This window comes from Rhamphochromis longiceps, linkage group LG19, assembly GCF_057381845.1.
Source record: "Rhamphochromis longiceps isolate RC_006_pf linkage group LG19, R_longiceps_female_GT1.1, whole genome shotgun sequence".
Classification (NCBI taxonomy): Eukaryota; Metazoa; Chordata; class Actinopteri; order Cichliformes; family Cichlidae; genus Rhamphochromis; species Rhamphochromis longiceps.
Genome location: NC_140575.1, coordinates 23,449,617 through 23,593,304, shown reverse-complemented (window position 1 = coordinate 23,593,304; position 143,688 = coordinate 23,449,617). Strand labels below are relative to the sequence as shown.

The window sequence follows — 143,688 nt, the reverse complement described above, 5'->3', positions numbered from 1 at the left end:
TTTTTGCTTCTTTCAATATTCTCTTGTTAAGATATTAAAAGCAGTGATAGTGACGTTTTACTTCACTTTGATTTGAAATGTATTTTTACCACTGAATTTTAAAATAAAAACAAATATTGAATTATGTTTTGTGGAGTTCTGTTAGAATCAAAAATAATTTTCTCAGTATATTTAGATCAAGTTTGTGTTCATGGTTGATCAATTTCAAATGAAGTTTAAAGGAAGTGAAAGAAACAGATGTGAAGTTTTAACTGTATTCTCATGAGTGCTTTAGCTTTGTCAGTTTCAAATAAGAAAATGATCACAAGTCAAGTTATTAACTGTAACACACTATGAAATAATAAAGGTTTGATCAATAATCACTAAATATATATTTATTCAGATGTTTGTACATTTGTATCTCTTTTTTTTGGTTCTCTTCAACTTTTTCTCCTCCAGTGGGTGTGGTGAGGCCCACCCTCACAGTCCTTCCTCCATCTAAAGACGAAGACAAACAGAGTAGTGCCACTGTGGTGTGTTTGGCCACCGGGGGCTTCCCCTCAAACTGGAATTTGGGCTGGAAGGTGGGGAGCACCAGCACATCCTCAGGGGTGTCAACCAGCCTGGAAGTCTTGGGGACAGACGGCCGCTACAGCTGGAGCAGCACCCTGAGCCTCTCCGCAGACCAGTGGAAGAAAGCGGGCTCAGTGAGCTGTGAGGCCAGTCTGAGTGGACAGAGCCCCGTCACTCAAACCCTGGACCCTGACCACTGCTCAGAGTAGAGCTTCAGCAACACTTCCTGTCTGCATATGATGTGTTTTATAGTTTGATGAAGCTACATGTTTCTGCTGTGGCAATATTTCTGCAAACATTTGACTTTCTATTGATGTGCATGCTAAGTATGTCCATGTTGTTTTTTAAAACCATTGTGTAAAGAAAAGTAAAAATCACAAAATAAAATCACAGCATAAGAAAAACCACTTTTGTTTTGCTCTTGGGGAGAAGCTTTTAAAAGCTTATTTGTGTGCAAAGTCAGCGATCGTCATTGACCTTTGAAACAAAAAATAAAGATACCAACCAAAATCCAGCTTTATACGGTGAAGAGTTGGAAAATAGCCATCATGGTGAATGGAACTTTGTCTTATTGCAAAATGTAGCTGAGTCTCTGCTGCCCCACTACAGCTGAACTTCCCACCTCCCAAATAAAACTTTAACACCTAATTCCAACCCTGTGGTAGGAAACTGATAAAACATTTTCATGCATGAAGCACAATCATTGTTTAGTTCAAATCAAAGTAGATTAATTTTATTTAAGTTAAAAACTGTGTACAGGGTCTGGGTTCAGTATTGGGTTCTGATTACTAGACATATTTTCTGTGCAAGTTTTTTGACTAAGACTTGAATTTTGAGCCTCTAAGCCCATCCAGTCTGTTTTTTTCAAGGAATTAATACTGCAAAAATCTGACTCAAAGTATCATCAAAGAACAACACATGTTCTCTTGCCTCCCTGTGTGGCCTTCTGGCAAACTGTAGAATCAATATTAAAATTTTATTAATCAAATTTAAAGCCCTTCATGGCCAGGCTGATGTTTGTGCAGCACCACTGCTAACAGCATGTTATTGCAGTCAGTCGTTTGAGGCTGTAGCAACTACATTTCTCTGCATTTTCTGCTCGTTTTAGTTATCCTGATCATTTGGTTATTTCATTTTGACCTTTGTTGTCATCAGTTACTTTTAAATATGTATTTATGTGTGCTGTGATATAAAAGCTTATTTCTTATAAGTTGATTTTATTTAAAATGTGAAACACCTTATAACTTTGTGATTTAAAATGTAATGTATGAACAAAATTATTTTCATATTACCTTATTATCCACAGCAAATTAGAAGTAATACAAAATGTGGTGAGATAAGCATAATATATTGCAGATTCTAAACAGTGTTACTTAATTTAAAATCTTCTTAATAATGTGATCAGGAATATTTTAGTTTCCACCTCTGAAAGTGAACTCAGTGAACCAGTGATGCATGTCAGAGTCTGTATCAGAAGCTCACAGCTGCAACACTGCAAATAGTAACTGAGGGAGGCTTTTGTAAGACTTTGTATCACTGTGTGAACTCTGGGCCTCTATATGCTCCCATACAGTAGTAATCTCCTGCATCTGCAGCCTGAACTCCATTGATTGTCAAAGTGAACTCAGGCTCAGATCCACTGCTGCTGAAATGACTCGGAGTATCAGACTGGCCTCTGCTGATTTTGAGAAACAGCCGTTTGGGAGGCTGTCCAGGTTTCTGAAGGTAGTAACTAAGTCCAGCAACTCCTTGTGGCACTAATGGTCACAGTGCCTGACAGACTTGGCTTAACAGAGTCAGAAAACTATTGGCAAAAAACTTTGAAATGAGGACTAAAATGATTTGAATCTTGAGGAAAAAACAACAGAAAATGTATCAGGTTAAATCAGAGAAACATGAGCAGCACAAACCGAATTAAAAACAAACAAGTAAAAAGTCTCTCACCCTGACTCAGAAAGTCAAACATTACAATCAGAGTTACTGGAAACATCACTGGACCCTGACCACTGCTTAGAGTAGAGCTTCACCAACACTTCCTGTTGGCATCTGATGTGTTTTATAGTTTGATGAAGTTACATGTTTCATTTGTTGCAATAATCCTGTAAATGTTTGACTCATTATTGATGCGCAATTTTATCAGCGAATATTATCCATGTTGTGCTTTAAAACAATGCTGTAAAAAAAGTTGAAATCACAAAGTAAAATCACAGCTTAAGAAAAACAACTTTGTGGAAATTTCACAAAACTTTATTAAATACAAATGCTCCATCAAACCTCATATTTCTATCACAACAATACATTTTTAAAATACAGAAAATGATATATTCCACGTTATAGTTTCTATCAGCATTGTATAGTTCATAGAGTATTTTTTCATTAGTAAATCATTAGAATGCATTATAGTTTATTAGTTTATGTACGTAAATAAAAAAGTGCAACTGTTTCAATCAGTAAACTTGTTTTAATAACAGACATGCTGAGGGAGTTTTGATTGATTGATTGATTGATTATTAATAATTAATTTGTCCCTAGGGAAATTGTTTTCAACATAAATTCACATGACTTGCAAAGGAGTGGGGGGCTGGGCAAGAGTTAACCCATGTGGACGGCAGTCTGGTCTTGCTGCCAGTGTTCTGGCGCTGGACATATTAGCCTGCCTACTTTGGTTTGGAGTAAGCACTGGGAGTCGTTGGGAGGCTTTGGGAGGGGGGTGAGTGCATCTCTGTGTCAGTGTATTTGTTTAATTTGAGCAGACAAAATTCATTGCTACACGCAAGAAATGTATTTCAGTTTTGCTATTATCCATACACACACAATAACAGCCCCTCTCGCTCAGAAGGGCTGTTATTATGTGTGAGAGCAGGTCTGCAGATGTCTGTGAGCACACAGAGCAGAGATCTGAGCAAGAGCAAAAGCCAACAACTGAGCAACAATGAATCTTGTTTGCTGAAATTAAACTTTTTTCACTCAAAATAATTTTCTCCTCAAAATGCAACATTTGATCTTGCAAATTTTCTTTAGGTTCGCACAGAATAGAGGCACAAAAATAACACCAAAGCCATCTGCCGCAACCGGTTGGCGTGAGGGACACCCATTTAAATGGTAACTGTAACAAAATACATTTACTCATATTTTGTATTAAATACGTGACGCTGGTACATGTATTCCGTTACTCCCCAACACTGGAGGCTATAAGCAGATTCTGTTTCTGTGCTGTGATGAGCTCTGAAACATGACTGAAACTCTTCAAATAAGCCATTCCTCTGCAGATGATCTGTTAGCTGTTTGACAACTACTCTTTCAAGAATGTTTGACATGAAAGAAAGCTAAGACTAATTAGCTAAGACTGCTGGGTCAAGAGAAGGCTTTTTAAGTAAGTGTTTAACTACTGCCAGCTTGAAGGCCTGTGGTACATAGCCGATTACTAGAGACAGGTTGATCATGTTTAAGATTGAAGCATTAATTAATGGCAGGACTTCTTTGCGCAGTCTTGTAGGAATGGGGTCTAAAAGACACGTTGATGGTTTGAGGAAGCAGTTACTGAAGTTAACTCAGAAAGACCAACTGGAGAAAAAAACTCTATATGAATATTAATGGCACTGAAAGTTGCTGTAGATAATGTTACATCTGTGAGACGATTATGAGTATTTTTTCTCTAATAGTTCAAATTTTATTTGTGAAGAAGTTCATGAAGTCATTACTAGTTAACATTAAAGGAACGGTTGAGTCAAAAGAGCTCTGATTTTTTGTCAGCATGGCTACAGTGCTGAAGAGAAACCTTGGGTTGTTCTTATTTTCTTTAATCAGTGATGAATAGAAAGATGTTCTAGCTTTACAGAGGGCTTTCTTATAATGCAGCAAACTAAAGCAAAAAGATGATCTTCTAACTTTGTTTTACGCCATTTCGTCTCCAGCTTATAAGTTATCTGCTTTAAGGTGCGTGTTTGAGAGTTATACCACAGAGTCAAGTACTTTTGATTTGAGGATCTCTTTTTCTCATGAGCTACAGTAACCAGAGTCATTCTTAGTGAGGAGGCAAAATTATTAACAAGATGATCGTGGAAGATCGTGAAGGACCTCAGCCATCCCAACAACAGACTGTTCTCTCTGTTGAGGTCAGGAAAGCGATTCCGCTCCCTGAAGACCAACACAGAGAGACTGAGGAGGAGCTTCTTCCCGCAGGCGATACGGTCTCTCAATCACACCACCACACAGTACTGACCCACACATACAGTTCTTACACACACACTGGACTTTCTGGACTTTGGTTTTGCACAACACTGGTCACTATATTCTTCATTTCCGGTTAATACTTGTACAGCTGCTGTTATTGTGTATATATTTATTTATATTTAGATTTCTTCATACATTCTTATATAGTTCTATATTGTGTATTTTGTTGTACAGTTATTTTATTTTCAACTTTAATTTATATATTTATCTTTATCTTATTCTTCCCAGTTAAATTTACCCTTCATTCTAATTTGTGTTGTACAGTTATTTCATTTTTAACCTTAATTTATATTCTATTCCTTCCTAGTTAAATTTACCCTTTTTAATTTTTCATATTTATTTCCTATCTTATTCATAGCCTTTTCCTTTTTTTGTTTTCTTTAGGTCACGAGCAGTTGTCCAAGCATTTCACTACATATCGTACTGTGTATGACTGTGTACGTGACAAATAAAATTTGAATTTTTGAATTTGATTTGAATTTGAATTTGATCGACCTCTGTTGGAGCAGTGTTCAGATAGCTGCTCTGCTCTATGTTGGTAAAGGGCATTGAAAATGATAAAAGGGAGTGAATATTTCAGAATTCCCCAAAAGAAGTGTAGATGAGTATTTAGTGCTTGGTGAGGTTACTGTCAGCTCTGTGTTCACTGGTCTGTGTCAGAGTTTCTTCCTCTTCAGCAGCTGCAGTCATTTTCTGCTGTAACAGCTCAGTTTCTCTGCAGTCTGACTGAGGGAGGTTTTTGTACGACTACAAATCACTGTGTGAACACATTAGCACTGTTTATGTAGTGGTAACTCTGACAGTAGTAAACTGCTGCATCTTCAGCCTGAACTCCACTGATGGTCATAGAGAAGTCAGAGCTGCTTCCACTGCCACTAAATCGAGATGGTGTTCCTGACTCAAGTGTTTTTGCCCATTTTATTAAGAGCTTTGGAGTCTGTCCAGACTTCTGCTGATACCAGAATACATAATCATCATCAGCAAAATCTCTGTAAACATCTTGGCTGGTCCTACAGGTCAGAGTGACAGTGGATCCAGGAGTAGATGTCACTACTGGAGGTTGAGTCACAGTCACCTGACCGCTGCATCCTGCAGACAAAAACAAATCATTCATTTATCAGCAGAAATCAATGAGAGAAAAAGCAGCACATCATGTTGGAAATGTTGCTGAGTGAATGAACCTGTAAAACAGCAGCAGGTCAGCGTCCAGATGAGGATGGTGATGAGAGTCATGGTGGTTGTGCTTTCTGCTGTGTTGACTGACAGATGTGAGTCCTGCAGTGTTGAAGTCACAGGACTATAAACCTTCTCAGTTCTCTGGAGGATCAGCTGATGATGCAAAGCCTCCTCTCTATGGAAATGATTTCTCTGCTCTCAACACACTGAGGGCAACGTAGGCACAAAGTCAGAAGAATAATTGATTGAATTAATACCATTAATAATTTTATGCCATAGAGAAAAACATATTTGGAAACATATTTACGTATTTTTAACACCTGGATTAAAATGGCACTCTGGTCTGTATGCTCATTTTTGATTTTGATATCATAAATACAATATACCTGTATAATGTTCTTAAGTATATTGTCATAGTTTCACAATTCATGCTTTTTTGAGGCATTTCTCGTTGCTGTTTTAAACAGTGTTTTGTGTGTTTTAAAAAATTTATATGTGTAATGTGAAAATTCCGTTTTGTCGTTCAGTTCTTAATACTCAAAATACAGTAATGACAATTATGATTTAAATTCATTAAATAATTTTAAGTCACTTTAGTCAAATCATCTTCTGCATTTAATCAGGTGTACTGTGATGTTTTACTTGAAAAAAAGGTTCATTTTCAGTGGTTAGAGGTTTGTTCAGAGTGCAGGAGGTTTTTGTACGGCCACTTAATGAGTTTGTATCACCGTGGTACACTTTTGGTGGAGGAACCAAACTCATCGTTGGCTGTAAGTACCAGAAATTTGTCATTTTTGATAAACATAGTATTTATTAAGCATTTAAATCAATCTATTAAACAGAACTTTAATTAAATTCAGTGATTATTATTAATGTCATGGCAACATTTTGGAAGAAACTTTTCTTAAATCAATATTCATTCGGTCTTTTAAGGAACTGAACTTACAGAAAACAAATTTTGATGGTTTTTTGGGTTCATTTCACTTTAAATATTATCCGGTTACAATAATAAAATCTGTGATAGTGACGTTTTAGCTGACTTTGATTTAAAATGTATTTTTACTCAGGAATTATAAAATAAAAACAAATATTGAATTATGTTTTGTCGACTTATATTAGAAAAAGGAAATTAACTCAGTATATTTAGATCAATTTTGTGTTCATGGTTGATCAATTTTAAATGAAGTTTAAAGGAAGTGAAAGAAACAGATGTGAAGTTTTAACTGTATTCTCATGAGTGCTTTAGCTTTGTCAGTTTCAAATAAGAAAATTATCACAGGGTCAAGTTATTAACTGTAAAACATCATGAAATAATAAAGGTTTGATCAATAATCACTAAATATATATTTATTCCTATGTTTGTACATTTGTATCTCTTTTTTCGGTTATCTTCAACCTTTTCTCCTCCAGCGGGTGTGGTGAGGCCCACCCTTACTGTCCTCCCTCCATCCAAAGAGGAAGACAAACAGAGTAGTGCCACTGTGGTGTGTTTGGCCACCGGGGGCTTCCCCTCAAACTGGAATTTGGGCTGGAAGGTGGGGAGCACCAGCACATCCTCAGGGGTTTCAACCAGCCTGGAGGTCTTGGGGACAGATGGCCGCTACAGCTGGAGCAGCACCCTGAGTCTCTCTGCAGACCAGTGGAAGAAGGCGGGCTCAGTGAGCTGTGAGGCCAGCCTGAGTGGACAGAGCCCCGTCATTCAAAGCCTGGACCCTGACCACTGCTCAGAGTAGAGCTTCAGCAACACTTCCTGTCTGCATATGATGTGTTTTATATTTTGATGAAGCTACATGTTTCTGCTGTTGCGATATTTCTGCAAACATTTGACTTTCTAATGATGTGCATGCTAAGTTTATCAGCTAATATTATCCATGTTGACTTTAAAAAAGGGTGTAATAAAAGTAAAAATCACAAAATAAAATCACAGCTTAAGAAAAATCACTTTTGTTTTGTTCTTGGGGAGAAGCTTTTAAAGGCTTATTTGTGTGCAAAGTCAGCGATTGCTGTTGACCTTTGAAACAAAAGATAAAGATACAAAGATACCAACTAAAATCCAGCTTTATACTGGTGAAGAGTTGGAATATTTTCCATCACGAATGTAATATGGTCTTATATGTTGCAAAATGTAAAGTCGCTGCTGCCCTGCTACAGCTGAACTTTCAACCTCCCAAATCCAACTTTAACACCTGATTCCAACCCTGTGGTAGGAAACTGAAAAAACAAATACAAACAACATGTTCATGTATGGAATGCAATCATTGTTAAGTTCAAATCAAAGTAGCTGATTAAGTTAAAAACTGTGTACAGGGTCTGGGTTCAATATTTGGTTTTGATGACTAGATGAATTTTCTGTGCAAGTTTTTTGACTAAGACTTGGATTTTGAGCCTCTAAGCCCATCCAGTCTGGTTTTCTCAAGGAATTAATACTGCAAAAGTCTGACTCAAAGTATCATCAAAGAACAACACATGTTCTCTTGCTTCCCTACGTGGCCTTCTGGCAAACTGTAGAATTAATATTAAAATTTTACTAATCAAATTAATAAAATTAACCAAATACATTTTTCTGCAATTTTTGCTAGTTTTCGTTATCCCGATCATGTGGCGGTTTAATTTTGACCTTTGTTGTCACCAATTAGTTTTAAATATGTATTTATGTATGCTGTGATATAAAAAAGTATTTCTTATAATTTGATTTTATTTAAAATGTGAAGCACCCTATAACTTTGTGATTTAAAATGTACTGCATAAACAAAATTATTTTCATATTACCTTATTATCCACAGCAAATTAGAAGTAATACAAAATGTAGTGAGATAAGCATAATATGTTGCAGATTCTAAACAGTGTTACTTAATTTAAAATCTTCTTAATGATGTGATCAGGAATGAATACATATTTTAGTTTCCACCTCTGAAAGTGGACTCAGTGAACCAGTGATGCATGTCAGAGTCTGTATCAGAAGCTCACAGCTGCAACACTGCAAATAGTAACTGAGGGAGGTTTTTGTACGACTCTGAATCACTGTGTGAATGCTGGGTCAGAATACACTCCCATACAGTAGTAATCTCCTGCATCTGCAGCCTGAACTCCATTGATTGTCAAAGTGAACTCAGGCTCAGATCCACTGCTGCTGAAATGACTCGGAGTATCAGATTCACGGCTGCTGATTTGGTAAAACAGCAGTTTGGGAGGCTGTCCAGGTTTCTGTAGATACCAGCTGAGATCATCATCAACTCCTTTACTGGCTGTACAGCTCAGAGAGACCGTCTCCCCCAAAGCAGCAGCTTTAAACACAGGAGACTGAGTCACAGATGAACTGGCATCTGATCCTGGAAATTAAAATATGTTACTTTGTTAAAATGACAGTGTGATGTAAAGTACAAATTAACAGAGAATATAACAGAACCACATCACTCATCACCTTGAAGTCTGAGCATGATTGTGATGAGCAGTGAAGTCAGTAACATCATCATCATTATGAAAAATCTCACTGTCAGAGACTCTGCACAGATGTTTCCCGCTGGTTCTTCTTAAACTGGTTTAGGATCAGTGAAGCGCAGCAAGCATTCAAAACAGAACCTACAAACAAATACCTGTTTGTGTGTGTGTGTTTGTGTGTGTGTGTGCATGTGTGTGTGTGCGTGTGCGTGTGCGTGTGTGCATGTGTGCGTGTGCATGTGTGTGTGTGAGAGAGAGAGAGAGAGAGACTAGTTATTCTCATTGCAGTTAAAAAACTCTACACCCGCAGCCTTCAGCCAAAGTGAAGAAATTTTTTATGCAGCCATGAATCATTGTGTAAACACTTCACTACCATGGTAACCCACAGTAATAATCTGCAGCATCTACTGCCTGAAGATCACTGGTGGATAAAGTGTACTGAGAACCAGATCTACTGCCTTGGAGTCAAGATGGAGTTCCTGAGTTTGGGAGGCTGTCCAGGTTTCTAAAGGTACCAAGTCCGGCAGCAACTCCCTGTGGTGCTGACGGTCACAGTCCCTTACAGGCTTGGCTTAACAGAGTTAGAAAACTTTTGGCAAATGACTTTGAAATGAGGACTAAAATGATGTGAATCTTGAGGAAAAAACAACAGAAAATGTATCAGGTTAAATCAGAGAAACATGAGCAGCACAAACAGAATTAAAAACAAACAAATAAAAAAACTCTCACCTTGACTCAGAAAGCCAAACATTATAACCTGAGTTACTGGAAACATCACTTGACCCTGACCACTGCTCAGAGTAGAGCTTCAGCAGTTACACTGCAACCCAGTGTTTTCTGTTTTTGTTTTAAGTTTTATTCTGGGAATTGTGGCTTTCTGTCTTGTATTTCCTCTTTTACCTCTTTTAAAACACCCACGTCCAGTGTTCAGTGTTTTGGGTTTTGCATCACTGTTGTCTTGTCTAATTAGGTTCAGCTGTGTCTCCCTCCTGTCTGCCATTTTCTTGTTACTTTTGTGTGTATACAAACCGTAGCTTGCCTCCACCAGTGTGTGAATGCGAGAGTGAATGAATAGTGGCATTGTAAAGCGCTTTGGGTGCCTTGAAAAGCGCTATATAAATCCAATCCATTATCATTATTATTATTATATTTAGTGCGTGGTTACCTCTGTTCTTCGTTGCCGTTACATGTATTCCGTTACTCCCCAACACTGGAGGCTATAAGCAGATTCTGTTTCTGTGCTGTGATGAGCTCTGAAACATGACTGAAACTCTTCAAATAAACCATTCCTCTGCAGATGATCTGTTAGCTGTTTGACAACTACTCTTTCAAGAATGTTTGACATGAAAGAAAGCTAAGACTAACTGGCAAAGATTGCTGGGTCAAGAGAAGGCTTTTTAAGTAACTGTTTAACTACTGCCAGCTTGAAGGCCTGTGGTACATAGCCGATTACTAGAGACAGGTTGATCATGTTTAAGATTGAAGCATTAATTAATGGCAGGACTTCTTTGCGCAGTCTTGTAGGAATGGGGTCTAAAAGACACGTTGATGATTTGAGGAAGCAGTTACTGAAGTTAACTCAGAAAGACCAACTGGAGAAAAAGACTCTATATGAATATTAATGGCACTGAAAGTTGCTGTAGATAATATTACATCTGTGAGACGATTATGAGTATTTTCTCTCTCTAATGGTTCAAATTTTATTTGTGAAGAAGTTCATGAAGTCATTACTAGTTAACATTAAAGGAACGGTTGAGTCAAAAGAGCTCTGATTTTTTGTCAGCCTGGCTACAGTGCTGAAGAGAAACCTTGGGTTGTTCTTATTTTCTTTAATCAGTGATGAATAGAAAGATGTTCTAGCTTTACAGAGGGCTTTCTTATAATGCAGCAAACTAAAGCAAAAAGATGATCTTCTAACTTTGTTTTACGCCATTTTGTTTCCAGCTTATAAGTTATCTGCTTTAAGGTGCGTGTTTGAGAGTTATACCACAGAGTCAAGTACTTTTGATTTGAGGATCTCTTTTTCTCATGAGCTACAGTAACCAGAGTCATACTTAGTGAGGAGGCAAAATTATTAACAAGATGATCGACCTCTGTTGGAGCAGTGTTCAGATAGCTGCCCTGCTCTATGTTGGTACAGGGCATTGAAGATGATAAAAGGGAGTGGATATTTCAGAATTCCCCAAAAGAAGTGTAGATGAGTATTTAGTGCTTGGTGAGGTTACTGTCAGCTCTGTGTTCACTGGTCTGTGTCAGAGTTTCTTCCTCTTCAGCAGCTGCAGTCAGTTCCTGCTGTAACAGCTCAGTTTCTCTGCAGTCTGACTGAGGGAGGTTTTTGTACAACTACAAAACACTGTGTGAACACATAAGCACTGTTTATTTCATGGAAACTCTGACAGTAGTAAACTGCTGCATCTTCAGCCTGAACTCCACTGATGGTCATAGAGAAGTCAGAGCTGCTTCCACTGCCACTAAATCGAGTTGGTGTTCCTGACTGAAGCTTTTTCGCATATCTTATCAGGAGCTTTGGAGTCTGTCCAGACTTCTGTTGATACCAGTACATACCCTCATCACCATCAGACCATCTGTAAACAGCTCGGTTGGTCCTACAGGTCAGAGTGACAGTGTTTCCAGGAGTAAATGTCACTACTGGAGGTTGAGTCACAGTCACCTGACCGCTGCTTCCTGCAGACAAAAACAAATCATTCATTTATCAGCAGAAATCAATGAGAGAAAAAGCAGCACATCATGTTGGAAATGTTGCTGAGTGAATGAACCTGTAAAACAGCAGCAGGTCAGCGTCCAGATGAGGATGGTGATGAGAGTCATGGTGGTTGTGCTTTCTGCTGTGTTGACTGACAGATGTGAGTCCTGCAGTGTTGAAGTCACAGGACTATAAACCTTCTCAGTTCTCTGGAGGATCAGCTGATGATGCAAAGCCTCCTCTCTATGGAAATGATTTCTCTGCTCTCAACACACTGAGGGCAACGTAGGCACAAAGTCAGAAGAATAATTGATTGAATTAATACCATTAATAATTTTATGCCATAGAGAAAAACATATTTGGAAACATATTTACGTATTTTTAACACCTGGATTAAAATGGCACTCTGGTCTGTATGCTCATTTTTGATTTTGATATCATAAATACAATATACCTGTATAACGTTCTTAAGTATATTGTCATAGTTTCACAATTCATGCTTTTTTGAGGCATTTCTCGTTGCTGTTTTAAACAGTGTTTTGTGTGTTTTAAAAAAATTATATGTGTAATGTGAAAATTCCGTTTTGTCGTTCAGTTCTTAATACTCAAAATACAGTAATGACAATTATGATTTAAATTCATTAAATAATTTTAAGTCACTTTAGTCAAATCATCTTCTGCATTTAATCAGTTGTACTGTGATGTTTTACTTGAAAAAAAGGTTCATTTTCAGTGGTTAGAGGTTTGTTCAGAGTGCAGGAGGTTTTTGTACGGCCACTTAATGAGTTTGTATCACTGTGGAACACTTTTGGTGGAGGAACCAAACTCATCGTTGGCTGTAAGTACCAGAAATTCGTAATTTTTGATAAACATAGTATTTATTAAGCATTTAAATCAATCTATTAAACAGAACTTTGATTAAATTCAATGATTATTATTAATGTCATGGCAACATTTTGAAAGAAACTTTTCTTAAATCAATATTCATTCGGTCTTTTAAGGAACTGAACTTACAGAAAACAAATTTTGATGGTTTTTTGGGTTCATTTCACTTTAAATATTATCCAGTTACAATAATAAAATCTGTGATAGTGACTTTTTAGCTGACTTTGATTTAAAATGTATTTTTACTCAAGAATTATAAAATAAAAACAAATATTGAATTATGTTTTGTCGACTTATATTAGAAAAAGGAAATTAACTCAGTATATTTAGATCAATTTTGTGTTCATGGTTGATCAATTTTAAATGAAGTTTAAAGGAAGTGAAAGAAACAGATGTGAAGTTTTAACTGTATTCTCATGAGTGCTTTAGCTTTGTCAGTTTCAAATAAGAAAATTATCACAGGGTCAAGTTATTAACTGTAAAACATCATGAAATAATAAAGGTTTGATCAATAATCACTAAATATATATTTATTCCTATGTTTGTACATTTGTATCTCTTTTTTCGGTTATCTTCAACCTTTTCTCCTCCAGCGGGTGTGGTGAGGCCCACCCTTACTGTCCTCCCTCCATCCAAAGAGGAAGACAAACAGAGTAGTGCCACTGTGGTGTGTTTGGCCACCGGGGGCTTCCCCTCAAACTGGAATTTGGGCTGGAAGGTGGGGAGCACCAGCACATCCTCAGGGGTTTCAACCAGCCTGGAGGTCTTGGGGACAGATGGCCGCTACAGCTGGAGCAGCACCCTGAGTCTCTCTGCAGACCAGTGGAAGAAGGCGGGCTCAGTGAGCTGTGAGGCCAGCCTGAGTGGACAGAGCCCCGTCATTCAAAGCCTGGACCCTGACCACTGCTCAGAGTAGAGCTTCAGCAACACTTCCTGTCTGCATATGATGTGTTTTATATTTTGATGAAGCTACATGTTTCTGCTGTTGCGATATTTCTGCAAACATTTGACTTTCTAATGATGTGCATGCTAAGTTTATCAGCTAATATTATCCATGTCGACTTTAAAAAAGGGTGTAATAAAAGTAAAAATCACAAAATAAAATCACAGCTTAAGAAAAATCACTTTTGTTTTGTTCTTGGGGAGAAGCTTTTAAAGGCTTATTTGTGTGCAAAGTCAGCGATTGCTGTTGACCTTTGAAACAAAAGATAAAGATACCAACTAAAATCCAGCTTTATACTGGTGAAGAGTTGGAAAATTTTCCATCACGAATGTAATATGGTCTTATATGTTGCAAAATGTAAAGTCGCTGCTGCCCTGCTACAGCTGAACTTTCCACCTCCCAAATCCAACTTTAACACCTGATTCCAACCCTGTGGTAGGAAACTGAAAAAACAAATACAAACAACATTTTCATGTATGGAATGCAATCATTGTTTAGTTCAAATCAAAGTAGCTGATTAAGTTAAAAACTGTGTACAGGGTCTGGGTTCAATATTTGGTTTTGATGACTAGATGAATTTTCTGTGCAAGTTTTTTGACTAAGACTTGGATTTTGAGCCTCTAAGCCAATCCAGTCTGGTTTTCTCAAGGAATTAATACTGCAAAAATCTGACTCAAAGTATCATCAAAGAACAACACATGTTCTCTTGCTTCCCTTCGTGGCCTTCTGGCAAACTGTAGAATTAATATTAAAATTTTACTAATCAAATTAATAAAATTAACCAAATACATTTTTCTATTGTACTGCTGTCCCTTGTTTCCCTGTGTAGTGGTGTGTGTGTGTGTGTGTGTGTGTGTGTGTGTGTGTGTGTGTGTGTGTGTGTGTGTGTGTGTGAGAGAGAGAGAGAGAGAGAGAGAGAGAGACTAGTTATTCTCATTGCAGTTGAAAACTCTACACCCGCAGCCTTCAGCCAAAGTGAAGAAATTTTTTATGCAGCCATGAATCATTGTGTAAACACTTCACTACCATGGTAACCCACAGTAATAATCTGCAGCATCTACTGCCTGAAGATCACTGGTGGATAAAGTGTACTGAGAACCAGATCTACTGCCTTGGAGTCAAGATGGAGTTCCTGAGTTTGGGAGGCTGTCCAGGTTTCTAAAGGTACTAAGTCCAGCAACTCCCTGTGGTGCTGATGGTCACAGTCCCTTACAGGCTTGGCTTAACAGAGTTAGAAAACTTTTGGCAAATGACTTTGAAATGAGGACTAAAATGATGTGAATCTTGAGGAAAAAACAACAGAAAATGTATCAGGTTAAATCAGAGAAAGATGAGCAGCACAAACAGAATTAAAAACAAACAAATAAAAAAACTCTCACCTTGACTCAGAAAGCCAAACATTATAACCTGAGTTACTGGAAACATCACTTGACCCTGACCACTGCTCAGAGTAGCGCTTCAGCAGTTACACTGCGACCCAGTGTTTTCTGTTTTTGTTTTAAGTTTTATTCTGGGAATTGTGGCTTTCTGTCTTGTATTTCCTCTTTTACCTCTTTTAAAACACCCACGTCCAGTGTTCAGTGTTTTGGGTTTTGCATCACTGTTGTCTTGTCTAATTAGGGTCAGCTGTGTCTCCCTCCTGTCTGCCATTTTCTTGTTACTTTTGTGTGTATACAAACCGTAGCTTGCCTCCACCAGTGTGTGAATGCGAGAGTGAATGAATAGTGGCATTGTAAAGCGCTTTGGGTGCCTTGAAAAGCGCTATATAAATCCAATCCATTATCATTATTATTATTATATTTAGTGCGTGGTTACCTCTGTTCTTCGTTGCCGTTACATGTATTCCGTTACTCCCCAACACTGGAGGCTATAAGCAGATTCTGTTTCTGTGCTGTGATGAGCTCTGAAACATGACTGAAACTCTTCAAATAAGCCATTCCTCTGCAGATGATCTGTTAGCTGTTTGACAACTACTCTTTCAAGAATGTTTGACATGAAAGAAAGCTAAGACTAACTGGCAAAGATTGCTGGGTCAAGAGAAGGCTTTTTAAGTAACTGTTTAACTACTGCCAGCTTGAAGGCCTGTGGTACATAGCCGATTACTAGAGACAGGTTGATCATGTTTAAGATTGAAGCATTAATTAATGGCAGGACTTCTTTGCGCAGTCTTGTAGGAATGGGGTCTAAAAGACACGTTGATGATTTGAGGAAGCAGTTACTGAAGTTAACTCAGAAAGACCAACTGGAGAAAAAGACTCTATATGAATATTAATGGCACTGAAAGTTGCTGTAGATAATATTACATCTGTGAGACGATTATGAGTATTTTCTCTCTCTAATGGTTCAAATTTTATTTGTGAAGAAGTTCATGAAGTCATTACTAGTTAACATTAAAGGAACAGTTGAGTCAAAAGAGCTCTGATTTTTTGTCAGCCTGGCTACAGTGCTGAAGAGAAACCTTGGGTTGTTCTTATTTTCTTTAATCAGTGATGAATAGAAAGATGTTCTAGCTTTACAGAGGGCTTTCTTATAATGCAGCAAACTAAAGCAAAAAGATGATCTTCTAACTTTGTTTTACGCCATTTTGTTTCCAGCTTATAAGTTATCTGCTTTAAGGTGCGTGTTTGAGAGTTATACCACAGAGTCAAGTACTTTTGATTTGAGGATCTCTTTTTCTCATGAGCTACAGTAACCAGAGTCATACTTAGTGAGGAGGCAAAATTATTAACAAGATGATCGACCTCTGTTGGAGCAGTGTTCAGATAGCTGCCCTGCTCTATGTTGGTACAGGGCATTGAAGATGATAAAAGGGAGTGGATATTTCAGAATTCCCCAAAAGAAGTGTAGATGAGTATTTAGTGCTTGGTGAGGTTACTGTCAGCTCTGTGTTCACTGGTCTGTGTCAGAGTTTCTTCCTCTTCAGCAGCTGCAGTCAGTTCCTGCTGTAACAGCTCAGTTTCTCTGCAGTCTGACTGAGGGAGGTTTTTGTACAACTACAAAACACTGTGTGAACACATAAGCACTGTTTATTTCATGGAAACTCTGACAGTAGTAAACTGCTGCATCTTCAGCCTGAACTCCACTGATGGTCATAGAGAAGTCAGAGCTGCTTCCACTGCCACTAAATCGAGTTGGTGTTCCTGACTGAAGCTTTTTCGCATATCTTATCAGGAGCTTTGGAGTCTGTCCAGACTTCTGTTGATACCAGTACATACCCTCATCACCATCAGACCATCTGTAAACAGCTCGGTTGGTCCTACAGGTCAGAGTGACAGTGTTTCCAGGAGTAAATGTCACTACTGGAGGTTGAGTCACAGTCACCTGACCGCTGCTTCCTGCAGACAAAAACAAATCATTCATTTATCAGCAGAAATCAATGAGAGAAAAAGCAGCACATCATGTTGGAAATGTTGCTGAGTGAATGAACCTGTAAAACAGCAGCAGGTCAGCGTCCAGATGAGGATGGTGATGAGAGTCATGGTGGTTGTGCTTTCTGCTGTGTTGACTGACAGATGTGAGTCCTGCAGTGTTGAAGTCACAGGACTATAAACCTTCTCAGTTCTCTGGAGGATCAGCTGATGATGCAAAGCCTCCTCTCTATGGAAATGATTTCTCTGCTCTCAACACACTGAGGGCAACGTAGGCACAAAGTCAGAAGAATAATTGATTGAATTAATACCATTAATAATTTTATGCCATAGAGAAAAACATATTTGGAAACATATTTACGTATTTTTAACACCTGGATTAAAATGGCACTCTGGTCTGTATGCTCATTTTTGATTTTGATATCATAAATACAATATACCTGTATAACGTTCTTAAGTATATTGTCATAGTTTCACAATTCATGCTTTTTTGAGGCATTTCTCGTTGCTGTTTTAAACAGTGTTTTGTGTGTTTTAAAAAAATTATATGTGTAATGTGAAAATTCCGTTTTGTCGTTCAGTTCTTAATACTCAAAATACAGTAATGACAATTATGATTTAAATTCATTAAATAATTTTAAGTCACTTTAGTCAAATCATCTTCTGCATTTAATCAGTTGTACTGTGATGTTTTACTTGAAAAAAAGGTTCATTTTCAGTGGTTAGAGGTTTGTTCAGAGTGCAGGAGGTTTTTGTACGGCCACTTAATGAGTTTGTATCACTGTGGAACACTTTTGGTGGAGGAACCAAACTCATCGTTGGCTGTAAGTACCAGAAATTCGTAATTTTTGATAAACATAGTATTTATTAAGCATTTAAATCAATCTATTAAACAGAACTTTGATTAAATTCAATGATTATTATTAATGTCATGGCAACATTTTGAAAGAAACTTTTCTTAAATCAATATTCATTCGGTCTTTTAAGGAACTGAACTTACAGAAAACAAATTTTGATGGTTTTTTGGGTTCATTTCACTTTAAATATTATCCAGTTACAATAATAAAATCTGTGATAGTGACTTTTTAGCTGACTTTGATTTAAAATGTATTTTTACTCAAGAATTATAAAATAAAAACAAATATTGAATTATGTTTTGTCGACTTATATTAGAAAAAGGAAATTAACTCAGTATATTTAGATCAATTTTGTGTTCATGGTTGATCAATTTTAAATGAAGTTTAAAGGAAGTGAAAGAAACAGATGTGAAGTTTTAACTGTATTCTCATGAGTGCTTTAGCTTTGTCAGTTTCAAATAAGAAAATTATCACAGGGTCAAGTTATTAACTGTAAAACATCATGAAATAATAAAGGTTTGATCAATAATCACTAAATATATATTTATTCCTATGTTTGTACATTTGTATCTCTTTTTTCGGTTATCTTCAACCTTTTCTCCTCCAGCGGGTGTGGTGAGGCCCACCCTTACTGTCCTCCCTCCATCCAAAGAGGAAGACAAACAGAGTAGTGCCACTGTGGTGTGTTTGGCCACCGGGGGCTTCCCCTCAAACTGGAATTTGGGCTGGAAGGTGGGGAGCACCAGCACATCCTCAGGGGTTTCAACCAGCCTGGAGGTCTTGGGGACAGATGGCCGCTACAGCTGGAGCAGCACCCTGAGTCTCTCTGCAGACCAGTGGAAGAAGGCGGGCTCAGTGAGCTGTGAGGCCAGCCTGAGTGGACAGAGCCCCGTCATTCAAACCCTGGACCCTGACCACTGCTCAGAGTAGAGCTTCAGCAACACTTCCTGTCTGCATATGATGTGTTTTATATTTTGATGAAGCTACATGTTTCTGCTGTTGCGATATTTCTGCAAACATTTGACTTTCTAATGATGTGCATGCTAAGTTTATCAGCTAATATTATCCATGTCGACTTTAAAAAAGGGTGTAATAAAAGTAAAAATCACAAAATAAAATCACAGCTTAAGAAAAATCACTTTTGTTTTGTTCTTGGGGAGAAGCTTTTAAAGGCTTATTTGTGTGCAAAGTCAGCGATTGCTGTTGACCTTTGAAACAAAAGATAAAGATACCAACTAAAATCCAGCTTTATACTGGTGAAGAGTTGGAAAATTTTCCATCACGAATGTAATATGGTCTTATATGTTGCAAAATGTAAAGTCGCTGCTGCCCTGCTACAGCTGAACTTTCCACCTCCCAAATCCAACTTTAACACCTGATTCCAACCCTGTGGTAGGAAACTGAAAAAACAAATACAAACAACATTTTCATGTATGGAATGCAATCATTGTTAAGTTCAAATCAAAGTAGCTGATTAAGTTAAAAACTGTGTACAGGGTCTGGGTTCAATATTTGGTTTTGATGACTAGATGAATTTTCTGTGCAAGTTTTTTGACTAAGACTTGGATTTTGAGCCTCTAAGCCCATCCAGTCTGGTTTTCTCAAGGAATTAATACTGCAAAAATCTGACTCAAAGTATCATCAAAGAACAACACATGTTCTCTTGCTTCCCTTCGTGGCCTTCTGGCAAACTGTAGAATTAATATTAAAATTTTACTAATCAAATTAATAAAATTAACCAAATACATTTTTCTATTGTACTGCTGTCCCTTGTTTCCCTGTGTAGTGGTGTGTGTGTGTGTGTGTGTGTGTGTGTGTGTGTGTGTGTGTGTGTGTGTGTGTGTGTGCGTGCGTGCGTGCGTGTGTGTGTGTGAGAGAGAGAGAGAGAGAGAGAGAGAGACTAGTTATTCTCATTGCAGTTGAAAACTCTACACCCGCAGCCTTCAGCCAAAGTGAAGAAATTTTTTATGCAGCCATGAATCATTGTGTAAACACTTCACTACCATGGTAACCCACAGTAATAATCTGCAGCATCTACTGCCTGAAGATCACTGGTGGATAAAGTGTACTGAGAACCAGATCTACTGCCTTGGAGTCAAGATGGAGTTCCTGAGTTTGGGAGGCTGTCCAGGTTTCTAAAGGTACTAAGTCCAGCAACTCCCTGTGGTGCTGACGGTCACAGTCCCTTACAGGCTTGGCTTAACAGAGTCAGAAAACTTTTGGCAAATGACTTTGAAATGAGGACTAAAATGATGTGAATCTTGAGGAAAAAACAACAGAAAATGTATCAGGTTAAATCAGAGAAACATGAGCAGCACAAACAGAATTAAAAACAAACAAATAAAAAAACTCTCACCTTGACTCAGAAAGCCAAACATTATAACCTGAGTTACTGGAAACATCACTTGACCCTGACCACTGCTCAGAGTAGAGCTTCAGCAGTTACACTGCGACCCAGTGTTTTCTGTTTTTGTTTTAAGTTTTATTCTGGGAATTGTGGCTTTCTGTCTTGTATTTCCTCTTTTACCTCTTTTAAAACACGCACGTCCAGTGTTCAGTGTTTTGGGTTTTGCATCACTGTTGTCTTGTCTAATTAGGTTCAGCTGTGTCTCCCTCCTGTCTGCCATTTTCTTGTTACTTTTGTGTGTATATTTAGTGCGTGGTTACCTCTGTTCTTCGTTGCCGTTACATGTATTCCGTTACTCCCCAACACTGGAGGCTATAAGAAGATTCTGTTTCTGTGCTGTGATGAGCTCTGAAACATGACTGAAACTCTTCAAATAAGCCATTCCTCTGCAGATGATCTGTTAGCTGTTTGACAACTACTCTTTCAAGAATGTTTGACATGAAAGAAAGCTAAGACTAATTAGCTAAGACTGCTGGGTCAAGAGAAGGCTTTTTAAGTAACTGTTTAACTACTGCCAGCTTGAAGGCCTGTGGTACATAGCCGATTACTAGAGACAGGTTGATCATGTTTAAGATTGAAGCATTAATTAATGGCAGGACTTCTTTGCGCAGTCTTGTAGGAATGGGGTCTAAAAGACACGTTGATGGTTTGAGGAAGCAGTTACTGAAGTTAACTCAGAAAGACCAACTGGAGAAAAAGACTCTATATGAATATTAATGGCACTGAAAGTTGCTGTTGATAATGTTACATCTGTGAGACGATTATGAGTATTTTCTCTCTCTAATGGTTCAAATTTTATTTGTGAAGAAGTTCATGAAGTCATTACTAGTTAACATTAAAGGAACGGTTGAGTCAAAAGAGCTCTGATTTTTTGTCAACCTGGCTACAGTGCTGAAGAGAAACCTTGGGTTGTTCTTATTTTCTTTAATCAGTGATGAATAGAAAGATGTTCTAGCTTTACAGAGGGCTTTCTTATAATGCAGCAAACTAAAGCAAAAAGATGATCTTCTAACTTTGTTTTACGCCATTTTGTCTCCAGCTTATAAGTTATCTGCTTTAAGGTGCGTGTTTGAGAGTTATACCACAGAGTCAAGTACTTTTGATTTGAGGATCTCTTCTCATGAGCTACAGTAACCAGAGTCATTCTTAGTGAGGAGGCAAAATTATTAACAAGATGATCGACCTCTGTTGGAGCAGTGTTCAGATAGCTGCTCTGCTCTATGTTGGTACAGGGCATTGAAGATGATAAAAGGGAGTGAATATTTCAGAATTCCCCAAAAGAAGTTTTGATGAGTTTTTAGTGCTTGGTGAGGTTACTGTCAGCTCTGTGTTCACTGGTCTGTGTCAGAGTTTCTTCCTCTTCAGCAGCTGCAGTCAGTTCCTGCTGTAACAGCTCAGTTTCTCTGCAGTCTGACTGAGGGAGGTTTTTGTACGACTACAAATCACTGTGTGAACACCCAAGCACTGTTTATTTCATGGAAACTCTGACAGTAGTAAACTGCTGCATCTTCAGTCTGAACTCCACTGATGGTCATAGAGAAGTCAGAGCTGCTTCCACTGCCACTAAATCGAGTTGGTGTTCCTGACTGAAGCGTTTTTGCATATTTTATTAGGAGCTTTGGAGTCTGTCCAGATTTCTGTTGATACCAGTACATAGCATCATCACCATCATCAAATCTGTAAACAGCTTGGCTGGTCCTACAGGTCAGAGTGACAGTGTTTCCAGGAGTAAATGTCACTACTGGAGGTTGAGTCACAGTCACCTGACCGCTGCTTCCTGCAGACAAAAACAAATCATTCATTTATCAGCAGAAATCAATGAGAGAAAAAGCAGCACATCATGTTTGAAATGTTGCTGAGTGAATGAACCTGTAAAACAGCAGCAGGTCAGCGTCCAGATGAGGATGGTGATGAGAGTCATGGTGGTTGTGCTTTCTGCTGTGTTGACTGACAGCTGTGAGTCCTGCAGTGTTGAAGTCACAGGACTATAAACCTTCTCAGTTCTCTGGAGGATCAGCTGATGATGCAAAGCCTCCTCTCTATGGAAATCATTTCTCTGCTCTCAACACACAACAAAACAATGTGAGAAGGAATTTTATTCTGGGTGTTTTACATGATGTATATATGATTGGGTTTAGTAGTAGCTGTTATTGAAAACTTGGTATTAGAAAGTGTGAATATATAATACAGTATCATGACTGAATGGTTATATAGTACTGAAAATTTAAATGATTTTTTGAGTTAATCCATTTTAATTAAGGGTTTTTTTAATTTATTTATCTGTGAACAACTGTTTTTTTTTTCAGAAATTCTAAGACTGAAAATATAGCACTGTCAGGGTCCTGGGTCTGAGCAACCCAGGATCCCTGAGCAGTTATGAATTATATTATTATTATTATTATATGTATTTTGGTGTTGCTGCTGCTCTTCTCCATGCTTGTAGATGTGAGTGTGTGTGTGTATGTCTGCGGGTATGCTTGGAGGATGGAGCTCAGCCACCTGCAGGCCTGAGGGGTGTGGCCCTGCGGAAGGACTGGCCACACCCGAAGCCACACACCTGCCGCTGATCAGGGCTCGTCGGGGGAGCTACTTAGGAGAGTCTTGGAGCTCCCACCGACGCGGGATCATTTCCTTGAGACTCCACGTTAGTCGTCCCGTTGAATTGAGTTAGTGTGTGTAAGTGTATGCCCGCGGTTATTTGTGTCCTGACGGCTGCGTCTATTGTTTCCCGCAGGAGGAGCGTGGAAGGCACGAAGAGCAGCGAGCACCGGGGGGTGCTGACACGGGAGCGGAGAGCACAGAGACACGAACTATTCACGCAGAGACACGACACGGGAGTCTGGGAGAACACGGGGATTTATTGTTGTTTTTTTCCACTCTGTAAATAAACACACTGTTTATACATAGAGCACCGCGCCTGGGTCCTCCTTCCCCACACATCTCCACGGTCTGCCAGCCAGACCGTGACAAGCACTAAGAAAGAAAGAAAAACATTCTTGCCTTTAAGATCTTTTATTTACTTGCAGATTAATGGTTTTATTGCTGAGTTTATAGTTTATTAGTCTGATCTATTAAAAGGGAAGTGAAAAAAACAGATGACAAAGTCCATCTCTGTTTGTTGTCCGGAAGGATTTTAATTAACTGTGAAAACACAATTTTATTAAAGCATTATGTTCTCCTATTTATTACCTCCTCTCCTCAGTCTGATCACAGTGTGATGCACACAGTTAATCCACAATGCTGTTAATCACTGTCATGTATCATAACTGTGTAATGAAAATATGATATGAGGAGTTTCACTGAAATGTTTGACACCATGTTGGATATAACATTTTATGCTGTTGACTAAATGAATTAGTTTTCATACAGATGCACTTTAACGGTTGAGTTTACAGTTCGTTAGTCTGATGTGATGAAAAGGAAGTGAAACAAACAGATGACAAACTTTAACATTTCCTGTACACATTTCAATTTTATCATCAAGAAAACAAATACAGCAGCACATTCACTAATTATTTATTCTTTGTTAAAGCCTAATATCCACCGATTTCTCAGTTTCTGTGCTCTGTTTTATCAAAATATCATCATACAGTTAATCCACAGGCCTGTTAATCTCTGTCATATATCATAAGTATGTCGTGTCAGCTATCTGTCCTAGAGTAGAAGTTAATCTACAGGGTGTGCCATTTATATGGATACACCGTAATAAAATGGGAATGGTTGGTGATATTAAAGTCCTGTTTGTGGCACATTAGTATATGTGAGGGGGCAAACTCCTCAAGATGGGTGGTGACCATGGTGGCCAATCAGAAGTCGGACATTTTGGATACAACTTTTGTTTTTTCAATAGGAAGAGGGCCATGTGACACATCAAACACATCAAACGTATTGCTAATGTCACAAGAAAAACAATGGTGTGCTTGGTTTCAACGTAACTTTATTCTTTCATTAGTTATTTACAAGTTTCTCTTTGTTCACAGCCATTGACATGTCGAAGAGGTTAACACGTGAGGAGCGGATCGAAATTGTGTTGATATCTGGTGAACGCAGTAACTGGGTCATTGCAGCAGATTTCAATGCAAGACACCCTATTAGACCACCCATCTCCCATGCTACAGTCAGCAAACTGCTTGCTAAGTTTTGTGAAAATGGTAAATGGCCTGCATTTGTATAGCGCTTTTCTAGTCCCTAAGGACCCCAAAGCGCTTCACACTACATTCAGTCATTCACCCATTCACACACACTGGCGATGGCAAGCTACATTGTAGCCACAGCTGCCCTGGGGTGCACTGACAGAGGCAAGGCTGCCGGACACTGGTGCCACCGGGCCCTCTGACCACCACCAGTAGGCAAACATGGGGTTAGTATCTTGCCCAAGGATATTTGGCATGCAGCCAGGAGGCAGCCTGGGATCGAACCACCGACCTTCTGATTAGTGGCTGACCTGCTCTGCCACCTGAGCTACAGCCACTGGTTCAGTGTTGGATTTGCCAAAATGTGGACGCAAGAAAATTGTCACTAATGAAGAAACAAGAGCCCAGAGCGTAGCACTCGCCGCATGTCACTGGAGAGTGGCATTAGTCGAACATCCCTTCGGCGGATATTAGCTACTCACAAATGGCACCCTTACAAACTCCAGCTACTGCAGCATCTCAACGAGGATGACCCAGATCGGCGCACAGAATTTGCAGAATGGGCAAAACAAAAATTGGAACAGGACCCTCAGTTCAGTTCACGCAGAAGATTTTGTTCAGTGATGAGGCAAACTTTTATGTGAATGGTGAAGTTAACAAACAATATCACCGCTATTGGTCTGACACTAACCCTCATTGGATGGATCCCTCCAAGACACAAAAGTGATGGTTTGGTGTGGTATATGGGGTACAACGATAGTGGGTCCATTCTTCATCAATGGAAACCTCAAGGCCACTGGATATTTGAAATTGCTATATGATGTTGCTACATGATGATGTGTTTCCCTCTTTATGCACTGAAGCTGGCACCTTCCCTGAGTTTTTCAGCAAGATGGTGCACCACCACATTATGGGTGCCAGGTCTGAGCATTCCTAGATGAACAGTTTCCTGGAAAGTGGATTGGTCGTCGTGGGCCAGTTGAATGGCCCCCAAGGTCTTCCGATCTGACCCCTTAGACTTTTGTCTTTCGGGTCATCTGAAGGCATTTCTCCTGCAGTGTTATCAGTGTGTGAAGTGTGGGAGAAGAGGGTTGCATTGACAATTCAACACAATGGGCAGCGCATTGAACACATGTTATAAGTGGTCAGAAACTTGTAAATAACTAATGAAAGAATAAAGTTACGTTGAAACCAAGCACACCATTGTTTTTCTTGTGACATTAGCAATAAGTTTGATGTGTCACATGGCCCTCTTCCTATTGAAAAAACAAAAGTTGTATCCAAGATGGCCGACTTCTAAATGGCCACCATGGTCACCACCCATCTTGAGGAGTTTGCCCCCTCACATATACTAATGTGCCACAAACAGGACTTTAATATCACCAACCATTCCCATTTTATTACGGTGTATCCATATAAATGGCCCACCCTGTACATCTTCTCCAAAGGTTGATTCTGTTCATCTGGACGTAACGTTTTCAGTAGGCCCCCTCTGGGGGCGAGGGTACCTGGACCCGGGGTATAGAGTATGTTTGGGGAGTGTGATTGTGTGTACATGTCCATTTATGTCAATCCTTACGTTGGGTGAGTGCTGAGTGTTTGTATATGTGTGCATGAGGGTGGGAATGCATGTTTGTGTCTGTGTGTGCCTGTTTGTCTGTGTCTATATGTCAGGTCGGGTCTTAGACTCCACCTCTCTGGGAACTCCCAGGCCCTCCAAGGCCTATCTCCCCTCACCACACTCCCTGCCGGTGACTGATGCCCTCAGGGGTCGGTGCGTTGGTGGTTCTTGGTGTCCGGGGCTGGGAGCTCAGGTATGTACCAGCTCACTCCCGGTGGCTACCTGGCGGGGCCTGGCGCCTGTTGCTCGGTCAGGCCTCCTCCGAGGTGCGGGGGGCCCTCGGGCCTCTGGCCTCTGGGCCTGCAGCTCGGTTCACTCTGGCACAGCTGGCTGCCGGCAGAGCCGGCGGGCACGCCGGTGCAGCCCCCTCTAGCTTCTGCTCGGTGGCTACTGGGTGACGCCTCGTCTGGGGATCCTCAGCCCTTCCCATGAGGGTGGCACGGATGCCCCTCCGGTGGTCCTCCTTGGGCTCTCGCACTCTGGGGCCTCTGGATGTCTGGGGCCTGGATCTCCTCCATGCCTGCTTCATGCCCTGGGGGACAGGGCTATGGCTCTCTACATCCTCTTGCAGACCATTACATGTGGAAACCATTTCAATACAAGTGCGCTGATCCACACAGGTGTGCACACGGGTGTTCACTGTTCGTAGACTTAAATTACACCTTTCTTGACTGCTACTTCAAAGCACATTGTGCGCTGTCTGTCCTGCGTGCTGCACAACAACATTGAATATTTAGTATTTACTGCTGTTTACACTTAGCTAGATTAATGCGATGGTGTTGTGTTTAGTATGTTGCTTTGTTTTTTTTGCTTGTTTTCTATTCTTTTTCTCTCAACAGGTGATCCAGGAGATTTTTCTCCCCCCCTTTCTCACTGTCCCTCTCCCCTTCTGTTTTTCTTTTCCTTCCTCTTTCTTTCTCCCTTTCCTATCCCTCACTCATGTCTGTCCCGTCTGTAACAACTGAAAATAAAATAAAATAAATAATAAAAACAAAGGTCGACCAAATGGACCAATACGGCAATGCCACAATGATCCATTTGGCAAAATAAATCCATTGGGTATCCTTGTTGGTCTTCAGACAACAATTCTGACGGCTTAAGAACCAAATGGGACAGGCAAAAAAATAAATAAATAAATAAAAAAAAAGGAGAAACGTTTCATCACTCATCCAAGTGACTTCTTCCATCTCAGCAGGTTTCCCCAATCTTATAAACAGTATATTTGCATAATGACTGAAACCATCTACATCTTTTGTGTCTGTGATCTTCCCTCCAGCTGGCCCCATGGTCAGACCCTCAGTCTTTCTGCTTCAACCCTCCTCTGAGAAGCTCTTTGGAGGCCCAGTCACACTGGCCTGCCTGCTGACCGGCTCAGAATAATCTTGATGTACATCACATTTCCACCGGATGCCTAGCTGCTTTCCTGCTGGGTGATTGTCATCAACTCATTTTTGCTCATCATTCCTCCAACCCCTCTTCACCAAAGATAAGAACAAACTGACCATTAGTTCAGAGTAGATTCGTTAGATAAGTGTAATTTAAGTTACTGTTTAATTGTTTAAGCGATTATTGTTTTGTGATCATTAATACATCCATCCATCCATCTTCATCCGCTTTATCCGAGGCCGGGTCGCGGGGGCAGCAGCCTAAGCAAAGAGGCCCAGACCTCCCTCTCCCCAGCCACCTCCTCCAGCTTGTCCGGGGGAACACCAAGGCGTTCCCAGGCCAGCCGAGAGATATAATCTCTCCAGCGTGTCCTGGGTCTGCCCCGGGGCCTCCTCCTGGTGGGACATGCCTGGAACACCTCACCCAGGAGGCGCCCAGGGGGCATCCTTGTCAGATGCCCGAACCACCTCAGCTGGCTCCTTTCGATGTGGAGCAGCAGCTGCTCTACTCTGAGCCCCTCCCGGATGGCCGAACTTCTCATCCTATCTCTAAGGGAGAGGCCAGCCACCCTTCGGAGGAAGCTCATTTCTGCCGCTTGTATCCGCGATCTCGTTCTTTCGGTCACTACCCACAGCTCGTGGCCATAGGTGAGGGTAGGGACGTAGATCGACCGGTAAATTGAGAGCTTCGCTTTTACACTCAGCTCCCTCTTCACCACGACGGACCGGTGCAGCGTCCGCATTACTGCAGCTGCAGCCCCAATCCGTCTATCGATCTCCGGCTCCCTTCTCCCATCACTCGCGAACAAGACCCCGAGATACTTGAACTCCTCCACTTGGGGCAGGAACTCATCCCCGACCCGGAGTGGGCACTCCACCCTTTTCCGGCTGAGAACCATGGCCTCAGATTTGGAGGTGCTGATCCTCATTCCCGCTGCTTCACACTCGGCTGCGAACCGTTCCAGTGCGAGCTGGAGGCCCTCACCCGATGAAGCCAACAGAACCACATCATCCGCAAAAATCAGAGATGAGATTCTGAGGCCACCAAAGTGAAAGCCCTCCGCCACTTGGCTGCGCCTAGAAATCCTGTCCATAAAAATTATGAACAGAACCGAATACATGATTTTGATTTTACTTTTCTCCTGCTAAATCGCCGTAATAAAATTTCCTGCACTTAAAGTCTAAGTTTATGACATTTGCTTTTTAACCTTTAATGAAACAGTAAGGATAAATGTCTGAGCTTTATTCTTTATTAGTGAAAATTGCTCTTGCTGGTTTCCCTAGCCTTATTAAAAAAATCCTTCCTTGGAGCCTGCTGTCCAGGCTCCCAGAAACAAGAAGTGCCACGATCTAGAGGGGAGCTGCCATAACAGGTGTGACGATGGTGTTAAGATTTGACCTTCAAAGATACTCAGGTTTCTTCATATCAGAGCAAACAGGAAAGACACTAGGGCGAATCCCCTCATCCATATCGGCTCCGGCTGACCTCTGCACTACCTACTGAGTAAGACTTATAGGATCAGAGGTTAGAACTTTTTTAACAGAGAGCAGAAGTTCAACTATTGTCTCATCAGTCAACAGAATATTTTCCCAACAGTTTTAAAAGGGTATCATAAAAGTGTTTTTTTGGTAAAGATGAGCTGTTGTGTTCTTTTTGGCGGCCTTTTGCCTAGGAACTCTCCCATGGATGCCAGTCTCCTTCTTATTGTTGAATCATGAACTCTGAGGCAAGCGAGGCATGCAGTTCTTTTTTCGCTTTCTTTTTAACCTTCTGACTGAATCATTAATGCACTATGGTAGTAATTTTGGTAGGCCATTCCTTAAAAATTGCTCACGCAATTTCACTCAAGCGTTTGTGCATAATTTCAATAGCCTGTGTCTGCAGAACTCAGCAGCCACATGTACAAAGAAGCCAATAAATTTACACATAGGGAATTCTTTTAACCTGTCCAGCAGAATTATGGTCTGAATGCTTTGTTGTGCTAATCATATTTGCTGCCCTAAGTGGGCCACCATAGACTCGCCATAGGCTCATCTTGTTAATGTTTTTGTTTTACTTATTTACTTTGTATTGTTTAATCATATCATTGTCTTGTGGATATTAGACCAGACACAGGGTAAAGCAAAAGATTGGCAAAAGATGAGAGAAGAAACTGGAGAAATAGCAAAAGGAAAGGGGGAGAGAAAAGATTCAAGAAGACTCAGTGAACCAGGCATCCATGTCACAGCTGCAGCACTGACAGTAACTAAGGGAGGTTTTTGTATGGCTCTCTATCAATATGCGCATGATAAAGGGTTGTCATACACTCCATACAGCAGTAATCTCCTGCATCATCAGCCTGAAGGCTCAGATCTAAACCAATCACATGACCACTTCAAGATGACAAAGCAACAAGGTACTATATACCAGTGCCCTGTAAAACCAGCGTCACGATAACAATATATTCGCGGTGTTTTTTCCTAAATACTTTCGTCACGTTTAATCTCCAAGGGCAGCGCTAGCAAGCACTCTCTGCTTATGACCAAAAAATTTAAAAAAAACAAAACAAAAAACACCACTTTCATGTTGGTGGAAAAATGTACAATGTCGAGCAATCAAAAAATGATATGGCAACATGACATTTGCTTGTTTAGGAAGAGGGGGAAATTTTAGGAGTGGTGGTGAGATAGAGAGAGAGAGAAAGAAAGAGAGCAGAAAAAAAGAGACAGAGTGAGCGAGTTTTGAGATGTGAGAGATTTGTGACATTTAGTGTGTTTGTGGTTGTTACAGTAAAAAATACAACTTTTCTACTCAGAGTTTATGTTTTTTGTCTGATTTTAGATTAGTTGTGCTAATACAGTACGTCAATGAAAACATAACTGTAAATTCAGACACGTGAGGTTGTGCTGAAAAGAATGATACTAAACAAGGCAAAGTAAATAGTTTTTAGAGGTGAAATGTGGAGGTAAAATTAAAAGTAGTCAAAAACGGCCAGTTATACCCTGGAACCCAGAGGGTTAAAAAAAATTTTTATAAGTAACACAATAGTTACTTTTCCTAGTAATTAATTACTTTTAGAATCTTGTAACTCAGTTACTAACTCAGTTACTTTTTTGAAGAAGTAATTAGTACCAAAATTAATAACTTTTTCAAAGTAACTTGCCCAACACTAGTCTTGTACATACAAATACTAATAACTGAAATGTTCCCTCAGATATATCAGTGGTCACTGAAATAGCAAAAACATTGAGTTATATTAGGTTTTGGCTGACTTCTAAATAATCCTGACTTCTGACACAGGCCAGCGTCCAGATGAGGATGGTGATGAGAGTCATGGTGGTTGTGCATGCTGTGTTGACTGACAGATGTGAGTCCTGCAGTGTTGAAGTCACAGAACTATAAACCTTCTCAGTTCTCTGGAGGATCAGCTGACGTTGCAAAGCCTCCTCTATATGGAAATGTTTTCTCTGCTCTCAACAAACAACAAAGCAATGTGAGAAGCAATACTTTTTGATATCTAAATGAATTATTATGAGATGATTTTGATCCTAACAAAATACTGGAAAATACATCAAAACTTTCAACATCTAGATTAAAATGGCAGATTGGTTGGTAAGTGTATATTTTACTTTTTAGATCAATAAAAATTATGAAAATGATCATAAATTATTTTTTTAAAAAGCAATTTGAACACAAACACTTTTATGCCAAATATTTTCTAAACTGTGAAGTTTACCGGGGAGAAAAAAGATCATTTTCAGTGGTTAGAGGCTTGATCAGAGTGTGGGAGGTTTTTGTACGGCCACTTAATGAGTTTGTATCACTGTGGTGGACTTTTGGTGGAGGAACCAAACTCATCATTCACTGTAAGTATCTAAATCTCCTCATTACTACAAAATATTATACTATTACTATTTGAAATATGTCCTGAGAATATAAACAAGATTTTATTCTGGGTGTTTTAAATAATGTGTGTATTTGATTGGGTTTGAAAACTTGGTATCGGTAGAGTTTAAATGTATAATACAGTATCATGACTGAATGTTTATATAGTACTGAAAATGTAGATAATGCTTTGATTTGATCAATTTTATTTAATGTTTTTGTATTTATCTAATTCAATTCAATTCAATTTTATTTATATAGCGCCAAATCACAACAAAAGTTGCCTCAAGGCGACAGATGTTATTATCTGTGAATAAATATTTTTTTCACAAAATCTGAGACTGAAAATATAGCACAAGGAATTTTAAATTAAATATATGCAATGTTTGGTTTTCTTCCTGAATACTATCGTTGTTTATATTTACTGCAGGAAGAAACGGTAAAAACGGCCTTTTATAAGGAAAGCCTCAAAAGTACTCTCTGCCTGTGAGCAAAAACAAGACCAAAAAAACCCCAGCCTTTCCTCTTGGTGGAAAAATGTACCATGTCGCCCAATCAAAAAATGATATGGCAAAATGGCATTTAGCTGTTTAGGAAGAGGGAAGTTTTAGGAGTGACGGCGGTGTTTTGAGATGTGAGAGATTTGCGACATTTAGCGCAAATCTTGTGTAGTTAGTGTGTAGTGCAGTCAATAGTTTTGTTGTGTGTTAGAACAATGAGGTGACTGCTGAATGTTACAGGTGTTACAGGAGGGATACACCTCCTGTTGTCAGGCCTGCAGGTATCAGGCTGTTGTTCTCCTTTATCTCATAGTGGACAGAAATAATTTTTTGGAGTGGCACAAACAATTTGTGTGGCATCAAATTTGATGCAGAACAGCTGATTGTTCTGTAAATAGTTTGAAATGTTTATTTAAAAAAACGTCTTGGCTGCATTTGTAGGTAAACAGCTGCAAAAATCTTGTTGTTTGCAAAACTCTGTTACTTTTTTGAAGTAGTAACTATATAATTAATTGCCCAGCATTGGTCATTATATACTGTATTTTGCAGACAGGGAGTTACAGGACTCTCTCCCAGACCACAGACTCATAATACAAGTCAGAGCTTTATGAAAAAAAAAAAGTTCTGTTTTCTGTTTGTTTTCTCATTCAGCTTTTTTTGGGGAAAAAAAAACAAAACAATTTTTTTTCCATGAAAGCAACTAGCTTTTTTTTTCTGTTTTCTCGTGGGAGGATCAGCTGATGATGCAAAACCTCCTCTCTGTGGAAATGATTTCTCTGCTCTCAACGTACAACAAAACAATGCGAGAAGGAATACGTTTGGTATCTAAATGAATTATTATGACATAATTATGATTCTAACAGAATACAGACAAATAGTTTAGGAAAGATGAGAGCAGTTTTTTTAACATCTGGTTTAAAATGCCACATTTGTTGGTAAGTATATATTTTACTTTCTTGGATCAACCAGCAGAGGAAAAATGATGAAAATGATCATAATTTTTTTTTAAATATATATATAGTTACATGTATTTGATGGCAAATGCTTTTGCCTTGTAAACTTTGAAGTTTACTGGGGGAAAAGAGCAGATTTTCAAGGGTTAGATGTTTGATCAGAGTGCAGGATGTTTTTGTACGGCCACTTAATGAGTTTGTATCACTGTGGTGGACTTTTGGTGGAGGAACCAAACTCATCATTCACTGTAAGTATCTAAATCTCCTCATTACTACAAAATATTATACTATTACATATTACTTATATTATAAGTGTAATATGTCATCAGAATGTTTTAAACAAAATTTTATTCTGGGTGTTTTACATGATGTGATTGGGTTTGGTCATAGTGGCTGATACTGAAAACTTGGTATCAGAAGAGTTTAAATATATAATACAGTATTATCATATCAGTATACAGTATATCATGTTTATATATCGTGTTTATATAGTACTGAAAATTGAAATGTATTGAGTTAATCTGCTTTAAGTAAAGGTTTTTTTGTATTTATCTGTGAATAAATATTTCTTTCACAAAATCTGAGACTGAAAATATAGCAAAAGGAATCTTTGATTTTATTTATTTATATAAACAGTTAGCAGCATAATATCGTTCATGTCTTAAAGATCATTTGATTATTTGCAGATTAATGATTTCATCGCTGAGTTTATAGTTTATTGGTCTGATGTAGTAAAAAGGAAGTGAAACAAACAGATGACAAAGACCAGCTCTGTTTGTTTTCCATCAAGAATATAACTGTAACAACAAGACATTTACTCTAAATTATTGTAACGTTTACAAAGATTTTAATTGAGTGTGAAAACACAATTTAATTAAAGTGTTAGGTTCTCCTATTTATTACCTCCTCTCCTCTGATCACAGTATCATGCGCACAGTTAATCCACAGTGCTGTTAATCTCTGTCATGTATCATAACTGTGTAAAGCTGTTAGTGAAAATATGATATGATGACTTCCACTGAAATGTTTGGCACCATGTTGGATATAACATTTTATGCTGTTGACTAAATGAATTAGTTTTCATACAGATGCACTTTAACGGTTGAGTTTACAGTTCGTTAGTCTGATGTGATGAAAAGGAAGTGAAACAAACAGATGACAAACTTTAACATTTCCTGTACACATTTCAATTTTATCATCATGACAACAAATACAGCGGTACATTCACTAATTATTTATACTTTTTAAAAACCTTTTATCCTCCAATTTCTAAGTTTCTCTCCTCTATTATATCACAATATCATCATACAGTTAATCCACAGGCCTGTTAATCTCTGTCATGGATCATAACTGTCTCGTGTCAGCTATCTGTCCTACAGTAGAGGTTAATCTATCGTTGTGTGTCTGTGATCTTTCCTCCAGCTGGCCCCATGGTCAGACCCTCAGTCTCTCTGCTTCAACCCTCCTCTGAGAAGCTCTCTGGAGGCCCAGTCACACTGGCCTGCCTGCTGACCGGCTACTCTCCAGAGGGAGCTGAAGTGAGATGGGAAGTAGATGGCACAGAGGTGACAGAGGGGGTCCTGAAGAGCTTAGAAGAAGAGAAGAGTAGTCACTACAGCAGCAGCAGCACCCTGATGCTGAGCCAAGAGAACTGGATGAACGCAGAGGTGTTCTCCTGCAGGGTGAACCATCATGACTACTGGCAGTCCAAGTCCTTCCGCAAGAACCGGTGTGAGGGCTAGAGTGGCTGCTGAAGTCCAAGACAGGAGCTTAGTGTGGGGGAGCAGGAGATACATCCCTGCTGCTCTGATCAATATGAGTTTGAAAGTTTGCAGATGAAATTATTTGATAACAGTAACTTACACAGTGACATGTGTAGCAGCTGGATGTGCTTGTGTCTAATAACTGCCATATTAATGATTCATACTTTTGCCAATAAAGCTTGCAGTGATCCATATTATTAAGCATTCTGTCTTATTTTTAAATATAATTGTTCTATAATTTCAGTGTTGTGTACTATAAATTAACCTGTTTGCCTAACACATGAAAAATCAAGTCTGGGAGGAGATGAAAATGGCAGGGCTGCATCTGGCCTGAACATCTGGGACAAATCAAATATGTGTTCATCTTTTGAAATTAATGGAAAAGCTGAAAGAAGCTTGTGGTCATGTATTTATATCTTTTAGCAGGATGACAATATCTCCAAATTTTACTCTTGCGGAAAAATAAATAACTTGAGTTTGATTCAGTAAATAAATGTTTTACTTGAAATTAAAACCATGAAGAGATCTAGAAAATAAAAGCTCAAAATGTGAGTGTAGAATGTATCTTAGTGTGCTCATAATCAAATATGTAAATCAGCAACTTCTATCCAATTATTCCAAATGTTTTATTTCTCATTATAACAATGTGATTAATTCAATATACTCTACAAAATAATTGTATTTTTATATTACCTCATTATGTACAGTGATGTTATGAGGTAAATATTGTTATGGAAATTTTAACAATAACCTGCAACACACCCAGTGAGCATTTTGAAATGGTTCAATAAACACATTGCAATGTGGAGAGAAGCATCGCAGCCAGAGCACTAGGATCATCTCTGAATTCTGGCCGTCGTCCTTGCACCTTTATACACAGAGACAGACAAAGACATTCCACAAACTCTTACATGTTAGCTCATCTCACAGGGGGGCTATACCATCAGCCCCATCCTTAAACCCCCTCCCTCACATGGAGAATTATGACCTTGTTTTCTACTTAGCCGTCACCTCCTTAAGACCAGGACGTCTGGAGATCTTCAAGTCTACGATGGACCCTCTGTGAAGGTGCAATAAAACCTGGGGCCCACATATGAAAACATTCCATATGCATGCATACTGGTGACAGGAGTGATCTTGCTATACTAAAGTGATATGATCTAAAATATTTTGATTAATACAGGAGAAAAGAAATCTGCCATCACAATATCAAATGATACAGACCCTAAATAGAACCACTTCATTTTAAGTATTCTTAATAACTGAAAAGAAGAAAAGATATGCTTTAGCTTCCATGACTTGATATCGGTGTGTGCATGCTGGGTCAGAATACACTCCCATACAGTAGTAATCTCCGCCATCTGGAGCCTGAACTCTGTTTATATTTTTTTTTCCACAGTGCTATGGTGTCCTCCTCCTCTGGGCAGAGTCATCTTCATTATACCCAGCTTTATACTGGTGAGGAGTTGGAAAACTGCCATTATGAATGTAACATGGTCTTATAAATTGCAAAATGTAGCTGAGTCTCTGCTGCCCCACTACAGCTGAACTTCCCACCTCCCAAATACAACTTTAACACCAGATTACAACCCTGTGGTAGGAAACTGATAAAACAACATTTTCATGCATGAAATGCAATCATTGTTTGATTCAAATCAAAGTATGTGATTTTTATTTAAGTTAAAAACTGTGTACAGGGTCTGGGTTCAATATTTGGTTTTGACTAAGACTTGAACTTTGAACCTCCAAGTCCATCCAGTCTTGTTTTCTCAAGTAATTAATACTGCAAAAATCTGACTCAAAGTATTATCAAAGAACACCACATGTTCTCTTGCCTCCCTTTGTGGCTTTTTGGCGAACTGTAGAATTAACATTAACATTTTATTAATCAAATTTAAAGCCTTTTCATGAAATGTTGTGAGACAAGCATTATATGTTACAGATTCTAAACAGTGTTACTTCATTTAAAATCTTCTCAATAATGTGATCAGGAATGCGTAAATATTTTAGTTTCCACCTCTGAAAGTGGACTCAGTGAACCAGTGATGCATGTCAGAGTCTGTATCAGAAGCTCACAGCTGCAACACTGCAAATAGTAACTGAGGGAGGTTTTTGTACGACTCCTTCACTGGCTGTACAGCTCAGAGAGACCGTCTCCCCCAAAGCAGCAGCTTTAAACACAGGAGACTGAGTCACAGATGAACTGGCATCTGATCCTGGAAATTAAAATATGTTACTTTGTTAAAATGACAGTGTGATGTAAAGTACAACATAACAGAGAATATAACAGAACCACATCACTCATCACCTTGAAGTCTGAGCACGATTGTGATGAGCAGTGAAGTCAGTAACATCATCATCATTATGATAAATCTCACTCTGCACAGACGTGCCTCACTGGTTCTTCTTAAACATTTTTAGGATCAGTGAAGCGCAGCAAGCATTCAAAACACAACCTGCAAACAAATACCTATATTCTCATGTCAGTTGAAAGCTCTGCACCTGCAGCCTTCAGCCAGACTGAACTGTAAATCACAGTGTGAACTCTCCACTATCAGACAGTAATAGTTTCCAGCATCGCTGATGGATAAAGTCTATTGAGAACCAGATCTACAGCCTCTAAACTGAAACAGAGTTCCTGAGTAGAAATGTATCGTCTAGTATATTAGAAGTTTGGGAGGCTGTCCAGGTTTCTGAAGGTATCAGCTTAGAATAGCACTAATATTTGAACTCCTTGTGCAGTGATGGTCACAGTCCCTCCAAGACTGACAGATTTAGTTTATCAGTTTGAGTAAGAACATTGCTGGCAAATGACTGGCAAATGAAAATTAAATTGATTTCAATCTTAAGAAAAAAACATCCCAAAATACGTCATTTTAAATCAGAAAAACTCTGACAGCATAACAGAATAAAAAAATGAGTCAGAAACCCAACATCACAATCAGAGTTATTGAAAACATCGACTTAATGCAGTTTTCAGTGTGAGTGAATGAACAGTTCAGAACAGTGACAGAAGAACTTAAACTCTGAGAAGCAGTGAGGCATAAAAATCATGCAAAACACATTTAGGCGGCAACCACACATCTGTTCTTGTAATTCAGAAAAGTAGATATTATTGATAATTACGTGATTGAGCTGATATATTCTTTTTGGAAAAGTGTTTTTTCTTCATGGCAGAATTTCACTTTCGTTTTCTTCCTAATGGCAAAACAAGCAGCAACATGGCAAAGCATACTGTCCAAAGCCTTGAGAAAAAAAATTCTCCTCTTTGTCACATATAGATTTAGATTGAATGCTGGAATAATGGGTTTCACAAAGGAATATAAATTCCCGAGTTAAACTTAGACTGTACTTAGTGGCATTTGACCCATTGCCTGAATTTTTTCTTCACATGCTAGGTTGACACTCATATTTATCAAAATATCATGGACTTATTTTAAAAAGGACTTCTCTTTTTATATCTTAATTTTTTTTCTTCCACTTCCACTTTACAGCAAAATAGCCAATATCTTAATACCACTGCACTTTAACTCTTTGTGTGGTTGGATTTTATTACTCTAGTGAAAGGTTGTGTGGGTGTGCCCAGTCTCTTCCAGGAGCTCAGCTGCTACCCATTTCTCCTGAGGAGCCTGTGCGCAACTGCATTCATTTAGCAATCAGCCACCAGAAGTATAAAGGCAGTGAAGTGCCACTGACTCAGTGAATGGGCTAGCCTTGGGTGATGAGTGTTAGTGGTGTAGTCTGCCTGTATTAATGGAGCGATGTGTTGAGCTCCCAGTGAGTATCTGGTATTTGCTGGCAGCTAATTGCAGGTTGTGGTTGTTTTTTGGTTTTCAGTTCAAACAGTGGTCTAGCCCTTTCTTTGAGTTAGTATCTTTTTAAAGAAAACTTTGATTTTCTCAGTTTACTCTGTTTCTCTGCTCTAAACACTAGCAGGGGTTGTGGGCCAGTTGATGTGATAGAGGGGTTCCTCTTGATCACTTAAGTCTTAAGAGAAGAAGACATACGGTACTACTAAAGCAGCAGCACCCGGAGGCTATGCTGGGAGAGTAGTTACAGGGTCATCTCTCATGACCTTAGGCAGTCCCAGTCTATCTACAAGAGCCAGTGTGCAGGGTACAACACTGCTGTAAACTTGGAGTCATAGATGTCTTCATGTATGCTCAATCATCCAGTTAAGGAAATCCCAAAAGTTCATTCTGTTCATCTGGGCGTAGCATTTACAGTGGGAGCAACGTTTCGTCACCCATACCAGTGACTACTTCTATGTAGGCTGACTGCAGGTTTCCCCAACCTTTATAAGGAGTATGTGCAGAGATATTTAAAGGGGCGGGTGCTTAAAGTTAAAAGGGACCAGGCTGAGAAAACACACATTTATCAAGCATCTAACATGGAATTGCATCATACTATATCACTGTCATCAGGTGGGGACAATGCAAAGCAAACATAGCCTATGTTTTACTTGATGGGGTACAATGTTGCTGTTGATGGGTTGCTGCTGCTCCTGCTGCTGATAGTGCTGGTGGGAAGGGCTGTGTTGATTTGAGACTGCAGACATAAAAAAGTCCATAGGAGAGATGGTAGCTGATAAAACAAGTGTTATGAGATGATAATAAAATGTAAAGATTGGTGACAGCGCTTGGAACCACAAGGCAACGGATTGAAAAAAGAGTGGGAAATAAACTAGGCTCTGCCTGTGAATCACTCTTTGCCTCTCTTCCTCCTTCCACCTCATCTTCATCTGATCTATCACTCTCCACTTGCTCTCCATCTGAAAACAAGGCACAATTTGCTGTTGCTTAATCTATTATTTAAGTATCTGCAATTAACAGCTTTTGCACCTAATCCATAATAATTTAATGATAGAAAAATGTAGAACCAAATCATTGCAATTGTGTTTATTATTGTGTTTATATTTGAATACCTCTGCAATGTAACAACTGGTACATGTGTTATTGTTGCCTGTACTCTTTTTCATCCAGCTGTTGCCTTTAGCAGCCTCACATGGCTCCTTTTGTTGCAGTTTTTGCCATATTTGAAATAAAAATCTAATCTAATTTGTTTCTTAATGTATTTTCTTTACAATACAGTGTGTTTTTTGTGAATATCATAATTATAATAATCCACAATTATGTGGATATGCATATTAGATAGATTTTAACAAAATAAAAGCCCTCCAGGAAGGTCAAAGTCCTGTAACTTACTTTAAAAAGAAATATTTAGTTCCCTAAAACAGTGGAAAGAGCTAAAGTCCCATGACAGCTTTACCCAAATAGCTAGCGGCTAATGACCACCACTTCTTGTGCAGTTAATAAAGGACAGGTAATGTTTTGTCGTGCTGTTGCACAGTGCAAACAAAGCATGCTCATTTGTTTCAAGTCATCGGTTGCCAGAAGACAACTTAACAACATGTACATAATAACCTAATACTCCTGTGTGCTATAGACTATTTTCAGATCCCTTCAGAGATATTCAATCAGGTTCAAGTCTGGGCTCTGGCTAATTTAACTGGTGGTGAAACCTTTAGTTCTCATCTAAAGCAATCTTTAGGTGACACCGTAAGAGGAGATAAGGTTGTAACCCCCCCCCCCCCCCCCCCCCCCCTCCCCTCCCCCTTTTGTAGAGTCAAAATGAAAAAGTGGTCACTGAGTTAATATTGTCAACTGAGACAAATTACATTTTCAAACACAATGTATAACAATGCTGTATTTTGTTCCAGAAAAAGGACAAAATACCAATGAGTCCCTGAAACGAGACCCAGGATGTGGTTACAGGAAGAGGGTGATAGATTGTCTGAAGCAGTTAGAACAAGGCAATGCTATTGACCGGACCTTATATCACAGGATGACACCTGGGTGAAAATCAAATCGCAGGACGCACCAGAATTCACGGATCACATTAACTCGTTGGACCAATACATCAAGTTTACAAGGGAGGATATGAAAAATGACAGGTTGGCCTTCTTAGACTGTAAGATTTCCATCAGTAATGGGAGACATTTAGAAGCTGATGTGTACTGTAAACCAACGCATACGGATCAGCATTTAAGGTCTGACTCTCATCATCCACTGGAGCACAAAATGGGTGTGATCGGGACACTACAACACATCAGAGAACATCATCCCCAAAGATACAGGGGCCAGGGAAGCAGAAGAACATCATATCAAGCAGATGGCACAACACAGAAGACCTAACTCTTCAGGCCAGTGGATGAAGATGTACACATCTTGAACAGGGATGAATGCTGGTTTGAGCGTGGAGTCACAGAATCCATTTACGTGAAAGGGAAAAGCCATCTCTGGATTGAGGAGGGAGCCTAAGGGTACATCTTTCATCATCTTACAGTGCTGTGATTGCAGCCATTCCCCAATTCTCTGTGTATGGTACTCATGGCCATAGAGCAGTGGTCATTGATCATGGATTTATGGTCTTTGATCACTGGCTGTTGATCAATGGTCATGACAATTTGCATATTAATGATCAATAAACAGACCTCACAGCACATTGTTCGCCAGTGGTGTTAGTTTCATTCATTATGCAAATGAATGAATAAAAAGCTGCAGTCAGCTGAGAGTGAAGAAGTCAGTTGTCCCACTGAAAGGCTACGTCCAGATGAACAGAATCGACTTTGGGAGTGTTGGTTAGGTTACTATCAGCTGCGTGTTCAGTGGTCTGTGTCAGCAGTCTCTCCTTTTTCAGCAGCTGCAGTCAGTCCCTGCTGCAACAGCTCAGTGTCTCTGCAGTCTGACTGAGGGAGGTTTTTGTACGACTACAAATCACTGTGTGAACACATTAGCACTGTTTATGTAGTGGTAACTCTGACAATAATAAACTGCTGCATCTTCAGCCTGAACTCCACTGATGGTCATAGAGAAGTCAGAACTGCTTCCACTGCCACTAAATCGAGTTGGTGTTCCTGAATGACTTATGCTCACTTGCTTTATTAGAAGTTTTGGTGTCTGTCCAGATTTCTGCTGATACCAGGCCATACACTGACGACTATCACCACAGTTGGAATATGTTGCTGGGTTGGTCCTACAGGTCAGAGTGACAGTGGATCCAGGAGTAAATGTCACTACTGGAGGTTGAGTCACAGTCACCTGACCGCTGCATCCTGCAGACAAAAACAAAGCATTCATTTATCAGCAGAAATCAATGAGAGAAAAAGCAGCACATCATGTTTGAAATGTTGCTGAGTGAATGAACCTGTAAAACAGCAGCAGGTCAGCGTCCAGATGAGGATGGTGATGAGAGTCATGGTGGTTGTGCTTTCTGCTGTGTTGACTGACAGATGTGAGTCCTGCAGTGTTGAACTCACAGGACTATAAACCTTCTCAGTTCTCTGGAGGATCAGCTGATGATGCAAAGCCTCCTCTCTATGGAAATCATTTCTCTGCTCTCAACACACTGAAGGCAATGTGGGCACAGAATCAGAAGAAAATTGATTGAATTAATACCATTAATGATTTTATGGAATAGAGAAAATATATTGGAAACATATTTACGCATTTTTAACACCTGGATTAAAATGGGAGTCTGGTTTGTATACTTACTTCTGATGTTGGTATTAACGAATACAATATAACTGTAAAACTGTCTTTATTATTTTGTCATAGTTTTGGAATTCATATTTCTTGAAGTGTTTCTCTTTGCTGTTTTAAACAGTTTTGTGCACATGTGTTTTATCTTTCAGTTCTTAATACTAAAAATACAATTATGATAATCATGACTTAAATTCATTAAATACTTTTAAGTCACTTTAGTCAAATCATCTTCTGCATTTAATCAGGTGTACTGTGATGTTTTACATGAAAAAAAGGTTCATTTTCAGTTGTTAGATGCTTGATCAGAGTGTGGGAGGTTTTTGTACGGCCACTTAATGAGTTTGTATCACTGTGGAGGACTTTTGGTGGAGGAACCAAACTCATCGTTGACTGTAAGTACCAGAAATATTTACTTTTCACAACTACTAGGATTTACAAAACATTTTATAAAATTTTTAAAAGATATTTGATCAAGTTTGGTAATTGTTGTTGATCATTTTCATCATTTGTGAAACAAAGTTGATCTCACAGTCTGCGAAATAACTTCCCAAAGATCAGAACTCATTCAGATTTACAAATATCAGAATTTATGTTAAAAAAACACAAAAAACAAAAAATATTTTGCTCCCTTTTCATTTTAGGGTTCTCTGAAAAGTTAATTAATATCTTTTTAGTATTTTCCAGTTAAAATATTTCAGGTTTGGTTATTTTCAAGGTGTAATTGTCAAATATGTTCATCTATTTCTTTATTGTTTCTATTTTGAAAATAACTTTTTTCAGACATTAATTTATGGATTTCCCCCAAAATAAAAAGTGTCAGTAAACACAGACCAGCTTTGACTTCATGGATGATTGATTGTACTTGTAGTTTAAAGGAAGTGAAAGAAGCAGATGACAAAGTTTAAACTGTACATGAGTGTTTCAACTCTGTGAGTGTAACATTAAAATTATCACATCGATGAGCTATTGACTGTAAAACATTACAGAAATAATAATATTGAGCAATCAACAATGATTAAAAACCATGTAGGTATTTCTTTCCTGCTTTCATTCTCATGTCTTTGGTTGCTCTTCTCCCCTCTCTCTCCTCCAGTGGGTGTGGTGAGGCCCACGCTCACTGTCCTCCCTCCCTCCAAAGAGGAAGACAAACAGAGTAGTGCCACTGTGGTGTGTTTGGCCACCGGGGGTTTCCCCTCAAACTGGAAGCTGGGCTGGAAGGTGGGGGGCACCAGCACATCTTCGGGGGTTTCAACCAGCCTGGAGGTCTTGGGGACAGACGGTCACTATAGCTGGAGCAGCACCCTGAGCCTCTCTGCAGACCAGTGGAGGAAGGCGGGCTCAGTGAGCTGTGAGGCCAGTCTGAGTGGACAGAGCCCTGTCACTCAAACCCTGGACCCTGACCACTGCTTAGAGTAGAACTTCAGCAACACTTCCTGTTTGCATATGATGTGTTTGAAGAAGCTACAGGTTTCGTTTGTTCTAATTTTCATGACTCTCTATTGTCTATTGTGCATGCAGATGTCATCTGTTTATTCATATTGTGTTTTCAAACCATGCTATAAAAAGCAAGTCTGCACCACAAAATAAAACCCCAGTTTGTGAAAAATCACTAATGTTTTATCCTTTTATTCTTTATCTATGAGAATTTACAACTTTATATTTTCCAACCATGCACAGAATGCTCTATGTGAGTTCCAGAGGGCAACACTATAACAGTGATTTACTGAGCAGCTGAGTTACAACTTGTCACTCACACACTGAGAAAGCATCCTTCAGCACTCACAAACTTTCAATTTCTGAACAATTTGGTCACTGTTTTTCTCACTCATGCCTGAAAAGAAATCAAAAAACCTACTCATTCTTGACTTCTCTGCTGTTCAAATGTCAACCTTTCTGACAGATGTGTTATATTTTGCTGCTTTGCACAGTCCACTGTTGCTTTAGACAGAGCAACTGTCAGCGCTTCACCACAGAGTCCACGATCCTGGACTTTCACAAAGCTGAAAGGAGTAAGACAGCAGGGTTATTTCAAGAGACATTCTTATTTCTCTTGTGTTCATTTTTAACCCATGATTATGCATTTTTATTGCGATTTAAAGCCATTTTTATAATTTAACCAATTAAGAAATATTACAGAAACAATCTCAAAAGAAATGAAAATGATTTGGTGGTGAACAGTTTTTTCAACACAGAGGTTTTAAAATGTTTGCTTTACTAGAAAAAAAAAAGTGGTTAGATGCTTGTTCAGAGGTGTTTGTGCCACTTAATGACTTTGGATCACTGTGCTGGACTTTTTGTGGAGGAACCAAACTCTTCAGTCATTATAAGTACCCAAATCTATCAAGAATATAACTGCATCAACAAGACATTTACTCTCAAGTATCAGAACTTTTTTTTTATTAATATGAAAATAATTTAAATAATTTAAATATATTTATATAAATAGATGATGTCTACTGAAACCTAACACCAAAATAAATAAACAGATCACTGCTTTCACTTCACCAATGTGTTACATTGATGTAATTTAAAAACTCTTTGCAGACAAACAAGGTTTTTATTCAGCTAACAAAAGAAAACTGATGAACATGAATAAGGCTCATACGTATACTTATGAGCCTTATTCATGTTCATCAGTGCATCAGTTTTCTGACCTCACAGTTGTCAAGTATACTTTTCAAGTATACTTGACAACTGTGAGGTCACTTTTCATTTCCCTTCCATTCTGTTGTATAAAGTGCAAGTTTTGCAACTTTAGAAAAACAATTGCATATTTGGAAAACATCTTTTAGCGGGTTTGTTAAATTTATTCATGAACAAAAACTTACATAAGTTACATAGTTATATTGTATGTGGTCTGTAGATTTTTATAGTTTATATATCAACACTGAAAAAATCTAAATAATAAAATACTCACATCATCACACTCTACATTAGACTGTTTTTGCTGGTAATCTTAAAAATATGTAAAGTAAAACATTTAATTAAATTCAATAATATGTAAATTATATCAACTGGGCTACATTAACCATAATCATATACTTAAACACAATAATAGATTATTTAAACTCAAGTTAATGCTGCATCTAAAATCCATTAATTTGATTTAATTTCTTTCATTCATTGTGTTTCTGCTTGATGACTCTGACTGTCTTTAGTGGACCAGTTATTCTCATTAGTCTAAATTACTGTGTGAACACTCCACCATCATGCCAACACAGAGAGTAATAATCTGCAGCATCTCAGAAAACCCAACATGACAGAGTTATTGGAAAAATCATTAAGTTTTCTGTGTAAATCCATTAAAAAGAAGAAAAGCTTATGTTTGAGGGATCAAGGTCCAGAGGGGCTTTTAATAAATTTAGGGGTCCTAGAGGAACCCTTCTGAGGCAGGAGGTGTTACGCCCCTCTGCAGCCCGTAATCTCCTTAGTGTGTTCAGTTGTTGCTAATTGGCCACACCTAGTCAGGTGTGAATAAGAGCATACTTGAGGCAGGCTTTCCAGAATGCTCACTGGTCTTTGCCTTGGTGTCACCAGCCATTTCAGCCAGCCTGCTATGCCATTTTAAGATAAAACCTCTTCTCACTCACACTCCGGTATTCATCTCCTTTTTCATGTTGCGGCTTTTGAGCCGGGTCATAACAATTGTCAGAGTGAACTCAGGCTCAGATCCACTGCTGCTGAAATGACTTGGAGTACCAGATTCGCATCTGCTGATTTTGTTAAAAAGCAGTTTGGGAGGCTGTCCAGGGTTCTGTAGATACCAGCTGAGATCATCATCAACTCAGAGAGACCGTCTGCCCCAAAGCAGCAGCCTTAAATACAGGAGACTGAGTCACAGATGGACTGGCATCTGATCCTGGAAATTAAAATATGCTTTATTAAAATGACAGTGTGATGTAAATTACAGTGTAACAGAGAAAATAATAGAACCACATCACTTCTCAATTATGCTGCCGTGCTTTATTAGGAGCTTAGTAGTCTGTCCAGATTTCTGTTGATACCAAAACATACAAGGTTTACTATTACAGGTTCCAACAGCACTGTTGGTCCTACAGGTCAGAGTGACAGTGGATCCAGGAGTAGATGTCACTACTGGAGGTTGAGTCACAGTCACCTGACCGCTGCATCCTGCAGACAAAAACAAAGCATTCATTTATCAGCAGAAATCAATGAGAGAAAAAGCAGCACATCATGTTTGAAATGTTGCTGAGTGAATGAACCTGTAAAACAGCAGCAGGTCAGCGTCCAGATGAGGATGGTGATGAGAGTCATGGTGGTTGTGCTTTCTGCTGTGTTGACTGACAGATGTGAGTCCTGCAGTGTTGAACTCACAGGACTATAAACCTTCTCAGTTCTCTGGAGGATCAGCTGATGATGCAAAGCCTCCTCTCTATGGAAATGATTTCTCTGCTCTCAACACACAACAAAGCAATGTGAAAAGCAACAATAAATTATTATGACATGATTATGATTCTAACAAAACACTGGAAAATACTTCAGAAAAGCGATTCTTTTTAACATCTGGATTAAAATGGCTGGTTGGTTGGAAAGCGTAGATTTTACTTTTTTAATCAAGAAAAATATTAAAACAATCCTTAATTATTTTTTTTTTAAAGAAAGTCAATTGAACACAAACACTTTTATGATAAATATTTTCTAAACTGTGAAGTTTACTGGGGAAAGTAGTTAATTTCCAGCGTTTAGAGGCTTGATCAGAGTGTGGGAGGTTTTTGTACGGCCGCTTAATGAGTTTGTATCATTGTGGTACACTTTTGGTGGAGGAACCAAACTCATCATTCACTGTAAGTATCTAAATCTTCTCATTAACACAAAATATTATACTATTACTATTTTGAATATGTCATCAGAATGTATTTAAACATTGTGTGTTAAATTATATTCTGGGTGTTTTACATGATGTGTACATGGTTGGGTTTAGTCATAGTAGCTGTTATTGAAAACTTGGTATCAGAAAGTGTGAATATATAATACAGTATCATAACTGAATGTTTATATAGTACTGAAAATTAAAATTATATTTTGAATAAATCTATTTTAATTAAGTTTTTTTTGTATTTATCTGTGAATAAATATTTTTTCACAAAATCTGAGGCTGAAAATAGCACGAGGAAGCTTTGATTTTATGTATTTGTACAAACAGTTAGCTGGATAAAAAGTTTTACATTCTTGGCTTAAAAAATAAAAGAGTTTTATTTAGATGCAATTTAACGGTTCCATCGCGAGTTTATGGTTCAGTACTTTGAGGTAGTAAAACTGAAGTGAAACAAACAGATGGCAGTCTGTACAAACAGTTCATTTTTTCAGTTAAGAAAATAAATGTAGGAACTAGATGCTGTACAATAAAATTACTTTTATGGCAGGTTTAGAAAAAAAGATGTGTAACCTAGGGGAAAATTCCAACTTTAAATGTAAAATTCCAACTTTGTCATTATTTGTAATTGTTATTTTTCCATTTCTTCCACGATGCTGTTAATCTCTGTCATGTATCATAACTGTGTAATGTTCAGCTCTCTGTCCTACAGCAGAAGTTAATCTGCTCCTTGTGTGTTCCTGCTCTCCCTTCCAGCTGGCCCCATGGTCAGACCCTCAGTCTCTCTGCTTCAACCCTCCCCTGAGGATCTCTCTGGGTGCACCACCACACTGGCCTGCCTGTTGACCGGCTACTCTCCAGAGGGAGCCGAGGTGAGATGGGAGGTGGACGGCAGAGAGGTGACAGAAGGGGTCCTGACCAGCTCAGAGGAGAAGAAGAGTGATCGCTACAGCAGCAGCAGCACCCTGACCTTGAGCCAGAAAAGCTGGTTGAAGGGAGAGCTTTACTCCTGCAAGGTCATCCATCATGGCCACACACAGTCCCAGTCCCTGAGCAGGAGCTGGTGTGAAGGCTAGAGGAGTTACCGAAGCCCAGGACAGGAACCGGGTGTGTGGGGAGCAGGAGAAAGACACCTGCCTCTGTGATCTATATGTGTTTTTGTTTGTAGAAGGAAATACAGCTTTGTGTGTGAGAGAACGACACTGATGTAAAGTGTTGACAAGAACAACAAGCTAAAGAGCGACATGTGCAGCTCAGCAGCTGGTTGTGATTGTACTTGTCATATTAATGATTCATGTTTGTGTCAATAAAGCTTGCAGTTATCCAGAATATTATAAAACTTTTTTGTCTTTCTTCAATGATGAGAAGGAAGACAGTATTCAGACATTTCATTATTCTGTTTACAACAAAATGACACAAAGGACTAGAAAACATAACCCCACGTTTTTTAATATATTTACAAAAACCACTGAGGCATTATGAAATCAGAATCAAATATGTAAGCAGGCAAATTTACTCAATTCTAATGAAGGAATTAAAAAATAAAAAAGTTTAATTTTAAAGCACAATTTCCTTCTAAAGAGATTCATTTCTAACAATAAGATTGGTTGATTTTTTTGTTTAGTTATAACTGACTTCAAAATAAAATAACTGCGTCACATGTAATACTCAATTAACGTTGGAGATGTCAGTCAATTATTCTTCTACTCATATGTAAAACCTTGCAGTTCCATGGTGTCCTGTTTGTACTGCTATGACCTTGTTATAGGACCCACTTTGTACCATCATCTGATCTGTTTCTGTTTTGACACTTTTCAGATTGTAGCACCTAAAAGTTGAATGAGCTTGGCTGATTCTGTGAGTGTTTTTTAAAACTCTGCTGAAAACTTAGTTTTATAGTTTAGCATTTTCTAATATTTCAAACATTTTCTGATTGCTTAATCTTCCCTGGCTATGTACATCTTTAATTTTGATTACAGTTCTTAATAATAGTAGTTTTTTATTATATAACATATATTATCTGTGCGTAAACACTGGGTCTTCATGCACTCCCGTACAACATTATTCTCCTGCGTCATCAGCCTGAACTGACTGTCAAGCTCCTTTTCCAAGCTCCTAAGACTACGATGACCTGGATGACTGAGAACCTTCACAGACAGACCCTAACCCTAATCAGGATGGACAATTTGTGTCAAAAACAAAAAATAAGAAGAAGGCAAGAGGCAGAAGGCAGCTCACTTACTTGGGACTATTTACAATTAAGGGTATAGTATTTATGATGATTATTTTTATTACTGTTTAAATTCAAAGCATACAAAGTTAATTGTTTGTATATAATTGGACTCAAATAACTTGAGGTTATTATAATTCTTTTATACTAGAGTATATTTGAATTTCATTCTGTTTCTCTTGACAAAGCTTTTTTTCGTAAAGGTATTGCCAGGATTCCTGGATCCCATCGTTTTCGGTTCTTGTTCACTGTTTTTTCCACATGTTCCATTTCCTGTTTCATTATGTTCAGCCGTGTACTCACCTGTGTCCAATTATCATCATCATTCAGTCTGTTTATTTAAGTTCCTCAGTTTTACCAGTTCACTGTCGTGTCATTGATGTTGATGTCGTCTTTCCCGTGTGTGCTCTCAGTTCAGCCAGCCATTCAGTTATCCAGCCAGTCAGTGTTTGTTCATCTTCTATTCATCCACTCTTTATAATAAACCATCTTCAGTTCATCACTATCCACGAGTCCTGCATTTGGGTCAGTTCTTCGCATCCGCACACAAATCCTGTCAGATATAATGCTTTTTGGTGTTATGTTGGATAGAAAAGACAGATGTGAAACGTAAAAGTGAGATCAGAGGTCAAATGTGATAGAATCACCATATAACAGTATCATTGAAACTCTATTAAATACTTGGTATCTTAGTGTTAAAAAAAACTCTGAGCTGATAGAACACGAGCATTAATCTTTGAAAGTGATGAAATTTTATTAGAACATCTGAGTGAGTACAATGATTTTTGTGTTCTTTTAAGAAGTACATTTGTTGTTGTTTTTTTATTTTCTTTGTTGACAAAAATACACAGTACACCAAAAGATTGTTATTTTGAAAACTATTTTGAAACTAATCTGTGAAAAAATATAGTGTGAAATTCCCCCCAAAAAATGAATATCACTCCATTGTACGTGGTGATATTTGATATCATAGATGTTATATTTTATTATATATTACATAAAAATGTATTTGTGGTAATTACATGTGAAGATAAAATAATTTGATGTCTTTAGGTTCTTTACAGTCCGTATGAAGTGATTAAGATAAGATAAGATAACCTTTATCATTAATTTGTTGGAAGGCTGCCGACCTTTGCCAGCACCATCATACCCCTCTGACCATACATACATTACAACATCACATGGGGAAGACAGGTCAGAGAGATATAATAATGGAAAATGCACAGCATGAGGAAAGACGAGGAGGAAAAATAACTCCCCCCAGACTGAGCTCCAACAGGGAGATCAGTTTGAGAACAGAAAAAAACACCTCAGCACATAGCTCATGAATCAGCACATCTCACAACATAGAAGACATAAGCTTCAAAGGCATATGGAGGGGGTGGGGGGTGAGTGTAGGTCTGTGTCAGTCTACATGTGTATCTTTGCGTGTGAGTGTGTTCCGTGTTCAACCGAGAGAAAGTGTCCCTTCACCTGGTTAGGCAAACGTCAACAGTCTTCGGTCGACGTGGGTCTGACTGAGGGAGGTTTTTGTATGACTACAAATCACTGTGCGAACACTTTACCGGTGGGTCAATCTGTTTTTAATGAATGGTTTTCTGTATTTATCTGCAAATACATTTTTTTTTTAATCTGAAATCTGAGACTGAGATTGTATTTATTTATACAAACAGTAAAACATTCTTACCTTAAAGATCTTTTATTTATTTGCAGATTAACAGTTTCATCACTGAGTTTATAGTTTATTAGTCTGATGTAGTAAAAAGAAAGTGAAACAAACAGATGACAAAGTCCAGCTCTGTTTGTTTTCCATCAAGAAAATAACTGTAACAACAAGACATTTATTCTAAATTATGTGTTAATGTGACTGTGAAAATACAATTTTTTAATATTTGTTTGTTAAAAGTGTTAGGGTCTCCTATTTATGACCTTTCATCTGATCACAGTGTGATTCACACAGTTAATCCACAGTGCTGTTAATCTCTGTCATGTACCATAACTGTGTAATGCTCAGCTGTTGCTGAAAATATGATATGATGACTTGCACTGAAATTTTTGACACCATGTTGGATATGACATTTTATGCTGTTGACTAAATGAATTAGTTTTCATACAGATGCACTTTAACAGACTTTACAGTTCATTAGTCTGATGTGATGAAAAGGAAGTGAAGCAAACAGATGACAAACTTTAACGTTTCCTGTACACATTTCAATTTTATCATCAAGAAAACAAATACAGCAACACATTCACTAATTATTTATACTTTGTTAAAACCTAATATTTCCAATTTCTCAGTTTCTGTGCTCTGTTATATCACATACAGTTAATCCACAGGCCTGTTAATCTCTGTCATGTATCATAACTGTCTCATGTCAGCTATCTGTCCTACAGTAGAGGTTAATCTACTCTTTGTGTGTCTGTGATCGTCCCTCCAGCTGGCCCCATGGTCAGACCCTCAGTCTCTCTGCTTCAACCATCCTCTGAGAAGCTCTCTGGAGGCCCAGTCACACTGGCCTGCCTGCTGACCGGCTACTCTCCTCAGGGAGCTGAAGTGAGATGTAGATGGCACAGAGGTGACAGAGGGGGTCCTGAAGAGCTTAGAAGAAGAGAAGAGTAGTCGCTACAGCAGCAGCAGCACCCTGATGCTGAGCCAAGAGAACTGGATGAACGCAGAGGTGTTCTCCTGCAGGGTGAACCATCATGACCACCGGCAGGCCAAGTCTTTCAGCAAGAACCGGTGTGAGGGCTAGAGGGGCTGCTGAAGTCCAGGACAGGAGCTTAGTGTGGGGGAGCAGGAGATACATCCCTGCTGCTCTGATCAATATGAGTTTGAAAGTTTGTAGATGAAATTATTTGATAACAACAACTTAGATAGTGACATGTGTAGAAGCTGGATGTGAGTGTACCAAATATCTGCCATATTACTGATTCATATTTTTGCCAAAGAGCTTGCAGTGATCCATATTATTAAGTCTTTTGTCTGATTTTTAAATATACTTGCTCTATAATTTTAGTGTTGTGTGCTATATATTAACCTGTTCCCCTAACATGTGAAAAATCAAGACTGGGAGGAGATTAAGATGGCAGGGCTGCATCTGGCCTGAACATCTGGAACAAATCAAATGTGAGGTGATCTCTTAAAATTAAGGGAATAGTTGAAAGAACCTTGTGGTCGTTTATTTATTTATTTTAGCAGGATGACAATATCTGAAAATTTTACTCTTGCTGAAAAAAAAATAACTTGAGTTTGATTCAGTAAATAAATTCTCCATTTTACATTTAAACTTTGAAGAGATCTACAAAATAAAAGCTCATGTGGTCTTGCCATGTCCAAAACTTCAATATAAAATGTATCTTAGTGAGGGTGCTCATAATGAAATATGTAAGTACACAATTACTCTGAATGTTTTATTTTGCATTATAACAATAACAACAGCAAAATATTTTTATATTACTTTATGTACAGCAATGTTTTGAGGTAAATATCAAATGACACAGACTTTAAATTGTGCCACTTCATTTGAAAGTTTCCACATCTGTAATTGGAGTCAGTGAGCCAGTCCTTGAGTCTGTACAGAAGCTCACAGCTGCAACACTGCAAATAGTAACAGAAAGAGGCTTTTGTATGACTGTATATTAGTGTGCGCATGCTCGGTCAGAATACACATCCATACAGTAGTAATCTCGATCATCAGCCTGAACTCCACTGACTGTCAGATTGAACTCAGGCTCAGATCCACTGCTGAAATGACTCGGCGTACCAGATTCACTTCTGCTGATTTTGTGAAACTGTAGTATGTGAGGCTGTCCAGGTTTCTGAAGGTACCAGCTGAGATCATCATCAATTCCTTTACTGGCTGTACAGCTCAGAGAGACCGTCTGCCCCAAAGCAGCAGCCTTAAATACAGGAGACTGAGTCACAGATAGAACGGCATCTGATACCAGTGGTTCATTAAAAGTTCGAACTAAGTGCAGTGTCAGTGTTCTCTGACAGCATGGTGGGAGTTTCTAAAAATGACAAACTCTTCATTAATCCCATGCAAATGTATCTGGAGCAACTCTGACATATTACAAAACAATAATATGATAGACTTCCCAAATTGGAGTTGTAAAGGAATAAAATACTTGGAACATATATTAGAAGAAACTGACTGTATTTCGTTTGACAGACTACAATATGGGATCAACAAGAAAATATTTTTAGAATATCAACACTCACTCCCTGCTCTCACCCACACAAACTACAGACCTGCATCCACCTGCTCCCTCTGAACCCCCACCCTCCTGACATACAAAACTCTGAACCACCACCATTGCTTTTTACTGACTGCCCTATCCCCACTTGCACACAAACTTGCCCACAATCCCTATGATTGTGTTGGATACTGCTGTTTATATAATTGTGTAGTACTGTATTGTGTTGTACATAAGACTCCTATTTTATTTTTTATCTTTTTATCTTTAGTGTACACTGAGGGCCAGTGGGCATTGCAATTTCAAATTCCTGTGTATGACTGTGCATATGGTCTTTAACTTTACATAAACTTATATAAGTCACATAGTTACATTAGATATAATCTCTAGAATTTTATAGTTTATATATCAAAACTGAAAAATCTAAAAATTAAAATACTAACATCATCACAATCTACATTAGACTTTTTTGGTAACAGCAAAAGTATGTAAAGTAAAACATTTAATTAACTTCAATAATGTTAAAATTCTATCAACTGGGCTACATTAACCACAATCATGTACTTAAACACAATAATTGATTGGACCAGTTATTCTCATCAGTCTCTTCATTGACAATCTGCACCTGCAGCCTTCAGTTGAAGTGAAAGATGTGTTTCCTCTATTTTACTGTGTGAACACTCCACCATCATGCCAACGCAGACAGTAATAATCTGCAGCAGCTTAAAAGAACCCAACATGATGGAGTTATTGGAAAAATCATCCTGATGAAGTTTTCTGTGTGAGTCCATTAAAAAACCTTTAAATCTGAGGAGTTGTAAGGCATAAAAACAATTATTTATTTATTCATCAAATTGTATTATCATTAATTTGATCTATTAGACTCAGAGAGGACACTGAAATAACAAACTTGTTTTCCTTTTCCTTTTGTACTATAGGTTGACAGTAATGATAGTCAGTCATGGGATTGTTGTAATAACCACAACTTGTCAACAACTTCTCCTGCCTTAGGTTTTGGGTGCAGATATGCTCTTTATTTTTATTAATGAGCTGAAATACATTAGAGACATTTTATACCTTCAAATCTCCTCTTCTTCAAAACCACGTAAAAGAAAAAGAAAAATGAGAACAATGCCAATTTCTTTTGGAATTTTCATTTTTTTTTCACTCTTGCTAAACCTTCTCTTTCAAAATATTTATTTATAACCTTTGGTGAGAGGTTGACAAACCTCTGATTCATTTTCAGCTTTTATTCTATGGTGAACTAACAGGGTACTCATTTGTAACTGCTCTCACCTCCAGCAGGACTTTGTGCTCCCCCAGTGATGACAAATGGTGTACTGGAAGCCCAGGATAAGAGTTCAGTGTGACACAAGCAGCCTGCTTCTTTTATCAATATGAGTTTGAACAAACAATGCTGTGTTGGCAACATCAACTTGGATCATAAACTTGTCAACATCAGTGTTTGGTCTTTGAGATGAATTACTAGAAATCAAATTGTTCCAACTGCAGATTCAATAATTTGACAATATCTAAGAGAAAATCAGTGTTTTGTATTCATGATATAGGTGGCAAGATACAATGGAACTGATTTTTTTTTTCATAAAGGATCACAAAGCTTAATATGAATATAAATATAAACATTTAGGATTCATCTTTTTATACAAACAGCAAAACACTTTGAGTGAAATGTCAAATAATGCAACGTAAACAGAAAATGACTTAATCACAGCAGATACTTTAAAAATCCTTATCTCAAAATGCCCCAATATACATGTAATATCTCTGTTTATTTCTGTATTTAGTGCTTGTTGAGGTTACTGTCAGCTCTGTGTTCAGAGGTCTGTGTGAGAGTTTCTTCCTCTTCAACAGCTGCAGTCAGTTCCTGCTGTAACAGCTCAGTGTCTCTGCAGTCTGACTGAGGGAGGTTTTTGTACGACTACAAATCACTGTGTGAACACATCAGCACTGTTTATTTCATGTAAACTCTGACAGTAGTAAACTGCTGCATCTTCAGCCTGAACTCCACTGATGGTCAAAGAGAAGTCAGAGCTGCTTCCACTGCCACTAAATCGAGATGGTGTTTCTGGCTGACTTATGCTAACATGGTGAATTAGGAGCTTTGGAGTTTGTCCAGACTTCTGTTGATACCAAAATATGTAATCATTATTTAAATCGAAAATGTCCGTAAGATCAAAACCATCACTTCTAGGCCGCCTGTAAGCAGCTGGGTTGGTCCTACAGGTCAGAGTGACAGTGGATCCAGGAGTAAATGTCACTACTGGAGGTTGAGTCACAGTCACCTGACCGCTGCATCCTGCAGACAAAAACAAATCATTCATTTATCAGCAGAAGTCAATGAGAGAAAAAGCAGCACATCATGTTTGAAATGTTGCTGAGTGAATGAACCTGTAAAACAGCAGCAGGTCAGCGTCCAGATGAGGATGGTGATGAGAGTCATGGTGGTTGTGCTTTCTGCTGTGTTGACTGACAGATGTGAGTCCTGCAGTGTTGAACTCACAGGACTATAAACCTTCTCAGTTCTCTGGAGGATCAGCTGATGATGCAAAGCCTCCTCTCTATGGAAATCATTTCTCTGCTCTCAACACACTGAAGGCAAGAAGGGACACAAAGTCAGAAGAAAAATTGTTTGGATTAATACTATTATACATTATACAAACTTTATTGATACCACTGACTTTTTATTGAATGGAGGAAAATATAAAGAAAATATAATTCTGCATTTTTAATATCTGGATCAAAGCAGCAATTTGGTTGGTCAGCTTACTTCATACTTTTGATAACAGACATTGAGCCTCTATTGTTGTTCTAAGTATATTGCCAAAATCTCATAATTCATGTTTTAGCATTTTACAGTTCCTTAGCTTTTCCTTTTCTGTTTTTTTTTTTTTTTTGTTAATAAAACTTTATTTGATGTCTGCCTTTGTGTTTCAATTGGTAGTAGATCAAAGAAAATTATGAAAATGATTTAAAATCATCAAACAATTTTAGTAAATTTCTTAAATCCACGTTTGGATTTAATGAGGTTTAAACTGTGATGATTTACTTGAGAAAAGGTTCATTTTCAGCAGTTTGACACTTGTTCAGAGTGCAGGAGGTTTTTGTACGGCCAGTTAATGCGTTTGTATCACTGTGGTTGACTTTGGGTGGAGGAACGAAACTCATCATTGAGTGTGAGTACCAGAAATGTTTACTTTGTGCAATACATAATACCTCTTTAAAAGAAATTTGCAGAGCAGAACATTGCTAAAATTAAGTGATTATTAATAGTTAATCATTTTTCATTATTAAGTTGTTAGAGTAAAATTCTGTCAATATTCATTCAGTCTCAGTCAGTTGCCGAAAACAATATTCAATATTCTTTTTGTCATCATTTGTGCTTATATAATTATTTTCCAGTTAAATTTTTTAAACTAGTGTTTGGTGTTAGTGAAGTTGTTCCTCTCAAAATATGACTGTTCGATTTGAATTTTATTTTCACTTATACTTAAATGCTTTTTAAAATTCATAAGTATATAAGTGTGAATTTCTCTTGTGGACATTATTTTTTCAGTGTATTCAGATCAGTTTTGTCTTTGTGGTTCAATTATTTTACATTTAAAGAAGTGAAAGAAACAGATGTGACATTTGAACCATATTCACATGATTCAGCTGAAAGTCAGAAAAGTATCCTACAGATCAGTTATTGACTGTAACAGTGATGTTTTTTTTTATCAGCAATCACTGTCACTTTTTCAGATGTGTTTACCAGGTTTCATTCCTTTCTTCTTTGTCTTCTTCCCCCTCTTCTCCACCTTTTCTCCTCCAGCGGGTGTAGTGAGGCCCACTCTAACTGTGCTCCCACACCAGAGCAGTGGCACTCTGGTGTGTCTGGCCAGTGGGGGTTTCCCATTAAATTGGAAGCTCGGCTGGAAGGTGGGGGGCACCAGTACGTCCTCAGGGGTGTCAAACAGCTTGGAGGCTCAGGGTACAGACGGTCGCTACAGCTGGAGCAGCACCCTGAGCCTCTCTGCAGACCAGTGGAGGAAGGCGGGCTCAGTGAGCTGTGAGGCCAGTCTGAGTGGACAGAGCCCCGTCACTCAAACCCTGGACCCTGACCACTGCTCAGAGTAGAGCTTCAACAATATTTTATGGCTGTGAAGCTTTTTATACTTTGATGAAGCTACATGTCTCCTCTGTTGCGATATTTCTGCAGACGTTTGACTCTATTAATCTAAATGCAGAATTCATCAGCTATTCATATTATATTGTGCTTTAAAACTATGCTTGTAAGAAAGAGAAAACAAGTCTATATCACAAAATAAAATCGCAGCTTGGGAAAAATCACTTTTGTGTTCTTGTTTTTCCATTACTTTGCACAGAAATACTTGATCAAACCTCCATATTTCTCTTAGATATTTATACATTTACACATTTATGTTTGTAAATATAAAAAAATACAGAAATATTTCTTTATACATATTAGTTTCTATCGGGGCACCTAACAGACCTGCACATGATGTTTTGTTCATTGAGATATATTTAAGTATTTCTTTTAATAAACAAAGCTGTGTATTTCTTCAGTTTTGTTTAGATTCTTTGTGTTTTTGCTTTTGTGGTGTCGAGTTGATCAGTTATTGCAGTCTGTCACTCTGCACCTGCAGCCTTCAGCCAGACTGAAGGAGGTTTTTGTACAGCTCTAAATCACTGTGTGAACACTCCACCACCATGGTAGCCCAGACAGTAATAATCGCCAGCATCTTCAGCCTGAAACCCACTGATGGTTAAAGTGTACTGAGAACCAGATCTGCTGCCACTGAATCAAGACTGAGTTCCTGAGGAGAGACTTGATGCTTTGTATATAAGTAGTTTGGGAGGCTGTCCAGGTTTCTGAAGGTACCAACTGAGATCAGCACCAATATTTGAACTTCCTGTGGCGCTGATGGTCACAGTCCCACCAAGACTGACAGACTTGACTTCATCAGTCTGAGTCAGAAAATTGGCAAGTGACTCTGAAATGAAGGGAAAAAAAGAAAAAAAAAATTTTTAAAAACTTATTTTTATTCCCAAAAAACATGCATCAGGAAGACAGTTTAAACTTCAGAATGAATGTACACATAAAACAAGCTGAGTAAATTTCACCAAACATTCTCCTGAAATATATTAGTTTTTTGAATCTCTCACCCCAACTCAGAAAGCCTAACATCATAACCACCAACATTGGAAACACCATCCTGACTCAGTTTTCAGTGGAAGTGCCTGAGAGCATGTGTGACAGCAGAACTTAAACTGTGAGGAGCAGTGATGCATGAAAGTGTGCAAAACACACTGTAGGAGGAAACCACCCACCTCTCCCAATGAAACAGAAAACACAGAGCTCATGTGGATTGTTCAACTTTTTCATTATGTGACCCGTGGTAGGTACCTATTTAAAATAGGACAGAGCCGTAGGCGCACAGTCAGTTTAAAAGAGTTTAATTTTTAATACAAAATAAAGTAGTGTAACAGCGGCACCTAAAAACAATTAAAAACGTTACCTTATTAAAAACGATAAAACTGTAGGATTGCCCGTGAGACAGGACAAGCGCTGCGGGGAACCGTTTAAAAACAAATCGACATGGCACACAGGTTAAAAATGGACGGCAACTCACACATGACCCCAAATGGGTAAAACACTATAGAGAAAAAAAATAAATAAATAAAAAAAAAAAAAAAAGGGCAAATCTTCGGTGCCGTCTTCACTCGGGCCCACCGCTGTGCATGCAAGAGCGGGGAGACAAAAAAAAGGATTTGTTTTCCCTGCAGCGCCTTCACCGTCTGCGACCAATTTTTTTATATATATATATATATATATATATATATATATATATATATATATATATATATATATATATATATATATATATATATATATATATATATATATATATATATATATATATATATATATATATATATATATATATATATATATATATATATATATATATATATATATATATATATATAGTACCTTGTCAATCTCTAGCTACGCTATCCAGCTGCTATCCCGAGGTCAAAATGGGAGATGCCCCCAAGGGTGGTGGAGAATGACCGAGCTAAGATCCTGTGGGACTTCCAGATACAGACGGACAAAATGGTGGTGGCTAACCAACCGGACATAGTGGTGGTAGATAAACAGAAGAAGACGGCCGTAGTGATCGATGTAGCGGTTCCGAATGACAGCAATATCAGGAAGAAGGAACACGAGAAGCTGGAGAAATACCAAGGGCTCAGAGAAGAGCTCGAGAGGATGTGGAGGGTGAAGGTAACGGTGGTCCCCGTGGTAATCGGAGCACTAGGTGCGGTGACTCCCAAGCTAGGCGAGTGGCTCCAGCAGATCCCGGGAACAACATCGGAGATCTCTGTCCAGAAGAGCGCAGTCCTGGGAACAGCTAAGATACTGCGCAGGACCCTCAAGCTCCCAGGCCTCTGGTAGAGGACCCGAGCTTGAAGGATAAACCGCCCGCAGGGGCGTGCTGGGTGTTTTTTTTTTTTTTTTTTTTTTTTTTAATATATATATATATATATATATATATATATATATATATATATATATATATATATATATATATATATATATATATATATATATATATATTAAAATACTAAAAGAATCAATATCTGTGGTGCCTACTGATACAGAAAAGATTAAAACAAAAAAACAAAACCATCGACAGCCGCAGTCAGTCTGTCGACTTACACCAGTTTAAAACAAATTAAAACACACTGATGTGTCGGGTCCTTTGCCCGCAGCCAGAAATCCACCTGGCAAAGCAGCAGCTCGGTACTCTGTGAATAAAAGGCAGGAGATCACTAGCTGGACAATAAAACACAGGAATATTCCTCCACTGAATTGGTTTTGTTACCTGTCCACAAGTTCGTGTCACACCCTAATAAATGTGGGTCAGTGGCGATGAAGTCCACTATACCGTTCTCACGGGAGCAATGTTTCCCACCTACAAGAGTGCAAATAACTGTAAACCTCTGCCAACAGCCAGAGCTCACGTGGTACATTTTTGTGTAACCTACCGTTCTAACAGAAGTTTAGGGGAGGACCCGTATCAGACTTTCATAGACAGGAGTTAAGAAACACCAACTTGCCCAACTCGGACCAAGCACTCACAGCTTCAGGTTTGCAGAGGAATACCCAATTGCCCACACCTGCGCTTATGAAAGGAGCAAAGACCAGCTCCGCCCACCAGGGGCGGTCCCAAGTCTCCAGGTCTCACCTGTCACAATTATATTTGTCTCATTAACAGATGCATGGTTCCCCTACTGTCATACATCTGACACTAAAGACGCTGATTGATTTTGATTATTCTGACAAACTGGATCAACATTTATTTTGAAAAACAGAAACATATGAATAACTGTTTAAAGGAATGAATGGTAAACTGGTCTAACATTACTTACTCTGAATAGTTTAGTCCTGTACAGCTCTGTAGAACCCTAAGAAGAAGGGTATGTACTCCATAGTAAAAACCATAAACCAGGTATTTTATATTTTGAACCATGTACAGATGAACTATATCTTATGCAAAAATAAAAAAAATCTAATCTTCTCTCATTCTCTTTTCTCGAATGATGTCATGACTTTTCTTCTAATTTCCTCATAACAGCTGTGTTTTCTCAGACTGTATTGCTGTTACTTTTCTTACCTCAAAGTTTACTTAGAGAGATTGAGTAACAAATTTTAATATTTTATATATTTTTATAACACACTCTTCAGTTTCAGATGCATTTTTGAGTTCCTGCATTATCAAATAACGGAATGGTATTCCATCTTTGTATATCTGATTTTATAGCTTCATTTAGCGGGGCATAGTTGGCACTGAACATTTTGATGAAGTCACAGTGTATTACCACCCCTAGGTACCTAATGCTATCTGCAGCCCATTTCCATTTATAGCGATTCTGAATTTCGACTGGCGGTTCATAGTTTAAAGTTAATACCTGCGTTTTATTTACATTAACCTTGTATCTAGAAAGAGCCATACTCTGATAGCATTTCCATGATTTTGGGAAGTGCCTGTGTGGGATAGGATATCATTAATAGTAAGCCTTCAGCAAACAGTGCTAATTTCTGTTCCCCTCCTGCAGTTCTTACTCCAGTTATATCCTGTCTCTGCCTGATCCACTGACTTAATGGTTCAATAAACAAGGCAAAAAGCAGTGGTGAAATGCAGCAGCCCTGTCGTGTCCCACGCTCCAATATAAATGGTTTGGTGAGGCCTCCATTGATTTTAATTTAAGCTGTTGATTTGTTGTATAGCCCTAAAAATAATATCAATTATGGATTTTTAAAAATTAAACTTCTCAAGCACTTTATATAAAAAGGACCACCTCACAAGTTTATACGCCTTCTCAGCGTATAAACTTGACACGAAGGCCTCTAATTTTTGTTTATCAACCTGCCTCATTATGTGCAAAATCTTTCTGATGTTGTCTTGGGCCTGTCTCTGTTTGATGAAACCCGTTTAATCATTATGTGTTAACCAAGGTAATATTGTTTCTAGTCTCTTAGAGATGATGGATGTGAACAACTTATAATCAATATTCAGTACACTAATTGGGCGATAGTTACTACATTCTAGTTTATCCTTTCCTTCCTTTGGTATAAAGGAATTTATTGCTTCCCTCCACGAAGAAGGCATAGTTTTCTTTTCCATTACCCAATTAAATGTTTTTAACATGGTGGGAGTCAAATAATCCTGCATTATTTTATACCATTCTGGGTGAAACCCATCTGGCCCTACCATTTTCCCTCCCTTTAGTCTTTTAATTGCCAAGTAAATTTCTTCTTTGGTTACTGTGGATAATAGCATTTTATTTTGTTCCTCTCTCACTCCTTGCAACTTGAGACCTGAGAGGAAGGTATTAACATCAGAATTGTTATCTAGAAAGCATTGGGAGTAAAGTATTTTATAGTAATTCTAAAAGGATAGTTTAATTTTCCCCAGTTCAGTTTCTATTTGTCTGCTAAGAGGGTTCTTTATTGGTTCTTTATCTTTAGTGCACCCTTCATCCAGGGTGCACTACAGATATTCAAATTAATGCATGGGTCAGTGAGCACACACCTGCACCTATGGAGTCCGGGTGGAATTTGTACATTACTGCTGCACAAATAATACTAATGGATTGCATTTATATAGCGCTTTTCGAGACCCTCAAAGCATTTTACAATTCCACTATTCATTCACTCTCACATTCACCCACTGGTGGAGGCAAGCTACAGTTGTAGCCACAGCTGCCCTGGGGAAGACTGACAGAAGCGAGGCTGCCATATCGCGCCATCGTCCCCTCTGGCCATCACCAGTAGGCGGTAAGTGAAGTGTCTTGCCAAAGGACACAACGACCGAGACTGTCCAAGCCAGGGCTCGAAGCGGCAACCTTCAGATCACAAGACGAAATGCAAATTCTGTTTGAATCAGAATCAGAATACTTTATTAATCCCTAGGGAAATTGTGTGGGTTATTGTTGCTCCAATACAGTATAATGTTACTGACAAATGGGATCAACAGTATAATGCTACTGTACTGTATAGAAACAAAGACAAAAACAAAAACATTTTGTGCCTTTTGCATTCAATGTATTTCTTTATTGTTCGTTTTGATACTTTGGTTTTTTGGTTATTTGTTTTTAATTGTGGGATTTTTGTGGTTATTTCATATTTTGTATGTTTTGTCATGTTTTCATTGTTGTTTTTTCCCCTGGTTCACACTTATGTTTATTGTCTGCACTGAGTTACTGTGAACGCCATTTGTGGTCAGTTCTTCTTCAAAGGTCAAAACACGCTAACACCTTTAAAATGACTGTTAGCATTTTGAACAGTACTAATTTAACCATGATACACACTGGCCAAGAAACAAATCTTCTTATACTGTTTTACATCATTTTTTATCTTTTTTTTTTCTTACATGTTTTTCTGCTTTTTGTGTTGATGTCAAATCTCACATTTGGAGCATTTTTGTTGTCATATCCTTTTCTTTACCTTTTAATATATTTGCACATACTTTTGTGCACACCATTTCTGTTGTCATTTTACAAAATTTTGTATGTTACAGTTTTATTGTGAGGAATGGTGCAGAAACATTTATGCAGCATTGACGGTCCCAAAGAGCACAGTGGCCTCCATTCTCCCATATATCAAAGAACTGAAACCACCATGACTCTTTCAGTCATCGGGGTAGAAGGGCGTTAGACAGTGAGCTGACCAAGAACTTGGAGGTCTGGACAAGGGCGTAGATTTGGTTTTGGCGTTGGTAGGGACAGATGACTCAACCACCGAACCCTGCCCTGTTTCTTTTTTTTTTCCTGTTTGTCTTTGCTTCTTGATAAAAAAAAAAAGGAGAAATATACTTTCCTACATATGTTATTCTGCATGCTTTTAAACCATTTAAAATTACAATTCATAGTTTTATATGTGAATTATATAATGTTAAATTACTATAAAACAAATGACTGACTAAAGTATTTTAGACTTTAGTTTACTTCACTCATATTCCATATAAATCAGGTATCATACAAAAATAAAAATAGCTTCAAATACAGTCATGACAATAAAAGAATATGACTTTAAGGACTTAACAACATTACTTCAGTTATACTACACCAACATCTCTTATATTTTGGCACTAAGGGAACACTGAATGACCTGGTGATTTTTGTCCATAAAACTACTCATCTAAGATTACCACAAAGTAAAAGATCTCTCAGCAAAATTATGCAACATTTTAGGCACTACTGCCCCGATCAAATCAGTGAGCTGGGATTTTTTATTCTAAACATAAACTACTGTTACAGCAACAGACATGGACTACATGTCCCACACAACAACTCAACGTCCACTATGTGAAGGAGCCAAACACATGCCTTCTCCTCTCTATAGCACCAAAACATCAGTCAGTTGCCTGTGATATTGCCTCTTCACCTCTGTCCAAGCTACAACATGGCAGAGCTGCTTCTGTCACCTGATAAATAACAGTGAGACATTCCACATACATGCAGTCCCACACGTGCTTCAAATACAGTAATGAACCAACAAGTCATCGTCCAATTTCACCTGTGATCTTGTATCACCATTACTCTCTGAGCTTTGTGTTGGTTCTTCTGTCACCTGACAAATAGGACATACATGCCAATAAGAATAAAATGTGTAGCTGCTTTGGTGTTTCTGTCAATTTGTGCAGATCTTGACTCATCAGTAATGTTTGTAGGGTGAATGCATTTTTAAAACAATTTGTGCAAACTGCACTACAAGGTGGATTATTTGCAAAATCGTGACTACCTCATAATATATTGTCTCAAAAATTAACCCTATGAATACGTCAGTGCCATTAGGATGAAATTATTGTGTCACCAACATTTTAACGTTAGACATATAATTTTAACAGCCTCTGTAAACTAATATCCTGGCTTGCTCGAGGCTGCCGTTTTCTCTGACAGTTTCAATCAAAATTAGAAATGCTGCTCTGAGACTGAGAGAACTAATAGTGCTGCCTTTTGTGCAGTTAGTTTCCAAAACACGTTATTCATGGTTACATAAAGTTTTAGACTGATGTGGGCCAAAGCCTAGCATAGCCTGTAACGTTATTGTGACGGACACTTTTCATGAGTGAGCTTGACTTTAAGAAACTTACAGGTTTCTTTGAAAAATACTTTCTTATATCCAGGTTCTTCTTTTTTGCTGCCGTCCTCCTCTCCTTCTTGCAGGTCTTTGCAGCGCAGGATTGCCGCTGCTAAAACTAAACAGAGCTCCCTGAAAGGCACAGCCAATTACATTGGCCATATTTGTCACATGATGTAGGACTCCAGTAGAGAACGTAATATAACTCTTTCTGCATCGCTGGGTGAATGAGACGTTGATCTTTTTTTTTTCTTACTATCGGTTTTGTTTTTCTTTAATCGAAGAGATCAAATTATTGGTGGGGACATGTCCCTTCCGTCCATGCCAAATCTACGCCCCTGGGTCTGGAGGTCTCTCCCCAATGCCTAGAGGTCTTAGGGACAGGAATACCACTTCCTGTCTGCATATGATATTGTAACGTTCACAAGAACCAGACGGTTGGATCTCAGTTTGTCCGTTTATTCGGTAACACAGGCAAACGGGCCGTTAACTCCGGGGAGAGTGCCCTCATACAACACTTCACTTCAGCCCCGCACAGTCACACAACAACCAGGACCCCCCTCCCCTTCCTGCACACATTAACTCCCTATTTCCTGCAGCACAACCAAACATGTATCTTAAAGAAATAACAACAGTGTGCAGAGATAACCAACATGTCACTGTAAAATAACATTTAACCATCGTTACAATATGTTTCATAGTCTGGTGCCCAATCTTATTATGGAGAGATGAGAACCATTTCTGCAGAACTCCACCAATCAGACCTGTATGGTCGAGTGGCCAGATGATAGCCACTCAGTAAAAGGCACCCAAAGGACTCTCAGACAACGAGAAACAAAATTCTCTCATCTGAAGAAACAAAGATTGAACTCTTTGACCTGAATCCCTAACATCATATGTGGAGGAAATTTGGCACAACTCACCATCTGACCAATGCCATTCCTACAGTCAAGCATGGTGGTGGCAGCATCATGCTGTGGGGATGTCTTTGGTCAGCAGGAACTGGACTTGTCAGGGCTAAATAGCTGAATGTGAATGTGCTTATGTAACTGAGGTGAAGGAGAATTAACACAGGTGTACTACAGGAGGGAAACCATCCCCAACAACGGAAGGAGCAGTGGAGCAGCCAAGGGAATGCACAGAATTGAAAACTGTATGACTAAAATATAATTTATTATATTTAAACAGTTAAAAATGTAAAATGAATTAAAACAACCCTGGCCAGGGAACAACACAATAAACATCAATGAAACACAACATTAAAAACCCAGTGGCGTCCGCCACGGTATAAAAGTCACTAAAAATTAAAAATCCAGGCAAGCAGTGTGCAAGGGGGAAACCCGGCGGCGTCCTCGCCTTCCTGTCCGTGTTCTCCGCTCCGGGGCGCTGGAAAGAAAGGGGCAGCGATAGTCACTACTCTTTTAGCGGCTACCGTTCATCAGAGTGGGATAAGTCAGGGACCCCGGGTGGGCAGAGCTCTCAACTCTGCCCGCCGCTTCCTTGTAACGCGCCAATCGGCACCGGCCCGTCTCGCCGCCGAAGGTAGAGCACTGTCTCGTCGCCTCTAGTTCCTCCAGCCGCCGGACCGCTCGCTCCGATCCCTGCTCGCTGGCATCGTCTCCTCGTTCACCGCCCACGCACCCAGCACTCTCTGTAAATCACCGCCAGCTCCTCCCTCTCAGGTGTGTCAAATTAGTAAAATGGGAAAAGGGCGGAGTCTCTCCACGACAAATTGACAGATGTAACCAAAACATGCAATTTGTTTTAATTCAGCATCACTGCAGCTGCACTGTTCAGAGGTGGACTTGCTAGAGTGTTTAGGATCATTGTCCTGTTGCATAATCTGAATGCTCTTGAGCTGTTGGGCACAGACTAATGGCTGGACATTCTTCTTCAGGATTCTCTTGCAGAGAGCAGAAATCATCAACTATGGCATTTAATCCAGATCCTGAAGCAGCAAACCAGCAAAGTAGACCATCACACTACCACCATTGTATTTGACTATTGGTATGGTGCTTTTGATGAAATGCTGTTTTGGTTTTACTGCCATGCAAACTGGCTAAAAGTTCAACTTTTGTCTCATTAGTCAACAGAATATTTTCCCAAAAGCTTTAAAAGGGTATCAAAAGATATTTTTTGGTAAAGATGGGATCTTTTTGGCAGAAAATCTTTTCATCATCATCAAGAAGCTTAATATGAATATAAATGTAAAGATTTATTTATTCATCTGTTTATAGAAACAGCAAAACTCTTGATGTAAATACAGTCAAGTAATGTGATGTAACAGAAAATGATTTGATTACAGCAGATCATTTTAAAATCCTTTTTTCAAAATGCCACAATAGACATGTAATATCTCAATTTAATTCTGTGTTTAGTGCTTGTTGAGGTTACTGTCAGCTCTGTGTTCACTGGTCTGTGTCAGAGTTTCTTCCTCTTCAGCAGCTGCAGTCAGTTCCTGCTGTAACAGCTCAGTTTCTCTGCAGTCTGACTGAGGGAGGTTTTTGTACGACTACAAATCACTGTGTGAACACATTAGCACTGTTTATTGCACGGATACTCATACAGTAATAAACTGCTGCATCTTCACCCTGAACTCCACTGATGGTCATAGAGAAGTCAGAGCTGCTTCCACTGCCACTAAATCGAGATGGTGTTCCTGACTGAATTATGTTCCCCTGTTTTATTAGAAGCTTTGTGGTCTGTCCAGATTTCTGTTGATACCAAAACATACAAGGTTTACTATCACAGTTTGAAACAGCTGGGTTGGTCCTACAGGTCAGAGTGACAGTAGATCCAGGAGTAGATGTCACTACTGGAGGTTGAGTCACAGTCACCTGACCGCTGCATCCTGCAGACAAAAACAAATCATTCATTTATCAGCAGAAATCAATGAGAGAAAAAGCAGCACATCATGTTTGAAATGTTGCTGAGTGAATGAACCTGTAAAACAGCAGCAGGTCAGCGTCCAGATGAGGATGGTGATGAGAGTCATGGTGGTTGTGCTTTCTGCTGTGTTGACTGACAGATGTGAGTCCTGCAGTGTTGAAGTCAAAGGACTATAAACCTTCTCAGTTCTCTGGAGGATCAGCTGATGATGCAAAGCCTCCTCTCTATGGAAATGATTTCTCTGCTCTCAACACACAACAAAGAAATGTGAGAAGCAACAATAAATTATTATGACATGATTATGATTCTAACAAAACACTGGAAAATACTTCAGAAAAGCGATTCTTTTTAACGTCTGGATTAAAATGGCTGGTTGGTTGGAAAGCGTAGATTTTACTTTTTTAATCAAGAAAAATATTAAAACAATCCTTAATTTTTTTTTTTAAAGAAAGCCATTTGAACACAAACACTTTTATGATAAATATTTTCTAAACTGTGAAGTTTACTGGGGAAAGTAGTTAATTTCCAGCGTTTAGAGGCTTGATCAGAGTGTGGGAGGTTTTTGTACGGCCGCTTAATGAGTTTGTATCACTGTGGTACACTTTTGGTGGAGGAACCAAACTCATCATTCACTGTAAGTATCTAAATCTTCTCATTAACACAAAATATTATACTATTACTATTTTGAATATGTCATCAGAATGTATTTAAACATTGTGTGTTAAATTATATTCTGGGTGTTTTACATGATGTGTACATGGTTGGATTTAGTCATAGTAGCTGTTATTGAAAACTTGGTATCAGAAAGTGTGAATATATAATACAGTATCATAACTGAATGTTTATATAGTACTGAAAATTAAAATTATATTTTGAATAAATCTATTTTAATTAAGTTTTTTTGTATTTATCTGTGAATAAATATTTTTTCACAAAATCTGAGGCTGAAAATAGCACGAGGAAGCTTTGATTTTATGTATTTGTACAAACAGTTAGCTGGATAAAAAGGTTTTACATTCTTGGCTTAAAAATAAAAGAGTTTTATTTAGATGCAATTTAACGGTTCCATCGCGAGTTTATGGTTCAGTACTTTGAGGTAGTAAAACTGAAGTGAAACAAACAGATGGCAGTCTGTACAGACGGTTCATTTTTTCAGTTAAGAAAATAAATGTAGGAACTAGATGCTGTACAATATAATTACTTTTATGGCAGGTTTAGAAAAAAAGATGTGTAACCTAGGGGAAAATTCCAACTTTAAATGTAAAATTCCAACTTTGTCATTATTTGTAATTGTTATTTTTCCATTTCTTCCACGATGCTGTTAATCTCTGTCATGTATCATAACTGTGTAATGTTCAGCTCTCTGTCCTACAGCAGAAGTTAATCTGCTCCTTGTGTGTTCCTGCTCTCCCTTCCAGCTGGCCCCATGGTCAGACCCTCAGTCTCTCTGCTTCAACCCTCCCCTGAGGATCTCTCTGGGTGCACCACCACACTGGCCTGCCTGTTGACCGGCTACTCTCCAGAGGGAGCCGAGGTGAGATGGGAGGTGGACGGCAGAGAGGTGACAGAAGGGGTCCTGACCAGCTCAGAGGATAAGAAGAGTGATCGCTACAGCAGCAGCAGCACCCTGACCTTGAGCCAGAAAAGCTGGTTGAAGGGAGAGCTTTACTCCTGCAAGGTCATCCATCATGGCCACACACAGTCCCAGTCCCTGAGCAGGAGCTGGTGTGAAGGCTAGAGGAGTTACCGAAGCCCAGGACAGGAGCCGGGTGTGTGGGGAGCAGGAGAAAGACACCTGCCTCTGTGATCTATATGTGTTTTTGTTTGTAGAAGGAAATACAGCTTTGTGTGTGAGAGAACGACACTGATGTAAAGTGTTGACAAGAACAACAAGCTAAAGAGCGACATGTGCAGCTCAGCAGCTGGTTGTGATTGTACTTGTCATATTAATGATTCATGTTTGTGTCAATAAAGCTTGCAGTTATCCAGAATATTATAAAACTTTTTTGTCTTTCTTCAATGGTGAGAAGGAAGACAGTATTCAGACATTTCATTATTCTGTTTACAACAAAATGACACAAAGGACTAGAAAACATAACCCCACGTGTTTTAATATATTTACAAAAACCACTGAGGCATTATGAAATCAGAATCAAATATGTAAGCAGGCAAATTTACTCAATTCTAATGAAGGAATTAAAAAATAAAAAAGTTTAATTTTAAAGCACAATTTCCTTCTAAAGAGATTCATTTCTAACAATAAGATTGGTTGATTTTTTTTGTTTAGTTATAACTGACTTCAAAATAAAAGAACTGCATCACATGTAATACTCAATTAACGTTGGAGATGTCAGTCAATTATTCTTCTACTCATATGTAAAACCTTGCAGTTCCATGGTGTCCTGTTTGTACTGCTATGACCTTGTTATAGGACCCACTTTGTACCATCATCTGATCTGTTTCTGTTTTGATACTTTTCAGATTGTAGCACCTAAAAGTTGAATGAGCTTGGCTGATTCTGTGAGTTGTTTTAAAACTCTGCTGAAAACTTAGTTTTATAGTTTAGTATTTTCTAATATTTCAAACATTTTCTGCTTGTTTAATGTTCCCTGGCTATGTACATCTTTAATTTTGATTACAGTTCTTAATAATATTATTTTTTTTATTATATAACATATATTATCTCTGTGTAAACACTGGGTCTTCATGCACTCCCATACTATATTATTCTCCTGCATCATCAGCTTGAGCTAACTCAAGCTCCTTTTCCAAGCTCCTAAGACTACGATGACATGGATGACTGAGAACCTTCACAGACAGACCCTAACCCTAATCAGGATGGACAATTTGTGTCAAACACAAAAAAAAAATTAATGAGGCAAGAGGCAGAAGGCAGCACTCTCTCTCTGGGCACTATTTACAATTAAGGGGAAAGCATTTATGATTATTATTATTATTACTGTTTAAATTCAAAGCATGCATTAATTGGTTGAAATCTATTTTAATATATGTGAAATAATTTAAAAAAAAATTTTTTTAACTTTTATTTAAATGATTTATAATAAAGTTAGTTGTTTTTATATAATTGGACAAAAATAACTTGAGCTTATTATAATAAGATTATACTAGAGTATATCTGAATTTCATTCTGTTTCTTTTTGTAAAGCTTTTTTGTCAGCTCTGTGTTCTGTCTCCCTGCAGCTGCAGTCAGTTTCTGCTGTAACAGCTCAGTGTCTCTGCAGTCTGACTGAGGGAGGTTTTTGTATGACTACAAATCACTGTGCGAACACCCAAACACTGTTTATTTTGTGGGCACTCTTACAATAATAAACTGCTGCATCTTCAGCCTGAACTCCACTGATGGTCATAGAGAAGTCAGAGCTGCTTCCACTGCCATTAAATCGAGATGGTGTTCCTGACTCAAGTGTTTTCACATATTTTATTAGGAGCTTTGGTGTCTGTCCAGATTTTTGTTGATACCAAAACATGCCCTGATCCCCATCAGTATATCTGACAACAGCTGGGTTGGTCCTACAGGTCAGAGTGACAGTGGATCCAGGAGTAAATGTCACTACTGGAGGTTGAGTCACAGTCACCTGACCGCTGCATCCTGCAGACAAAAACAAATCATTGATTTATCAGCAGAAATCAATGAGAGAAAAAGCAGCACATCATGGTTGAAATGTTGCTGAGTGAATGAACCTGTAAAACAGCAGCAGGTCAGCGTCCAGATGAGGATGGTGATGAGAGTCATGGTGGTTGTGCTTTCTGCTGTGTTGACTGACAGATGTGAGTCCTGCAGTGTTGAAGTCACAGAACTATAAACCTTCTCAGTTCTCTGGAGGATCAGCTGATGATGCAAAGCCTCCTCTCTATGGAAATCATTTCTCTGCTCTCAACACACAACAAAGCAATGTGAGAAGCAACAATAAATTATTATGACATGATTATGATTCTAACAAAACACTGGAAAATACTTCAGAAAAGCGATTCTTTTTAACATCTGGATTAAAATGGCAGGTTGGTTGGAAAGCGTAGATTTTACTTTTTTAATCAAGAAAAATATTAAAACAATCCTTTTTTTTTTTTTAAAGAAAGTCAATTGAACACAAACACTTTTATGATAAATATTTTCTAAACTGTGAAGTTTACTGGGGAAAGTAGTTAATTTCCAGCGTTTAGAGGCTTGATCAGAGTGTGGGAGGTTTTTGTACGGCCGCTTAATGAGTTTGTATCATTGTGGTACACTTTTGGTGGAGGAACCAAACTCATCATTCACTGTAAGTATCTAAATCTTCTCATTAACACAAAATATTATACTATTACTATTTTGAATATGTCATCAGAATGTATTTAAACATTGTGTGTTAAATTATATTCTGGGTGTTTTACATGATGTGTACATGGTTGGATTTAGTCATAGTAGCTGTTATTGAAAACTTGGTATCAGAAAGTGTGAATATATAATACAGTATCATAACTGAATGTTTATATAGTACTGAAAATTAAAATTATATTTTGAATAAATCTATTTTAATTAAGTTTTTTTGTATTTATCTGTGAATAAATATTTTTTCACAAAATCTGAGGCTGAAAATAGCACGAGGAAGCTTTGATTTTATTTATTTATACAAACAGTTAACTGGATAAAAAGGTTTTACATTCTTGGCTTAAAAATAAAAGAGTTTTATTTAGATGCAATTTAACGGTTCCATCGCGAGTTTATGGTTCAGTACTTTGAGGTAGTAAAACTGAAGTGAAACAAACAGATGGCAGTCTGTACAGACGGTTCATTTTTTCAGTTAAGAAAATAAATGTAGGAACTAGATGCTGTACAATAAAATTACTTTTATGGCAGGTTTAGAAAAAAAAGATGTGTAACCTAGGGGAAAATTCCAACTTTAAATGTAAAATTCCAACTTTGTCATTATTTGTAATTGTTATTTTTCCATTTCTTCCACGATGCTGTTAATCTCTGTCATGTATCATAACTGTGTAATGTTCAGCTCTCTGTCCTACAGCAGAAGTTAATCTGCTCCTTGTGTGTTCCTGCTCTCCCTTCCAGCTGGCCCCATGGTCAGACCCTCAGTCTCTCTGCTTCAACCCTCCCCTGAGGATCTCTCTGGGTGCACGACCACACTGGCCTGCCTGTTGACCGGCTACTCTCCAGAGGGAGCCGAGGTGAGATGGGAGGTGGACGGCAGAGAGGTGACAGAAGGGGTCCTGACCAGCTCAGAGGAGAAGAAGAGTGATCGCTACAGCAGCAGCAGCACCCTGACCTTGAGCCAGAAAAGCTGGTTGAAGGGAGAGCTTTACTCCTGCAAGGTCATCCATCATGGCCACACACAGTCCCAGTCCCTGAGCAGGAGCTGGTGTGAAGGCTAGAGGAGTTACCGAAGCCCAGGACAGGAACCGGGTGTGTGGGGAGCAGGAGAAAGACACCTGCCTCTGTGATCTATATGTGTTTTTGTTTGTAGAAGGAAATACAGCTTTGTGTGTGAGAGAACGACACTGATGTAAAGTGTTGACAAGAACAACAAGCTAAAGAGCGACATGTGCAGCTCAGCAGCTGGTTGTGATTGTACTTGTCATATTAATGATTCATGTTTGTGTCAATAAAGCTTGCAGTTATCCAGAATATTATAAAACTTTTTTGTCTTTCTTCAATGGTGAGAAGGAAGACAGTATTCAGACATTTCATTATTCTGTTTACAACAAAATGACACAAAGGACTAGAGAACATAACCCCACGTGTTTTAATATATTTACAAAAACCACTGAGGCATTATGAAATCAGAATCAAATATGTAAGCAGGCAAATTTACTCAATTCTAATGAAAGTTTGCATAAAAAGTTTAATTTTAAAGCACAATTTCCTTCTAAAGAGATTCATTTCTAACAATAAGATTGGTTGATTTTTTTTTGTTTTGTTTTAACTGACTTCAAAATAAAAGAACTGCATCACATGTAATACTCAATTAACGTTGGAGATGTCAGTCAATTATTCTTCTACTCATATGTAAAGCCTTGCAGTTCCATGGTGTCCTGTTTGTACTGCTATGACCTTGTTATAGGACCCACTTTGTACCATCATCTGATCTGTTTCTGTTTTGACACTTTTCAGATTGTAGCACCTAAAAGTTGAATGAGCTTGGCTGATTCTGTGAGTGTTTTTTAAAACTCTGCTGAAAACTTAGTTTTATAGTTTAGCATTTTCTAATATTTCAAACATTTTCTGCTTGTTTAATGTTCCCTGGCTATGTACATCTTTAATTTTGATTACAGTTCTTAGTAAAAGTAGTTTTTTATTATATAACATATATTATCTGTGCGTAAACACTGGGTCTTCATGCACTCCGATACTACATTATTCTCCTGCATCATCAGCCTGAACTGACTGTCAAGCTCCTTTTCCAAGCTCCTAAGACTACGATGACCTGGATGACTGAGAACCTTCACAGACAGACCCTAACCCTAATCAGGATGGAAAATTTGTGTCAAACACAAAAAATAAGAAGAAGAAGGCAAGAGGCAGAAGGCAGCTCACTTACTTGGGACTATTTACAATTAAGGGTATAGTATTTATGATGATTATTTTTATTACTGTTTAAATTCAAAGCATACAAAGTTAATTGTTTGTATATAATTGGACTCAAATAACTTCAGGTTATTATAATTCTTTTATACTAGAGTATATTTGAATTTCCTTCTGTTTCTCTTGACAAAGCTTTTTTTCGTAAAGGTATTGCCAGGATTCCTGGATCATTGACCCATCGTTTTTGGTTCTTGTTCACTGTTTTTTCCACATGTTCCATTTCCTGTTTCATTATGTTCAGCCGTGTACTCACCTGTGTCCAATTATCATCATCATTCAGTCTGTTTATTTAAGTTCCTCAGTTTTACCAGTTCACTGTCGTGTCATTGATGTTGATCAAATCAAATCAAATCAAATCAAATCAAATTCAAATTCAAATTCAAATTTTATTTGTCACGTACACAGTCATACACAGTACGATATGCAGTGAAATGCTTGGACAACTGCTCGTGACCTAAAGAAAACAAAAAAGGAAAAGGCTTAATTGGACATAAATAACTCGAGCTTATTATAATAAGATCATACCAGAGTATATTTGAATTTCATTCTGTTTCTCTTTACAAAGCTTTTTGTAAAGATATAATGCTTTTTGGTGTTAAGTTGGATAGAAAGGCAGATGTGAAACGTAAAAGTGAGATCAGAGGTCAAATGTGATAAAATCACCATATAACAGTATCATTGAAACTCTGTTAAATTTTTGGCATCTTAGTGTTAAAATCTCTGAGCTGATAGAACATGAGCATTAATCTTTGAAAGTTATGAGATTTGAGTAGATTATGAGTAAAATGATTTTTGTGTTCTTTTAAGAAATACATTTGTTATTGTTTCTTTATTTGATTTTTTTGACAAAAATACACAGTACACCAAAAGATTGTTATTTTGAAAACTATTTTGAAACGAATCTATCCAACAATATAGATAAGATAAGATAAGATAAGATAAGATAAGATAACCTTTATTAGTCCCACACGTGGGAAATTTGTTTTGTCACAGCAGGAAGTGGACAGTGCAAAAGTTATGACGCAAAAATTAGAATACAATAAGAATAAATACAGTACACAGCTGTACAGAATAGAATAAAATAATATACTATATACAGTAGAATAAAATAGAATAAAAATATACAATAAGATAAAAATAGAATACAAATACTATATACAACTGAGTAAAAATACAACGATGCCAGAAAAGATTATTGCACTTAGTGTTATTTCACATGTGTGGATGTGTGTGTTTGTTCAGTTAAAGTCTTTGTTGTGGAGTCTGACAGCAGTGGGGAGGAAAGACCTGCGAAATCTCTCCATCCCACACCGTGGGTGCCGCAGTCTCCCACTGAAGGAGCTGCTCAGTGCTGTCACAGTCTGCTGCATGGGGTGGGAGACGTTGTCCATCAGGGATGACAGCTTAGCCGCCATTCTCCTGTCACTCACCACCTCCACTGGGTCCAGAGGGCATCCTAGAACAGAGCTGGCCCTTCGGATCACCCTGTTCAGTCTCTTCCTGTCCCCAGCAGAGATGCTGCCGCCCCAGCAGACCACACCATAAAAGATAGCAGAAGCCACCACAGAGTCATAGAAGGTCTTCAGGAGTGGGCCCTCCACCCCAAACGACCTGAGTCTCCGCAGCAGGTACAGCCTGCTCTGCCCTTTCCTGTAGAGGGCGTCTGAGTTATGAGTCCAGTCCAGTCTGTTGTTCAGATGAACACCAAGGTACCTGTAGCTGTCCACAGCCTCAATGTCTATACCCTGGATGTTCAGTGGTTGCAGTGGAGAATGCTTGTGCCTGCGGAAGTCTACCACCAGCTCCTTGGTTTTACTGGCGTTGATCTGGAGGTAGTTCAGCTGGCACCAGTCCACAAAGTCTTGAGTCAGTCCTCTGTACTCCTTGTCGTCCCCATCAGTGATGAGGCCGACTATTGCAGAGTCATCAGAGAACTTCTGCAGGAAGCACTGGGTGTGAAATGCAAAAGAAAAAATGTATGTCACTCCATTGTACGTGGTGATATTTGATATAATAAATGTTATATTATATTATATATTACATAATGTTTTATTTGTGGTGATTATATGTGAAGATAAAATAATTTGATGTCTTTAGGTTCTTTACACTCCGTATGAATCTGTATGAAGTGATTAATGATATTATTGGGGGGGTTTGTTTTTGTTTTTTTTGCGCTCCTCAGCCTTGCGTTCTGTGTCGCTTCAGCTTCAGCAGCTGTACTCAGTTCCTGCTGTAACAGCTCAGTGTCTCTGCAGTCTGACTGAGGGAGGTTTTTGTACGACTACAAATCACTGTGTGAACACATTAGCACTGTTTATGTAGTGGTAACTCTGACAATAATAAACTGCTGCATCTTCAGCCTGAACTCCACTGATGGTCATAGAGAAGTCAGAGCTGCTTCCACTGCCACTAAATCGAGATGGTGTTCCTGAATGACTTATGCTCACTTGCTTTATTAGAAGTTTTGGTGTCTGTCCAGATTTCTGTTGATACCAGTACATACCCTCACTACCATCACCCCATCTGTAAACAGCTTGGCTGGTCCTACAGGTCAGAGTCACAGTGTTTCCAGGAGTAGATGTCACTACTGGAGGTTGAGTCACAGTCACCTGACCGCTGCATCCTGCAGACAGAAACAAATCATTCATTTATCAGCAGAAATCAATGAGAGAAAAAGCAGCACATCATGTTTGAAATGTTGCTGAGTGAATGAACCTGTAAAACAGCAGCAGGTCAGCGTCCAGATGAGGATGGTGATGAGAGTCATGGTGGTTGTGCTTTCTGCTGTGTTGACTGACAGATGTGAGTCCTGCAGTGTTGAAGTCACAGGACTATAAACCTTCTCAGTTCTCTGGAGGATCAGCTGATGATGCAAAGCCTCCTCTCTATGGAAATGATTTCTCTGCTCTCAACATACTGAAGGAAACTTTGTGACACAAAATCAAAAGAAAAATTGTTTGAACTAATACATTAACGATTTTATAGAACAGAGGAACATATATACCATATATTTGGAAACATTATTACATACTTTGTACACCTGGATTAAAATGGCACTCTGGTTTGTATGCTTACTTTTTCATTCTGCTATTAACAAATACAGTATACCTGTATATTTGTTAAGTATATTGTCATAGTCTCATAATACATTATTTTTTGAAGCCTTTCTGGTTGCTGTGTTAAAACAGTTTTCTGTGTGTTTTTTAAATACATATGTGTAATGTGAAAGTTAAGTTTTATCTTTCAGTTCTTAATACTAAAAATACAATTAAGATAATCATGACTTAAATTCATTAAATAATTTTAAATCACTTTAGTTAAATCATCTGTATTTAATCAGTTGTACTGTGATGTTTTACATGACAAAAAGGTTCATTTTCAGTGGTTAGAGGTTTGTTCAGAGTGCAGGAGGTTTTTGTACGGCCACTTAATCAGTTTGTATCACTGTGGTGGACTTTTGGTGGAGGAACCAAACTCATCGTTGGCTGTAAGTACCAGAAATTTCTAATTTTGAAAAATGTGGTATTTATTAAGCTTTTTTAAAAATAAATAAATCTACTAAACAGAATTGTGTTCAAATTCAGTGATTATTATTAAATTGATGTCACAATTTTGGAAGAAACTTCTCTTCAATCAAAATTCATTCATTCAGTCTGTGAAAGAAGTGAATTTTTTTTAAAAAGACTTTTAATGTTCTTTTTGGTAATTTTTGCTTCGTTATATATTATCTGGTTACAATATTAAAATGTGTTTCAGCTCACTTTGTTTTAGCTCACTTTGATTTAAAATGTATTTTTACTTATGAATTTTAAAATAAAAACAAATATTGACTGGTGTTTTGTGAACTTCTGTTAGCAAAAAAAAATACTTTAGATCTTTTTTGTTCATGGTTGATCAATTTTAAATTAAGTTTAAAGGAAGTGAAAGAAACAGATGTGAAGTTTTAACTGTATTCTCATGAGTGCTTGAGCTTTGCGGTCAAAAAAGAACAAAAAGTTTTAAACAAGAAAATGATCACAGGGTCAAGTTATTAACTGTAACACCTCATAAAAAAATAATCACTGACAATATATTTATTCCCATGTTTACACCTTTGTATCTCATTTTTCGGTTATCTTCAACCTTTTCTCCTCCAGCGGGTGTGGTGAGGCCCACCCTCACAGTCCTCCCTCCCTCCAAAGAGGAAGACAAACAGAGTAGTGCCACTGTGGTGTGTTTGGCAACCGGGGGTTTCCCCTCAAACTGGAATGTGGGCTGGAAGGTGGGGAGCACCAGCACATCCTCAGGGGTTTCAACCAGCCTGGAGGTCTTGGGGACAGACGGCCGCTACAGCTGGAGCAGCACCCTGAGCCTCTCCGCAGACCAGTGGAGGAAGGCGGGCTCAGTGAGCTGTGAGGCCAGTCTGAGTGGACAGAGCCCCGTCACTCAAACCCTGGACCCTGACCACTGCTCAGAGTAGAGCTTCAGCAACACTTCCTGTCTGCATATGATGTGTTTTATAGTTTGATGAAGCTACATGTTTCTGTTCTTGCAATATCTCTGCAAACATTTGACTCTCTATTGATGTGCATGCTAATTTGAGCAGCTATTATTATCCATGTTGTTCTTTAAAAACGTGCTGTAAAAAAAGTCTAAATCACAAAATAAAATCACAGCTTAAGAAAAATCACTTTTCTTTGGTCCTTTTCACAATACTTTATCAAATATAAATGCTTTATCAAACTCGTACCAGTCTTTTAAACAGGGAGAAGCACCACAGTCTTTGGAAAAAACTCACAAAAAGCCCAGCCTCCAGGAGGCTCCAACTGGAGCAGCCTATTCTGCAGGTGTTTTTTTAAAGGGAAGCTAAGTCTCTTCGTTAACTAGCTTGGTTGTTCTACAAACAGGTGGTGGCACACAATGAGCAGGTTCAGACTGATCACATGGGAAAACACTAAACTCAGTCTTAAACAAAATTCTTCATCATCTAGAACGGCTTTGGCAAAAGAAATATAGAGCTATATGAGGTTAAAATATGACAATTTTATTGTTCTAACAATATAATTTTCACATTTGAAGTCTCACGCCCTGAGTCAGAAAATCCAACATGGCCCTCCAAGGTTTGGAGGTCTATCTCCCCCCACCATCACTTCCCCTGCCAGTGGCGGACCCCCTCAGACATCGGTGCGTTGGTGGTTCTTTGTGTCTGGGGATGAGCGTCCAGGTACACACCGGCTCACTCCTTGGCGGCCGCTTATCGGGGCCTGGAGCCTGGGGCTCGCTCGGGCCACTTCGGAGGTGGGGTGCCCCCGGCCTCTCGGCCTGGGGCTCGGTCACTCAGGCACGGCTGGCTGCCGGCGGAGCTCACGGGCGCGTCACTGCAACTCCCCCTGGCTTCTGCTCCGCGGCTGCTGAGTGAGCCCTCATCTGGGACTCTCCTCAGCTCTTTCTGGGACAGTGGCGCGGCTGCCCCTCTGTAAGTCTTCCTTGGTCTCTTGTGTTCTGGGGGCCTCTGGATGTCTGGAGTTTTGATCTCCTCCATACCTGCTTCATGCCCTGGAGGACGGGGCTGTGGCCCCCCCCACACCCTCTAGCAGATCATTACATGAAGGAACCTTTTAAAAAAAAACAAAAAACAAGCGCGTCCATGCTCACAGGTGTACACACGGGTGATCACACCCACAAACTACACCCTTTTTGGCTCCTACCTCAAAGCACACTGTGTTCTGTTGATCTTATGTGCTGCACAATAATGTTTAATATTTAGTATTTACTGTCATATTCCCATATATCATTGTGATGTTGTTTATTCTATTACTCTTGTTCTCTTCTGCTTGTTTTCTTTTTTCTTTCTCAACAGGTGATCCAGGTGATTGATATATGCATTTTTTTTTCTTTCCTTTTTTTTTTTTTTTTTTTTTCCCCTGCCCATTCTGTTGGTTTTTGTTTTTTGCCCTTCTCCCCCGTCCCTCTTCTCAGCTGTTTCTCTTTCCCTCTTTCTTTCTCCCCCTCTTTCCTCCAGTAAAAAAAAAAAAAGAAAATCCAACATCACAATCTGAGTTATAGAAAACATCATTTTGCTGTACTTTTCAGTGTGAGTGAATGAACAGTTCAGACACTCAGTGACAGAAAAACTTAAACTCTGAGAAGCAATGAGGCATAAAAATCATGCAAAACACATTTAAGGAGGCAAACACACATCTGTTCTTGTAAAGCAGAAAGGGTAGATATCATGAATGTTCATGTGATTGAGCTGACATATTATTTTTGTGTTTTTTCTCCTTGATACAGTTTCACTTTTGTCTTTTGTCTTCTTCCTAATGGTAAAATAAGCAGCAACATGGTAAAAAATACTGTCCAAAATCCTGATGTGAAAAAATGTTTTTTTCTCCTCTTTGTCACACGTAAATTCAGACAGAATGCTGGAATAATGGGTTTTATCTTAATAGAATAGAATAGAATAGAATACTTTTATTTGTCAATTTCTTCAAATGTACTTGCCATACAAAGGAATTGAAATTACGTTTCACACTGTCCCAAAAAAATGCGTAGGCATTGACAACAATAAGGTGCAGATGCACAACAAAAACAAAAACAGCCCTAACAATAAGATAATAAATAGTAATATAATAATATAAATAGTGCTAAAAGAATACTAAAAATATATATATAGCAGCAGGTGTGTGCAATTGCAATGCAAGTCAGGAATGTTTCAGTTCTTGGTTCAGAGAGTGTTTCCTTGTTGGAGAGTGTGGGGGGGGGGGGTAGAGTCCAATCTGTCTACTATACTTCTGCCAATCTGGTGATTCTGCTGGCTGGGAGCCGGGAGGGAAGAGAGTTCAGCAGTCTCACAGCCTGGTGGATGAAGCTGTTGGTGAGCCTGTTAATATCGCTGTACTTTAAATCTTCGTGTGGTTGGACTTTATTACTCTCGAGTGAAAGGCTGTCCAGCTTTTTACCCATTTCTCCTTGTTACAGCTCTAGCAGTTTGTGTGTTGTGTGGGTGTGCCCAGTCTCTTCCAGGAGCTCAGCTGCCACCCATTTCTCCTGAGGAACCAGTGCACTACTGTATTCATTCAGCAATCAGCTACCGAGAACTATAGAAGCCAGTGAAGCACTGCTGACTCAGCGAGTGGGCCAGCTTTGGGTGTTGAGCGCCTACTGAGTATCTGGTCTGTGCTGGCAGCAGAAGTAAACCAGAAACTTGGTTAAGTATCTTGTTTTCTTTTCCCAGGATATTTTAGGTTGTGGTTGTTTTTGGTTTGGTTGAAACAGTGGTCTAACTCTTTCTTTGAGTGAATCCCTTTTAATAAAACTTATTAAAAAGCTATGCTGTGAGGGTAGTTGCAGGGGCATCCAAAATGAACACAGGAAGTCGCGTCTCTCTACATGAGCCAGTGTGCAGGGTACAACACTACTATACTGTTGCCAACAACAACTTGGAGAGTCAGAGTGCATCTGGAAAGTATTCAGTGCTTCAGTTCCATATTTTTGTCATTTTCACCTTAAAATCCTAAGCAATACCCCATAATGATGAAGAGAGAAAAGGCTGCATTAAATTGCATTAAAAAAATAAAACAATAAAAACAAATATGACATGTATAAATATTCACAGCCTTTGCTCACTACTCTTTTTCTGTAATGATGTAGTATTGTTTAAAAGTTTCTCAAATTCTTCCCCTCAAGTTCAGTCAATTTGGATCACTACTGTCAGTGCACAACCATTTTCAGATCCCTTCAGACATATTCAGTCAGGTTCAAGCCTGGGCTCTGGCTCATGTTATCTTGGCTGTGTTCTTAGGGTCATTGTCCTGTTGGAAGATGAACCTTCACACCAGTCATCTGACTGCTCTGTTATACAGGCATGATTGGTCAAGTGCTGTAGAAGGTGGTTCTCTCTCCATAGCCTCTGACAAAGCTCTATCAGGTTCTTGGTCAGGCAGCCTGCTGTACGAAGAGTCCTGGTGGTTCCAAGTTTAGTTGTTTTAGCTATGATGGAGTAAATTCTTCTCATTGGGACTTTCAATATTGTGTGAAATTTCAAGCACCCCTAGAACAAGAACGTCTGGAACTGTCTCTTTGTATAACAAGGAAACAATATTCTTTAATGACAATGTGGAGGAAAAAAAGCTTTTGTTTGAAACTGAAAAAAAATATATAACAAGAATTCGCAGCCTATGCTGCAACACCCAAATCATGTCCAATCAACTAAATTTATCACAGATACACTTGTTATGGAAAATTTAACAACAACCTGCAACACACCCAGTGAGCTTTATGTGAAGTGGGTTTAATAAACACATTGCAATTTGGAGAGAGCATCCCAGTGAAACACTAGGATCATCTCTGAATTGTAGCCACCGCCCTTACATCTTACATACAGAGACACAGAAAAGAATATTCCACAAACTCATGTTGGCCCCTCTCATGGGGGGGCTATACCCCCTCCCTCACAGAGAGAATTATGACCTGGTTTTCTGCTTGGCCGTCACCTAAAGATTTACATCCCTGATAAGGAGGAGTCCCACTATCTGTTTAACATTTCCCATTACAATGGTCTCACTGTGTTAACATTCCACATGCATGCAAACTGGTGACAGGAGTGTTCTTACTACAGTAAAGTCAGAAAGTGATATTACTATAACTAATGTGATATGATTAAATATGTGATTAATACATGAGAAAAGAAATCTGCCTCCACACACTCCAAGTTGTAGAAACATCTACCAGATTATCTTTTGAAACGTGATGCACCTGACCTAAATTTTGAGTGTCATGGTAAAGGCCGTTTCTTTTTTTAGAATAAATTAGTAAGAATTGCAAGTATACATTTTGTCATTTTGTTATAATGGAGTGTTTTGTGTAGAATTTTAACATCGAAGACTTAATTCAGCTTTGGAATAAGGCTGTAATGTGACACATTACAGAACAATTAAAGTACTGTAGATACTTTCCTTATGCACTGTAAATGAAGCCACCAGTTTTTTTTATTCATGTGATTATTATTGCTAATAATGTTTTTGGTCTTTGATATAAATCAGTAGAAATCGTATGGTTTCAACCAACGTGTTGTGGAGAGTCAATAGTTTGACTGTTGAGGAAATTGTTCTTGTTTTTCTTTTGTTTTGTTTTGTTTATACACGTGAGTTCATACAGTATTGAAAAATCAGATCATTTTGCTTTATAATCATCAAGAAGCTTAATGGGAATATAAATATAAAGAGAAATCTGATCTGTTTGTATAATTTGCCAACTCTTCATGTAAATAGTTGGAAATGCAATGACAAAGTAACTTTGTGGATTTTTTTTTAATTCCTTTCTAAAATCACCCCAAAACAAATCTATCTGTGTTCACTGGTCTGTGTCACAGTTTCTTCCTCTTCAGCAGCTGTACTCAGTTCATGCTATAACAGCTCAGTGTCTCTGCAGTCTGACTGAGGGAGGTTTTTGTATGACTACAAATCACTGTGTGAACACATAAGCACTGTTTATGTAGTGGTAACTCTTACAGTAGTAAACTGCTGCATCTTCAGCCTGAACTCCACTGATGGTCATAGAGAAGTCAGAGCTGCTTCCACTGCCACTAAATCGAGTTGGTGTTCCTGACTGAAGCGTTTTTGCATATATTATTAGGAGCTCTGGAGCCTGTCCAGATTTCTGTTGATACCAGTACATACCCTCAACACCATTACCCCAGCTGTAAACAGCTTGGCTGGTCCTACAGGTCAGAGTGACAGTGGATCCAGGAGTAGATGTCACTACTGGAGGTTGAGTCACAGTCACCTGACCGCTGCATCCTGCAGACAGAAACAAATCATTCATTTATCAGCAGAAATCAATGAGAGAAAAAGCAGCACATCATGTTTGAAATGTTGCTGAGTGAATGAACCTGTAAAACAGCAGCAGGTCAGCGTCCAGATGAGGATGGTGATGAGAGTCATGGTGGTTGTGCTTTCTGCTGTGTTGACTGACAGATGTGAGTCCTGCAGTGTTGAAGTCACAGGACTATAAACCTTCTCAGTTCTCTGGAGGATCAGCTGATGATGCAAAGCCTCCTCTCTATGGAAATGATTTCTCTGCTCTCAACATACTGAAGGAAACTTTGTGACACAAAATCAAAAGAAAAATTGTTTGAACTAATACATTAACGATTTTATAGAACAGAGGAACATATATACCATATATTTGGAAACATTATTACATACTTTGTACACCTGGATTAAAATGGCACTCTGGTTTGTATGCTTACTTTTTCATTCTGCTATTAACAAATACAGTATACCTGTATATTTGTTAAGTATATTGTCATAGTCTCATAATACATTATTTTTTGAAGCCTTTCTGGTTGCTGTGTTAAAACAGTTTTCTGTGTGTTTTTTAAATACATATGTGTAATGTGAAAGTTAAGTTTTATCTTTCAGTTCTTAATACTAAAAATACAATTAAGATAATCATGACTTAAATTCATTAAATAATTTTAAATCACTTTAGTTAAATCATCTGTATTTAATCAGTTGTACTGTGATGTTTTACATGACAAAAAGGTTCATTTTCAGTGGTTAGAGGTTTGTTCAGAGTGCAGGAGGTTTTTGTACGGCCACTTAATCAGTTTGTATCACTGTGGAGGACTTTTGGTGGAGGAACCAAACTCATCGTTGGCTGTAAGTACCAGAAATTTCTAATTTTGAAAAATGTGGTATTTATTAAGCTTTTTTAAAAATAAATAAATCTACTAAACAGAATTGTGTTCAAATTCAGTGATTATTATTAAATTGATGTCACAATTTTGGAAGAAACTTCTCTTCAATCAAAATTCATTCAGTCTGTGAAAGAAGTGAATTTTTTTTAAAAAGATTTTTTAATGTTCTTTTTGGTAATTTTTGCTTCGTTATATATTATCTGGTTACAATATTAAAATGTGTTTCAGCTCACTTTGTTTTAGCTCACTTTGATTTAAAATGTATTTTTACTTATGAATTTTAAAATAAAAACAAATATTGACTGGTGTTTTGTGAACTTCTGTTAGCAAAAAAAAATACTTTAGATCTTTTTTGTTCATGGTTGATCAATTTTAAATTAAGTTTAAAGGAAGTGAAAGAAACAGATGTGAAGTTTTAACTGTATTCTCATGAGTGCTTGAGCTTTGCGGTCAAAAAAGAACAAAAAGTTTTAAACAAGAAAATGATCACAGGGTCAAGTTATTAACTGTAACACCTCATAAAAAAATAATCACTGACAATATATTTATTCCCATGTTTACACCTTTGTATCTCATTTTTCGGTTATCTTCAACCTTTTCTCCTCCAGCGGGTGTGGTGAGGCCCACCCTCACAGTCCTCCCTCCCTCCAAAGAGGAAGACAAACAGAGTAGTGCCACTGTGGTGTGTTTGGCCACCGGGGGTTTCCCCTCAAACTGGAATGTGGGCTGGAAGGTGGGGAGCACCAGCACATCCTCAGGGGTTTCAACCAGCCTGGAGGTCTTGGGGACAGACGGCCGCTACAGCTGGAGCAGCACCCTGAGCCTCTCCGCAGACCAGTGGAGGAAGGCGGGCTCAGTGAGCTGTGAGGCCAGTCTGAGTGGACAGAGCCCCGTCACTCAAACCCTGGACCCTGACCACTGCTCAGAGTAGAGCTTCAGCAACACTTCCTGTCTGCATATGATGTGTTTTATAGTTTGATGAAGCTACATGTTTCTGTTCTTGCAATATCTCTGCAAACATTTGACTCTCTATTGATGTGCATGCTAATTTGAGCAGCTATTATTATCCATGTTGTTCTTTAAAAACGTGCTGTAAAAAAAGTCTAAATCACAAAATAAAATCACAGCTTAAGAAAAATCACTTTTCTTTGGTCCTTTTCACAATACTTTATCAAATATAAATGCTTTATCAAACTCGTACCAGTCTTTTAAACAGGGAGAAGCACCACAGTCTTTGGAAAAAACTCACAAAAAGCCCAGCCTCCAGGAGGCTCCAACTGGAGCAGCTGTTTCTGCAGGTGTTTTTTTTAAAGGGAAGCTAAGTCTCTTCGTTAACTAGCTTGGTTGTTCTAAAAACAGGTGGTGGCACACAATGAGCAGGTTCAGACTGATCACATGGGAAAACACTAAACTCAGTCTTAAACAAAATTCTTCATCATCTAGAACGGCTTTGGCAAAAGAAATATAGAGCTATATGAGGTTAAAACATGACAATTTTATTGTTCTAACAATATAATTTTCACATTTGAAGTCTCACGCCCTGAGTCAGAAAATCCAACATCACAATCTGAGTTATAGAAAACATCATTTTGCTGTACTTTTCAGTGTGAGTGAATGAACAGTTCAGACACTCAGTGACAGAAGAACTTAAACTCTGAGAAGCAATGAGGCATAAAAATCATGCAAAACACATTTAAGGAGGCAAACACACATCTGTTCTTGTAAAGTAGAAAGGGTAGGTATTATGAATGTTCATGTGATTGAGCTGACATATTATTTTTGTGTTTTTTCTCCTTGATACAGTTTCACTTTTGTCTTTTGTCTTCTTCCTAATGGTAAAATAAGCAGCAACATGGTAAAAAATACTGTCCAAAATCCTGATGTGAAAAAATGTTTTTTCTCCTCTTTGTCACATAAATTCAGACAGAATGCTGTAATAATGGGTTTTATCTTAATATCGCTGTACTTTAAATCTTCGTGTGGTTGGACTTTATTACTCTCGAGTGAAAGGCTGTCCAGCTTTTTACCCATTTCTCCTTGTTACAGCTCTAGCAGTTTGTGTGTTGTGTGGGTGTGCCCAGTCTCTTCCAGGAGCTCAGCTGCCACCCATTTCTCCTGAGGAACCAGTGCACTACTGTATTCATTCAGCAATCAGCTACCCAGAACTATAGAAGCCAGTGAAGCACTGCTGACTCAGCGAGTGGGCCAGCTTTGGGTGTTGAGCGCCTACTGAGTATCTGGTCTGTGCTGGCAGCAGAAGTAAACCAGAAACTTGGTTAAGTATCTTGTTTTCTTTTCCCAGGATATTTTAGGTTGTGGTTGTTTTTGGTTTGGTTGAAACAGTGGTCTAACTCTTTCTTTGAGTGAATCCCTTTTAATAAAACTTATTAAAAAGCTATGCTGTGAGGGTAGTTGCAGGGGCATCCAAAATGAACACAGGAAGTCCCGTCTCTCTACATGAGCCAGTGTGCAGGGTACAACACTACTATACTGTTGACAACAACAACTTGGAGAGTCAGAGTGCATCTGGAAAGTATTCAGTGCTTCAGTTCCATATTTTTGTCATTTTCGCCTTAAAATCCTAAGCAATACCCCATAATGATGAAGAGAGAAAAGGCTGCATTAAATTGCATTAAAAAATGAAATAAAAAAGGCAAATATGACATGTATAAATATTCACAGCCTTTGCTCACTACTTTTTTTCTGTAATGATGTAGTATTTTTTTAAAGTTTCTCAAATTCTTCCCCTCAAGTTCAGTGAATTTGGATCACTACTGTCAGTGCACAACCATTTTCAGATCCCTTCAGACATATTCAGTCAGGTTCAAGTATGGCTCTGGCTGGGACACTCAAGGAGCTTCATAGAGTGGTTCCGAAGCGACTCCTGTTATCTTGGCTGTGTTCTTAGGGTCATTGTCCTGTTGGAAGATGAACCTTCACACCAGTCATCTGACCGCTCTGCTGTACTTGCCTGATTGGTGGAGTGCCGTAGAAGGTGGTTCTCTCTCCATAGCCTCTGACAAAGCTCTATCAGGTTCTTGGTCAGGAAGCCTGCTGTACGAAGAGTCCTGGTGGTTCCAAATTTAGTTGTTTTAGCTATGATGTGTTACGTTTCGGTGTTGTCAGTGTTTTGTTTTTGCGTGACTGTCATGTGTTTCCTGTTTTACTTTGAAGGTCTGTTGTTATCTTAGTGTGTTCAGTTTACGTTTCCTTGTCTCGTCAGGTCTAATTTGCCCCAGCTGTGTTTCCCTCCTGTGGTCCATTCCCTGATTGCTCCTTCTATGTATTTAATGACAATGTGGAGGAAAAAAAGCTTTTGTTTAAAACTAAAAAAAAAATATATAACAAGTATTCACAGCCTATGCTGCAACACCCAAATCATGTCCAATCAACTAAATTTACCACAGTTGCACTTGTTATGGAAAATTTAACAACGACCTGCAACACACCCAGTGAGCTTGATGTGAAGTTGTAGAAACATCTACCAGATTATCTTTTGAAACGTGATGCACCTGACCTAAATTTTGAGTGTCATGGTAAAGGCCGTTTCTTTTTTTATAATAAATTAGTAAGAATTGCAAGTATACATTTTGTCATTTTGTTATAATGGAGTGTTTTGTGTAGAATTTTAACATCGAAGACTTAATTCAGCTTTGGAATAAGGCTGTAATGTGACACATTACAGAACAATTAAAGTACTGTAGATACTTTCCTTATGCACTGTAAATGAAGCCACCAGTTTTTTTTATTCATGTGATTATTATTGCTAATAATGTTTTTGGTCTTTGATATAAATCAGTAGAAATCGTATGGTTTCAACCAACGTGTTGTGGAGAGTCAATAGTTTGACTGTTGAGGAAATTGTTCTTGTTTTTCTTTTGTTTTGTTTTGTTTATACACGTGAGTTCATACAGTATTGAAAAATCAGATCATTTTGCTTTATAATCATCAAGAAGCTTAATGGGAATATAAATATAAAGAGAAATCTGATCTGTTTGTATAATTTGCCAACTCTTCATGTAAATAGTTGGAAATGCAATGACAAAGTAACTTTGTGGATTTTTTTTTTAATTCCTTTCTAAAATCACCCCAAAACAAATCTATCTGTGTTCACTGGTCTGTGTCACAGTTTCTTCCTTTTTCAGCAGCTGTACTCAGTTCCTGCTATAACAGCTCAGTGTCTCTGCAGTCTGACTGAGGGAGGTTTTTGTATGACTACAAATCACTGTGTGAACACATAAGCACTGTTTATGTAGTGGTAACTCTTACAGTAGTAAACTGCTGCATCTTCAGCCTGAACTCCACTGATGGTCATAGAGAAGTCAGAGCTGCTTCCACTGCCACTAAATCGAGTTGGTGTTCCTGAATGTCTTATGCTTACATGTCGAATTAGGAGCTTTGTAATTTGCCCAGATTTCTGTTGATACCAGAACATACACTGGCCGTAACTACAGCCACCAACAGCTTGGCTGGTCCTACAGGTCAGAGTGACAGTGTTTCCAGGAGTAGATGTCAGTACTGGAGGTTGAGTCACAGTCACCTGACCGCTGCATCCTGCAGACAAAAACAAATCATTCATTTATCAGCAGAAATCAATGAGAGAAAAAGCAGCACATCATGTTTGAAATGTTGCTGAGTGAATGAACCTGTAAAACAGCAGCAGGTCAGCGTCCAGATGAGGATGGTGATGAGAGTCATGGTGGTTGTGCTTTCTGCTGTGTTGACTGACAGATGTGAGTCCTGCAGTGTTGAAGTCACAGGACTATAAACCTTCTCAGTTCTCTGGAGGATCAGCTGATGATGCAAAGCCTCCTCTCTATGGAAATCATTTCTCTGCTCTCAAAACACTGAAGGCAAGAAGGGACGCAAAGTCAGAAGAAAAATTGTTTGGATTAATACTATTATACATAAAACTTGAATGATACCACTGACGTCTTATGGAATAGAGTAAAATATACAGAAAAATAATTCAGCATTTTTAATATCTGGATCAAAACAGCACTTTGGTTAGTAAGCTTACTTCACACTATTGGTAACACACATTACACCTCTATTGCTGTCCAAAGTATATTGCCAAAATCTCATAATTCATGTTTTAGAAACATTTTAGTTTCTGTGTTTTTCTTTTTTCTTTTTGCTGATATAGCTTTATTTCATTTGACAATCTTTTGTCTTTCAATTGGTAATAGTCCAAATAAAATTATGAAAATGACTAAAAATCATCAACAAATTTAAGTTATATTATTATATATTAACAATATTTCATGCCTGTGAAGCTTTTTATACTTTGATGAAGCTACATGTCTCCTCTGTTGCGATATTTCTGCAGACGTTTGACTCTATTAATCTAAATGCAGAATTCATCAGCTATTTATATTATATTGTGCTTTAAAACCATGCTGTGAGAAAGAGAAAACAAGTCTATATCACAAAATAACATCGCAGCTTGTGAAAAATCACTTTTGTGTTATTGTTTTTCCATTACTTTGCATAGAAATACTTGATCAAACCTCCATATTTCTCTTAGATATTTATACATTTACATTTATACATTTATGTATGTAAATATAAAAATACAGAAATATTTCTTTATACATATTAGTTTCTATCGGGGCACCTAACAGACCTGCACATGATGTTTTGTTCATTGAGATATATTTAAGTATTTCTTTTAATAAACAAAGCTGTGTATTTCTTCAGTTTTGTTTAGATTCTTTGTGTTTTTGCTTTTGTGGTGTCGAGTTGATCAGTTATTGCAGTCTGTCACTCTGCACCTGCAGCCTTCAGCCAGACTGAAGGAGGTTTTTGTACAGCTCTAAATCACTGTGTGAACACTCCACTACCATGGTAGCCCAGACAGTAATAATCTCCAGCATCTTCAGCCTGAAACCCACTGATGGTTAAAGTGTACTGAGAACCAGATCTGCTGCCACTGAATCGAGACGGAGTTCCTGAGAAGAGAGTTGATTCTCTGTATATAAGTAGTTTGGGTGTCTCTCCAGGTTTCTGAAGGTACCAACTGAGATCAGCACCAATATCTGAACTTCCTTTGGCGCTGATGGTCACAGTCCCACCAAGACTGACAGACTTGACTTCATCAGTCTGAGTCAGAAAATTATTGGCAAATGACTCTGAAATGAAAGGAAAAACATTTTAAAATGTATTTTTATTCACCAAAAACTTCAGAATGAATGTACTCATAAAACAAGCTGAGTAAATTTCACCAAACAACATTCTCCTGAAATATTATTATTAGTTTTTTTTTTAATCTCTCACCCTGACTCAGAAAGCCTAACAAAAGAACCAACATTGGAAACACCATCCTGACTCAGTTTTCAGTGGAAATGCATGAGAGCATGTGTGACAGCAGAACTTAAACTGTGAGGAGCAGTGATGCATGAAAGTGTGCAAAACACACTGTAGGAGGAAACCACCCACCTCTCCCAATGAAACAGAAAACACAGAGGTCATGTGAGGAGAGGATCGTTCAACTTTTCATTATATTTGCTCATTAACAGCTGCATGGTTCCCCTACTGTCATACATCTGACACTAAAGACACTGATTGATTTTGATTATTCTGACAAACTGAACTTTATTTTGAAAAAAAGAAATATATGAATAGTGGTTTAAAGGAATGAATAACAAGCTGGTCTAACATTACTCAATTCTCTAAATAGTTTAGTCCTGTACAGCTCTCTAAAGCCCTGAGAAAGGGGGTTTATGCTCCATAGTAAAAGCCATAACTCAGGTATTTGATATTTTGAACCATGTACAGATGAACTGTATCTTCTCTGAAAAAAATAAATAAATAAAAAACTTGACTTGTCCTCTAATTTCCTCCACGCAGCTATTTTTTTCTCAGACTGTATTGCCGTTACTTTGATGACCCCAAATTTTACTGAGAAAGAATGAGTAACATATTTTAATATTTTATATTTTTTTATAACACACTCTTCAGTTTCAGATGCTTTTTGAATTCCTGAAAATAACTGCATTATTATTGCATTAACATGATGATGTTGGCATTTTGCTTAAACCTCACAGAGCTGTTTGATTGTAAACTCATCTGATAATAATTATTGAAGCTCAAAAAGACCAAATCCTCAGACTGTGAGGTAAAACGTGTTTTTCTTTAACATACTAACTACTAATCTAGCAGGTTGTATATGTTACTGCATGTTTAATTTTAAAGTCAGGTCTCTGTCTATGGCGGGGTCCCCAATCCCAGTCCACGAGGGCCGGTGTCCCTGCAGGTTTAAGATATGTCCTTGATCTATCATAGCTTAAATGGATAAATTCCCTCCTCAACATGTCTTGAAGTTCTCCAGAGGCCTGGTAATGAACTAATCATGTGATTCAGGTGTGTTGACCCAGGGTGATATCTAAAACCTGCAGGGACACCAGCCCTCGTGGACTGGGATTGGGGACCCCTGGTTAATCTAATCCCCCCAAAAAATCAGTATTCTGGAGTGCTGTCTCTAATCTCCTCCAAGAGATCATCGCTGCAGCACATCAATCCCTAACCAGTTTAATTTGATATTAGTTTTAACTGTACCAATGTGCTTGTTCTCACACATCGGTTTCAACACAGTAGTAATCTAGATCTTCAGCCTAAACTCCACTGATTGTTAGTGTTAATTCAAGTATGGATCTGATTCTGCTGAAACAACAAAGATCTAATAAACAGACACTAACTTATTTTGTCAGTACTGAGTTGAGGTAATTACAGATTTCTGTGCTGGCTGTGCAGCTCAGAGAGACGGGCTTATACACGTATAGACAGCTGTCCACCCAGCAAAATATTAAAAATTGTCATTTTACACAAGGACAAACATTTCTATATGATACTGAAACTATAGAAAACTATTTTGCATTCAGGGTGCACGACAGATATTCAAATTAATGCATGGGTCAGTGAGCACACACCTGCACCTATGAAGTCTGGGTGGATATTGTACATTGCTGCTGTACAAATAGTGCCCTCTTATGTCAAAATAAGAGAACACACATGAAATTGACTCTTATACATGGATCCAAAAAGCAGACTGCACATCCATGCAGGGCACATTTTTTTTCCTTCTGATCAATTTTAATTTTAAAAAAAATAATTTCTGTTTGAACATGTTTTGTATGACTGTGTCTTATTTTGTGCCTTTTGCATTTGATGTATTTCTTTATAGTGTGTTTGTATAATTTGGCTTGTTTGGTTATTTGCATTTCCTTATATAGTTTTATGCCATTTTGCAATTTTTGTATAAATGTGGGCTTTTTGTGGTTATTTTATACTTTGTATGTTTTGTCATGTTTTCATTGTGGGTTTTTTGTCCTTGTTCACACTTCTGTTTACTGTCTTTGCACTGACTTACTGTGAACACCTTTCTTTTGTGTTCAGTTCTTCACCTAGGAGGTCAAAACCTTTTTTCCACATTTTGTATGTTACAGTCTCTTTGTGAGGAAGGGTACAGAAAAATTTCTGCAGCATTGAACGTCTCAAAGAGCACAGTGGCCTCCATTCTCCCAAATATTGAAGAACTGAAACCACCATGAGTCTTTCAGACATCAGGGTAGAAGGGCCTTAGATGTGAAGCTGGCCAATAACACGATGATAGTGATTCCCCAGAAAAATGCACCTGAAGGAATCTCAGAACAATGAGAAACTAAATTCTCTGGTCTGATGAAATAAAGAACGCTTTAACCTGAATCCCAGACATCATGCGTGGAGGAAATTTGGCACAACTCACCAGCTGACCAATGCCGTTCCTACAGCCAACTTTTGTTTTTCTTTTCAGAAAATGTGTGCAGAACATGACTTTGTGTCAGCTTTGTCTTCACTGAACTGTTTTTCTTCCTCTTCAGCAGCTGCAGTCAGTTCCTGCTGTAACAGCTCAGTTGTCTCTGCAGTCTGACTGGGGGAGAAATGTTTTCTTTTCCCAACTACGACCATTTGCACTTGGATGAGTGACGAAACATTTCTCCCACAAAACGCTACGTCCAGATCAAGAGAATCAACTTTTTGGACATTTGCAAAATATTTTATAAAATTTTGAAAAGATATTTGATCAAGTCCAGTGATCGTTGTTGATCATTTTCATTATTTATGAAACAAAGTTGATCTCACAGTCTGCCAGATAACTTCCCTAGAAACTCATTCAGTTTTACAAATATCTAATTTTATGTAGAAATGTGGATATTTTTAAATTTCTCTTAAATGTTAATTCATATCTTTTTAGTATTTTCAAATTAAGATATTTCAGGTTATTTTCAAGCCTTAATTGTCAAACAAAGTGTTTGTGGATTTATTTCTTTATTGTTTTTATTTTGAAAATGACTTTTTTCAAATAATGATTTATGGATTTCTACTAAAAAAAATTAAAGTGTCAGTAACCACAGAACAGCTTTGAGTTCATGGATGATTGATTGTGCTTGTAGTTTACTACAAGTCCCCAACAAATATGTAAACATTACACTTAAAAAACGTGGTCATGAACTTTTACTCATATTTAATGATAAATATAAAGGTTGAATCACTATAAACACAGTTGTATACTTCTTTAGTTTTATTTTTATTCAGTGTGTTTGTGGTTGATGAGTCTTGTGTTAGTGGATCAGTTATTCTCATCACAGTCCAGCACGCTGCACCTGCAGCCTTTAATCAGACTGAAGGAGGTTCCTGTACTGCTATAAATCACTGTTTAAACATCCGACTACAACGACAGCCCAAATAGTAACAATCTCCAACATCTTCAGACTGAAACCCACTGATGGTTAAGACTGAGAACCAGATCTACTTCTACTGAATCGAGAAAAGGTTCCTGAGAAGAGATTTCATTTTCAGTATATAAGAAATTCGGTTCAAAGGTGATGCTTTTCTTTAGTGGTTACACCTGCTGTTAATCAGTTAGTTTAGATTTTAAAATTTGAGACTGTAGATTATCTATTTTAATGCTAAATTACACATATTCTTGCTGTCCATTCATTTTATATGCTTTTTTGAAGAAAAACAAAAATCAGGAAGAAAAATGTTTATTGTTGTTGTTTTTTTTAGTAAGATGTCAATTTGTAGTTATTTAGTTATTTTTTTGTCTAAACAGACACGAAGGTCATTCGTGAAATAAGAGTCTTGACAGTTAAAGACAAATTTGGGCCTATTTTGGAAAAACTGCAGCATTTCCAGGATGGGATTGTAACCTCACCTGGACACACAGTACCAACCAAAACATTTACTGCAGTAAAGCCTTTGACTCCAAAACCTCCAACAGTTCCCATACCGCAAAAACGAGGACCTCGGCTTGGGACGTTGCTGCGCCGTGCAAAAGTCGTCCCTATAGACAGTAAGTGGTTTTCCTCAGTAACTGTAGAAGATGCTGAATAATCAAACTTTAAATTAAGAGATTATTTAAAAAGATTTTAATGAACAATTAATCACTGCATCATGTACAATGCTTCGAATTAGAAGAAAGTACCGTTTCTTTTTACTAACCTTGTTGATTATCAGACAAGAAAGCAGACAGTCAGTGCAGTCAGAATAATCCAAGAGAGGGCAGGGTCAAACTCCCGCCTCTAGCTACACCTGTAGAGAGCCTGTCCCACAGCTTTAGTCTGCTGTCTTCAGACGACTGGTAAGAAACGTAGTAAGGAGACATTAAATACTGCACAGAAACAGTGCTGCATAATGTGGCTGTGTTATTTGTGGTGTTCCTGAAGTCGTGTTCAATGTTGTGTTGTGTAAATACAGGATTAAGAAAAGACAGGGGTTGCAAACTATTCAGTCTCTGGCAAAGCACCACTCGGACATCCTGAAGACTAAACTGCATGAAGTGTGTCTGGTCCTCATTGAGGAGGTATTGCACACTTTATGTTTCTTATATGTGTTTCATGCAGCTAGTTTCCCTTCAAGTGCATACTACAGCCTCAACTGATGATTTTCACTCACATTTTAGGTGAAAAACCAACGCTCAGCAATAGCCTGTGAAGCCATACATGCCATCGATGAGCTCTACATTCAGCTCCAGAAAACAATGGACCCAGAAGTTGAAGCAACAGGCCGAGCTCTATTGCTGAAGCTTGCACAGACCAACAACAACTTTCTTCATCAGGAGGTCAATCTGGCGCTTGATGCCATGGTGGAAAATTGCAGCCATGGACGGATTCTGAGCGCTCTGTTTAACACAGGACTGACGTAAGAGGAGAGAAGAAGCTGTAGTGATTTTATTAGAAGACATGAAAGAGAGATCATGTTCACTGAGTTGTGTGTCTAATATTGTCCTTGCTCAGCCATCGCTGTGTCGCAGTGAGGAATAGCACGGCTCAACACCTGCACAACTGACAAACTTGGAGCAGCCGTCATCCTGAAAGCAGGAAGCTTCACTGAAAGGTTTCTAATTGCTGCCTCTAGAATGGCAGGGGATGCTGCACCTGAAGCCAGGTGGGTACTTTTAAATGGGTTTAAATGGGTTTGAAGTGCATCAAATTTATTTTCTGTGAGTTTACACAATTAATGAAAATTAATGACAACTGTAATCTTCCACAGGTACCATGGGCGAACAATCATCAAGAAACTGACCCTTCACAAGGACTTTATGAATTTGTGGATGAAGATTGTCCCTGAAAAAGACAGGCGTCCTGTGGAGAAGAGCCTGAAAAAGGCTAATAATTACAGGCAGCAGGTCAGCATCCAGACTAGGCTCTCCTCTCCAGCAGGGCCTGGGATCCCCAGATGTGACAATGCAAGTCCTGACGAGTACAGAGGAGAAGGGCGGCTGCTACAGTAGCAGCAGCACTCTGAGGCTAAGCTGGGAAAGTGGTTGGAGGTTCAACCATCATGACCACAGACAGTCCCAGTCGCTCTGCAGGAGTAAACTTCTCCATCTTCAGGACTACAAAACGATTTCTCTGAAGGACAATATTATTTAGATTTACATTAATTATTATTACATCATTCTTATTATTACATCATTTGTATTATTTCATTATTATTATCACATTTTTAAGATCCTGAATGAACAATGAATGAATAAATCCCTTTTTTTTTTCATCTGAATTAAAATGGCACTTTGGTTGGCACACATACAGTTTCTGTTTTTCTGTCAACAAATATTAATACATTCGTAGTTCTCTTGTTTTCATTTTTAACCCATGATTTTGCATTTTTATCAGGATTCAAAGTCATTTTTATAACATAAAGAAATATTAAATAAATATTAAGAATTAGTATAGAAACATTTTGAAAAGAAATAAAAATGATTGGGTAGTAACCTCTTTTTTTTTCAACACAGAGGTTGTAAAATGTTAGCTTTATTCGAAAAAAGTGGTTAGATGCTTGTTCAGAGTCCAGCAGGTGTTTGTTCAGCCACTTAATGACTTTGAATCACTGTGGTGGACTTTTTGTGGAGGAACCAAACTCATCAGTGGTTATATGTACACAAATCTATCAAGAATATAACTGCAGCAACAAGACATTTAGTCTCAAGTATCAGAACTTTTATAAATCTATATTAATAGATGATGTCTGGCAAAACTTAACACCAAAATAAATCAACAGTTCACTGCGTTCACTTTAACACTGTGTTACATTCATGTTAATTAAAACATCTTTGCAGACAATAAGGTTTTTATTCAGCTCACAAAAGAAAATTGATGAACATTAATAAGGCTCATAAGTAGAACTGTGAGGTCACTTTTCATTTCCCTTCAATTCCTTTGTATAAAGTGCAGGTTTTGCAACTTTAGAAAAATAGTTGCATATTTGGAAAACATTTTTTTACCTGGTTTGTTAAATTTATTCATGAACAAAAACTTACATAAGTTACATAAATATTTAAATTCAAGTAAATGCTGCATCTAAAATCCATGACTTGATTTAATTTCTTTCATTCATTGTGTTTCTGCTTGATGACTCTGGTTGTCTTTAGTGGACCAATTATTCTCATCAGTCTCTTCATTAACAATCTGCACCTGCAGCCTTCAGTCAAAGTGAACGATGTGTTTTGTAAAGCTATAAATTACTGTGTGAACACTCCACCATCATGCCAACACAGACAGTAATAATCTGCAGCAACTCAGAAAACCCAACATGACAGTGTTATTGGAAAAATCATCCTAATGAGGTTTTCTGTGTGAGTCCATTAGAAAATCTTAAAATCTGAGGAGTAGTAAGACATAAAAATAATTATTTATTTATTCATCTAATTTTATTATCGTTCATTTTATCTATTAGACTTAGAAAGGATGCTGGAATAACATAAAAATAATTAAACATATGTAGCCTCAGGATCCTTTAACCTACCACATGAATTTTTCCTTTCGTACATTAGGTTGACAGTAATGATAGTCAGTCATGTGATTTTTGTGAGAACCACAACTTGTCAAAAACTTCTCCTGCTGGCTTCCAGCAACATGAACAACTATCTTAATATCAATGAACTATTAATGAATCTTGCTGTGGTTATGGGCAAATGTTTGACTTGTTTCCTGTTTTTACTCTAAACTGACACAACAGGCTCCTCATGTGTCTCTGCTCTCTCCTCCTCCAAGCAGCTCTCTGTGACTCAGCAATGCTGCATTTTAAAGATGAGCAGAAATAGATTAGAGACATTTTATACCTTCTACAAAAGCACTTAAGTAACAAAAAAAAACATGAGAAAAATGCAAATGAAATTTGAAAGTTTTGGAGAGAGGTGGACAAACCTCACATCAATTTTCAGTGTTTATTCTAAGCTGAACTAACAAAGTCCTCATTTGTCTCTGCTCTCACCTCCAGCAGGGCTCTTTGCTCCCCCAGTGATGATAAACCGTCAAGACAGGAGTTGAGTGTGAGATAAGCAACCTGCTACTCTTAGCAATATGAGTTGTAAGGTTGGAACAAACAGCACTGCTGTACAGAGTTGGCAACATCAACTTAGAGGGTGATATGTAACTTAGCTGGTGGGTATGGATGTTGTTAAATGGTAATAGTATGATTATTACTGCAAATACAGCTTTTAATGATGAATAAGATTATCTTTGGTCTTTCAGATATAAATGTGTTGAAATAAAAAAAATCCCAACTGTAGATTCATTATTTTGACAATGATCAAGAGAAAATCAGTGTTTTTTATTCATTATACAGGTGGCAACATACAATGATAAAAATCTTAAAACAGATTGTTTTTTTATCATTACCAAGTAGCTTAATACGAATATAAATATAAACATTTATGCTTCACCTGTTTATACAAACAGCAAAACTCTTCATGTGAATGTAATGTAATTATTCAAGTAATGTAATGTTAACAGAAAATGACTTGATCACAGCAGATGTTTTTAAAATTCTTATTTCGAAATGCCTCAATAGACATGACGTGTTTAAATTAATTTCTTTATTTAGTGCTTGGTGAGGTTAATGTCTGCTCTGTGTTCACTGGTCTGTGTCAGAGTCTCTCCTACTTCAGCAGCTGCAGTCACAGCTCAGAGTCTCTGCAGTCTGACTAAAGGAGGTTTTTGTATGACTACAAATCATTGTGTGAACACTGGCCCGCTATGCACACTCTTACAGTAGTAAACTGCTGCATCTTCAGCCTGAACTCCACTAATGGTCATAGAGAAGTCAGATCTGCTTCCACTGCCACTAAATCGAGATGGTGTTCCTGAATGACTTATGCTTACATGTCGAATTAGGAGCTTTGGAGTTTGTCCAGATTTCTGTTGATACCAGAACATACACTGACCAGCACCACAGCCACCAACAGCTTGGTTGGTCCTACAGGTCAGGGTGACAGTAGATCCAGGAGTAAATGTCACTACTGGAGGTTGAGTCACAGTCACCTGACCGCTGCATCCTGCAGACAGAAACAAATCATTCATTTATCAGCAGAAATCAATGAGAGAAAAAGCAGCACATCATGTTTGAAATGTTGCTGAGTGAATGAACCTGTAAAACAGCAGCAGGTCAGCGTCCAGATGAGGATGGTGATGAGAGTCATGGTGGTTGTGCTTTCTGCTGTGTTGACTGACAGATGTGAGTCCTGCAGTGTTGAAGTCACAGGACTATAAACCTTCTCAGTTCTCTGGAGGATCAGCTGATGATGCAAAGCCTCCTCTCTATGGAAATCATTTCTATGTTCTCAGCAACGAGGGACGCAAAGTCAGAAGAAAAATAGTTTGAACTAATACTATTATACATTATACAAACTTTAATGATACCACTGACTTTTTATGTAATGGAGGAAAATATAAAGAAAATATAATTCTGCATTTTTAATATCTGGATTAAAACAGCACTTTGGTTGGTAAGCTTACTTCATACTTTTGGTAACAGACATTGCGCCTCTATTGTTGTTCTAAATATATTGCCAAAATCTCATAATTCATGTTTTAGCATTTTACAGTTTCTTAGCTTTTCTTTTTCTTTTTTTTTTTCTTTTTTCATTCTTTCATTCACCGATTTATTTCTTTTCCTCAGACCACGCCGGATCTGTTAATATCAACAACGCTGCACACTCAGAATTGTACAGCTGATTCTTCCCTTCAGACCGCACTGGATCTGTTACTTCAGCACAATAAACACTGATTTTCCTTCAAAATCAGTTTACCAAGAGCCACAAAACCATTTCTGACTTGATTTTCTGAAATTCTGTGTCACTTAAACATCCTGACCGCACCAGGTGTTTTCTGTCGGACTTCCTCGTCCGAAATTACTCTTTTTACTCACAAACAAGTGTATCTCAAAATGATCTTCTGATCATAGCTATTCCTGAGGCCACAAATGTCAGCAGCGCCACCTGAGTAAAATCTTAGTAAACGTCTTTACTAAGGAGGACGTTTTTCAACTTTGTGACCAAACACTTATTGAACCATAAACTGACCAATAACTCTTATATTCTCTTATTCTTTAATCACACATTGGTCTCTTCCATCCATCCACTTCCGCTTATCCTTTTCAGGGTCGCGGGGGGCGCTGGAGCCTATCCCAGCTGTCATAGGGCGAGAGGCGGGGTACACCCTGGACAGGTCGCCAGTCTGTCGCAAGGCTAACACACAGGGACAAACAACCATTCGCACTCACATTCATACCTAGTGACAATTTGGGTTATCCAATTAACCTATCCCCACAAGCTGCATGTCTTTGGACGGTGGGAGGAAGCCGGAGTACCCGGAGAGAACCCACGCAAACACGGGGAGAACATGCAAACTCCACACAGAAAGACCCCGGCCTGGTGTTGGAATTGAACTCAGGACCTTCTTGCTGTGCGGCAACAGTGCTAACCACCGTGCCACCGTGCTGCCCCACATTGGTCTCTTTTCTCTCCTATTTCCTCATAACATCTCATGTTACTTTTATCTCAGTACTGTCTTTTTCTCAAAGTTTCATTATCCTTACTTCAAAGCTTCTCATTACGTCAAAGCTCCCCTTCATCACGGTGTTAATGTTATGCTAACATAGCTGTTTCGCTAGTCACATAGCACATCACTATATACCAGCTAGCCAAACTTCAGTAACCCTACAAACATCACTGCTGCTTACTTTCCTGTCTTCATGTATGTCCGAAGTGATAGCAGAGCTGTGCCTTTTAATTTGTTTTAGAAATCCCTCAGTCAGAACCTGGTATATTATATTTAGATGGAAACTAGCGAGCTAACTCTCTGCTAACTTCTAACTCCGTTACATTTCCGTTACTGCAAGTGTGGCTGTGCACGGTGTGGACTTTAAATATACCACTGCCTCAGAGGGCAGTGGCTCGAATCCCATGCAGACCATTAATTGGGGAAGTGTGCTGAATAAAAAAAATTTTAAAAAAAAAAATCCCTGGCTCTGAAATTCACCTGCTATGCTTGCTTGGATGGGTTCTCTCTGCCTTTTACCGCTGTCTGAAAATCACTTTTCCCTCAATCAATATTGGTTGTTATGGTTGCTATGGACCGCCAAACACGCTTTTCTTCATGTCCAAACAAACGCTCAATTTTGCCTTCATTAACACAAATTATACATCAAAACATAGGTATTTTTCTTGCCTTTCACAAAATGGCACTGTCATCATTGTAGGAGTTGCCGTTTTCTCGCAAATGGCCTCGAAGCAACACAGTTAAAAAAAATGTCCACATACAAAGTATATGGAGATTTGAGTGAAAATGACAGCTGAAATTCTGTAAGAGAGGCGTTTTCAACTCGTCATATCTTCTAGATATATTTTTCTTTAGAGACCTGAAAACCGCCTTGATTTTTTTTAATTTTTATTAAAGCATGCTGATTGTTGCAGTGAAAGAATGATGTCGACAGCCCGTGTACTTTTGGAGTTACAGAACATTTTGTAACACGAAGAAACAGCAATTTTCACCTCTCAGTTGTGGTAAACGCTTGAAATATATTATGGAGAACGCGCTTTGGGAGCCAGAGACCCGGGTTGAAATCTAGCCAGTGGCAGTATCTAATATCTTTCCCTAATTCACTTTATAATTACAAATTCTCAACACTTGAACATTCCCACGAGTGCTCTGATCAAAACAGTGCAAGAATGAGCTCTTTAGCTTTTGATTTTCAACTTATCCACATTTCTTTGCGGACACTCCTGCATGTCACAAATACATTGCACAAAGCGCATCTGTGGCTGTGTACCATTTGTGGTGCGTTGGCTCCCTCTGCTGGTACGCGCCTCATTCAAATGTCGCCGCACATTTAAAAATGCAGGGTGTCTTTACACTGTCATAGCTCCTAGATAGATTTCTTAAGAGACCTGAAAATCACTGTGATTATTCACCATAGCCTGCTGAGTCTTACAGTGAAAGAACGATGTCAACGTATAGCATTGTCGGTTACTTTAATTGTGTTTGGGGTTTTTTTTATCAAATCCTACAAAACAGGACCATTGTGACACAAAACCTCTCACCAGTGTTGGGGAGTAACGGAATACATGTACCGCCGTTACGTATTTAGAATACAAAATATGAGTAACTGTATTCCGTTACAGTTACCGTTTAAAAAAGTGGTATTCAGAATACAGTTACTTTGTTGAAATAAATGGAATACACTGGGGTACTTTCCTGTTTCATTTTGTCGCGGGTCAGGACTGTTTGGGTTTTGTTTGACAGCTACGTTCTTTTGTTCCAGGCGGCAGCGTTACGGTTGCCATGGTTACAGGGCGACGCTCTCTCTCTCTGCGACTGTGTGTTTCCTGGGTGAGAGAGCGCCTTTTCGTCGTTGTTGTTGTTGTTGTGCTAAGCTAACAGGCAGAATGCTACAAGCATAGCTCTAAAGAATGTAGCATCATGTTCAGTGTAGTCCGTGCTGCTGGGAGAATGGACTGCCATACACGTTATGTGTCTGTGAGCGCTAGGAGGGAGAAAAAGGGGAGTGGAAAGGTACGAGCAGTCATCGAGCAAAAACGGGAGCTGGAAGCATGTAAATATAATAATAACCACTGCAGCCAAGAAGAGCCTGACGAGCCCAGTTGTAAGTAAGTGTTGCAGGAATTGCTGTCTTGTGTGTGACTGGGTGCAGTAAGGAGTGTATGTAATGTGTGTGTGAGCATGCACGTGAAGGAAACGCGGGGAGCGAAAGAGAAAAAAAGAGAGTGAGAGAGTGTGTCATGGGTAGAGGGCGACCGGGAGCAGCGGGCTACAGGCTATGCAGTGTGTTTCCAAAGTGTGCAGTACTGTTATTAAAGCCTCATCTCTTCAGTACTCTCCGGTGCCTCGGCTGATTTCTGTCTGCCTCACTACTCCACAAAAGTGAAGGGAGTTAACCCCGAAGGAGGACAAACTTCGGCCCTGGAGGAAGCATCTCCCCTCGTGTCTCCCGACCACGGTCAGGGGACTGACGGCGAGGAATGGTTAACATAAGCTATTAAGACTCGACTGTACACTGTGTTCGTGTTTTCCTCCGAAAACAACAAGTTCCGTTGGAGCAGCCTTTCAACGCCTCTTTCTGTCTGTCGCAAGAAAAGTTGACCCACACAACAAAGTAGAGCTATTTTTCGGCTACCAGCCGACAGGGACCCCGCCGTATTATGCTGGGCTTACACTGTGCGATTTTTTCAGTCACGTTATTCAGCTCCTGCTCAAACTGTACAATTGACTCGCAGGGGTTAGAAGTTCATAGGTCACGATGCAGGGTCTCACACTATACGGCCCGATGCTCTGATGCGACCTGAGTGCTCACACTGTGCGTCCATAAAAATGAAGGTTATAACATAAATTCTGTCGCTCGCTCTCCCTCTCCGTCTTTCACTCACACAGACACACCACCACCATCAACTTTGCTAAATTGCTAATGAAAAACATTGGTCAGGCAGCTGTGATTGAGCAGCAGTGTCGATCCAACTATTTTCACGGTTGTTGTGGTCGTGATAATTTTGTGAGGCCACATCGAAAGGGCTCGGATGGTTCTACAGGTTGTGCCTCCCTCGCTTGTGTCCAGATCACACGCTGCACTGCCGTGCTACGCCGTCTTTTTCGCTGACATTTGTGTTTGCGCGTGCGCAGTGTGGCAAACTGCGGTGACACCCTCACGACCAAGCGATTGATGATCGGGAGCTGGTCGTGAGGTGTCAATCGCTTCTCGTTACCCCACGTATACTACACGATGCACGACGCACAATGAAGGCCAAAATCGGGCCGATCGCCAAAACGATCGCACGACTCAAAAATCGGCTCAAAATGGGCCAAAAATCGCACAGTGTGAGCCCAGCATTAGTCAGAGGTCCCTTTACTACAGTTCGGAGTCGCGGACCTTCAGTAATAGTAATAAATCACACAGCAATAGTACATTCACGTTGTTGTAAAAAGCATGATAATATTGTAGCGGGTCAGGGCTGTTCGGGGTTCTGCTTGTACAGTTATGTTTTGTGTATGTTGCCATGGTGACGGGTGACGCCCTCTCGCTGCGACGGTGTGTCCTTCCGGGGTCAGAGGGCGCCCTATGTGTGTTGTGGTTGCCACGCTGAGCAGTTAGCTAGTGGCAGTGTGTTCTTCTGCAAATGTTATAAACGGCTGTGCTCCCTGGCTAGCTCACGGGAAGCAAGACCAAACGATACCTCCGTTTCCTCCTTGTCTGAACTCGCCACAATATATTAAGTAATCCAAAGTATTCAGAATACGGTACTGTCATTGAGTAACGTAACGGAATAGGTTACAGAATACATTTTGGGGCATGTATTCTGTATTCTGTAATGGAATACATTTTAAAAGTAACCTTCCCAACACTGCCTCTCACACACTAACACAGACTCTTTATACAGATACAGAGCTTTACATGTATAAATAAGGCAGAGAAAAATGCATAAAACACAAGCTATCAACAGACTGTTGGTGGACACCATGTCACTCTATTTTGTTTTTATCTTGTTTCTTTTTGGTGTAGCCTCATTAAACAAAATGTTTATAAAAATGACCACTTTTATTATGAATTATTATGAAATTAATAATTCATTATTAATTATTTATTATGAACACACCTGCAACCCTCAAGTGGAGGTGGCAGAGAGGAGGCACTTGGAGTTTCGGTCGAGAAAGTGTCCGTGTGACTGAGTCCTGTCCCATCGCTGCTTCAAGGTCTGTCGGTCCAGCTTGTTGAGGGCCTGAGAGCAAAGATGGATATCCTGGACCAATTCTGACAAACTGTCCAGATCTTGACTCTCCCAAGGGCCAGAGACCTGACAACCTGCAGGTTAAGCAACAAAGAAACATTTTATTTCATATCCATAATGTCCATTTCCCCCCCTATAAATATTTGACATCCAAATGTAGCCAATTAGCTAGCATCCAGCAATGTTTTCTGCCCCATAAAATGGAAAATTAATTCACAACTAATCTTTTTTTTTTATCTTTAAACCACACTTCTATATTGTAATGTCTGTGTGTGTACTCACCATGTAACACCTCTGTGCATACATACTAAATGTTCAAACTTAGAAATGTGTCAAAAGGAAACAGACTGATAGCAAGAAACAAACTGTTGCCAAGTACAACTTTGCACAGGTGATAAAAACATCAAAGAAATCCAAATTGTGAATTAGTGTGAAACTCCATGTCCATGGAGTATCTCCAAGTTCACACATATGCATACCTTCGAGGTTTAGAAGTGTCAGTGGTCGACGGGCCTCTCTGACAGACGCCAGGATGTTGTGAAGTCCCGCTGATGTAACAGACAGATTTCCTGACAGATTCAGACTCACCAGTGTGGGACACGACGAGAGGCACCTGTGAAATTATAATAAAAAGTCCAACAGGCCAGTAAAGAGTGACAATTTAAACAAAGGCAAAGCCCTAATAACTTGAGTAATAACTGAGCCGTAGAAATGACGCCCTCACACACAAACCTCGCCAAGGTAGCTACGCTGCTGTCTGTCAGCCCGTTTGCAGCAGGCTGAGGTGGGTCAGAGAGCACTCGTCCTGCAAAAAAACAAAAGTCTTAACCTGATTGCATAGTTATATCTTTCGACAATAAATGACATTGCATGATTTTTGCATGCACACCTGTGACAGGACTTTGGCGAGGTGTTCCAGTGCCGGGTAATCAGCAGGCCCTCTGTATACGGCTGACAGGTCCACGTGTGTGAGGCAGTGGAGGGGCAGAGTCTTTAACACCAGCTCAAAGCCAGTGGAGCCCAGGGGATTGTGGGACAGGCACACTGCTTTCAAATGGCCTGTGCCTGAACGTTCAGAAGATGTAAAGTTAGTTGCAGTTTTGCTTATGGGTGGGAGTTCAGTGAAGCCTAAGGCTTCAGTCAGCTGCTTGTTAGAGAGCGTTGGGTCTAAGCTCAAACCCCACTGTTTCCAGGACTTATTCTTATGTCTGTGGTTGCTCTTCTCCCCTCCAGTGGGTGTGTTGAGGCCCACCCTCACAGTCCTCCCTTCATCCAAAGAGGAAGACAAACAGAGCATCCCCAGGGGTTTCAATAAGCTTGGGGATAGACGGTCGCTACAGCTGGAGCAGCACCCTGAGCCTCTCTGCAGACCAGTGGAGAAAGCGGGCTCAGTGAGCTGTGAGGCCAGTCTGAGTGGACAGAGCCCCGTCACTCAAACCCTGGACCCTGACCACTGCTAAGAGTAGAGCTTCAGCAACACTTCCTGTCTGCATGATGTGTTTGATGAAGCTACAGGTTTTGTTTGTTCATATTTTTCTGCAAACATTTGACTCTCTATTGTTATGCATGCAGATTTCATTTGCTTGTTCATGTTGTGCTTTGAAATCATGCTATAAAAAACAAGTCTGCATCACAAAATAAAATCCCAGTTCATGAAAAATCACTAATGTTTTAACCTTTTATTCTATATCTATGATCATTTATAACTTTTATAAAAAATGCCATTTATGAAGGTAACTAAATACATAAACATCAGTTTCTGTCATTACACTTAAAAAAAGACGTGCTCATGAACTTTTGCTCATATTTAATGATAAATATAAAGGTTGAATCATTATAAACGTAGTTGTATACTTCTTTAGTTTTAGTTTTATTCAGTGCGTTTGTGGTTGATGATTCTTGTGTTAGTGGATTAGTTATTCTCATCACAGTCCAGCACACTGCACCTGCAGCCTTTAACCAGACTGAAGGAGGTTCTTGTACTGCTATAAATCACTGTTTAAACATCCGACTACAACGACAGCCCAAATAGCAACAATCTCCAACATCTTCAGACTGAAACCCACTGATGGTTAAAGTGTACTGAGAACCAGATCTACTGCCACTGAATCGAGACGGAGTTCCTGAAGAGAGACTTGATGCTCCGTATATAAGAAGTTTGGGACTCTCTCCAGTTTTCTGAAGGTACCAACTGAGATCAGCACCAATGTTTGAACTCCCTGTAGCACTGATGGTCACAGTCCCACCAAGACTGACAGACTTGACTTCATCAGTCTGAGTCAGAAAATTATTGGCAAATGACTCTGAAACGAAGAATAAAATGACAAGTTTGTTTTTTAGACACAAACATAAAAAGAACAAAGAAAATTTCATCAAATATAAAACAGTCTGTGTCTTAAATGTAAGAATCTCTCACCCTTACTCAGAAAGCCTAACAAAAGAACCACCAACATTGGAAACACCATCCTGACTCAGTTTTCAATGAAAGTGTATGAGAGCATGTGTGACAGCAGAACTTAAAGGAGAAGTGATGCATGAAAGTGTGCAAAACCCATTTTAGGAGGTCAGCTGAGGAGAGGATCATTCAACCTTTTCATTCTACATGCATTTCAAAAAAGAAACTTATACATAGTGTTTTAAAGCTTTTAAATTGTAAACTTATCTAATATTAGTTTGTTGTTTGAATAATTTAGTCCTGCACAGCTCCTGTAAAACCCTGTGATGAAGGGTTTACTCCACAGAAACCAGGTATTTGATATTTTTAAACCATGTACAGGTGAATTGGATCTTTCCAAAAATAAAAGAAATTATTTTGTTTTGTTTTGTTTGGGTTTTTTTGTTTGTTTTAGTTTAATTGTTTTTCTGTTTGTTTTTTGTTGCTTAGATTGTTTGTTGGTTGCTCTTTTACCCATGAGCATACTGTTAGGTTAGTCTTCTAACTCCAGTGATGCGGTGAGTTCCCTTCCAATTACGTCCAAAAAGCTCATTTTAGTCAATTTGTTATATTATGTCCACCAGAGTGTGTTGCAGTTACTTTGATGACAAAACATTCAGTGTGACAGGGATAAAACAATATTACTATTGTGCATACCAGTCTTGTTAAAAATTGAAAAATTTCACATAACTGGATGCACGATACATATTCAAATTATAGCATGGGTCAGTGAGAACACCTGCACCTGTGAAGTCTGGGTGGTGCTTGATTTAATGAGTTATCATTACCATGGTATTAAATTACAGATTATTACACAGAAAACATCACATGTGTTTCCTGGTAGTCATTGCTCTTCTGTAAGTTTGTTATAAAACAGTATTAACGTTGTTATTAATGTGTTAATAAATACAAACAAGCAGTTTTGCATTTTGCAGCTCTGCTTTTTTCTTATTTCTGTTTATTTCCTGCTGCAACTACCAGGAAATGTTTTCAAATAGGTTATTAATATGATATTATATAGAAACAGGCAGCTTTGTATTTTGCATGCTTATTACACAGAAACTACCACAGGTAATTGAGTGGTAATAGCTTAGAAATTAACATATTATTATTTTCTTTTTCTGCCTTATTATCCCACTACTAACGCCATTTATTAATAAAAGTGCCCTCGCAAAGTTCTCTATTATATTATATTTATAGTCTCTGCATTGTTGGAAATCAGTCATATGGCTCTCTACTTACATTTTGTTCAGGTCAGCTGACCACAGCTACACACACATACACACAAGCAAAGGCAATTTACTGGAGCTCACAACACAAATTATGATGTGAATTATTTCTAAGTAATTATTTTCCCCACACTGCACCTCAACACCCACTCTTAGGGCTCCCCCTCCTTCAAAATTTCACTTTAATCTCTGGTTGACTCATGTTTGTCAGCATAGCACAAACGTTTTGCAATAACCACAAATTCGCTTTATGATATCTTAGGTTTTGTTTGTCGGGGGGGAGGGCGGGGGTGTTCTTAGTTAATGACAAGCACAATGGGTTAAATTTATTATTTACAATTAAAACTACCTACTAGATGATTTCAGTTGATTTCTCCTGAATTTGAATTTCTCCTGGTAGAGTGTCAATAGCTTGAAAATGGTGAGGAATTGTATGAAAATGATGTGACATAACACAGTAGTAAAAAACTTGAAACTGGCAGTTGGTTTTTGTTGTTTTTAAATGTCATGATGAACAAACTTGCTATGAATACAAAGGTAAAGAAAATATATTTCATTTGTTCATATGAACGACTACTCTTGCTGTGACTACAGTCAGGAAACCTAACTAAAATTAGTTGTTATGTTTTTATTATAAACGTAATTGTTTATTTATTTAAATCCTTATGTTAAAATGGCCTTGAATGTGTTTATTGCTCAGTGAAGTTACTGTGAGGCCTGTGTTCAGTGGTCTGTGTCAGAGTCTCTTCCTCTGCAGTCAGTTCCTGCTGTAACAGCTCAGTGTCTCTGCAGTCTGACTGAGGGAGGTTTTTGTACGACTACAAATCACTGTGTGAACACCCAAACACTGTTTATGTTATGTTGACTCTGACAGTAGTAAACTGCTGCATCGTCAGCCTGAACTCCACTGATGGTCATAGAGAAGTCAGAGCTGCTTCCACTGCCACTAAATCGAGTTGGCGTTCCTGAATGAAGTGTTTTCACAAATTTTATTATGAGCTTTGGAGTCTGTCCAGATTTCTGTTGATACCAGAACATGGCGTCACCTTCAGACCATCTCTGAACAGCTTGGCTGGTCCTACAGGTCAGAGTCACAGTGGATTCAGGAGCAGATGTCAGTACTGTAGGTTGAGTCACAGTCACCTGACCGCTGCATCCTGCAGACAAAAACAAATCATTCATTTATCAGCAGAAATCAATGAGAGAAAAAGCAGCACATCATGTTTGAAATGTTGCTGAGTGAATGAACCTGTAAAACAGCAGCAGGTCAGCGTCCAGATGAGGATGGTGATGAGAGTCATGGTGGTTGTGCTTTCTGCTGTGTTGACTGACAGATGTGAGTCCTGCAGTGTTGAAGTCACAGGACTATAAACCTTCTCAGTTCTCTGGAGGATCAGCTGATGATGCAAAGCCTCCTCTCTATGGAAATCATTTCTCTGCTCTCAACACACTGAAGGAAACTTTGGGGCACAAAAGCAAAAGAAAATAGTTTTGAACTAATACCTTTAAAGATTTTATGGAATAGAGAAAAATATATTGGAAGCATATTTACATATTTTTAACACCTGGATTAAAATGGCACTCTGGTTTGTATGTTTACTTTTTGATTTTAGTATCAACAAATACAATATACCTGTAAAGCCATCTTTATTATATTCTCATAGTTTCAGAATTCATGATTTCTTGAAACGTTTCTCTTTGCTGTTTTAAACAGTTTTGTGTATGTGTGAGGTGAAAATTAAGTTTTGTCTTTCAATTCTTAATCCTAAAAATATGATTATGATAATCATGATTTAAAATTATTAAACACTTTAAGTCGCTTTAGTGAAATCATCTTCTGCATTTAATGAGGTGTGCTGTGATGTTTTACATGAAAAAAGGTTCATTTTCAGTTGTTAGATGCTTGATCAGAGTGCAGGAGGTTTTTGTACGGCCACTTAATGAGTTTGTATCACTGTGGTGGACTTTTGGGGGAGGAACCAAACTCACCGTTGACTGTAAGTACCAGAAATTTTAATTTACTACCATTACAAAACATTTTATAAAATTTTGAAAAGATATTTGATCAAGTTTGGTGATTGTTGTTGATCATTTTCATTATTTATAAAACAAAGTTGATCTCACAGTCTGCAAAATAACTTCCCTGAGAAACTCATTCAGTTTTACAAATGTCAGAATTTACGTTAAAAAAAAAAAAACACAAAAAAATATTTTGTTCCCTTTTCATTTTTAAGTTTCTCTGAAATATTAATTAATATCTTTTTAGTATTTTCCAGTTAAAATATTTCAGGTTTTGTTATTTTCAAGCTTTGATTGTCAAATATAGTGTTTGTGGATTTATTTCTTTATTGTTTCTATTTTGAAAATATCAGTATTTTATGGATTTCCCCAAAAGTTAAAAAAAAAAAAAAAGTGTCAGTAAACACAGACCAGCTTTGAGTTCATGGATGATTGATTGTACTTGAAGTTTAAAAGGAAGTGAAAGAAGCAGATGACAAAGTTTAAACTGTACATGAGTGTTTCAACTCTGTCAGTGTAACATTGAAAATTATCACATAGATGAGATATTTACTGTAAAACATTATAGAAATAATAATATTCATCAATAATTAATGATTAAACACCATGTAGGTATTTCTTTCCTGCTTTGATTCTTATGTCTTTGGTTGCTCTTCTCCCCACTCTCTCCTCCAGTGGGTGTGGTGAGGCCCACCCTCACTGTCCTCCCTCCATCCAAAGAGGAAGACAAACTGAGTAGTGCCACTGTGGTGTGTTTGGCTGCCGGCGGTTTCCCCTCAAACTGGAAGCTGGGCTGGAAGGTGGGGGGCACCAGCACATCCTCAGGTGTGTCAAGCAGCCTGGAGGTCCTGGGGACAGACGGCCACTACAGCTGGAGCAGCACCCTGAGCCTCTCTGCAGACCAGTGGAGGAAGGCAGGCTCAGTGAGCTGTGAGGCCAGTCTGAGTGGACAGTGCCCTGTCACTCAAACCCTGGACCCTGACCACTGCTCAGAGTAGAACTTCAGCAACACTTCCTGTTTGCATATGTGTTTGATGAAGCTACAGGTTTAATTTGTTTTAATTTTCCTGCAAACATTGTTGTCTGTTGTTGTGCATGCAGATGTCATCTGTTTATTCACATTGTGTTTTCAAACCATGCTATAAAAAGAAAGTCTGCGGAACAAAATAAAATCCCAGTTCATGAAAAATCACTAACATTTTATCTTTTGATTCTTTATCTATAAGAATTTATAACTTTTATAAAAAAAAAAAGCAATTTATTAAAGTTTGGAAATAAATACACATTGGTTTCTGTTACTACACTTAAAAAAGATGTGCTCATGAACTTTTGCTCATATTTAATGATAAATATAAAGGTTGAATCACTATAAACGTAGTTGTATATGTAACACAGTAAGGGGAATTGTTGAAAAGAATATATCAATGGGCCAATAGGTTCGACTATAGGAGCACAGGGGTGTGTTTAAATGAGACACAGAGACAAGAATGTAACTCAAAAGAACCAGCCGACTTTAGTGAAAAAAACCATAAGGTTGACAAGCACAGGTTAAAGGCACTTTACAGTTGCAGAAAGGAAACTTACAAAAATGAAAGAAAAGTAAAACACATAAACTGCTAAGACAATGACTTGGCCATATGTTACTTTTGGTTTTCAATTCTCGGTTTCAACGTTGGGTTTCAATGCTCAGGTGCACCCTAGTAACCTGACTCCTTAACTCTTATAGAAACAGATTGCACAAATCCATTGTACATTCAAATGAAAATCTCACACTCTTTTCACATGTGGAGAATGTTCTACACAACAGCTTATTGTTCAAAGTCCCAAATAAAAAAATGTCCAAGGGGTAAAGTCCAAAAAATTCCCAGGGTGTGAAAGAAAATAGGGGAGAGAGAATGTCAGTCAGTGATCTCATGTATAACCAGCTGTGTGTGAAAGTGTGAGTGATACAGTCCTACCACATCGCAAGGTGCAGCAGATCATCAAGTGGAAAAGAAGCGAATCTCAGTAGTTACATTTTGGAATAAGGATGTAATGTGACACAATATGGAACAAGTAAAGTACTGTGGATACTTTCCAGAGGCACTGTATTTGTACCTACCATTTTCTAATTGATCATTATACAAATCATTATACACGTGGGATCATACAGTATTAAAAACTCAGATCACTTTGTTTTATAATCATCAAGAGACTTAATGGGAATATAAATGTAAAAAAAAATCTGATCTTTCTGTGTAATTTGCCAACTCTTCCTGTGAATACAGGTGGAAACACAATGAGAAAGCGACTTTGTGGATGGGTCTGGGTTTTTTTTATCCTTTCTAAAATCACCCCAAATTAAATATATCTGCACAATTCTGGATTTAGTGCTTGGTGAGATTACTGTCAGCTCTGTTTTCAGTGGTCTGTGTCAGAGTTTCTTCCTCTTCAGCAGCTGCAGTCAGTTCCTGCTGTAACAGCTCAGTGTCTCTGCAGTCTGACTGAGGGAGGTTTTTGTACGACTGCAAATCACTGTGTGAACACATAAGCACTGTTTATTACATGGGCACTCTGACAGTAGTAAACTGCTGCATCTTCAGCCTGAACTCCACTGATGGTCATAGAGAAGTCAGAGCTGCTTCCACTGCCACTAAATCGAGTTGGTGTTCCTGACTGAATTTTGTTCCCCTGTTTTATTAGGAGCTTTGGAGTCTGTCCAGATTTCTGTTGATACCAGGACATACACTGGTTATCACTATCAGGACAATATGCAACATTTTTACTGTTTTTACACGTCAGAGTGACAGTGGATCCAGGAGTAGATGTCACTACTGGAGGTTGAGTCACAGTCACCTGACCGCTGCATCCTGCAGACAAAAACAAATCATTCATTTATCAGCAGAAATCAATGAGAGAAAAAGCAGCACATCATGTTTGAAATGTTGCTGAGTGAATGAACCTGTAAAACAGCAGCAGGTCAGCGTCCAGATGAGGATGGTGATGAGAGTCATGGTGGTTGTGCTTTCTGCTGTGTTGACTGACAGATGTGAGTCCTGCAGTGTTGAAGTCACAGGACTATAAACCTTCTCAGTTCTCTGGAGGATAAGCTGATGATGCAAAGCCTCCTCTCTATGGAAATCATTTCTCTGCTCTCAACACACTGAAGGAAATTTATATATCTTATTTTTGTTTATTGAACATTTTGAATGTGTTCTACTTTCTTTCCTACCTGAAATATTTTTACCATTTTATGTATTGTCATCTAGATATTAATTATGCTGTGAAAGAGTATATGTGAATCTAATGTATTCATGTGTATTCTTCATTCAATTTTAATTATTATGATTCTGCATATGTTTTTCCAGTTCATTCAATTAAGTTTTTTAATAGGTTAATAATATGTTATTATATAGAAACGGGCAGCTTTGCATTTTGCATGCTTATTACATGGAACTACCACAGGTAATTGAGTGGTAATAGCTTAGAAAACAAATCATTCATTTATCAACAAAAATAAATGAGGGAAAAAGCAGCACATCTTGCTTGAAATGTTGCTTGTCTTCATCAGTCTGAGTCAAAAAGTTATTGGCAAATGCTTTAACATGATGATGTTGGCATTTTTGCTCAGACCTCACAGAGCTTTTTGATTTTAAACTCATTAGATAATAATTATTGAAGCTCAAAAAGACCAGATCCTCAGACTGTGAGGTAAAACTTGTTTTGTTTTAACATACTAACTACTAATCTAGCAGGTTGTATATGTTACTGCATGTTTACTTATAAAGTCAAGTCTCTGTCTATGGTATGAAACTAATCTAATCCAAAGGAAAAAATCTGTATTCTGGAGTTTATTTTACCTTTTGCTTTGGAACTATAGATTCTAAGAACAATGTTTGTTTCTGCATAAGGAAACTGTTTGCATAACTGAAGTGTGAAGCTGAAAAAAGGAGCGCAAATGTCAATTTCACTACCCGTTAATGAGTATCAGGGAGTTTCTATGGAACAGTGTTGTCTCTAATCTCCTCCGAGAGATCATCTCTGCAACACATCAGTCCCTAGTTTAATTTGATATTAGTATAACTAATGTGCTTGTTCTCACACATATGTTTCAACACAGCAGTAATTTAGATCTTCATAAGTTCAGAGTTGAGGTAATTACAGATTTCTGTGCTGGCTGTACAGCTCAGAGAGATGGCCTTATAGACTTAAAGACAGCTGTCCACCCAGCAAAACATTAAAAACTGTCATTTTACAGAAGGGGAAAAAAATTCTGAAACTATAGAAAACTATTTTGCATCCAGGGTGTGCGACAGATATTCAAATTAATGCATGGGTCAGTGAGCACACACCTGCACCAATGGAGTCTGGGTGGAAATTGTACATTGCTGCTGTACAAATAGTGCCCTCTTATGTCAAAATAAGAGAATACATATAAAATTGACTCTGATACACAGATCCAAAAAGCAGACTGGACATCGATGAAAAAACACATTTTCTTTGTCTCCTTCTGGCCAATTGTAATTTTCTTTAATTCATTTCTGTTAAGGTTTTTATACATGTTTTGTCTGTCTGTGTCTCAGTTGCCATTTTGTGACTTTTGCATTCAATGTATTTCTTTATAGTGTGTTTTTATACTTTGGCTTATTTGGTTATTAATTTGCTTATTTGCATGTCCTTATATTGTTTTATGCCATTTTGCATTTTTTTTTTTATACAATTGCGGGCTATTTGTGGTTATTTCATTTTTTTTATTTTGTCACCAGGGTTTTTTCCTGGTTCACACTGTTTATTGTCTTTGCACTGAGTTACTGTGAACACCCTTCTTTTGTGGTCAGTTCTTCTCCTGTAGGTCAAAACACTCTAACACTGTTAAAATGACTGTTAGCATTTTTACCAATACTAATTTAACCATGATACACACTGACCAAGACACCAATCTCCTTATACTGTTTTACGTCATTTGTATTTTTTTTACACGATTTTCTGTTTTTTGTGGTTATTTTAAAATCTCAGATTCGGAGCATTTCTGTTATTATTTCTTTTTCTATTTAATACCATTTAATAAATCTGCACATATTTTTGTGCACACCGTCCTTTTGTAGTCATTTGACATATTTCAAACAACTTCTTTCCACATTTTGTATGTTACAGTAAAATCTGGCCTGGCTTTCACTCAGGAGAAGAGTGGACTCTACAGCAGCAGCAGTCTGAGTCTGAGCCAGGAGAGCTGGATGAATGGTCAGGGTCATCCATCATGATTACATGCAGTTAAGGTCTCTTCACAACGTGGACTAAAGATTAAATTGCAGTCATCATTACAACCCTGTGACAGGAAACATAATCAAGATCAATTTCAAATAAAGGTAAATATATGTTTTATATTAAATGTTTAACTGAAAAATACATGTATTGTAAATACATGTATAATGTACGGGTACCTTGTTTGTGTGATATGTGAAGTTATTTTTTTACATTTGCATTATATTGTAAATGTGTAACACTTTGTGACTTAGTCTATGTCTTAAATGTGAGAACTCTTGATAGGTTTGTAACATAAACCTATTCGCTGGAACGTTAAGGACAATCTGCTACGCAGCAAAAGCAAGACTCAAGGCACCAAAGTTCTCTGGTTACTCATGCATGAGGGAGACCTGGCTGGAGCCAAGCGTCGTTCCACCACTTGACCACTGTCAGACTCTCAGCCAGGTTTCCCCACAGCACTCCTTTTATTGTGGTTACATGAATATGCATAGGGTCATTAACATATAACATCTTACATAGGTATACATGTGAACAAAGAATACTGTGTGTGTGTGTGTGTGTGTGTGTGTGTGTGTGTGTGTGTGTGTGTGTGTGTGTGTGTGTGTGTGTGTGTGTGTGTGTGTGTGTGTGTGTGTCAAAGGTCATATAACAACATGAAAGCACGAAGGCAATCATCCTTGGTCAGGAAGAGGGTAGACTAGACCCCCCCGGTAAGGAAGTCCAGCAGTTCATCTAAACAGAAAAGCACTTAGACTAAAACAAATGTAGCTACGTTAATCCTACCATAAAACAATAAAACAAGATGCGACCTCTTCCCATGCCCCCAAGATGCAGGTGTGCATTCCAGTGTGGAATACACACCAAGCCTCTGTAGCCTGTTAAAGATCACACAACTTATCACTACACAATTGATTATACACCTCTAAGCATATATGATTAAATGTTTCCTAATACAAATGACAATAATAAAATCTAAACCCAACAACTCTATTTTAAAAACTGTTAGAACATCTTATTATTATGTTACCTTATTGTGTGCAGTGCATTGGAAGTAATACAAAATGTAGAGAAGAAAATACAATGTACTACAGATTTTTAAGACTGTAGTGCCACTTCAATGAAGATCCTTTCAGTAACTGACCACCAATCTATCACACAGTCAAGGTTATAACCCGTTATTTATTGTTTCAGTAACATAACATGTTTTAGTTTTGTCTATTCTGTATTATTGTAGGGCCCTTTCCTTACAATATAAAGCTCTCTGAGGCAACTGTTGTGATTTAGCTGTGATTTAGTGTATTTTGTAACAGTAAATAATATGTTTCTATTTTATTAGTTGATCAGTTCAAGAGGAAAACTACATTTACTGTTTTTTAGCAGAGTTAAATCAGCATGTTTAAGCTTTTAGTATGTTAGTATGTTCTTGTGTTTGTGCTCTTTTTGTGTTCACTGGGCCAGTAACTTTCATCACAGCCTCTGCACCAGCTATCTGCACCTGCAGCCTTCAGTCTTGCTGAAGGAGGTTTTTGTACAGCTATATATCACTGTGTGAACACTCCACCACCATGGTCACCCAGACAATAATAATCTCCAGCATCTTCAGCCTGAACACCACTGATGGTTAAAGTGTACTGAGAATCAGATCTACTGCCACTGAATCGTGACGGAGTTCCTGAGGAGAGACTTGATGCTTTGTATATAAGGAGTTTGGGAGGCTGTCCAGGTTTCTGAAGGTACCAACTGAGATCAGGACCAATATTTGAACTCCCTGTTGCGCTGATGGTCACGGTCCCACCAAGACTGACAGACTTGGCTTCATCAGTCTGAGTCAGAAAGTTATTGGCAAATGACTCTGAAATGAAGAAATAAAACAAAGACTTTAACAGCATTTTTTAACTTTCAAATAGTAAACATCAGTAAGGCATTTTAAACTCTCAAACTCAATGTACACAGAAGGAGCAGATAACATGTCACCAAACATAAAATTTGTTTTATATGTCAGAAATGTTTTCAAAACTCTCACCCTGACTCAGAAAGCCTAACAAAAGAACCACCAACATTGGAAACACCATCCTGACTCAGTCTTCAGTGGAAGTGAATGAGAGCATGTGTGACAGCAGAACTTAAACTGTGAGGAGCAGTGATGCATGAAAGTGTGCAAAACACACTGTAGGAGGAAACCACCCACCTCTCCCAATGAAACAGAAAACACAGAGGTCATGTGAGGAGAGGCTCATTCAACCTTTCCATTATATTTGTCTCATTAACAGGGCCCATATTAGTTGGTCGCCAGATACTGGTTGGTTCATTTTGCTCATTCTGACAAACCAAATCTATATTTAAATGTAAATACATGAACATCAATTAAAAGGAAGGTATATTAAACTGATGTAATATTATCTTTTTTCTATGTGCTGAAAGATGTTCAGTTCTACACAACTCATGATAGCATAAATCTATGAAAACCCAACAGGTTTGAGCTGATTTCTTTACAGGTACCTGTGCTGACTGTACAGATCGGAGAGACGGTATCGCCTTGTTTTATAGACGTTGATAATTGTGTGTCAGAATCAGAGCTAGGTTAGCTGTCAGTCCGGTAAAATATTTAAAATATATATTTTTTAAGATTTTTTTTATCATCGCATAATAAAAACTTTTTTTCAAAAATGTTTTTTTCTGGGATGGTAATATGGAATATATAGCAAATATTCAAATTACAGCATGGGTCAGTGAACACACCTGCACCTGGAGAGTCTGAATGGGAAATTATACCCCTCTGTTTATATGAAAACAAATAGTGCCCTCTTCTGTCATAAAAAGAGAATACACATAAAATTAAATCCACCAAATTGATACAAAAAGCAAACTGGACATCGGAGCGACTCTGAAAGAGACACAAAATTACAGGAGTGGCTTAAAAAAAATATGCCCTGCCTCTTTCTAGTGATCTATATTCAAAATAATAATAATTGCTATAATGATCTTTGTCGAGAGTTTGTGTTTCTTTGCAATTTTGCATCTACATACATTATTTTACAGTATTTTGCATTGCTTAACATGACAATTTCCTTTTGGTGTTTTTTTTTCCACACCTCATATTTGTTTGTAGTGTTTTGTAGTCATTTTTTCCTGTTTTATACCTCTTTTTATTGCATCCTTTTATGGTCATTTTTCACCTCCGAGTAGCCAAAAACTGTCACTTTGTTTGAAGTGGGACAGTCACTTAACATAACAGTTTTATCCGTGCATCTCATTAATTGAGATCCAAATCTCTGAGGCCAAACTTTAATTATAATTTACATCATGTCTAAAATTTATTCAGTGCCAGAAATTATTCTTTTCAATCTCACATATTTCTAACTGGAGCAGGTGTTCTGGTTAAAAAAACACATAATGATGTATATTACTGTGTCCTAAGGATTTGTGTCAACTTGTGGAGTAAATACATCAACAAGTTTCAGTGTTTGCAGTGATTTTCTAAAGTTTCTGGAAATTGAAACAGTCTCATCTGTTACTCCAGCCACCTAAAACAAATTTCATAATACTATGTGTCTAAGGGTTATCATTATATTGTGATTTTTGAGTGCAGATTGCATAGTTCAGGAAACCAAAGATGAATTTTAAAAAAAGAATCTGAAAAAAAAACAGAAATCCTCTTTTGTTGTGTTCATTTTACCAATAAAACAATCATATGCATAGTAAGAGCTGTTCAAAATACCGAACATTACACAAAATACAAAATATACAAAAGAAACCTGCTACACCTCCAACTACCACCAGAGGGCTGAAACGTAGAACTTCAGAACATTTTTCTTCCAATTAAAAAAAAATGAAAACGTTTCATTCACAAAAAAAGACTACAAGCAAAAGACCTGAATATTTCTAGAATTAATCTATGCAGGAAGATCAAGATTCATTCATCTTTCATCGTTACTGGGTGTCAGGCTTCTCTATTCCTTGCAACACTTTCACTTTTCCCTTGCTGTCTAAATTAACTCTGTATTCATCACTCTGCTCCAGTCATTTTCTTGTCCCCCTTCTGCAAACCAGTCAGCCTCTGTGTGATGATCTTTAAATCGCACTGCTTTTCTGTCATTCAGCCTTTGAGACTCTCATTGTTACTTCCTGCCTCTTCCCCATCCCTACCTCATTCTGGCCAGATCGAGCTCCTCACCCTTATCTCCACCTGCTTCATCTCCACCACCAGCGTCTAGACTCCAGGGGTCCTGTTCTACTTCCTGTTCTACATAGCACTATGGGGCGTAATTGCTAAATAGCTGTATTTCAATAAATCATGTTCAGTTCCTTCAAAATGATGTCTCCTTATTGAGGTGCATGTGATAATAAAGCACAGTGAGATAAATTTTACTAGTGATGTCTCAGTTTTACCTTAGTTAGCCATGAGTGTGACAACCATTATGCCAAGCAGAAGGACCCTAAGCAGTATAAACTGATATCTCAATATAAAGACACAGAAGCTGTAGTCAAAGGCAAGATTTCTGATATCAGTATTTTTTTTGGTTTCCATCTGTATTATGACATCTACTCACAAATCACATGATTTGAGCAAGCCTTTACCCTCTAATGGCAAAAATATCCTATTTGATACACAGGTTTTTTAGGGTTTTTGAGATCGCTACGTCATCAGAGTGATCCCCCCCCCCCCCCCCAAAAAAAAAAAAACTAAACAAATTGCACAATATATCTTCAAGCAATGACCAAATGTAACAACACTTGTTGGAAAATACATATTTATTTACTTATTTTGTCAGAAGATTCAATAACCACTCCATTTTCAAAAATAAATAAGCAAATTAGAATTTTCTGGCAATTGTTTCGTGGTTCAGGCTTTACAGGGTTAACTTTATCATTTTATACCAGAATTCCTCAGAAGTTAGTTCTGCAGACTTCCAGGATCCTGAAATTATCTCATCTAAATGAAAGGAATGATACATGTTAAAATAATCACTGAAATGCCATCTGCTGTGAAAAGTGCATATTTTCATGATCATATCTCCTTGTACCAGCTAGAACACAATGTGGCAGATTTCTTTCCTGCCATTAAAAGAATGTATAGTGTCATTGGACCATATTTACTAATAGTTGTTTAAACACAAATAATGCGTATATGAATGTTCCATCTGCCAATCTGTGATTTATCAATATTTTCATACCTGAATTTGTTTGTACTTCAGTTCATTAGTGGTCTTGGTAGTGCCTTTTGAGTCCCTATATCTTTCTGAAACATTCACTAATGTTCACTGGTTTTTATATGATACATTGAATTCTATTAAATGTAAATGTATTGTCATGCACTGTAGCTTCATGACTCTAAGATTATAAGCATTAGAATTAATGACTGAACTTTTATTTTAGGGGTAAAAGTATCAATGGGAAGGTGGTCAATTTTTACCATTTTAATGTTGCAAAAATAATCTTATGAACATTAACTGTTATTAACACACATTTGATCTTATGACTTAATACACTTGAGGAAAAAAATATTAGATTTTTAAAAAAAGAAGACTGGAAATATGGCAAATGTCATATTAGAAAAAATATTGACATTTTGGATAATTCTATTAACTGGCAAAAGGATGAGGCACATGATCAATAGTGGGTCATGACCTTTTAAGTGACAACTCCCACTAGGGTGTAAATACCTGGGGCTCTCCACCATTTGGTTTTAGAACTGAAGAAGCTTCTTTGATGAGAGGAAACTCATCTTCAACAAACTTACAGAAGTCCAGTGACTTTCTTTCCAAGCTCCCAAGACATGAAATTGCACTGATTTTTTTTTTAATTTCAGGATCATTCTGTGAATTAAACCTTTGTGAAGCACGGAGATTTCAAGATCCTAGCAACAGCCTTGCTTTATAGTTATACAACCAATTCAGTTTGTGGTATAATTATCTCTGACACGTATACTGTGATTTCCCTGGGCTGTATTTCAGGTCATGAAAGGTGACCAATTTTATTCACTTCATCAGTCATCTTTAACGGCTTGGCTGATTAGTTTCTAATTTCAGGTAAAGTCTTAAAAAAAACATGTAGTTTGCAAGGTTTAATTTAGCTACGTTAACACATTTTAACTTTCCTAATACAATCCCAGTCATTCACCACAATGCATCACCCCAAATACACCAAAAACAACTTGTTTCACAACTGTTTATTTATTCAAAACTCAAAAGATGAGTGTTCTGTAGATGTTTATATGGTCGATGAATGCGAGTTCCAGAGTAGATAACAGCCAGTTTGCAAAGTAAAAATAACTAGGGAAGGACAAGGAGAGTTCCTTGTTTGATGACCAGTCAACTGGTCTTAGATCTCTAAATAATGACTTTCTCTGAGACACCTCTAAAACCCTGGGCAACCCTTTACAGCAAATTTAAAGTATGAACACAGCATGATTAGCAGTAGAACATGTGAAAATGTCTCTGTTTTTAATTCAGTGTCAGGCTTTTTCATATTGTAGAGTTAAACCTTTAGATCTGCTACACTCGATAACCAAGTTGCCAGAATCCAGGTGCCTTTCCACCTTTACATTTTACACCTAAATAGACTGCGGTATGTCAGCCTAAAAAGATACAATGGCAATTAACCAGGATCGTGCGACATCCAAGAAAATCTGCACACAAAATACACATACAAAATATCACTCATTCACAGTCAATGTGTAACATTCTCATGCTCAGATATGTTGCTGATCAATAATGAATAATTGCAGAGCACTTATCATAAGTCTTGAGTCATTACACCAAAGAATTTCCTTCAGCATTTCTACATGCCATGGACCCACCGTCACAGAAACCAAAAGCTTGACTGAAGCACAAACCGATATGAGTAACACACATGGCCTCAGCTTTCAGTTCACGTACAGTAGGTCTGCACCAATTTTGCTACAGAAAGTTAAATGAAATATAAATAATAAATAATAAAGTGTTAATAAAAAGTCAGTTTTGTTACAGTTTTAGTAGCTCAAGGAGTGTCCTGATTGCACATGGGAGCAGTGTTGTCCTGTGCTCTAACAGTAGTATTAACAACGCACCAAAGGCAAATAAGTTACTCCATAAAGAGCAAAGACATTGTTCCTTCGGTAATCAAAATGTCGGTAATATTTACAGACTTAAACTCAACTGTTCGCCATAACAACCTCCATGCCAGCCAGCTCTCGGCTCTATTTTCTGCATTACTCATGCTGAAATAACTGGGGATGTGTCATACATTACTGTTATTGTTACTGTGTAAATGGAGGCAGGGAGGAGCAGCAAATATTGATACGGAGATGTTGTGAAGAGTGTGTAGATGGCCAGAGGATGGAGGGGGAGGTTACCAACAGATATGCACATGAGAAAGAAAGGAAAACACAGACAGAAAGCTGGGATGATGGTGAGTATTTACAGAAAGCGTGCAAACAGGAGAAAAAAAATGAGGGGAAAAAGAAGAGGGGAAGAAAGATGGAGATGTTTGAGGGTAGGGACACGATGGGTTCAGTATTCGTCCTGGTCCAGGTGAGCTTGCTCATCGAGGTCTTCATCATCTGGAGGTGCAAAGCCTTCCTAAGATACAGAAAAAAAAAAATATATATATATTATCATATCACCATATTAGAGCACTTTGCTCTTGCACTGCAGGCTTACTTGTTGTTCCTAGAGTATTTAAAGTAGAATGGAAGGTGAGCCTTCAGTTTTCAGGCCCCTCTTCTATGGAAGCAGCTTCTAGTTTGGATTCGGGAGACACACACTATTGCAACTTTTAAGATTAGGCTTAAAACTTTCCTTTCTATAATTAGGGCTGGATCAGGTGACCCTGAATCCTCCCTTAGTTATGCTGCAATAGGCGTAGGCTGCTGGGGGATTCCCATGACCCTGTATTGTGTTCTCCACACCTGTTACATTTTTGCACTGATCATCACCTGCATTCATGTATATATCAATCTGCTTAGCACTTTTTCTTTTTATTTAAGTGTTTGTCTTATCGTATGTCTCACACAAAGTACCTAATTTCCTAATGTTGTAAATCTGTTCAACATTTGGCAATAAAACCCTTTCTGATTCTGATTCTGATTCTAATTCTAAATTGGTCATGGGGGATCATATGATTGTTGGGTTTTTCTCTGTATGTATTTAAAAAAGTGCCTTGAGACAGCTGATGTTGTGATTTGCGTTGAATAAATTGAATTGTATTGTATTGTATTGAATTGAATTGAATTGAATTGAATTGAATTGAATTGAATTGAATTGAAAGCAAGAAGGGCAGAAAACCTGATAATATTTTATCAGGTCTTCTGCTCTCCTTGCTTTTCACTGTCAACAGTGGAGAGAGTATGGCAATCTGTTATATATCTGTTATAATGGCTAGATACCTCTGTTGCGTAGAGAATGTTAATTATCCTGCTGAGAATGGGGTTGTTTTCACTCTCGTGCTCCTGGCAGATCAACTCGATATCCCGTAGTTTGCTGAAGTAGAAGTCTCTTTCCTTCTCAAGGCCATCTACAGTCAACTTCAACTCCATCAACTTAGAAAAACAGAAAAAGGTGCTTAAGCTGGTAGTCAAAAACTAGTCTGGAGGATGAAATCAGAACAAAAGAGCCACACGGCCTTCTGTCCTTCCCGTTCAACTCTACCTGTTGATTTAGCTCCATGACTTCAGCATCACTGCCCCCATTTCTTGACAAAGTCGGATTCTTCCTCAAGGCTGGAGTGTTATGTTGGACCCGCTGCGGTGTTGGCATGTTTTTGGGAACTGTTGGGGATGTCCTCTGTGGTCCTGGAGTGGTTAGAGATGGTGGGAGTGGTTCAGCATTTCATTTAAGACAGATTTATTGCACTTATTTTGGCTTGTTAGCAGTTGTGGCGATGGATATAGCACATTATAGAGCGCTGATGCAATCATCTTGTAGAAGAATTTTATGCCTTTGACATGTAAAAGGTTTCAAATTGTTTTACAACTAAACTGATAGAAATGACACATATTTAGAGTGCTGAGGTTAAATAGCCAAATTATCGATTCATTTATATAAATGACCAAAGGTTGTTTTAATTTGACTCAAGATCTTAAAAACGAAAAGACCTGTTGCCTACTAAACCTCTATAAGTGCTTAAGCAAAGGTGTTTCAGATAAACTCAAAGACAAAACATGCGAACACATTATCCACAGGCTGTATATAAAAGATGGAAGCGGCTTCCAGGTCTTAAAAGTAACGCTAATCAAGTAGTGCAAAACTTATTTTTATTTATCATTGTTTTTTGTTTTTACTGGCCAAGATGGGGTGGCTTTCCTGGTTGCAAATAGTTTTTGGGACTGTGCACAAGTCAGTGAAAAAATGCCCTTAATTCTCACAATGTATTGGTTGCTTCGATACATTACAAATGATATTCATGTTATAAATTATGGGCCTAATAATGGTAAAATAATTGCTATTCTTCAGGGTGCAACAGGCTAAGGAGCTGGCTGTTCAGTTTTTCTACTACGCACATTTTTAAGCCTGTTTTCCAAGTTGCTCAAACTGTTCATTATTAGCACCTGGCTAACCAAGATGGCTAACTAGTGCAAAAACCGGACGCTCATGTTCAAATAAGGTAAATGCCAGACTTGAGGCTTCGAAACAGCAGCCCACAATGCAATGAGTGACATCCATCTTTTATATACAGTCTATGGTATTTTCAGTTTTAAAAATAAGTGCAATCATTCTTCCCATTTATAACACACTGCTTGCTAGTGACAAAGTCACAAAGCAGGCTTATGACATACTACAGCTTAAATTAGATTGTTTGCCATGATCTTCAAGCAAAAAGCTTTTACAGAGACAGGGCGAGGCTGTTCAGGCTGACACCACTCTCGTTAGTAGAAAGGGAAGAATTTGTTGTTATCAAACCAGCTTTAATAGAGACAAAGCTGCAACAGTGTTGCATCAGTCGCTCGATGCAGGACACTGGGGAGATAACTATATTTGCTGTTTCTGCAGGTGTTTGGGCATTATTGATCATGATCGATCAGAACAAATGTGGATTTTCTGCCAAACTAACGCTGCATCCCACTAGGCACTGTGACGATTACTAGAATATTACCAATGACTCACTTGTACCTAAAGTGTCATGGTTTTGCGAATGCTGGGCAGTGAGATGGATCAAAGAAGTCATTCTGTGAATCGTGCTGCTCACACCACTTGCTTGCAGGGAGCGCTTTTGAGCCATCCAAAGCTCAGCAAGACCGTGCAGCAAAGGCAAAATGTTTGGCTTTACCTTGGTTTCTCTTTGGTTTGTGGATAAAGTGATCACCTGGATTGGGGGGAGGGGCCACGTCCTGCCCCTGTCTGGCTAGTAAAGGGTCATACTCCTTGCCGTCATAGTTGGCGTCGAAGAACTTCTTGAACCACTGCACAAATTCAAAGTTGTCCTGGAATTTCCCTTTTACAAGCTTTTCTACAGGAATTATCTGGACAATGAAAACAGGAAATAGTTGAAAAGCTCCACTTGATACACACACGTATATCAGTATGAAAGGTAAAACAATTAATTATCTCAGGTATCATGAATGAAATAAATAATAAAACCATAATAAAGTGATTCTGACTTTGTCGACACTCATCCGTTTAAAAGCTGCCTGAAGAACTTTGAAGTTGTGTATAAATTCATGCTCCAGCTTGGCTTGAAATTTGACCTTCTTCAGAAGAATGCACCCCGGAAACAACATGTCCATGAACTGGCAATACGCCGCTCCTTGAAAACATAAAGACACAACAAATCGATCTCGTTATTTCGGTCAAGAGTTGCCCCAAAATTACCTCAGCAGCTTATTTCAGGGGGAAAAAATAACCTCAGGCCTCACCTGAACAGAGCTGTTCAATCTTGGTGTAAGTGAGATGCAAAGAGTCGTTGACCCACGCCAGCATGTCATGTCGGCTGAGGTTGTCAATGGACACAGATGTTGCGTACACATTCACTGCCATCCCTGAGTCGAAAAGAGAGAAACAACCACTCAGCTACATTTTCCTGTTAGCAAGACTTGAAAACCTTAAATGGAAGTTGAAGGAAGAATATTGGTCAATGATTAATCTCTCTGATTGGTCAGTGCAAGGTATGAGTATAAAAATGTAGGGATTGTTTTTATAGTATAATCTAGGCAAAGTAACCATTCTGCATGCTCCTTAACCAAGCTACCAACTACTGTACATAACATTTACCAAGCTTCTTATATTGGATTTGAAAGACTGAAACAGGACTTATTTAGGCCTTAAATAATGATTATTATTGCAATTAATTACTTGCTAAAAACAATGTGCCTATTTCTCATGCAAACACTGCAAAACATATAAACCTACTATACATGATTATTATGCCATTATCTACTACACCACTATGGCTTTTTATCACTAACAATTAACAATCATTATTAATTAGTTTTTAAACTGTGGCTTTCTTCCATGTGTTCCTTTTCCCTCTGCTCTTTTATCTTTCCCCTCACCCCCAACCAGCTACAACTGCTCCTCCCTAATCCTAGTCCTGCCAGAGGCTTCTTCCTGTTAAAAGGGAGTTTTTCCTTCCCACTGTCACCAGCACTTGCTCATAGAGTGTCAACTGATTGTTGGAGTTTTCTCTCTAATATTATAAGGTCTTTAACTTACAGTATCAAAGCACCCGAGGGTTGCTGTGATTTGGCGCTATATAAACAATGTTTATCTCGGTTAAACATAAAGAGATAGCAACACATTCAAGAAGCTGGAATTAGGAAATGTTAAACTGACTTCTGACTTCATTAACTTGTGAATCTACATCACTGCACTACTTTCACTGAATCCATTTTTTTTTTTTTTTACTGTACTGACCTGGATTTCTTCGTTGGGCCATGTTAATATTAAACCCTATAATCTATACAGGCAGATTCCAAAACTGCACTGCAGTTTCTTCAATTTTTAGGAATTATTTTTTCACCCCCTGTCTGACTGTAAATCCTGGGGCTGGGCCACAGTCTGTTGCAGCTGTAAAGCCCACTGAGAATGGGGATATCAAGCTTTTAGGGAGGAAATTTGACTTTCAGACATAAACTGAGTCCCTAAGAAGCATCTTTATTCTCAGTTCTAATCTAAAAATGTGTTTCAAGCATAATCCTCCCTGATTATACAGAGAAAAAAAAATCCGGAGTATTTGTCAGCAGCTTTACACATCTGGCATCTCCAGCCTTCTCTGTGCTCACTTTGCTTGCCTGTTAATGCGGTGTCATGTCCAAATGATCTTGTAACACCTCAGACCTTTCCTGCACCAATATGCATATTAACACGGGCAACGTGGCGACTTTAAAATGATGCTTTTTAAGGTCACACGCCGCTCTGTCTGCACCTGACAGCCAAAGACTAATGAAACCACGTCTGTCAGTTTTTAGTTTGATGCTGAATCGTGCTGTGATTTCTGATGATAACACTTCTATTGTGAATGCACCTTCAGCAACGCATTCTCCCACGGGCCATTGGCTATACTGAAATTGCATGGCTGTAGCGTCTAACCCCACGAGCAACTACTAGCCAGGATGAGGAAAAAATCACAATGTTTCAGCTACATGAGCAGCAAAGGACCACGCAGTGGGCGTACATTTATTAAATAAGGGCACGAAGGGAAGTCTATCTATTCTCCAAAAATCTATCGGGCCTTGGAAAAAGCTCCCATAATGACTGCAGCAAAAAATAAATAAATAAAATCCTGAGCGCAAATCGCTGAAGTCAAGCAAGAGCAAATGGGCGGGGGTCTGACATTTCAACCCGAGCTGAGAACAATAAATGTGCTCGTTTGCTGGGTGCTTTTGGTTAAAAAAGCCGCAACGCTGGGTGTTGCTCTCATAGCGGCCCCCTCTACAGGCCTCCCCGAATACCTCAGGACTGTCAGCGCACGGGAAATATCCTCGCTGCATGGGAATAAAGCACAGCTCCCCGTTAAACCCCTTTACGCGCAGAAAAAGGAGAGATTTAAGAGACGGGGTGGGTCGGCAGGGCGTAAATGCGGCGATACTCACTGTATTCAGGAGCGTCTGTGGTGTTATCACGCTGGCAGTATTCCTTATGTCAATGCCCGTTGCTGTCGTCGTTGTCAGACCCTGCGCGGTGCAGTGCTTGGTAACGGGCCGCCCTGTCTGGGGCTGCAACAATTCAGCCTCTACTGCGCGTGCGCCCGACTCCATGCTGTTAAAGGTTCATTATAAATAGGACTTTGGCCTGTTCCAGCTAAGAGACACATGATGTGTCTGGTTGGATCTTAGGACTGCGAGTGACTAAGGTTTTTGTGGGGTCAGGCTTCACATGTTGCTGTTTTATCTGCTGCTGGATAAGATATGTGAACGAAGGACAAAGTGGAGTGATCATTTTTTACAAAAGAACTGTTTTAGAATTTCTATGGGTTGATTTAATGTGCAAACTGCTGTTAATACTGCTGGGTCCAGTATTTTAGTTGTGATCTGTATCTATTATATCTACAGTATAAATTTAATTTAGTTTGACAGTTTCCAATCAAGTGGTCAGACCCTTTTTGAAAAAGAAGAAAAAGCACTCTTATATTTTTTGTCTAATTATATATGCCATCTGTTTTCAGTTATTTACATTTGTCCTATTAAGTGAAAATTGTTATTGGTGAAATGTGACGAAGGAGCCTAACAAGCCAAAAGAGTTACTAGCAATGGCAAATGTCTGCGAAATATAGAGAAGTATGAAAAATGTAATGTAAAAGCATAAAACTGGATAAAATTGTAATTTTCCTGTGAAAGAATGTGCAGTATATCGAGTATAGCCAGGAATCAGACACAGGATTTGATTTCATTGTTGTTTATTTGCACTCACATCATGTGATAGAGAGCTCCAAGGGGCGAAAAAAGGAGATAAAAGGATTCAATGTGACGACACATTGTTCAGCACCAGTGTACGTTAGGTGGGGAAAAGACACAGCATAATGCACTGGAGCAAAATGTGAACTCTGTCCAAAAAGAAACAGTGATGGAGGAGTTTTACTAGAACATGCATGAAGATCTTGTGAACATAACTGATTCTAAAATGAGCTAAATCCTGAATGCATGATCAAAATACAAAAAAAGAGAGAGAATCGGTTGCCGAGACAAATATTCACAAGTAGTAACTACAAAATGAACAGTAAAAATACAGTATTAGAGAACTTGAAAAAGTATCAGTGCTTTTCTGTAGTTGCTAAACAAACATACAAACTTTCAGTGTCATAAGAAGGCATTTGATCCTCTGAAGATTTCAACTTTATGAACACTAAAGTGGATCCCTTCACCGCTTCTATACAGAGCTTAACAAATTTTATCAGACCACCTGTCATAAAAAGAAGAAAACACAAATATTTTATAAATCTGTCAAAAACTTACTAAAAACTAAAATTATATTGTTTGTTAGGCAAGTAAAATATACTTTTTTATACCCAAATTTTGAGCAGGCACAAATTTGGGTCAGAAATTATTCAAGCACAACATTCAACCACTAAAATAAATGTTTCTGCTGAGGAATGTAAGTAAATAGCTGTAATTTGGCATCTGAATCAAAAAATGATCATGTGTTTAACTATTTCATCTCTTTTTTTGTAAAAGTACATTTGAAAGTTCAGGAGTTAATTTGGGGCACCGGTGGTAACTCACACTGTGTGGTGGTCTAATAGGTTTGTTGAGCACTGTATGTGCTTCACAGTGATGTGCTACATTAGACGTGTCAGTCAGATGACCGATAACACCCTGACCACAGTGAACCAAAGTTGTTAAGTTGTTAAAAGTGCACCAGTGGTACAGGATGATGTGTTCTCAGGTGAGAAAAAGGCCATTTGGGTGAGACTGTTTGCTCTCTGTGGAAATAAATATGATCAGAAAAGATGCTAACATGTTTAGTATCAGTGCTTGTTAAAGTTCTTCTAACTATGCTAACATGCACAGTACTCACAGCATAGCTTCATTCACATTTGGTGGAGGTGGAACAGAAGTCTATTCTGCTATAAGGCTGTTGAACCTGATGAACCAGTGAGCAAAGACTTCATGTTCTTATTTGTGTAATCATTCCAACATAGTAGCATCAAAAGAACATAACAAATAATGCAATATAAAAAAATGATAACAAAAAACAGTAAGCTTGAATTATGATATTCCTCATCATTTGATCAGTAGCAACTCTTCCTTTCACAACTGACATTTTTTAATGTCACGTCGACATCCTTGTAGGAATTTGTCACATTTCATTCATCGTGGCTCTGAGTAAAAAGACATTTTGTGACACTTGTGACATGAAATCATGTAAAAAGGCATCTAAATAGTACATGATACAAGTGCAAAATCGTATTTTACAGTGAGGTAACACAATCGCATCATAAAAACCTTGACTCACCTTCATATTTCTAAAACTGTTAATAAGACTCAACATTTTCCCCTACCAGAATCCAATAACCAAAGTAACTCAACTGCAACTCAATTTATATCTGCTGCTTATATTTGGTTAACATTTCACTGGAATTTGGTAGCAATAACCACTTAGCAAACATTTTTCCCTGGCCGTATTGCAGTATAATTACAGCCACGTCATACAATTTTACAATTCTAAATAACAGCACTGAGTTCAAAATGAAAACATGACTCCGTTACTCCACACATGTTCTAAAGTAAAACAAGTCTTCTTGCTTGGCCATACATTTTCCTCAAATATCATTCTTCTGCTTTACGTAGCAGCATTCTGACTGGTTACCAGATCCCGCTGGATCTTCCACCAGGAGGAGCAAGGATCCTCGCTGAGGATCTCTTTGGAATGTTGTCATCGATTTGAGCACCTGGAGCAACCGGGGACAAGATCACGTTGGATTAGGCAACGAAAAACAAACAACTGCTATTGCCTTGAAGAACTTACTTGAAGCTCAGTCATACTTTGCAGTAGTACAGTAAAGGCTTCTCTAAAGAGCTTATGTTAAGTTCCGGGAGATTTAGGAAATGGAGCATAACTAAAAGGATGGAAGTGTTTGTTTGCTTTCCATTTAATCAAAGCATTTATGGTTTTGATAAAACTATTGGTAAGTAATTTGATGTAAGGTACAAATACAAGGATTCCTTCAGCATAAATGTTCACTATAACTACACTCCAATTATTATCTTCCCAGGTGAAGTGACTTCCCAGGCATAAAGCAACACGTGTTGCACAGTTAGAATCATTATTGGAGTTTTAACCTTTTCAGACGTGTTCTTCAGCATGCACCCTGGAAGCAGGTGAGATTCTGTCAGAAACCTTTACTCTCTTTCTACTGAGACTTTTTGCTGCCTGTCATTCGTCATTTCTACCTCAGCAGCTTGCCAGTAAGTACTGCTCTGATTATGCAGGCCTAAACAAACAAGTTTGATCCCAAACATGGGACAACTATAGTCTTCAGCTGACTTAAAGTGCTGTTATTCAAAGTTACTTTGACTATAGCGCCCTCATCAGGCCAGTCATTAGACATTTTATAAAACCAGCAGCAGCGCCACCAAATCACAAGCTACCAGTGTCCCGTAGCTTCCATTAACATGGAAATTCCTCCTTTTGCGTATCTATAACATAATTATAAAATTCACAATGCCATGTGTATGAATCAGCTGGTCCTCACCAGACAGGCTGAAGCTGGACTCATGGAGGTCCCTCATGCCCCCATGCCGGGTGCAGGGGCGTGTTGGAGTGTCCAGATCTGAAGAGCCGGTGTCTCTTTTTCCAGAATTTGCCACGGCAACAACTTCACCTGTGTAGGGTTCCCGCTCCACAGCTTTCACCGCCTGGCACTGGCAGAAACATATAGCAATAAGTATTCCTTAAAAACAATACTTTCAACAAACTACGCTGCAGGCTTCCTGTAAAAATGTAGAGAACATAAGTTGAAGTAGCACATATTTATTGACATTCTAAATTAATCTCATTACAGTCTTCAAATCCTCTAATCTTGTCTGAATCTAACAAAGTTCACACACCCTGATCCAAGAATTCTTATCAATTATTGAGATTTTTTTTTTTTTTTTTTTTAAGGAAAAAATATGAAGATGATAGGATCAGCAAACTCTCCTTGCTGTCCCCTAGCAGGGGCTTTATGTTCCACCAGGGGGCACTGAAAGCAATGCATGTTTTAGCAACTGAGTATATTTCTCAACCCCACTGCAAAATTTCTTAGATGCTAACTACACCTCCAGAATCAAGATTAATCAGTGGGAAACACTGAGCTTTGTAGTGGAAGCTCCAACAATCTCTAACATTTTCCCTCTCACAGAACATCCCAATTGATTAAGAGCTATTTGGCCAACTCTGGTTAAATATACAAATTCGTTTTTGATTTTCTAGCTTTCCATCTTTTGTAGTTCCACTATGGAGGATGAGACATGAAATCACAATAAACTACAATTATACATATAACTAAGGAGAAATATAGTGTGAAAAATACATGTTTCTAAATTATGATATAATTAAATTAGTGCAGCTCTGGTTTATTTTTAACCAACCTTCAACCTTTTCTATGATATTTGCCTTTTTAGTACTGCTTTGTCAATTATCCTATTTTTTTTTTTTATATAACAAATGGGAAGTTCAATCATTACAGTAGGGAGTGCGGCACCGGTGATAGAGAAAAATACATGAAACAACTGTGCCGTATCATCCTATTATAAAATTTAAGTTTATAAACCAATGCTTTGTAAGTGTATTTCAGGTCAGGCTGATACCTTTTCTCTCTGAACCATCTTCTTGTAGAGATAATCCGGGAAAGTCCTCAGTGGGCAAAACTTTCCGGAGCCCTCGGCGCACGTGAACATGCCATTTTCGTAGACCAGACGTCCACGGCTGATGGTGACAATCGGTACACCGTGGCAGCGCAGACCTTCATACGGGTTAATATCACCTCCCTGCACCTGGTTTTCAACAGAAATGACCCTGTAGGCAGAGATTGAAAGACAGAAGTGACCCAGTTTAGCAAAGCAAACGCTGGATCAGCCTTACAGCTTTGATATAAAAGCTGCACTGAGACAAGCTGGTCGATAAATGGATGGATTGAGTTTCATACTTGGATCCCTCTGGGTCCCAGACCACCACATCAGCATCTGCTCCTGGGATGATCCTGCCTTTTCTCGGGTAGAGGTTGTAGATCTTGGCTGCATTTGAGCTTGTGACTGCTACAAAGCGATTCTCATCCATTTTACCTCCAATCTGAAAATGAGAACATGCACACACATTTGAATCCATTTCTAATACTAGGGATAAACACAAAACACAAACTGCTACTAAATCATTTGACCCAGTAAAAGGAGACCAAGATGTTTTTGTGTCTCTTCTGCCCGTTCTGTCTGTTTGTTAAAAGCTCACATTCATAACCACCAAAACAGATGTCCTATTTGTGAAAGTTCTCTGACAGCCACACAGGAACAAAAGAGCCACACATACCACCCCTTTCTCCCAGATGACGCTCATACGGTCCTGAATGCCAGGAAGCCCATGAGGGATCTTTGTGAAATCATCCTTGCCCATGGCCTTCTGTTTGACGGTGAATGGACGATGGTCAGACCCCACAACATTTAGAGTGTCGCTGAAGCAGGACAAAGGAAGTCATATTTATTATTAATTATTTAATCAGTGGAAGAAACAAGAAACATTCATATTAAATTAAACTTAACGACAGATGTTATAGTATTTTTTTTCTCACTTTCCAAGCAGGCTCATTAGAAAATTTGGAGTATTGGGGTCCAGGCGGAGAGGAGGCACAGTCACATGGGCAGCTGCATGAGACCAGTCCTGATGATAGTACTGCATACCGTTCAGGACAGTGTGGGCAGTTGTTGTTTCTCCATGGACCACCTTACCTGTGGTCAGACATTTCAATAAGGACATATATTAGCTAGAATAATAGTGCAAGGAGCTTAAAAGACAAGCAAACACTGATTTTCAGTTGACTTTAGGATCATCAAAGCAGACATTTAAGTAACAGTAGATCAAATCTCATCAAAAAATACATTCCCTTAATGCACATCACTTGCTTCAAAGATAGTAACACTAAATATAAAAGATAAAGAGCCTCACCTTGCATCTTGGCTGTAGCCACTACATCTCCAGCAGACATACTGGAGACATTCACAAGATAAACTGGGCAGTGGGCCTAACAGAAAACAAAAAGGTTATATAGTTAGGTCCACAAGTGCTTGTACAGACTTTTTAATACAAAAGCAGCATTAACTGTTGAAGAAGTACAGTTATTTTTATTCATAGATCCTTATTTTCAAAGTCTCAAAAGTACAGTAATTGGACAAACTACATGGATGAAAATAATTTCTACATACTTTTCGCTTACATCGTTCTAGTACAAGTTAATTTAGAGTTTTATCTGCTAAATCTGTGTTTTTTAGAGCTATACAGGCTCTTTGAGATGTTTTATGGCAAAGTCTAATCTGAACTTCCTGTTCCTGGGTGTAAGCAGTGGTTTGCACCCTGTTTTAAAGCTTCGGTGTATTTATATTCATAAAGGCGTCTCTTGATTGCAGACTTTGGCAACGATACGCCTACCTCCTCCAGAGTGTTGTTGACTTGGCTAGATGTTTTGAAGGGTTGTTGTTTTTTTAACCAAGAAAAGAACAGTGCAATCATCCACTTTAGCTGTCTTTTGTGGTGTTTCAGGCTTTTAGGTGTTCCTGAGCTGGCCCGCGCATTCATTATTTCCAAGAAAGTGTCAGATTGTTGATTTGACCACTTCCAGAGTTTTGCTGTCTCGCTGATTCAATTCAAATTCAATTCAATTAAATTCATTTCAGTTTTATTTACCAAATGATAATAACTGTAGTCTTAAGGTGTTTTAGATTATAGGGTAAAATCCCTACTTAAACTGTTTGTCAGTCAGCCATCCAGTTAGATTTCAGCCTCTGAAAATGGGGCACTGTGTATGAAAATGGTTGCTAAACAACTAATGTAATAGTTTTGTTAGAGCCCTTAAATTAAAGCCTAAAGTCTGCCCTTTAATTTAATCACATCCTGATTGTTGGTTTAAAATCAACTGTGGTTGTGCACAAAGACAATTTTGTCCAACAAAAACAGCTCTGTGCAGATTAATCATTGGAGTTAAATTGCAGTGTTAGCAGTGCTAAGATTGGTGATTAAAATGTTTTATGTTTAACATCCCTAGAGTTTATAATGACCTTATTTTGATTTCTATACTGCATTTTTTCTGACATCCTACTCACCCTGTTGGCGATGGTAATCGCCCTGTGGGTTGCTTCTGCTTCCAACTGCAAGGAAATCACAGTAAATCAAAGCAAGGAATTTATTCAATCATAGAAAAAATATCTCATATCCTTGACCAGAGTTTGGATATCATTAAGAGTTATAATTATAAATGTTTATACCTCTTCAGGCCTGCTGATTTCAATACCTTCTGGGCCACTAATGCCAAGATCCAATGCCTCCTTGGCACCCTGACAAAAAAAGTAATAATGTTTTTTTTTTAAATATATAGAAAATGTAATTAAATAACTTTAACAATATTTTCATTTGCGTACACACACTGTAATTCCCAGTAAATCCCTTACCTCTGACACAAGTTCCCCATTCTCAGCGTGGACCCTCGCTATGGCTCCAATGTCCTTACAGTGCTGCAGGACCTGGAAGAGTTCACTGTCCCGCAGCATGAACATGTCCTTATACGCCATGAACATCTGAAAGGAGTTCACTCCTTTGTCTCTTACCAGCTTCTCCATCTCAGCTCGAACCTGTACAAGGGGAACAATGACACAAGCTCAAATGTGGCCTCAATCTCCAAAATATCCTTATCCAGAAAAAAAAGGTTAAACTGAAGTAGTTAATTTGAGTGTTTAATGCCGTTATTTGAGTTACAGTATTTATTCTTGTAAGTAGGTGGGATCAAAGTGGATTTCTTATTTTTACAAAAAAAGTTTGGTATTTTTGAAATAAATAGTTTGTTCCAGTATTGTTTTTAACAACTATGAAGTCATAAAGCAAATATGGGTCATTTCTTACTTGTTAATTTAAGTCAGTTATGAAATCCAGCCTGATTTAAGGAGAATGCAAAAATAGTTATTTTAAAGAGGATCTGTTATGCTTTTCCTTATTATTGTCAAATATAATACAACGGATATAATAAATAATGACACAGTGTAATGTGTAATATATTGTAGATTACAGTTACCTCATTTTAATGCCTGCTAAGGACCTGATTTTGTTTTTATGGGGTTTGTTTTGTTTTTTTGTGTTGATGTGTAAAACCTTAGAATTGGCAAATGATGCTCTTTCTTTTTACCTTGACTGTCCTGTAGTGGTGGAGGCTCATATTAAACATGGCTAAAGATTCAAAGAATGAGGTTAGCATTATCATCTCAGGCACACAGCTAGCTATGAGCACAACAGCCCCACCCACTGGTTGTAAAGGGGCAACCAGATCAAAAGAAGTCGTCTTAAAGGGTGGGGTAAGGGAGCGAAAACAGCTCGTTTCTGACAAAAGATGAACTCAGATGTTCATGAGCAAGCAAAATATGAATAAGGATTAATCTGAGCTGTAAATTCAAAGCTATCATAGCAGAACACTAGATTTAAAATAAGAAGCTGGAAATTAGCATAACAGGTCCTCTTTAAAAATAACAAGTCTCTTGCATTTATTTGTACTTTGACATATTAGCAGCTAAAGATCATCAAGTTCATTATTACAAAGTTAGTCAAATTTAACAAGGATTTTAAAACATATTCCAGGTATTTCGAATAGATTCTGGTACTTTGTGAGAAAGGAAATGTGAAAAGTGCTGCTAACTGTTCCTAATATTGCATTTGGGGGGGGGGCTTAGAAACCCATTGCAATACTTTATACACACTGGTCATTTATAATAATTTAAGTCACAAAGTTGAGTTTTTACTTTAGAAGAAGTGTTCGTGGAGGCGAAACGTATTACAATGACATAGAGCGACAGTGTTCCAGTACCTTGGGTCCCCACCAAGTAACTCCAATGTGCAGAGCGTAATCACAGCAGGCCTTGGAGTCGGCTGAGTTGCGGCACTTTTCGTAGGCTTCCAGCAAAGATTCGTTCCTCTCAGGGAGAACATGTCCGATCACCATGGTGGTGCCACCAGCCAAAGCAGCCTGGAAAAACAACAAAAGTAGCTCTGAAGTCACTTATAATGTCTAATTTAATTCTGTCAAATAAGTTGCAAAAAACATGTGGTGTATTTCCTGCTCTGACATTTTTTCATTTGCTATAATAGTTGATTTTTTTTCACTGAGATGTTTCAGTTTAAAAGCTGTTATTCAGTTTGTTTAGAATCGTCAGCTGCAATTTAAGACTTAAATAATTTGAGACTATATGACACGAACTTAAATTAAATCCTTAAACTTAATCATTTGCTTCTTTAAAAATGATTAAATAGCACAAAATGGATTGATTTATGAAGCAATCCATTTTGTGCTATTTTGTGCTAGAATTTATGAACTACTAAAACAACTTTAATCTACTAATCAGCACAGCCCCGAGTCCAAGCATAAAAGTGATAGCTTCAATTACCATTAATGCTAATGGTTATCTTTACATTCTTGCTGATGGAAATATAAATCCTTCAGCAGTTAAAGCATAAAAGTGATAGCTTCAATTACCATTAATGCTAATGGTTATCTTTACATTCTTGCTGATGGAAATATAAATCCTTCAGCAGTTAAAGCACAGGATTGAGTGCTCCTTACAGTGTAATCATGTTTTTTTAAAACCTACAAACTATATCATTTCTTTACAGCATCAGCACTTCTTACTTTTTAACCTCCTACGAGCAGATTTAGATGTTTCAGACACAAGTTAAGGAAAATCTTAATAACCCAAACAAGTGTTTTGTGCTTCATGCTTCACTGAGCATCTGTCAGCTGACCCTAGAGACTCGAGCGGCGTGCACGGAGTACGGGTGTTAGGGGGGCGTGGGTCTGGGAACCATTGTCTCCAAGCACAATAGCGTGAGTGAAAAGGCTTTGCGGCAATCTTTGCAGCAGCACCCCGGTATCCATGGAAACAGATACTGATCTGCATTTTTCTCTGGACTTATACTGGAGCAGGCAGGGAGGGGCCAGGAGAGAGACAGAGAAGAGGAATGACTGGCGGAGATGGAAAGCAGCAAAGAATTGTGTCTGTCACCAGCATCTACCGGCCTGTTCGCTCCCAGCATCCGTCACCTCTTAGAAAGCTGAAAGTACTACAGGGTGATGAGTCATCACAGTGCCCTGAAGCAGAGTGGGGTATCCCGGTTATATCAGCCTCCAACATTCACCCTTGCCAAGAGCAAAATTGTCTAATTTTGGAGAAATAAACTCTGGATGCAACCCAGTGACATTTATTTTTATAAATGCTTCTTATATCCTTAGTAACAGCTATTGTTAATGTTAGTACCGCTGGTTTGTCTGCTTTTTCTGCTTGCAGCTAGATCTTAAAATTAAATGCTTCGTTACTATTTTATGTGCCAGTTTTTGACGTAATTTCTGTGCTCTGCTTATTTGCAAAGTAATAGATATATTACTTCTGGCTCTCTTAAGGGAAGGAGGAGTGACCTATAAATTTGTGTCTGAGGTCTGACTTCTTAGTTCTAACTTTGACAGCAAAAGTATTCCTGCCTAAAATAACCTAAATATTTGATCTCCAAATATTAAGAACAGAATAATGATGCATTACTGACAGTGTGACTAAAATTAACATCAGTAAAAAACCTTTTTTTCAATAATTCAATGGTCTCTGAATCTTAATCTTTCCTGTTGTGACAAAGGTGATAAAACATGAAGTTTGCTCTTTTGCTTCTCTAAATTTGGGACAATATGAAAAGACTGTTACCTTGGTACCGCTGTAGAAGTCATCTACTGTGGTGGCATTCATGAAGCTCTCCTCCAGGTGGACACTAGTGTCGATGCCCCCAGGAAGCACCAGTTTCCCTGAGGCATCAATCACTTTAGCCCCACCTGGGATCATCAGCTCTTTCCCCACCTGCTGGACGATGCCGTTCTCGATGTAAACATCAGCCTCCTGGGTACAGTCATCATTCACCACTTTGCCACCCTTTATAAGGATCCGCACCATCGCTGAGCTGGAAGACATGGCTATTGATCTGCGAGGAAGAGGGAAACATACAGCTGAATACTTTTTGCTTTTTGTAGATACTAAAGGGTGGCAATCTGATTCAAAGCAACCACAGTGTACATCAAAACAGAAGAAAAGTTATAACCACCTGACAAAGGAATCTGCAGTATTTCTATGAAAAAAATCTGTTTACAGTACCTCATTTTTACAGTAGAATAAGATGACAGAGGAGAGAGAAGGATCAGTAATGCTGCTCTGGGACCAGTCTGTCACACTGTGACTGACATCAGCTACAAGGCTGAGTAGGCTGTGTCAGTCACTGCCTGAGACCTGACAGCTCAGTGTGCAGAGGCGTCATAATAAATAGAAAGAAGCTGCGTCCAGTTAAGGGTCACAATAGGGCAAGCAAGGGTCAATGGGACTATTATTTTTGAAAGGACCGAAGGAGCATAACACTGCTTACACTCACTGTATTGTTATATTACAAGAATCTAACCCTAACCCTAAACCTAAGAAAACATGTAAAAATATGTTTAGCTTAAACTGAGAATGGTTTTGATTGCCTCTACTCCATTTCCTAAACTGATGGTTGGTACGTACACATTTTCCACTTACATTATCTAAAATCATGTTATCATCTGAAATAGTCACCTCTAGATTTTAACTGCTCACAGGTGTGAATGCTGTGATAAAAATACACACACATGTGAATTGGATGGTGTAGCAAGCCCTCATATTTTAACAGCTAACTCCAGTTTTACATGTTTAAATCAGGTTATTTTTGGACCAATCCACAGTTTTATTCCAGGCAGTATGAAAACTTCCAAAGGTTTTAGGCATTTCTCATGTAAAATTAAATTAATTTATAGTAAGTAACAAATTATTACTCCAAAGACAATTTTATTGAGTAAGGCTGTCCGAGGCCTCTTGGTCCTAAAGGCCCCTCTACTCTTATCTGCTCTGTCCTAAACACGTTTTAACTCATAAAAGTCATAAATAAACACACACAATATTTTCTTTAAATCAGCTGTTGGGTAGCACAGATATAATTACTGTCAGTAATTAACGGCTCATCTGTGACAAAGAAGCAGTCTCTAAGACCTACACCCTCCCTTCCCTCCACACCACTGTATTAATGGTGTGATGTAGTGTGTGAGTGTGTTTCCATCCTTGCGTGCTTGCGTACATGTGTGCATGCAGGATGCGTGCGTATGAGGGTGCGGCAACTTTACTGCAAGGCATGGACTCCTTACACATCCACATCTGATAGCTGATAATGTGATGGATATCCCATTATTACATGTACATCTATTGATACTCACAGGTGCTTTTTTTTTACCCTCCTAAAGCCTGAGGGGACAGCTACAGGCATAATAAAGTCATTACTATATCAGGAGGCCTATAGCTCAGTTACCAGTACGGAAGTTGTCGGCGGTTAGTTATTATTAAACATAGGAGCTTGAGTTGCATGAAATCACTGCACGATAAATAAGGATACACTAAACCTTTAATATAAAATAAAGGTAATTACAAACTTATAACGCAAGGCTTCTTTCGTGGCTACATTGCTCAAATGCTCTTTATTTGATATTTTTCTTGTTCGTCCATAAAATAAATGTAATAAATCCCTCGTAAAAACCAAACGTGCTTTTAAATTGGCGCCAGCCACAATGATTATTCCAATAAATATGGCAATTTTGCTGATTAGCTGTGAACACAGTGAAATGATGACACTTCCACTTGTGCGACTTGACACAAAGAAACCGGTCTCCATCCGGCATGATCGGCTTCACAGCGTTCATTACCGACCTAGAAAAGCGTCCTCTTAACTCTCAGTCCGCCCTCCTCTCCTCTTCCACAATGAGCACCAGTCTGCTATCTAAGTGGCCTCACATTATCATCACACTGCCCTCATGCACGGTGAACGGATGCAGCTGCACTTGTAGGGTGTGTATAGATCACGGGGAGGATGGTATAAACACCAGGTAGGGACCAGACGTGTAGCCAAGGGGCATGGAAACAAAGTCTCCGTGCTCCAGGAGAGGATTTGCACCCCAGACACAGTCACTGCAGCATAGCAGACCTAATAATTCTGACGACGTGGACCACATACCTCCTCTATGGGCCTGCTGCTGCTCCACTCGGATCACTGGATACTTTCTCAACACAATTCAACACAATCCGTGGATGGCACTTCCCAAGGAGATATACACACACACACCAGATGGATACCTTCCTGGCCGGTCCGGGACCATCAGGGGCAGCATCATCACCGTGAAGTCAGCAATGACATGCAAGCAAGACTTCTTATTGTGACTTTCAAAATAAAACAGTTGTTGAGCCCAATGCAACTTCTAGTAAAGTAATGCGAATATAGAGTAGATTTTCATCATGATTTGTATATAATTGATCAGCTGCTACCTAACATCAAGCTCAAGAAAGAAAGAAAGAAAGAAAGAAAGAAAGAAAGGGAGTTTTCTACAACTTATTGATGTTAAAAATGTGTTAGAATATATTTTAGAGCAGCTCATGTTTTATAGCTTTATATCAAATGTTATCAAATAAATAAAAAAAACATTGTATGTAGTAATTTTTAGATACATATGATGGAAGACAATAATTTGAGGTAATTCTTTTTTTATTATTTTTCAATAACAATATTTGTTTATTTTATTTATTTGTTTTTGTCACTGATTCACAAAAAACTCTTGAGTTAT

The 143,688-nt window shown here is 38.4% G+C and overlaps 3 protein-coding genes, 3 long non-coding RNA genes, 10 pseudogenes and 8 gene segments (V, D, J or C); 13 read left to right on the top strand and 11 right to left on the bottom strand.

The window, feature by feature from the left end:
* LOC146646778 (immunoglobulin lambda constant 2 pseudogene) overlaps positions 1-856 on the top strand; it is a 1,769-nt pseudogene extending 913 nt beyond the window's left edge. Inside the window, exon 3 of the transcript XR_014908878.1 lies at positions 439-856. The product of XR_014908878.1 is annotated as an immunoglobulin lambda constant 2 pseudogene (transcript). The remainder of the gene's footprint in view (positions 1-438) is intronic.
* Positions 1-6,125, bottom strand: part of LOC146646777 (immunoglobulin lambda-1 light chain-like) — a 41,046-nt gene extending 34,921 nt beyond the window's left edge. Inside the window, exons 1-2 of the mRNA XM_085390865.1 lie at positions 5,967-6,125; positions 5,555-5,874 (exon numbers count right to left, since the gene is read on the bottom strand). Of these exons, the coding sequence (XP_085246991.1) occupies positions 5,555-5,874; positions 5,967-6,018 (372 nt within the window). The 5' untranslated portion in view covers positions 6,019-6,125. The remainder of the gene's footprint in view (positions 1-5,554; positions 5,875-5,966) is intronic.
* LOC146646776 (Ig lambda chain C region pseudogene) lies at positions 6,017-7,889 on the top strand (annotated as a pseudogene). Its single transcript, XR_014908722.1, has 3 exons — positions 6,017-6,053; positions 6,615-6,731; positions 7,372-7,889. The product of XR_014908722.1 is annotated as an Ig lambda chain C region pseudogene (transcript).
* A 4,775-nt stretch (positions 7,890-12,664) lies between these two features.
* On the top strand, positions 12,665-14,121 carry LOC146646775 (Ig lambda chain C region pseudogene; annotated as a pseudogene). The gene is made up of 3 exons (XR_014908721.1): positions 12,665-12,668; positions 12,825-12,941; positions 13,582-14,121. The product of XR_014908721.1 is annotated as an Ig lambda chain C region pseudogene (transcript).
* A 3,287-nt stretch (positions 14,122-17,408) lies between these two features.
* On the top strand, positions 17,409-19,305 carry LOC146646774 (immunoglobulin lambda constant 2 pseudogene; annotated as a pseudogene). The gene is made up of 3 exons (XR_014908720.1): positions 17,409-17,445; positions 18,007-18,123; positions 18,764-19,305. The product of XR_014908720.1 is annotated as an immunoglobulin lambda constant 2 pseudogene (transcript).
* Positions 19,306-33,236: 13,931 nt separating this feature from the next.
* On the top strand, positions 33,237-34,967 carry LOC146646773 (Ig kappa chain C region, B allele-like). The segment is given in 2 exon segments: positions 33,237-33,268; positions 34,443-34,967. A coding segment is annotated over 1 exon segment (312 nt).
* A 7,072-nt stretch (positions 34,968-42,039) lies between these two features.
* Positions 42,040-43,919, top strand: LOC146646772 (Ig lambda-3 chain C region pseudogene; annotated as a pseudogene). The gene is made up of 3 exons (XR_014908719.1): positions 42,040-42,076; positions 42,615-42,719; positions 43,421-43,919. The product of XR_014908719.1 is annotated as an Ig lambda-3 chain C region pseudogene (transcript).
* A 2,942-nt stretch (positions 43,920-46,861) lies between these two features.
* On the top strand, positions 46,862-48,484 carry LOC146646771 (Ig lambda-1 chain C region-like). The segment is given in 3 exon segments: positions 46,862-46,868; positions 47,028-47,132; positions 47,918-48,484. Coding segments are annotated over 3 exon segments (432 nt in total).
* Positions 48,485-51,837: 3,353 nt separating this feature from the next.
* Positions 51,838-52,144, top strand: LOC146646770 (Ig lambda-1 chain C region-like). The segment is given in 2 exon segments: positions 51,838-51,945; positions 51,989-52,144. Coding segments are annotated over 2 exon segments (264 nt in total).
* Positions 52,145-55,174: 3,030 nt separating this feature from the next.
* LOC146646769 (uncharacterized) lies at positions 55,175-57,494 on the bottom strand. The gene is made up of 3 exons (XR_014908795.1): positions 57,358-57,494; positions 55,998-56,198; positions 55,175-55,905 (listed from the first exon to the last, which is right to left on the bottom strand). It is a non-coding gene; the product is annotated as an uncharacterized LOC146646769 (long non-coding RNA).
* Positions 57,495-60,217: 2,723 nt separating this feature from the next.
* LOC146646768 (uncharacterized) lies at positions 60,218-61,090 on the bottom strand. The gene is made up of 3 exons (XR_014908711.1): positions 60,660-61,090; positions 60,497-60,586; positions 60,218-60,419 (listed from the first exon to the last, which is right to left on the bottom strand). It is a non-coding gene; the product is annotated as an uncharacterized LOC146646768 (long non-coding RNA).
* Positions 61,091-68,510: 7,420 nt separating this feature from the next.
* Positions 68,511-70,156, top strand: LOC146646767 (Ig lambda-1 chain C region pseudogene; annotated as a pseudogene). Its single transcript, XR_014908718.1, has 3 exons — positions 68,511-68,517; positions 68,675-68,779; positions 69,564-70,156. The product of XR_014908718.1 is annotated as an Ig lambda-1 chain C region pseudogene (transcript).
* A 2,002-nt stretch (positions 70,157-72,158) lies between these two features.
* Positions 72,159-73,777, top strand: LOC146646766 (Ig lambda-1 chain C region-like). The segment is given in 3 exon segments: positions 72,159-72,165; positions 72,321-72,425; positions 73,211-73,777. Coding segments are annotated over 3 exon segments (432 nt in total).
* Positions 73,778-76,528: 2,751 nt separating this feature from the next.
* On the bottom strand, positions 76,529-77,584 carry LOC146646765 (uncharacterized). The gene is made up of 3 exons (XR_014908849.1): positions 77,456-77,584; positions 77,244-77,363; positions 76,529-76,689 (listed from the first exon to the last, which is right to left on the bottom strand). It is a non-coding gene; the product is annotated as an uncharacterized LOC146646765 (long non-coding RNA).
* Positions 77,585-77,953: 369 nt separating this feature from the next.
* Positions 77,954-79,395, top strand: LOC146646764 (Ig lambda-3 chain C region pseudogene; annotated as a pseudogene). The gene is made up of 3 exons (XR_014908717.1): positions 77,954-77,957; positions 78,111-78,227; positions 78,877-79,395. The product of XR_014908717.1 is annotated as an Ig lambda-3 chain C region pseudogene (transcript).
* Positions 79,396-84,181: 4,786 nt separating this feature from the next.
* Positions 84,182-84,660, bottom strand: LOC146646763 (Ig kappa chain V region BS-5 pseudogene; annotated as a pseudogene).
* Positions 84,659-86,545, top strand: LOC146646762 (Ig lambda-3 chain C region pseudogene; annotated as a pseudogene). The gene is made up of 3 exons (XR_014908716.1): positions 84,659-84,695; positions 85,264-85,380; positions 86,027-86,545. The product of XR_014908716.1 is annotated as an Ig lambda-3 chain C region pseudogene (transcript).
* Positions 86,546-91,238: 4,693 nt separating this feature from the next.
* On the bottom strand, positions 91,239-91,740 carry LOC146646761 (Ig kappa chain V region 3547-like). The segment is given in 2 exon segments: positions 91,239-91,549; positions 91,695-91,740. Coding segments are annotated over 2 exon segments (357 nt in total).
* A 7,982-nt stretch (positions 91,741-99,722) lies between these two features.
* LOC146646760 (putative non-functional immunoglobulin kappa variable 6D-41) lies at positions 99,723-100,450 on the bottom strand. The segment is given in 2 exon segments: positions 99,723-100,236; positions 100,329-100,450. Coding segments are annotated over 2 exon segments (375 nt in total).
* Positions 100,451-110,940: 10,490 nt separating this feature from the next.
* On the top strand, positions 110,941-112,658 carry LOC146646759 (Ig lambda chain C region pseudogene; annotated as a pseudogene).
* A 1,513-nt stretch (positions 112,659-114,171) lies between these two features.
* Positions 114,172-114,653, bottom strand: LOC146646758 (Ig kappa chain V-VI region NQ2-48.2.2-like). The segment is given in 2 exon segments: positions 114,172-114,509; positions 114,602-114,653. Coding segments are annotated over 2 exon segments (390 nt in total).
* A 3,789-nt stretch (positions 114,654-118,442) lies between these two features.
* On the bottom strand, positions 118,443-118,991 carry LOC146646757 (Ig kappa chain V region 3381-like). The segment is given in 2 exon segments: positions 118,443-118,756; positions 118,928-118,991. Coding segments are annotated over 2 exon segments (360 nt in total).
* A 4,061-nt stretch (positions 118,992-123,052) lies between these two features.
* mapre3a (microtubule-associated protein, RP/EB family, member 3a) lies at positions 123,053-130,060 on the bottom strand. The gene is made up of 7 exons (XM_085392013.1): positions 129,911-130,060; positions 127,736-127,858; positions 127,481-127,626; positions 127,186-127,342; positions 125,532-125,674; positions 125,270-125,422; positions 123,053-124,463 (listed from the first exon to the last, which is right to left on the bottom strand). Exons 2-7 carry the CDS (start codon positions 127,854-127,856, stop codon positions 124,395-124,397), a joined length of 789 nt encoding a protein of 262 aa, XP_085248139.1. The 5' UTR covers positions 127,857-127,858; positions 129,911-130,060; the 3' UTR covers positions 123,053-124,394.
* A 636-nt stretch (positions 130,061-130,696) lies between these two features.
* On the bottom strand, positions 130,697-143,244 carry dpysl5a (dihydropyrimidinase like 5a). The gene is made up of 13 exons (XM_085391645.1): positions 143,085-143,244; positions 140,729-140,999; positions 138,850-139,008; positions 137,450-137,629; positions 137,267-137,335; positions 137,105-137,149; positions 135,954-136,029; positions 135,580-135,736; positions 135,321-135,462; positions 134,944-135,086; positions 134,606-134,813; positions 133,510-133,678; positions 130,697-132,705 (listed from the first exon to the last, which is right to left on the bottom strand). The coding sequence occupies exons 2-13, from the start codon at positions 140,987-140,989 to the stop codon at positions 132,620-132,622; spliced, it is 1,695 nt and encodes a 564-aa protein (XP_085247771.1). The 5' UTR covers positions 140,990-140,999; positions 143,085-143,244; the 3' UTR covers positions 130,697-132,619.
* Between the last annotated feature and the right edge of the window lie 444 nt (positions 143,245-143,688).

Excerpts from the sequence above, each read along its gene's own strand:
- mapre3a (XM_085392013.1), bottom strand. The coding sequence starts at position 127,856 with ATGGCAGTGAATGTGTACGCAACATCTGTGTCCATTGACAACCTCAGC. Across the intron at positions 127,627-127,735 it reads GATTGAACAGCTCTGTTCAG|GAGCGGCGTATTGCCAGTTC; the intron begins GTGAGGCCTGAG and ends TATGTTTTCAAG. Across the intron at positions 125,675-127,185 it reads GGCCCCTCCCCCCAATCCAG|GACCACAGAGGACATCCCCA; the intron begins GTGATCACTTTA and ends TAACCACTCCAG.
- dpysl5a (XM_085391645.1), bottom strand. The coding sequence starts at position 140,989 with ATGTCTTCCAGCTCAGCGATGGTGCGGATCCTTATAAAGGGTGGCAAA. Across the intron at positions 137,336-137,449 it reads ATGGGGAACTTGTGTCAGAG|GGTGCCAAGGAGGCATTGGA; the intron begins GTAAGGGATTTA and ends TTTTTTTGTCAG. Across the intron at positions 132,706-133,509 it reads GTCCAGCTTCAGCCTGTCTG|GTGCTCAAATCGATGACAAC; the intron begins GTGAGGACCAGC and ends CGGTTGCTCCAG.